The sequence below is a fragment of the Melospiza melodia genome, chromosome 16, assembly GCF_035770615.1.
Source record: "Melospiza melodia melodia isolate bMelMel2 chromosome 16, bMelMel2.pri, whole genome shotgun sequence".
NCBI classification, from domain to species: Eukaryota; Metazoa; Chordata; class Aves; order Passeriformes; family Passerellidae; genus Melospiza; species Melospiza melodia.
The window spans coordinates 4,868,559-5,006,222 of NC_086209.1; the positions used below are offsets into that span (position 1 = coordinate 4,868,559).

Below are 137,664 nucleotides of genomic sequence, written 5' to 3' on the forward strand. Positions count from 1 at the left end.
ACGGTCACAACCATGCTCCCGAGGGGCAGCTGTGGGGACATGCTGGGGCAGCAGCACCCTGGGGATGGCTGTGAGCTGGAGGGCCCTGAGATGCTGCAGTGACAGCGCTGCTCTCCATATGGCAACCTCTGGAACCACCAGAGTGGTGCCACCCCTCTGGATCCCAGGACAGGGAACTGACACAGTAGGGAAATGTTGGACGTGGCCAGTGGTGTGAAGGGAGCCACGGGGACATAGCAATGCCATCCTGGCCCCTGTCCCCATGCCTGGGGAGGTGGTGACAGCCTGGCAGCTCCTCACACGAGCCTGCAGCTGCAGGGATCTGCACGTTTCATAGTACACGTGTCCCATTAAGAAAAAGATCAGAGTTCCCAGGAGCTAAAAATAACAGCAGGCAGTGGAGTTTGTCCAGGAGACAGAGAGGGATGTGGGGGTGAGGAGCAGAAGGTGTAATTTCACTGCTGGCTCCAGCAGTGACAGGGTGCAGGAGAAGGGAGTGAATCAATCCTGCCCTGGTGCAGGAGATCACTGCTGAGGGAGCAGCCTGGGGCTGTGGTTACTGAGCTCCAGAGCCACTCCTGTCACACCTGAGGTACTGCAGGGTGTAGGGGGTGCCCTGGGGCTGTGCCAGGGTGCAGCAGGCAAGGACAGAGCTGGCACCATGCTCCCGAGGGGCAGCTGTGGGTTGATGCTGGGGCAGCAGCTCCCTGGGGATGGCTGTGAGCTGGAGGGCCCTGAGATGCTGCAGTGACAGGGCTGCTCTCCATATGGCAACCTCTGGTGCTGAGTGAAGGAGTGAGTGCAAACACAGATCCTAATTGCCACAGCTCCTCCACAGCCAGCTCTGCCTGCTCTCCCCAAGCTGTCAGATGCTCTCTGGCAAATGCCTCCATCTCTCTTCCATGGCTGAATTGAAGCTATTTATTCTCTCCTCAAGATCCAGCAGCTTCTGTTTTACCACTAGTTGAGCAGCTGGGAGAGAGCAGGAGGAGTGAGGAGGGGAGAAACCCCTGGAGCTCCTTTTGGCACAATCCTAAATCCCAATTCCTTTAGGACCAGAAAATCCAAGCCCTGTGAGAGAGAGAGAGAGCAGAGGCCAATGCCTGTCCTGGGCCAAGGAAGCCCCTGGCCTGAAGCAAGCTTTGCTGGAGAAATGGCCCTCATTCCCTGAATGCTGTCAGTGGCAGGAGGAACGGGATGGGCAAAAGAATTTGCTCTTCAAGGTTATTTAACTCATTACCCTCCAGGTTTTGCATCCCAGCATGGGTTAGAGCACCTGGCAGGGCCCAGATCATCCTGTCAGGACAGGCTGAGTGAGATGGGGTATCCAGCCTGGAGAAGCAAAGGCTCCAAGGGGACCCTAGAGCCCCTTCCAGTGCCTGAAGGGGCTCCTAGAGAGCCAGGGAAGGACTTTGGGCAAGGACCAGAAGTGACTGCACAAGGGGTAAAGGCCCTAAGCTGAAAGAAGGCAAGGTTAAGTTAGACATTAGGAATAAACTCTTTACTGTGAGTGTGCTGAAGCCCTGGCACAGGTTGGAACACGAGGATTTTTAAGGTCCCTTCCAACCCAAACCATTTTGTGATTCTAACCCCAGGCTCCCACCACAGCCTTGAAGGCAAACCACAATTAAAAAAAAACCCCAACCTAAGCAAGCAAACATGGTAACAGGTCCAATTAGCAGAGGCATTTGGCTTCCCAGCACCACTCCCATGGCTGCTGGCTTTTGGAAGGGGCTGGGTGAGATGAGTGGCAGCTCCAGCAGCTCTGTGCAGATGGACACATCCACTCTCTATCTGGAGAGCTCTTGTTCCCCCAGCCAGCCCTGGCACTCCTCAGCTGCTGCAGCCAGAACAGATCCAGCATCCATCACCTCTCCTGCTCCCAGCCCCATCCTGCTGAGACCTCCAGGTGGGTCAGCACCCACAGCAGCTCCAGGGTGGCTGTTCCTGGTGCTGCATCCCTGCAGGAGCTGGGCTTGGAGCCCCAGGTGTGCAGTTACTCTGCCCCAGGGCTTTGGGGTTCCTGCATTTGGGGGCTCATACTCTCAGCAACACTTCCCTGGGTGCCTGGGCATGTTTGCCCCCCTGGCTGCCCTCATCTTTGGGGTGAAACCCAATATCTGTTTAAATCTGAGATTCCCAAAGATTATATCCAACAGGTTTCTTGAAAATCAGCAACTGAGTGGAATATGGAAACTTTTTCTTGCCCTCCCTAGTGGGGGAAAAAATCTGGAAGTAGGAGGCAAATCACAGGGAAATGGCTTTCCTTGGTACCTGCCAAGGGGAACTTCCATGGTGCTCATGGGTCCCTTCCAGCTCAGGATATTCTGTCATGTCCACTGAAATAATTGCAGGTGCCAGCCTGTCCCTTTGGAAAAGGCAGTGGTTCCCCATTGCTCCCAGCCCTGCTCCCTCATGCTGCTGCTCTCCTCCCAGCTGGTGAGCCTGTTGATTTTATAAACTGCTCATTCTCAACATTGACAGAGCTGTTTGCCTCCCACCCCACTGGGCTTTGCAAGCTCTTTTTGGTTTTTTTTCTTGACTTAATGGGATGTTTACTCCACAACAGCCTTCCCTCCACAGCCAGCAGGAGGAACTCTGAGCCACCACCCCAACAACCTGCTGGCTTTCACTCTGAGCTGGGAGTAGATTTGAATTTCCTCCCTGCTGCAGCTCCTGCAGGGTTGGGGTTGAATTTTGGTCCCCAAATCCAACTGAGAGGTCTTGCAGCTCATTTCTACCCTGGGGAAGAAGGAGGGAGCTCGCAGGTTTGGAGAAAGGCACTCTGAGGTTTGGAGGCTGAGGGCTCTTCAGCCTTGGGCTGGGTCAGAGGTGTGTCCTGCCCTGTGGTGACAGTGCAGCTCTGAGCAGGTGACAGGGAGGTGGCTTGGCAGCTGCCAGCCTTGCCTCATGACAGCTGCCAGGCAGGCATCAGGTAGTCGTGATTTCTCCTACTCCCTCTGCCTCGGAGCCAGGGACAGAGTGGGAGGGGTCTGCTCAGCTCCTCCTGGGGAAGGAAGCAAACACGGATATGCACAGAGCCCTTTCTCCTCTGTCCACCTTAGACTGTGACACCCGTGCTCCCAGCTTCTCCCTTCAGGTGCTGCTCCTGGGGCAGGGAGGGTTGTGCCAGGGCAGGAGTTCTCACAGCATCCCTGCTTTGATCAGTGTCTGTGTGTATTGATGGGCTCCATGACACCTCTGCCACATGCTGGTGCCATCCTCCCTTACCATGACACCTCTGCCACATGCTGGTGCCATCCTCCCTTGTGATGGTGTTCACAGGGGTTCTTGGATGAGGGAAGAGATGAGGATCTGACTCCATATTTCAGAAGGCTTGATTTATTATTTTATGATATATATTACATTAAAACTATACCAAAAGAATAGAAGAAAGGATTTCATCACAAGGCTGGCTAAGAATAGAAAAAGAAAGAACGATAAAGCTTCTGTCTCAGACAGAGAGTCCGAGCCAGCTGACTGTGATTGGCCATTAATTACAAACAACTCTATGAGACCAATCCCAGATGCACCTGTTGCATTCCACAGCAGCAGATAACCATTGTTTACATTTTGTTCCTGAGACCTCTCAGCTTCTCAGGAGGAAAATCCTAAGGAAAGGATTTTTCCTGAAAGATGTCTGCAACACTCCCTTACCGTGACACCTCTGCCACATGCTGGTGTCATCCTCCCTTACCTGAGCCTCCAGCACTGGCGTGGCCATCACTGCTCATTCCTTCAGAGAACAGGGGCCCTGTGGAAGTTTGTTTCTTGCTTTCCATGAGCTCTGTGGTGTACTTGGGTGTATTGGTCTCACCTCCATCCTGCTGCTCTTGCTGACTGCCAGAAGCCCCAGCAGGCTCTCACCTGAGCTTCTCCCAGTGCTGCTGCACTGAAGCTCTCACCTTGTCATGGCAGGACAGCAGCAGTCCCAGGGGGAAAGCAGCAAACAGCTGATTGCCAAGGGGCTAATCCAGCAGGGAGCAGCAGCGTGGAGAGTGGCAAGTGTGCAGTGCAAAGCCAGCAGCCTTTGTCCCATCCTGCAGCACAGAGCTGGGGACGTGAGTGTGGTGGTGTTCACAGGGGTCCCAGGATGAGGAAGAGATGAGAATCTTGACTCTATGTTTCAGAAGGCTGATTTATTATTTTGTGATATATATAAAAATAAAATTATATATTAAAACTATACTAAAATAATAGAAAAAAAGATTTCATCAGAAGGCTTGAAAGGAATAGAAAAGTGATAACAAAAGCTCATGACTGAGAAAGTCTGACCCAGCTGATTGTGAATGGCCATTAATTAGAAACAACCAAAGATGTACCTGTTGCATTCCACAGCAGCAGATAATTATTGTTTTTCTTTTCTTCTGAGGCTTCTCAGCTTTTCAGGAGAAAAATCCTGGCAAAAGGATTTTTCATAAAATATGTCTGTGACACATGAGCAAGGGGCAGGGCAAGCCCACGGCACCCACGGGAGGGAGGGAGGCCTGTGGCGATGGCATTGTGAGATCAGGAGATGCCAGAGAACTGTCTCTGAATTAACTGCAGCAGGTAGGGAGCCTTAAAACATTTGAAGAGGGCAGCACATAACCACAAAGGTGCCCAGGGAAGAGAAATAAATTTGTGTTTCCCTCACAGGAAGCACACAGGATAGGGAGCAAGTTGTTCATGTTACAGTTTCCCACTGCTTCCCAACTCTCACCCAACACCAACTGCAGAACAGTTGTCTGGCAAATAAGCTATGAAAAAATAAGGAAGCTTTGCCAAAATCGCAGCTGAAAGAGTAAAACTCTCGCAGATGATACTGCTGCTCAGAGACACTTGCCTCCTGCCTTTAAGCAGGCTTTATACCAGCATCCAAACATAAAGAAAGAAAATCTGACAGGTGTATATAAGCAATTGGGCACAAACAAACAAATCCTCAAACTCTGCAAGGAATAGGTTATGTTTTGAGGGGGCTGTCTTCATGTACAGACATGCAGGGAGAAGGGCGTTTTATTTTGGGGAAAAAATTCTGATATTGAAATCTAGAAAAGCATTTGAGCTTTGCTATATCTTCTCAATCTTCATTCTGGAAACAGTCTTTTAAAATCCATAGCTGTATCTGTAAAGGGCCAGCAAATGCAAACAGGTTTAAAATAGATATGTGAATGAGTCAAATAGATGTCAACAGCCAACCTTAAAAGGTGCATGCTGTATCAAACAGGGAAAACAGGAGAGGATATAAATTTGGGTTGAGACAAGTTTTAAGGTGTGACATGCTAAAAGCATAAGAACATATAATGAAGACTATTCCAGGTGATTAGAAGAAAGGCAGCCAGTGCTCTGCTGGATTCTTGTGTTTCTGTGGCTGCAAAGAGCTCTGACATTAAGGCATCACATAAACCAGAATTAATCCCTTTACATCAGGATCTGCCATGAGCAATGTTAGAAAATTCACATACTCTGCCCTTTCCAGTAGCAGATAAATGTAAAGAACATTTCCTAAACTGAAATGTCAGAAAATGCTTTTGGAAAATACTGATGAGATAGAGAGCAAGGGATTGCCAGGGCCAGGCAGGATTTCCCTACGGGCTGTGGAGAAGGAGCAGGTGGAGTTACTGAGCCTGGGGTTGGGTGCCCTGCTCCTGGGATAGCTCTGAGATCATGGAGATGGGAGGCAGCAATTGTGACTGCAATTCCTGTCAAAGCTTAGAGCAGGAAACTACATCCAAGTCCAACTTCTGTACAGAGCAAATGAGTTGCTTGAAGCTCTGATAAAGAATAGAATGGGAAGATGTGGAAAGTCATATGATGGAAGTCAGTCATATTTTCAAAGGAGGAATTCGTGGCTTGCAAATTATTCTTTCTTGAGTATGTTAGCCAGCTAATAGTGCACTTGAATTCCTCAATTCCATGGTAACCTACCTCCCAGCCCTTGCTTCTCAATCTATTTGGAAGAAATGCACACAAGCCTCCTTTCATGCATTGATAATGTAGTTTCCTTAAGAGGTTTTGTTGATTTTTTCCCCGCCAAGACTGGGAGAGTGGTTACCATGGAGTTACCTATGGACAGGCAGGCAGACAATCCCCTGCCTTTGGAACAGGGGGACGAAGAGTGAGGTGACAATGTTTGCACACCACACATAATGTCTAAAGGTAATTAACAAGAAACCTAACGAGGCACTGCAGGAGGGTTTCATGATGTTTAGCGATCCGATGGCAACATGGCAAGCGGCATCCGAAGAGCAGTGCCCCATGCAGCGGGGCTCGCTGGGCAGGCCGGTGGCCGCCCCAGACCGGAGCTGCCCGGGGAAGGAGCCGCGGCCGGGCAGGCTGGGGAAGGCACCGGGCTGCGGGAAGGGGCGCGGGATGTGCGGGCTCTGCGGTGCCGGAGCGGGGACACCCGGCGGGGGACACCGGCGCGATGCCGCGGCTGGGCCGGGGCGTGAGGCGGTGGGCGAGGGGCTCCTGCGGTGTCCGGCCCCCCGGTACCCACCGAGCGTGCCCGTCCGTGCGCAGCCGGCGGGGCCCGGGGGGCGATGCCCGCGGTGGGCCCCGGGGGCGATGCCCGCCGCTCCCGGAGGGGGCGTGAGGGCTCCGCAGCCCCCGGCCCGGGGGGGCCCGCCCGCCTCCGCCCGCCCCGCGCCCCGCCCCGCCCCGCCCCGCCCCGCCGAGCCGCCGCCCGCCCTCGCCCCGCAGAGCCGCGCGCCGCGCTCGCCGCCGCCGCGGGCACGGAGCAGCGGGCCGGGCCGGGCCGGGCCGGCATGGCGGGGGCGGGCCCCGCGGGGCGGCGGCAGCAGCAGCAGAGGCGGCGGGCCCCGTCCGAGCGCTGAGCGCGGCGGGCCATGGGGGCGGCGGCGGCGGGGGGCTGCGGGAGCCCTGCCCTGCCCTGCCCGCCCGCCCGCCGAGCCCGCGGCGCTTCCTGAGGGAGCGGCGGCGGCGGAGCCCAGGTGAGCCCTTGCCGGCCGTGCCCGGGGACGGCCGTCGGTCCTGCGCGCCGCCGGGGGAGTTCGCCGGCTGGCCCGGGATGCCCCGGCGGCACCGAGGCGACCGCGAGCGGCGGGAGCTGCCGCCCCCTCCCCGGCACCTGCTCGGTGCCGGTGCTCCCGCAAGGGATGCCCGCTCCCGGGCGCGGGGTGCCCGGAGCCATCGCCGGCGCGGAGCTCTGTCTCGTCCTCCGCGGGGTCCGCTGGGGATGTGCCTGTGGCCTTCTGCCGGGGCCGGGGTGCTGGTGATGGGGTCCCCCCGTTCCTGCCCCGTGTCCCTGCCGCCGCCTCGGCGGCCCTGGCTCGGTGCAGCCGCCGGGATGCGCGGCAGGAGGAATGTGGCCGCAGGGGCTGGAGCGGATCGGTGCAGCCGGACATACCTGAGATTGCTTTTCCCCCATAGCGGGGAAGGCTGAGCACAGAAAGTGGGCTCGGGGCAGGGAGCTCCACCAGTTCCCCCTCGGGTCACCTTGGCGTGCTCCTGGGTGACAGTGTTCCCGCTATTAGTCTGGTATCATGGCAGTTGCCATCGTGAAGTGCGGCTGATTGAGCTGAAAGAACAGAGACAAACGCACTTGGCTTCTGGCTTGAGGCTTGTTTGGGTTTGGTTGTTTTTCCTCGTTTTCCTATTTTAGAGCAATTTGGATGGGATGAGTTTTCCTCCTTGTCGGCAGCAGAACTGGTAGAGAGACGTGGCTTGCTTTTGAGGAAGTGCAGTTTGAAAGCATTCTCACCTTTCTCTTCTCTGATGACAACCGGAGGGCTGTGTGCCGCCTTCAGCCTTCCCGTGCCTCAGTTTCCCCGTGCCCACAAAGGAAAGGCGGAGGAGAAAAAAGCTGGGATGTTCTTGTGTGTGAGAACCTCTGCTGCCATGAGACTGCCTCGAGGGCAGAGTGGCTCTGGGTGAAGCCCAAGGCAAGCTGAGCCTGTGGCCCACCTTTGTGAGGAGGGAGGTGCTGAGTGCAGGGAGGGCTGGCACTGCCCCTGCTCTGGGCACAGACCCTGGCAGGATGCTCCCCGGGTTTAGCATCCCTCCATGCCCATCCACGAGCTGCTGGCATCCATGTTGTCCTGCAGTCAGGAGTTCCTGCTGTACCTGAGCAGCAAACAAAACAGCATCCCGGCTTTTTTCATAATAAATTGGGGTGTTTTTGGCTTTGACATCTCCTGTGGCCATTTCCTGTGCCTTGGAGCTCCAGCCTGTGCTGAGCCTGCAGCCTCCCACTCTGGCTGCTGGCTGAGACCCCCGTGATGCTGAACTTCCTCTTGCCTTTGCTGCCGTCTCCTTGCACTGTGGCTGTTCCCTCTCAGCCACCAGGACAACCTTTGCTCCTGTGTGTCCACAGCTCCTGGCTGGAGCTGGGCTTTGGGGTGCTGGGACTGGCTCTGGGTGCTCTGCCTGCACGGAGGAGTGCCTGGTGCTGGAGCAGGCTGAGCTCCTCGGGCTCTGTGATGCTGCTGCAGGAGCCTGTGGGGGAAATCAGCGCCCTGGGACACCCTGGCATGGGTGGGGAGCGTGGCTGCTCTCCTGGATTGACAGTTCAACCTGCCAGCTGCCCACTTGATTGGCATGGCAACAGCCACGGTGCTGCAGCTCTGCCTGGGAGGCACAACTTCAGCCTTGCTGCAGGACCAGCCGTGAGGGGGCTCAGGGTGCTGCTGGTGGGGTGCTCTACCATGGACAGCGCTGGGCCAGCAGTGTCCCACAGCTGGAGCGTGCCTGCCCCTTCCCGGGGCTTCAGCACTGCTGCCACCAAGGGCTGTCCCTGCTGCAGCCCCAGCTGATGGGGCTGGTCCTGCTGTGAGGTCCCAGGGGGCCAGTGCTGCTGCCAGCAGCTCACTCGGCAGCTCAAGGGAATCGGGATCACTTCTCAAGGATGGAGCCATGGAGCAGATGCAAACCCACATCCCCTTGGCACAGGGGCAGGTGTGGAGAGCACAGAAGTCGACTCAGGCCTGGTTCCTTCTGCAAACCAAGGGGTGCAGGGCTGGAGACAAGGCTGGGCAAGGGAAGAGGTGCCACATGTATTAGGGTGGGCAGGGACCTCAATCTTCCTAAGGCGGGAGGGCAGGCACAGGTTTGCAGGTAACAGCAGTGAGGTTGCAGAGAGCCTTGGAGCTCATTTCTGCCTCAGACCAAGGCAGTCTGAGCTTTGGACTGGAACTGAAGCCCTGTCTAGCACAGGAAAGGTCCCTGAGAGAGGGAAGATGCTGTTTGCAGCAGCCACCTTCATGTTCACCACCCGAGCTCCTGGGAGCTGACCTGCAGTGCTGGGGCTGAGCAGAGCTCTGGGACCTGCCCATGGATCTGCAGAGCTGGGATTTTACCCCCAATGCCAGCCCCAGGACAGCAGGAAGATGCTTTTGTCATTTGCTTGGTGGCTGCACCCTGGCACGGAAGGACAAAGCCTCCAGTCCTCAGCTTTGCCTTTGCACTGGTCCTTCCTCCCTCCCACGATGTCAGGAGCAAGCCTCTCTCCTGATTCATGCCCATGAGTTCTGTGCCCTTTGCCAGGGCAGCTCCAGCACTCAGGCTCTGTGGTTTGGTGATGAAAAAAGTGTTTAGATAAAGGTAAAGTTGGGTGCTGCCTTGAGGAGTCTCTAGCCTGGAGCAAGGCTCAGATCATCTGAGGGTCTTCCACAGAATGAACCCCCATCACCACTGGGGCACCAAGGCTGCTCCCATCTCTCCTACCATGGGGCAGGAAACAGCACAAACCTGCCAGGGCTGAGATGCTTTTTGATGCCACCTTCCCCTGCCAGGACAGAGGAGATGCTTTTTGATGCCACCTTCCTGTGCCAGGACATCCCTGGGTGATGTCTCAGAGGCTGCAATGGCAGGAGGGAGAGGAGATGAAATAAGGGGGCCTTTTGCTCCATCACCAGGGCTTGTTTGGGTGTGCCCTCCCCAGGCTGCTGGGCTGCTCCAGCTTTGAAAGCAGGGGACAGAGACATGGACCCACACCAGGGAGAAGCACTTGGGAGAGTGGAAGGAAAAATGGCACCATCAAGTCATGCTGCTCATCCAAGCAGTGGCCTTGGGCACTGGCTTGTTGAAGGACACACCTTTTCCCACTTGATCCACCTAAAACAGAGTCTTTCTTCTTCTGTGGCTCCTTCTGGGGGTGTGTGCAGCTCCCTGCTTCTTGGAGGGCTGGAAATCTCTGATCTGGCTGGATATTAATCCTTGTGGCTGGCTGTCCTCCACAGGGAAGAGAGGGATGGCTGCTGCACAGCCTTCTGTGAGGCTGAGTGAGCTCTGCCCATCCTCTGCTCTCACCTGTTATGGTGGGAGCTGTCTTCCCTGAAAATGGAGAGAGAGCTGGGGAGAGAGCTCTGCATGTGCCAGAGCAGATTTCTACAGCCAGGACAGACATAATGGCCAGGAGCCACCTTGGAGGACCTGACAGTCAAGAATATCTTCCATGCCACTTGAAGAGATGATCAGAGCACCATGGCTGGCTGTGGGGTGGTAGAGGAGCCTCAAATGTGGTGGAACCCCAGCTGCACTGAGGGAACAGCCTGCCCAGATTTGATTTTTGCTCGGTACTGCGAGTGCTCACACACATTCACAGATGGGCCTTTTCTCCCTGAGAGTGCACAGATCCTCCACTGTGAAAAAACCACTGTGCTTCTGCCTGGCCATACCTCCATCCCTGTCCCTTCCATCCCTGACCCTTCCATCCCTGACCCTTCCATCCCTGCCTGCACAGCCTGAGCATGCACATGGATGCCTGGTGACGTTGGGAACACTTCAGAGCTCCCTCGTCATCCTTCCTCTCTTTCAAATTAAGCAAGAGCTGGGCTCAACAGCCAGTCAATAGCAAAACTTATCTCTTAAATAGCATTATTGATTGCCCAGGAAGCCTGGGTTTGTATCAATAGATGCATGCACACACAGGCAGGTCCTTGCCAGCTCCTGGTGGTGAATGGCACAGAGGAACGTGCAGAGAGGGTTTGCTGCAGGTGGGGACACACGTGTGAGTCCATGTGAGGAAGATGCAGCTCTCCATTGCAGAGGCACCCCAGGGTCTTTGGTTATGGGCCTTTCACACTTGCCCAGCATTATTGTGCTGCCTTGACCACTCTTGAACGTGTGTCCCTTTCTTCCTGACACATTGTGATGCAGGTTCTGCCAGCTTGCTTTGCCTCTGGTTGCAGGGAGGCTTCTGGACTCTGCCTTTGGAGAAGATGTGCAGGTGTCTGCCCACAAATTGAGTGGTCTCCTCAAAGGTCACTGACCCTGCAGGGATTCTTCATGTGGAGTCTTGGGAAAGATGTGCAAAATTCACTCTGCTGTAGAGGAACTAGAGGAGAGGAGGAACTGGCTGGAGAGGAGGATGGATGAGACCCATCCTGCCAGGGAGGGCATTGCCTTGTGTCCAGCTCTGGGCTGGCAGTGCAGGCTGTGAGCTGGCACGTGTGGGGAGTGTGGTGGCACCTGGCCGAGCTCTGTGTCCCAGGTGGGGCCATGGGAGTGTGGCAGGAAAGGCAAGGTGTGCAGCTGCTCTGGAGCTGTCTCCCTCCAGGTAATGGGCAGTGGGTGGAGGAGGGCTCCCATGGGCTGTGGGGCTTTGTCCCCTCAGGGCTCAGAGTGGCCCTTGTCCCTCAGAGGTGGCAGAGTGCCTGCAGCAGCCAGGTCATGCATGGTTCACTGCTCAAGTCCCTGTTTGCCAAGGCTCCTGCGCTGCCCGTGCCTTCCTAGCATGGAGCCAGGAGAGGGCAGGGACTGGAGCAGGGTGTGAGCAGAGCTGTGTCCTTCCTCCTGTGCAGCACCACTGCTCTCCCTGGAGCAGCTCAGCCCTGGCTGCTCTGTCCTCCAGGGTCGTGGAGCACGGCCAAGCTACAGTGATGCTCGTGAGAAGAATTGCAAAGCCTCCTGCTGGCTTTGCTGTGGCAAAGTTCAGGCTGGGGCAGTTTTGCCCTGGTGCTGCAGAGCCCTATTGCCCAGCCTGGGGCTGGGAGCCCTGTGGCTGCCACAGAGCCAGCCTTGCTCACCTCACCTCATGTTCTAACTCCCACTCTGAGACAGAGCCCCATGTCCCATACCTGGCGTCCAGCCTTGCTTTGGACCGTGCTGCCTGATGTTCTGCTCCCTCCTGGGATTACCTAAAGCTGAGAGAGGTGTCAGCAGTGTGATCACAGTGAAACAGCACAGATGATCTGTAGGGTCAGCTCACCAAAGCCTGGCGAGCCCCTACAGCAGGGGCTTGTAAGACCTCTGGCTGTGTCCTTTTAGCTGATCAGTGGGCATGAGAAGTTCTTGGCTGTCATGCCCGTGTTTCCATGTGTGTAAATGCGTGTGGATATGCAGCACTGTAAGATCCTGCTCCTGTTTGGAGCCTCTCAGCGTTTTTCTAGGCAGTGCCTGCCCGCGGCGAGCGCCGCTTGCTTGATCTTAGCCAGCCAATCTATGCAGGATCTCAGGAAAGAACAGTTGGGGTTTTATGAAGCTGGCATAATTTACAGCTAAAATAGCGCACCAGATATATGTCCAATCCAATCTCCTTTGTAATCTTGTTTTCATTAATGCCTCCAGGGTGGTGATGGGGGGAGTAAGGCAAGCGAACTGCCAGGGGAGTTTATTACCCGTGCCAGGGAGATTTGCATGATGCTCTGCACCAAGTGACCTCAATTTGCAGAGGTTAAAGCTGCCTCTGGTGGTCCCTGGCTTGGAGGGGTGTCTGCTGCCTGTGCTGGGGGCACTGAGCACAAATCCTTGTGCAGATGGCTGTGGATGTGTGTCCAGGACCATGCACACTGGAGCCATCCCAGGCAGGAAGAGCCATGGATGCATCCCTGTCACCCTGGCCAGCTCCAGGGGAAAAGGAAGGAAATGATCTCGCTGCCTTTGCAGGCTGCATTTCTCTTTAGTGTTCAAACCACATATTGTCCCAGATCTCCTGCCAATAGCAGGGAGCAAACTGATAATGCAGCTGCTATTAATAAAGCAGCGTTGTTACATATTCATATCAATCAGACTTGTAATTCCACAACATTTTTTCTCCAGAAGAAAAGGCAGTGCTTCACTGGGGCGATGGAGGAAGCTGTCAGGTGGGATGATGGTGTTGGAGATGGCTTCCACCAGCACTGGCAGAACCTGCTCCCCTCACGTTCTTCTCGTGGGGATTCCTGCACTGGGGTCCTCATCCTCCTCCCCTTCAGCTTTCCTTCTCCCAGGGAATGCTGAGCTAAAGGGGGGATCCCCAAGGCAGCTCCAGGATCCCCAGGGTGCTGTCACTGTGGGGAAACACAAGCAGTGTGAGACAGAGAAGTGCTGAATTCCAGTGGCTGGTTTGGCAGGAGCTGCTCCATGCTCTTCTCCATTTTATACAGGAATTTTCGCATATTATGCAAATTTCAAAGCAAAGTATGGAAAATCTGGGTATAAATCTGGGATGTATGTATGTTTGTGCAGCCATTAGATAGGAAAGTGTACCACAGAATTCTGGCCAGTGGATAAATATACTTAGACTGCCATTCCTAGAGTAAAATATGCTTTTTGTCATTGCTATAGTGTAACAAAAAGTACTGTCTCCAAAACTGTAGCAGCACTTTATGGTACACTATAAATTGGAAGAGATACCTGATTATTCATAGAGTATTATGGGGGTCTCAGTGACTTCACCATTAAGCCCACACCAATACTTTGTCCATAAAGCAAAACCCTCTCTCTGACTTCTTTATGATCGAATTCAACGTCCAGATCTGGCCAAATAAATCTTGTGAGGCTGAGCACGTTTTTTCCATGAATGTTTTTCTGGAAACTCTCCATTACCCTCGGGCTGGGAACATTTTGAAGCCTTAGCTGTGGGATCTCCAAGTCCTAAACCGAAGCCTCGCAGCCCTCGAGCCTTTCCCAGGCTCTCTCGTCCCTGGCGCGTGGCAGAGCTGCTCCCAGCTCATCCCTGGATCCCCCTGGCTGCTGGCACGTGCCAGGGAACGGGGCAGGGCTGTTCCACCAGCACCTGTGGTGGCAGCCCTGGGGAGTGGGCTGGCATTGAGCCCTCCTGGCAGCAGCTGTCAGTCGCTGCAGCAAGCAGTTTCCAAGCAGCTCAGACTCCTGATAGAGGTTTGTGGTGTTAATTGGAGTTATGGAAAGGAGCAGCCTCGAAGGGCAGCTGGTGTGGTGTCACCAATGTCCTTCTGCCATCAGTAGTGCCACAAGTGCTGGAAAGGCTGGCACAGCCACGGCTCTGGTTCCCCTCTGCTGCCATGGCATGCAGGGTGTTGCTGTCCTGCCAGATCTTCAGCTGGGGAAGATGGGGAGGGGGTAAAAGGTGTAGTCCCTGCCCCAAAGGGTTTGTGTCTGGGGCCTCCATCCAGCTTTGGCACCTTCTGTGAGCATTGCTCAGCTGTGTCACAGCCTGCACCAGTGCTCTGCTCACCTGGGACAGGCACTGGGTGCATCAGGTGGGTCTGGCTGCCTGTGCAGATATCCAGCCTCAATCCGTGCCATGTATTTCCTCTCTAGAAGCTTAACTGCTTCTTTCAGGTCATATTTCCTTGCTCTGCCTCTCTTTATTTCCAATATTTCAGAGCTCCCTTGAATCCTGTGCCCACTTCCACCATGGTCAGCAGCGCCTTGGAGCATCCATGCCCTTCTCTTCACTTGGCCGTTGCTGGCACCCTCTGGGCTGTAATGGGGGCATTCCCACAGGGACTGCTCAGTGCTGGGAGTTACCAGCCAGTGCTGCCTTCAGGTGGGGAGAGCAGTGGGAAATCAGTGTCCACAGGCACTTGGAGCAATGTGTCCCTACCCATGGAGCACTTTGGAGATTGTTTCCTCCATTCCTTCACAAGGACAAGCTGGAAATGCTGCTGCTGCTGCTGCTCAGAGCCCTGGAGGCTGGTGTGGTGCTGGTGGGACGTGGACCAATGTCACAGAATCCATTAAAAAAGGATTTTTTATGAAAAATCCTTTCCTTAGGATCTTTCCTCCTGAGAAGCTGAGAGGGCTCAGGAACAAAATGTAAACAATGGTTATCTGCTGCTGTGGAATGCAACAGGTGCATCTGTGATTGGCCCATGTTGGATGTTTCTAATTAATGGCCAATCACAGTCTGCTGGCTCAGACTCTCTGAGACAGAAGCTTTGTTATCATTCTTTCTTTTTCTATTCTTAGCCAGCCTTCTGATGAAATCCTTTCTTCTATTCTTTTAGTATAGTTTTAATATAATATATATCATAAAATAATAAATCAGCCTTCTGAAACATGGAGTCAGATCCTTGTCTCTTCCCTCATCCTAAGACCCCTGCAAACACCACCACAGACCAGGAGCTGCCATCAGTGTCACATCTGCCTTGGCTGTCACATCCCTCCCCCCAGCTGCTGGCTTGGACCCAGGTCTCTCTGGGGAAGGCCTGGAGTGGTGTCTGGGAGGTTCCTACCATGGCTGGTTGCTCTCCAGCCCCATGCAAGCATCCTCCATCCCAGGAGCAAGCACAGATACCAGCCCTACACTCTGGTTGGGCTCTGGGAGGGATCTAGTGGCTTCTTGTCATGTAAGTGGTGAGTGTCCCTAAGTGCACTGGCAGCAAAAATCCCTGAACATCTCCAGAGAACCATGATGGTGCCTGGAAAAGTTCCAGTACAACAGTGGGGGATTTTACTGCCTGGATGCCAGAGCTGTTTGTCCTGAGGGTAGTGAAAACACAGGCTGGGGAGATGGGTGGTGTGTGGGCAGCTCGGGGGTTCATGTGCACAAAACTCTGTGGTCACAGGAGCAGGCAAGCAGGGTCTCTGCCTTCATCCCCATCACCAAAAGCATGGCAAGGAGTGCTGGCACATGTCCCTGTGGCCAGCTGATGCTGTGGGAGAGGCCAGCAGTGCTTCTGACCTCTCAGAAAGCTGAGCCCAAGGGAGGAGAGATGCCATGGGCAGTGCTCACCGGGATTTGAGCTCTGATGCCCAAAGCTAAGCCCTTCCTTTGGCAGTGAGCGTGTCTGGGGTGTGACAGACAGCTGGGAACAAGTCCAGTTTGCCCACGTTGGAGGCTGGACCTCCAGTGCCTCCTGACAGATGTGCCCAGTCTCCATGAGCAGTCTCTGGTGTGCAGCCATGCAGAGGTTCCATGCATGTTGTGCTGCCTCTGTTAAGGTTCCACGTTCAGGTTCCACATCAGCTCCTTGGGCTGAAGCAGGGGCTGGAATTCTGGGGAGAAGGAAGGAGGAGGAGCAGCCTGTGGGGTGTTGGATGGGAAGGAGGAGAGGGCAGGCACTGCCAGCTGTCCCTTGGTCCCCAGCAGGGCAGAGCAGTGGAGCCCAGCCTTGTTCCACGTGCAGTGGGTACAAACTGAGGTTAGTCCTGAACTGGCACCTCCAGCAAGCCCCTTGCCCCCAGCAGAGTTCAGGTTGCTTGATTTTGGGAAGGAGTAAGAGAGTCAGAGCTAACAGAGAGAAGTCAGGAGCTGAGCTTGCTGCAGGTGGATTACTGGTGTCACAGGGGAGCTCTGAGGTGCCTGTGCTGTTTGCTGTGGCTCTGCAAGCAGGAGACTTCTGGCTTTTCTTACCTTGTCTGTGAATTCAACTTTGTGCCTCTTCTCAGGCGGTGTCAGCTCAGGATGGCAAGGGAGATAAGGAGGAATTGGGTTTTTTGGTGATCAAAAACAAATCTGACAGACACATGGTTGTGAGCAATTACTGACCTTGCAGGAGTGCAGAGGCCACAAAGAGCTTTCTGTGGAAGAGAAGACCTGCCTGCTGAGACTGGGGGCGAGCTCCATCTCTCCCTGTGCATGGGAATAAACTGCTGGGTGTGTCATTGGGACACTCAAATCCAGAGGTGGATTTCAAGAGGCAATGGCTGTCATGGTCCAAATGAGCAAAGTCCTGATCCTCAGGCAGATATTTCACCCTGGAAGTGGAGAATGGGAACTTGGCAGCTCCTCTGTGTTGTGCTGTGGGCTGGGCTCCTCCCTGCTGCAGGGTGGGCACCCAGCCCAGGGCAGCACACGGCACCTGGGCAGGGGACACCAGGTTACCTGTGACACTCCTGATGTGTGCCAGAGCTGCACGAGGCTGTCTGCAGACAGGCTGAGCTGGAAGGTGCCCAGAGAGGGGCTGTGACAGCAGGAGGAGGGAGGACAGGGCCATCCTGCAGGGCTGGGGCTGCCCTGCAGCTCAGGATCCCAGGTGCAGGGACAGCCAGGCTGTCAGGAGCAGATGGGCTGGCTGTCTGTCTGTCTGTCTGTCTGCTCAGTCCAGCATCCCCTCTGCTGCTCCAGCAGGGCAGAGCACGGGTCCCCAGCTGCCTGGAAGCCTGGATGAGGCGCTGGGTGTCCCCTGCAGTGCTGGGTGAGCAGTGGCAGGGTGCTGCCCAGGGACACACTGGCACTGGGCACTGCTCCTGGCACAGCTGTGGCAGGGGATGCTGCACCAGCACAGCAGTGCCTGTGCTGCCATAAATCTGCCTGGCATCAGTGCAAGGAGCATTCCTGCTGACTTATGGCTTCTGTGCTCCTCCAGGACAGGAAATAGCGTGTCATGGCTGGCTCTGCTGGCATCCACTGCGTCATGAGCTGTCCTTCCTCCCCGTGTGACATCAGTGGGACACGGAGCGTGGCTGCTGCTGAGGGCAGGGGTGCCGGGTGCTGTGCTGGCTGCTCACACCCATGGCAGGCTCTGCTGGCTCCAGCAGCACGGTGAGAGGAGCTGTCCCCACCCAGGGAAGCTGTATGGTTGTGGCAGAGCAGTGCCATGTCAGCTGTCACTCAGTCCCACCTTGCTCTGAGGACAGGGTGGTGGCCAGGTGTGAATGGTGCCACCCCTGCTGTGCTGCCTGAGGGCCCTTGTCTGTGTGTGTGTGTGTGTGTTTGTGTGTCTGTGTGTGTGTGTGTGTGTGTGTGTGTGTGTGTCTCTGTCTGTGTGTGTCTGTGTCTGTGTGTGTGTCTGTGTGTGTGTGTGTTACCCTCCATCCTTGCAGGTCAGTGCTGGATCCTCCCAAAGCTGCCTTGCTTGCAGAGCAGGAATGGCTGCCAGGGTCCTGTGCCACCACCGAGGGTGGCAGCACCCCTGTGGCACCAGAACAGACCCATGGTGGCAGTGGATAACGCTGGGGCAATGCCAGGGCAGCAGAGCACAGCCAGGGCTGTGCAGGATGTGTGACGGTGTTCACAGGGGTCTGAGGATGAGGGAAGAGACGAGGATCTGACTCCATGTTTCAGAAGGCTGATTTATTATTTTATGATATATATTACATTAAAACTATACTAAAAGAATAGAAGAAAGGATTTCACCAGAAGGCTGGCTAAGAATAGAATAGCAAAGAATGATAACAAAGGCCTGGGGCTCGGACAGAGAGTCTGACAGCTGACTGTGATTGGCCATTAATTACAAACATCCAACATGGACCAATCCCAGATGCACCTGTTGCATTCCACAGCAGCAGATAACCATTGTTTACATTTTGTTCCTGAGGCCTCTCAGCTTCTCAGGAGGGAAAATCCTAAGGAAAGGATTTTTCTTAAAAAATGCCTGTGACGGGGTGGCACCCTGAGCCTTGCTCCTCTCGAGCCAGCGGTGCCAGGCCTGGGAATGCCACTGTCCCCATCTCACTGTCCCCCTGTGCTGTGGCAGGACAGTCCCTGCCTGGTGCATTGAGACTCACAGGTTCCCCTTGAGCCTTACTCTCACCAGCCTTGTGGCTGCTGCTGTCCCAGCCCACTCTGGGTGTCCTACAGAGGCATTTTCCCCCAGTGCCATTCTCTGTTGTTGCCTCTCTCCACACTCTGCTCCAGCTCTGGGAGCTCTGCCCTGTCCCACCCAGGGCACTGGGCAGCACTGGGGTGCCCTGCTCTGCTCCTGGCAGCACCTCAGCCTCTCCTCTGCACTCTGGGTCTCAGTAGCCAAGTGCCTTCTGCTTCTGTGCCTCAGTTTCCTTGTTCTTGCAAGGAGAGTGTGTCTTGAAGTGTTTTGGGAGGAAAGGGAAAAGCCACCCTCGATCTCTGTCCCTGATGTGATGGTCACCAGGCTGTGGTGGCCTCCTAAAGCCTCTTTGCCCAGGGAGGTCCCTCTCCACCTCTCAGCACTATAAATAGATGTGATGCAGCTCTTGGCTAAACAAATTTTCTCCACGGCTCTTTTCTTCCCTACTCAGAATTCAGGGAACATCGTTTTGGTAACCAAGGTATTTGCATAATCAGTGTTTTGTGGTAATTGCTCCCTTTCAGAAGAGGTGCTTATCATCCCATCGGGTTTTGAGGAGCCCGTGCTATCTTTGAGGCCAGGCAGGGAGGTGCTTTCCAAAGGGGAGTGCCTGGGCTGCTGCCCTGTGCTTTGGGGGATGCCTCCCCCGGGATGAGCAGGAGCAGAAGAGCCTCTGTGCTTCAGTGATCTGCCGCAAGTCCTTTCCTCCCCCCGTGCCTCAGTTTCCCCTTAGTCCCAAATAAGCTGGGCGGGAGGAGATGCCCCAGTGCAGTGGGACTCAGGGTGTCCCTGTCTGCAGCAGCTGCCTTCCCAGGGCTGCTCCTTCTCTCGCTGATGTGGTGGCACAGCACAGCAGCCCTTGGGACTGGCTCTGCAGTGCTTTTATAACCACCAGCCCAGTGGAGCAGGGTGGGAGGGATGGGGCCGTCCCCCAGCTGCAGTCTCAGGATCCTGCTGCTCACAGTGACCCCCAGATGTGTCAGAGTCTCTTTTCCCAGCCTGGCAGTCAAAGATGGAATCAGGACTCTTCCATTCTCATTCTCAAGGTTGTTTATTGTTTCTTATCTATGAAATTCTTTCTCTGGCCTGCCGAGGTCTGTCCAGCAGGTCAGACAGAGGCACTGCCTGCTCCCGGGACGGTGTTATCTTTTTATACTAAAAACTACATGTACATTATTTACCATAACTTCCCAATAGCTATCACCTATGTTAGACAGGGAGCTTCTACCTTAAACCAATCCAAAAGTGCCAGCATCACCCAGAACATGGAGGCTAGGAAGAAGGAAGAAGGAAGAAGGACAGGGCACACCCAAATTCCTCCATCTTGGGACCTCGAGCCCCCATTCTGAAAACCCCAAAAATCTATTTTTCACCCCATGACAAACTATCGTTCTACTTAAACTTTCGTGGCATGTAAATCCTTACATAAGGTTGGGAATTTTTTCCATGGGTCAAGATCAAAGGCACAGGGGTCTTGGGCTCTGTGCCAGGGTCTCTGAGCCCCCTGGCAGGGGTTTGGGCAATCCAGGACTGTCACGGACACATTTTGTGAAAAATCCTTTTGCCAGGACTTTTTCTCCTGAGAAGCTGAGAGGCCTCAGAAACGAAATGTAAACAATGGTTATCTGCTGCTGTGGAATGCAACAGGTGCATCTGAGATTGGTCTCACGTTTTTTTTTAATTAATGGCCAATCACAGTCAGCTGGCTTGGGCTCTCTGGTCAGTTACAAGATTTTATTATCATTCCATTCCTTTCCTTGCTAGCCTTCTGATGAAATCCTTTCTTCTATTCTTTTAGTATAGTTTTAATATATCACTTTAATATAATACATATCATAACATAATAAATCAGCCTTCTGAAACACAGAGTCAAGATTCTCATCTCTTCCCTTGTCCTGGGACCCCTGTGAACAGCACCACACAGGCCAGCCAGAGAGATGTCCTGGGTTCTGACACTGCAGGAGCTGCCATGCCATGGGCACAGCCTGGCTCTGTGCCCCGTGTCACTGTCACTGCAGCCCTGGGCGGGCGAGTGGCAGCCAGAGCCCGGTGCCACCCTCGCCCAGCACCGTGAGTCACTCCCTGACTGAGCAGCAGCTCCCACTGGCAGCGTTTCCAAGGAGCCCAGGGGATGGCAGAGGCTGGGATGGGGAGCCTGGCACCCCGACCTGGGTATGGGCAGGCTGGGAGCTCCCCTGTGCCAAGGGGGCAAAGCAGGCAGCCTGCTCCGGAGCAAAAAGCAGCAAAGCCTGGTGCTCCCTGTCATTGTAGGACATGCACACACTGCTCTTCTCAAGGTAAAAAAAGGAGATTTATTTTCTGACTCCCAACATTTATAGATTTCCAAAAGTGAGAATGGATTGGAGTGTGAAAGTGCTGTGACCGTGTTCACAGGGGTCTGAGGATGAGGGAAGAGACGAGGATCTCACTCCATGTTTCAGAAGGCTGATTTATTATTTTATGATATATATTTTATTAAAACTATACTAAAAGAATAAAAGAAAGGATTTCATCAGAAGGCTGGCTAAGAATAGAAAAAGAAGGGATGATAACAAAGGTTTGTGGCTCAGACTCTCTGTCCAAGGCAGCTGACTGTGATTGGCCATTAATTAGAAACAACCACATGAGACCAATCACAGATGCACCTGTTGCATTCCACAGCAGCAGATAACCATTGTTTACATTTTGTTCCTGAGGCCTCACAGCTTCTCAGGAGGAAAAATCCTAAGGAAAGGATTTTTCATAAAAGATGTCTGTGACAAAGTGCCGCCTCTCCAATGATAATGGGCAAACCAACAGTCTATCAAATTTCTTCTCTTTTACAAAAGAATGCAAAACAATAAGTTATTTATAGAAAGTGTATAAAAAAATTCGTTGCAAGAATGTAAACATTAGAAAGCTTAAAAAATCTTAAAAATCAAAACAACATTTTCCCAGCACTGGCAAAGGGTGGAAAAGCTGTGAGGAGGGAGCTACTGGCTGGGATGTGGCAGAGAGTGAGGGAAATGCCCAGCTCTGATGTGGTATTTTTGGGGTCCCTCAATGAAGGGAGGAATTGATGGATCTGACTCCATGTTCTTAGAAGGCTAATTTATTATTATGTTATGTTATGTTATGTTATGTTATGTTATGTTATGTTATGTTATGTTATGTTATGTTATGTTATATTATACTAAAGAATAGAGAAAGGATACAGACAGAAGGCTAAAAGATAATAATGAAAAACTCGTGACTCTTTCTTCCAAGTCCGACATAGCCTGACCGTGATTGGACATTAAATCAAAAACAATTCACATGTTGGATAAACAATCTCCAGATCACATTCCAAAGCAGCAAAACACAGGAGAAGCAAATGAGATAATATCGTTTGCCTTTTTCTCTGAGGTTTCTCAGCTTCCCAGGGGAAGAATCTTGGGCCAAGAGGATTTTTCAGAAAATGTGACGGTGACATTCTGAGGCACCCCCAGTCCTGGAGGAGAGGCAGGATGGCAGATCTCTGCAGGCTGCTCTCAGGTTTGCTGCATTCAGCCTCTTCTGCCTTGCTCTCGCCAAGCCCAGGTGTGCTGTGCACGGCTCCTGGCGTGCCTGTGGCTCAGGACAGGCAGTGATTCAGGCCCCAGCCCGGCAGTGGTGCAGAGGTTAAAGCATCCCTGTGCTCCCTGGCTGCAGGAGGGAAAACAGCCTGTCCTGTTCCTGCCTGGTGCTGCCTGAGCTGCCTGCTAAGCAGGGCTGGGGCTCCTTGCAGCGCTGATCAGTGCTCACCGAGCCACCCCTGCCTCCTCCTCTGCCTCTGTCCCACTCCCTGCACTGCCATCATCCCAAAGATGGCTCTGCCCTGCCGACCCAGCTCCTCTCCTGCCCAACCCATCCTCTGTGCCCTGTTCCTGCCCCATCCTCTGTGCCCTGTTCCTGTGCTGCATCAGTCAGAGAGCACAGGCTGCTCCTGCCCCAGTACCGGCTGTTCCCCAGCTGTACTGTCGCTATTTATCTATATAAAATTTCATGTCATTCATTGTCCTAAAAGGCTGGCAGGTAATTCTGTAATTACCGTCCCTCCTGTGGTGCTGGCCTCTCCTCTCTCTGCTAGTTGGATATCCTCTTCAAGTTTAATCCCCTGGGAATTTACATTGTGTTTGCCATCCCCAAGGGAACAGCGCTGTTAAACCCAGGTGCCAGTGCTGGCCTCTGGGAAGCCCTTAATTATCTTTCCCATTAGCAGAATGCCCAATTAACAGCCCCTTGTGACTCCTCTGCTGGTCCTTCTCCTGACAGAATTGTTCTAGGGCTGGCTGTGTGGGCTTGGATGTGATGGAGTCTGTGCCCTCATCCCAGACAATCCAGCCTGGGGCACTGGGATGTGCCAGCACTGTTTGTCCCACACCCTGCAGACCCCTTTGATTCCTTCCAGGGCTAGGGAAAGCTTCAAACTGCTTTGCACCCACCACTTTGCCTCAGAGACCCCAAACCCCATGGAGGTTTCTCATTGCAGCCCCCCAGACCATGTCATGAGCAGGATGGGAAGGGGGGAGGCTGCCCTGGAGCATCCCCCAGGCTTGGGGTCTCAGTGGCAGAGAGCATTTGCAAGGGCTCTTTCTTCTGGTGAGGCAGAGGATTCTGTGAAACACTTCAGTGCTTCGTTGGTTTTTGTGCTTTGCTTTTTTGTTCCCTTTAATGGGAATTGTATTCTGGGCATGGAGCAGCTGGTGATGCTCCTGGCTGCTGCTGCTGCTGCATCACCTTTGAGCAGCGCTCATGAGACTCCTCTTTTCACTGCCTGTGCAGAGACCTGGAGCTGAGGAGCCCTGGGTGTGTTCCTGCTGTGACCCTGCTGATGAGAGAGACATTTCTGAGAAGGCAGGAGACACCTGGTCCTGCCTGGGGTGGGGACACAGGGACAGACCTTGGGAGCTGTGGGGGTTCACACAGGGTCTGTGTAATCACAGCCAGCCCCACTGATGGGTAACACCAGCAAAAGGCTGGTTTTTGATTGTTATTTCTTCTTTTAAAAGGTGCTTTCCTCAGTCAGAATCCTCAGGTTGCAGAGGGGAGCCAGGCCTGAGCCAGGGGAGGGGTGAGAGCATTCCCAGGGTGTGGGGGCCTTTCCAGAGCTGTGGGTTCCTCCTGGGAGGAAGGAAGGCTGTGGGAGAGAAGCTGGATGCTCCAGTCTCAGCTGCCATCCCTTGGCTCTGTGAGAGGGAGATGTGGGGTTTGCTTTGTTTCAGCTCTTCAGAGGAGACCCCTTGATAAAAAGGGAACATCTTCCCTTGCTGCCTGCTCAGGCAGGGTGAGACCCCCGTTAGGTTCTCTCTGCTGATGTGATACTGATGACTTGCCTGTGTTTACCTGCCCCTGGCACGATTGCTGCAAATGAGGGGTCAGCAGGGATGCAGGCTGTGTGGGTTTTGCACTGGAGCAGGCTGAGGGTTTGGTCAGGGATGCTCTGGCTCCCAGGGATGCAGGCTGTGTGGGTTTGGAGCAGGCTGGGGCTGGGGTCAGGGATGCTCTGGCTCCCAGGGATGCAGGCTGTGGCTCCCAGGGATGCAGGCAGTGTGGGTTTGCAGCAGACTGAGGCTGGGGTCAGGGATGCTCTGGCTCCCAGGGATGCAGGCTGTGTGGGTTTGGAGCAGGCTGGGGCTGGGGTCAGGGATGCTCTGGCTCCCAGCCATCAGCACGTGGGGAGCTTGGAGCTGACACTGCCTCATCACTCGTTCTTCCACCTGGCACCCCTCCAGCTCAGGGACCTTTGGGAATGGCTGGAGCACCAGGGGTGCTGAGCACAGCTCCTGCAGCCCCTCTGCTGAGGAGGTGGCATTTGTTACCCCAGCTCCAGCACAGGAATCTCCTGCTTGTCATCAAGAGCAAAGGCCACATACAGCACCTGTGGGTCTCCCAGTCTCTGTGTGACTTGGCTGCAGAGCCTTGCTCTGTGGCTGCGTTTCTCTCCACAGAGAAAAGCAAGGCACAGCTTCCCAAGGATATTTCTGGGATTCACATTCTCTGAAGAGAAAGAAAAAAACAATTCTTATCTCATTTACTGCTCCTGTGTTTTGGAACAAGTGGAATGCATTGAGGAAGATTATTTACCTGAAGGACTTTGCTTGATTTGATTCTGGTGTGAGTGTTTTGATTCACTGACCAGTTAAATCCACGTGTGTGTGTCAGGACTGTTGGCTGACAGTCACGAGATTCTGGGCAGTTCAGTGCAGTTGGGTGCTTATGCAGATTCAGTGTAATAGAGTACAGAATAATACAGTATAATAAAGTAATTCATTAGCTTTTTGATATCCATGGAGTCCAGCTTCTTTTCTCTCCCTGCCTTTACAATGCTGCGCCTGCCTGCCCCTGAAGGAGCAGAGGAGTCTCTGATCTCCCCATGACAGGGTGTCAGGTGTCTCTGAGGGGAGTGGGAAGCACATCTCCATCCCCAGCACGGTGTCTGTCTCAGATTGCTTTGCTCCAGTGTTGGTTGGTGAAGGCAGAGCAGTGGTGCTGTGGGCAGATCTGGCTGCTTCACTCTCCAGCAGCTCCAGGGCACAGGGAGGGGATGCAGGGCTGTGTCTCACAGGACTCAGAACCCCCCCCAGCATTAGCATGAGGAGATGTTTTGCCCCATGCCAGCTTCTCTAAGCCACCACCAGCCATTATTTGGAAACTGCCCCTAGACCCTGAGCTTTGCATTGCCTGTAGCCTCCAACATGTCCTGACCCCTCTGTCTGCAGCAGCAGGACTGGTGGGGCTGTAAAAATGTGACCAGGAACCTGGGAGCATCTCATCTCTGCCCTGCAGATGTGTGGCACCAAAATGCTGCTGGGTGATCCATGCCCAGTGTGTGCCCAGGCTGGCACAGAGCTGTGGCTCCAGGGATCTGCTCCTCCTCCCTCCAGCACTGGCTCTGGTGTGAGGATTTGCAGATGCTCTTGGCCACAGGGCTTTGTCTCTCCTCCCCTTTAATTGCCACAAGGATAATTGGTTTGTGTTGAGCAGGGGGAGTCCGTGAGCTCTCGTTCCTCTGCAGCACCCGTGCAGCTCCCTGGCAGCAAGCTGAGTGCTGAGAGGGTGCCAGAGCATCCCGAGGTGGGTGCTGAAATCCGCCCAGCTCTCCCAGGTGGATGTCCCCAGGATGGAGCTCACAGCTCCTGTCCACCCATGACAACGAGCTGCTGGCAGCCAGCAGGAGGGAAGGACCAACTGGCTCATCTGTGAGAGCGTTTGATTGATGCTGTTATCGTTTTGATTACCTTTTTTATAGGCTAGCAGAAGGATTTTAATCTGAACCGTGAAGCAGGAAATGGGAGAAGCTGTGCCTGGAACATGACAAGGAGGCAGCGAGGGCTGGTGGCTCCTTGTGCACGCTCCTGGGAGGTGATTTTGGAGCTGTTGGCCAAACTGAGAGTGTCAGGTAGTGTCAGTCCTGATCTCACAGGAGCTGTAGCTGCCTCTTGTGTTATTTACAGCACAGCTGGAGCCCAAGCAGCTTAACCCCACCCCAGAGCTGCCCAGAGCCAGGCACTGCCTCAAAGCATCAATCTGAGCCAGCAGAGGAAGGGACAGCGAGCTCTGAGGCCAAGCTCAGCTCTCTCTGCTGCTTCTTGTGACTCAGGACAAAGTCATCTGATGTCATGGCACCAGTGGCTAGGAATTGTCATTGTCCAGCAGTGCCAAGGTGACAGCTGTGGGGACCACGGGCGGTGCTGGTCCTGGCTCTGCGGTGCTCCGTGGATGTGAATGCTGCATCAGAGAGCTGCTGCTGCTCTGCTAACTGGGCCACCTCTCCTCTGAGGCTTCTCTGAGCCTCTGCCAGTGCCCTGCAGAGGGTCCAACCTGCCCCAGAATTGCTTTGCTCCAGTGTCTGTTGGTGAAGGCAGAGCAGTGGTGCTGTGGGCAGATCTGGCTGCTTCACTCTCCAGCAGCTCCAGGGCACAGGGCAAGGGTGGTGGCACAGGGCAGGGGAGGGGATGCAGGGCTGTGTCCCACAGGACTCAGAACCCCCCCAGCACTGGCATGAGGAGATGTTTTGCCCCATGCCAAGCTCTCCGTGCCACCACAGATGGTTCCTGGAGGGTGTTGCAGGGTGGGTGTGAGGTGGGCATGGTGCCTCCATCTCCATCCTTCCCCCCCTCACCAAAGGGGTGTCAGGGACAGACAGAGGTGATACAGAGACTCCATCCTCAAAAGGCATGAAAAGGCACTTTATTATTAGAAATCCACTGTTCTTGTAAAAACATTGATGGACCTAAGTCCTGATTGGGCTTTAGGAATCTTCTCTCACCTATTGATCAAGAAGGGACAACTCCTTCTTATAAACATCTTTGACAAACAGAGATTGCCTGCCAGGTGCAGAGATTGAGATAATAATTGTTCTCTGAGCTTTCTCACGGTTTCCCAGGAAAATCCTGGGAGAGCTGTGTCTCTCTCTGTCCAGAGCATTTGTGATTTCTGCACCCCTGTGCCTGCCCCAGCTCCTGGTGCTTCAGTGTGGGGGGATAGAATGTAAGGAAATAAAGATGGTGCAGAAGGCAATCTCACCCCTGAGGAGTTGCAGCTGTGCCAATCCCCAAAGATCAGGGATGGCCTGCCCTTAACAGGCCACAGCTGTGTCCAGTGAGGAGGAGTGCTATGAAGGAGTGGGTTAGGTGGTTGAGGAGGGAGCTGGAGTTTGTTAGTTGTGCTGTGAAGAAGAAGGAGTCAGTGCTGTGAGGAGAAATCACCAAGAAGGTATGGAACTTTTGCAACAAGATGATAACAATTCAGTGGCAGCCAGGTGGTTGTTTCAGCCTGATCCCATCGGTTTGCCATGGTCTGCAAAGCCACGAGCGTCCTGCTGCAGAAGACATACAAGGAGCCGGGTGCCAAAAGCAGTGGCTGGCACCCCTTGGGCACTGCCCAGGGAGCTGGTGGGGCTCCCACAGGCAGGCTTTGTGTGCTGTGGCATGGCAGGGGTGCCAGAGCCCCGTGGCGGGGTGGCTGCAGGGTGGTGTGCAGGAGTGTGTCGCAGCTAATGCAGTGTGACACTTTGACACGTCCTGCTGGGACAGCCAGAGCTGCCATGTCACCTCCAGAGCTGTCACAGCTGACACAGCACAGTGCTGGCTGTACACAGGCACTGAGGGGAATGCTCTCCCTGCGTGGGGAGGGAGAAGGGCTCTGGGCTTATTTGCATGTCCTCAGATGATCAGGAACATGTCACTTGGCACTGGGATGGATCCTTCAGAGACATGGAGCCAGCTGGGGTGAGGGCAGAGAGAAGGGGGGGCTGACATGCCCCTAAGCCAGGGAGGTGATGCTGAGCATCTCCCTTAGAAGATTCTGGCATGAGCAGAGCATTGCCTGCCAGCCCAGTGAGGGGTTTCACACCCACCCAGGCAAGCTGGGGCTGCCACAGTGCCCAAGGCCATGGCACAGGCTCTTTGGGGCTGGGGTGGTCACTGAGCCCTGGGGGATGCTCAATGGGGCCCAGAGAAGGCTCTTGAGGCACCTCCTGCCCAGCCCCACAGTTAAACCTGGAGCTGGATGTGGCACTTCATAAGTGAAATGCAGGAGCTGAGGGACACAGTGCTGCCTTTCCCAGCCCACTGCACTTCACCCAGGATGTGACCAGCGTCCTGAATGGACCACTGTCCCCTGGCAGGAATTCTGGGGCACAAGGTGCCCTCATGGAGCAGCCCTGGGGGATGCTTGTGATCCTGCACCTCCCATTTCTCTGCTCTGCCTGCTGCTTTTGGTGCTCTCCAACAGCACTGAGGCTCACAGTGCTGAAACCCTTTTTCTCAGAGAGAGAAACAAACGTGGCACGGGCCCAGGGGAGCAGAATTCCCGTGTGTCTGGGGAGGCAGGCACTGGAACCAGACAGGCTCTGACAGCTGCTCCCAGGTCTGCAGCGCCCCAGCAGCGTGTCAGCCACGCTCAGCTCGTCCTGCACGGCATCAGCCCCCCTGTTCCTGGCTGCTTTGGCCGTGATCAGCCTGTCCAGCTCCCAGGAGCTGCCTGGTTTCACCTGTCCTGGCTGGGAATGCATTTGGGGTGACAGCCTTGGGCTGCATCCTTGTGGGGCTGTGCCAGTCCTGGCAGTGGGACTGGGAGGCAGAATGTGTTTCCAGGCTGAGTCATGCTGAGGATTGTGTCTTGTGCCTTGTTACGGGTCCGCTTGCAATATTCACTCGGCAGAATCAGCCCATCCTCCCTCCCTCCTTCCCCATTTGTGTGTCTGTCTGTCCCTCCCACCTCCTTCACATAGCAGCAGCACTTGTAGGGGGGGAAAAAAAAATTAATAAAATCTCTACCTGGAAGCTCTGCAGGCTGTAAGGTCAGGACAGCAACACTGCTCGCTATGCAAGGCACGGAGCTGGTGTGCTGGGCAGGCAGGTACTCACCCAGCTGCAGCTGCAGGGCTGGATTTGGGGGGGAATTGCATCCATGGGAGGGGGAGATGGAGACACACAGCTCCTGTCCCCTATGCCAGCCAGGCAGTGGGAGCTGCAGAGAGGGACAGGGCACCTGCACTGCTCTGTCCCCCTCCCTGAGCTGTCTCTGCTCAGCTGCTCTGTGTCTAGGTTATTTTAGCTTTGATTCAGCTCTGAAATTGCCTTGGCTGAAACTCTGTCTCTTGTTTTTGGTCTGCAGAAGCATCATTGAACGTGTCAAAAAGATAAATTGGAGAAAAAGAGAGGAAGGGGGGGGGGAAAAGAGAGGAGTGCAGTGCAGTTGGTGAGGAGAGCCGTGCTGGTTGTGGTTTCCTGGCTGCCCCAAGCCCACGCTCCCTGTCCAGAGGCAGCTCCTCACAGCCCTGTCCCCTCCTCTGCAGGACTGAGACGCCCCTCCAGTGTCTCACCATCCTCCTTTACCTTCTGCCACAGGGCTTTTGCCCCTTGGCAGAGCTCATTTAGGCTGAGCATCTGCCCTGCCTGAGCCTTGTCTGGAGCATGGTGAGCAGTCTGAGACCTCTCTCTGTCTCTGCCCTGCCTGGTGGGTCAGCCAGAGCACCACAGCAGGGCTCTGGAGATCAGAAAGAGATAGGATGGGCAGCAGGAGGGGTCCTGGGTGGGGCAGGGGCTCAGAGCAGACCTGTGTGTGTCCCCAGGGGTTTCACTCACTGGTGGCCCCTTGGGTTTTGTGTGCTAGAAAAGGCTCCTGAGGTATTAAAAGTCTTTTTTCCCAGCCTCGTGACCAAAGAAGAAGTCAAGATTCCTTGGTTCTGGTTTTCAAGGTTGTTTATTTTCCTTTATCTATAAAATTCTTTCCCTGGCTGAAGTCTGTCCTGCAGATTGGGTTGAGGCACACTGACCACCCTTGAGGTGGTGTTGGCTTTTTACACTGAGAACTATGTGTACTTTATTTACAATAATTTTCCAATACCTATCACCTATGTTTGACAGTCTGTCTCTACTCTAAACTAATCCAAAAGTGCCACCATCACAGCAGAAGATGGAGGACAAAAAGGAGAAGGACAGGACACGCTCAGATTCCTCCATTTTGCCTCTGGAACCCCCATTCTAAAACCCCAACATTCTACTTTTTCACTCTGTGATAAATTCACTATCATTCTACTCAAACTCTTGTGGCTTGTAAATCCTCACACAAAGTTGGGAATTGTTTCCATGGGCTAAAATCAAAGGCTCAGGTGTTTATGACTCCATGCCAAGGTGTCTGAGCTCCCTGCTGGGTCTGGAGCCCTCCAGGGCAGCCAGAGGAGCGTCCTGGTTCCAACAGTGGCCTTGTGCACACCTTGGGGTCCAGCCCCACAGCACCTGGTCCAGGGTGCACAGAGCTGGGGAGGGTCTGTGCAGGTCTGATGGGTCAGTCTGGGCTCCAGCCCAGGAGTTCAGGGCACCACTGTCCCGAAGCTTTGAACAGGGCTCAGGTTTCTGCATGCCTGGAAGGCTCAAGCCTGAGGGATGAGGTTTGGGGTCTGTTTGGGGTGTAATTTGGTTCTGGAGGACATGGTGCTGCCCATGAGCCAGCACTGGGGCTGTGGCACTGAACAGCATTGCTGTAACACCTTCATAATTGCTAATTACCTCTGGGGAGGAGGGGGAGGCACCTGGGAAAAGAGCTGGCAGTGAGTTATGGGACGTGGCAGGAGTGGTGGTTGCTGCTGCTGAGGATGCTGGGGCAAATGAATAACCTGTTAAATAAAATGTCAGCCAGGAGTGGATGGGAGCTGGCATTGCCTTTTCCGCTTGCACTTTGCAAAATGAATCTCCCTGTGCGTGGTTGATTTGCTTATTCAAAATAGGCCGTGGTGGAGGGGCTCTCCTGCTGAACCTGCTGGCACCAAGGGCTGAATTGTGTCAATTCCCTTACCCAAATGCTCCTCTGAATGGCTGCAGTAATCTAAGGACATAATCCATTGCCAGAGGAGAGAGGTTTTCAGAGCCTAATTCCCTTTGTTTCTGGGAACAATGAGAATGTGAGAAATGAAGCTGAGAATTTGCCGTGGAGCTCCAAGCTGCAGCCCAGTGCTGGGAAAGGTGAAACCATTCCCTGCTCCAGTTGCCTTTCACACCTGCAACGGGGAAGATCGATCTGTGTGAAAACTCCAGGAGGCAAATACTGAGTGGGTTCCATTAGATAAGGCTGGTTTCAAATGGAAACTGGTTTGCATGGGCTGATTAAGCTCATTACTACAGCAGGAACTCAGAAAATCATCAGATCCCTCTGCAGCAGGAGTGCTGAGCTCTGCTGCCATGGTGCTTGGTGTGCAGCACTGCTGTGCCTTCAGCAGCATCTCCTGGGGCTGCACACAGCACCTGGCCAGCACCAGCCTGAGCTGGCCAGCTTGTCACACCAATGTTTATAAATGATTTCGGCTTGTTTAGAATCCTGTTGGGGTGGTTTTGTCATCACGGGCGCTTTCAAAGCGCTCTGGTGAGTGCAGGTCTGTGGGCAAAGCAAAGCTGTGGGCACCCACAGCATGTGGGGAAGGAGCTCCTGCCTCTGTCTCTGTCTGGTACCCAGGGCCCAGAGGGCTGTGCTGGCAGCCCCTTCTCTGCCACAGCCAGGTGAGTGTGACCCTGGGGGCTGTGTGCCAGTAGGGACCAGCATGGAGCTGTCCTTTGGGGACAATGTGTGCGTGCAGACCACAGGGAGCCGGGTGTCCTGTGGGGGACAATGTGTGTGTGCATCCCACAGGGACCTTGGGGCATGCCAGGAGCAGCTCTGTGTCCCCGTGTCTCTTTCAAACTGAGAGCAGATTGATTATCAGGAAATAATTCTTCCCTGCGACAATGGGGAGGTTGTGGTAAGGGCTGCTCAGAGCAGCTGTGGCTGCCCCATCCATGGAGGTGTCCAAGGCCAGTTTTGATGGAGCTCTGAGCAGCCTGGTCTGGTGGAAGGTGCTGCTGCCCATGGCAGGGGGCTGGAACTGGATGAGCTCTGAGATCCCTCCCAACCCAGGCCATTCTGTGGTGCTGTTCCTGCAGCATTTCCCCAGGTGAGCAGCTTGTGGAGCCTTGAGGGTGAGGAGTCACAGGGCTGTACACAAACAGGTGCTGCTGCTTCTTCAGTGCAGCATTTGTACACCCACGTGTTGAAAACAGAGTCCACGTGGGCAGGTGTGCCTCTAAAAATATATATATATATATTTATATGTATATATACACCTGGCAAGTGCACTGCACTGATGAGCACACACAGACTCTGCAGTTTGCAAAGTCCTCTCCTCTCCCTGCACCCCCAGGACCACCCTGGCACAGGCAGCAGGGCTGGGAGATGATTGTGAGGAGATTATAAAGAGGAATAAACTAAGCCTCTCTGCTAGAAAGGCCAGGAGCCCCAGGCTGGAAGCATCACACACAAAGGCTCCTCTGCTCTGGTGCATTTTCTCTTTTTAATGTCTTTGCCTTTATCTTGCATCAGCTCAAGAGCTTTGCTGAGCCCTGGAGCATGCATAGGGATCCTGGGGAAGGCAGGGGTGGAGAGGACTCTGCGTTTGTCACCTCCATGGGCAGGGTCCTGTGCAGCTCCTGCCAAGGCTGGTGGCAGTACTGGGGCTTGTTGGGACAGTCCCTGCTGCCATGCAGGTGAGCTTGTTGGGCCACTTGTGTCACAGCTCAGGGGACCATCTCACCAATGCTGTAGCCCCAGAAATGCTCCAGTGTTTGCCACCTCTGGATGGGCTGGCAGGGCTGTGGGTTGCTGGGTGAGCTTTGGGTCCAGCTCAGGCTCCCTGTGCAGCCAGGGGCTGTCCCCAGCAGTCTGGGCTGGGGATGCTGTTATCTGTCCTGCTGTTACCTGTCCTGCTGTCCTCCCTCCTTCCCCCAGGTCCCTTCCATGCTCTGTGCCAGGTAGAGATAGCACTCCAAGTCATCCACTGAGGAAATTGCTCACTGTAAATTCACACTGAAAGTCCTGGGATTCCTGAAGGCCCAGCGGAAAGTGCTTGATTGGATTTTCAAGCCTCCCTGCCAGCAGTGGGAGAGGAGGGCTGACAGCCTCCCTGAATCTTCCTCCCTGGTGCCTGGGAGGGGATGCAGGCTGTGCCTGCTCGCTAATGGAATGTAAAGGATGTGTAAATCTCCTGCCTTATTTAACTCCCCCCCTGAACTTTAGATGCAGCCATAAATTTCTCCTCCTGCAAATCTGCTGGAGCAAGGTGGGCCCTGGGTGCCCACGCAGGTGTGGGGGGAGCCATTCTGCTGGCTGTGCCACGCAGCACAGACCCTGTCCCTGAGGGGCACGAGGCTCTGGGGACACACTGGGTGCACTTGGGGGCTCCTGCAGGACAGGCTCAGTTTGGGTTCAAGCTGCCCAGGCCAGCAGAAGAAGTGCAGGAGCACCTGGGGTTGGTGTCATCCCCCTCCTCCCCACGGGGCCAGGGGTGTTTGCCTCCAGTCCCGTCAGGAAGCAAATAAAACAGAGATCTCCCGAGTTACAGCTGCAGCAGTGACAGGCAGAGAGTGGCCAGGCTGTGGTGGGGATCTGGTATCACTCCAAGCCCCCATCATGCAGCTGAGCGTCACACAAAGAATGGAGAAAAATGCTGCAAATTTTATTCTATTGCTCCTTATCTCTGATTAATCCTCTTATGTGTTCATCTCATTTTATCCCAGTGTTGACTGTCTGTTTATTGTATTTCTGTAGTCCTCACAAAGACAAAAATCCCTCTGAGTCTTGCCAGGCTGGGCGAGGGGGGGCTGGCACCAGTGGAGCACCACAGAGGGGAGGACCAAGGCACCGTGCCCATGGTCACCACAGCAGATGGTGGCAGAGGAGGGGCTGGAAACCAGTTTCTCCCAGGCCCTAGATTAGTGCCCAGCTGCTTGGGCATCCCCAAATGCAAAGATAGATACCACAAAATCAGTTGTTTTATGGTGTGGCTGTGCAGCCTGTGCTCAGGGCACGTTCCCAGTGCACTAGAGAGGAGACAGGCTTTCCTCTTCACACCCCCCTCTCACTGCAGATTTGTCAGAGCCCTGCCTGTCTCAAGTCCCTCTTCTCCATCCCAGGCTCTCTCAGTTTTGCCAGCAGCCCCCTGGTTCTCCACCTGCTGCTGGCTGAGTCAGGAGCCTGAGCCTTCTGGGCCTGACCCTACTGCTAAAGGATTTTGCTTTGATTCTCTTCTCCAGCTGGGGAGAACAAAAATCCCTTAAACAGCCAAAAGTCGTAGGGAAGGTTGGAGGAGAATTTTTTTACCTGAGTGGGAGCCCCTGGTTGGAACAATTTGGTGGAGGAGGATGGTGACTGTAATAGCATTAAACAGTTTGGAGGAGAATGGTGTTTGTAACGTGGTGGAGACTTGCACAGATGAGGGAACCCACTGTCTTCAGGGGGCATTTAGACAGGTTCCAGCACCCCCAGCCTGTCCCAAACTTGTGCAGGCATGGCCAGGCTGTGTGAGTGAGCAGTCTGGGGGTTGTCATTATCTCACACTCAGCATCCTTCTCTCCTGCAGGTGCTGAGTGCTGTCCTGGAACCTGAGGGCATCCAGTGGCACACTCAGCTCAGTCCCATCTCTGCCACACCCACGTGCACCTCGGGCAGCCCATGCAGGTGCACTGTGCCAGCCAGGTAGGGTCAGGTTCTCTCTCCTGCTGCACACTGATGAGACAACTCTGGTGTAAATTCTCCCAGGATCTGGCAAGCTACAGCAAGGAAAATGTGGAGGCTTCTGGCTTTAGTAGCTAGAAATTGCTTTTCAAACCCAGTAGAATTTCCAGCTTCCCCAGCATCCTGTGGCAGGGAGCTCCTGGGATTAATTGGTTTCTGTGTGGCAAAGTGCTGCCTTTTCCATGTGCCAAACCTCCTTCCACAGGTGCCTTCCAGTTCTCACCAGTGCCAGCTCCCTGCCCAGTGTCAGGCTGCTCTCAGGGACCACCATGGTCCCTCTGCTCCTTTCCAGCCTGGAATGCCAGGTCTCAGCTGGGGAAGGCAATGTCTGTGTGTGTTTGCCTCTGGAAAGTGCAATACAGGCTGAGCTGCACGTTCTCATCTGGCCGTGTCTCCTAGGGCTTGTTTCAGGACAGCCTCTCCCTCTGCAGAAGCTGCTTTTTCTGGTGACCTGAGCGTGGCTGGAGGTTGTGGTGACACACAGGGTCTTTGCTAGCCATGCTTATACTCCATTTTTTTTGTAATTGGCATCATCACTTTGAGAATTTTTGAGCCCCTCTTGCCCCCAGCGCCTTGTTGAGCTGGCTCCAGTCCTTGCCAGGGGGATTTAATTCCATCTCTGCCACCTCCAGGATATAACAGGTCCTGGGATTTCCAGCTAGCCCCCAACTCACCTGGCCCTTCAGCCTGTGTTTATCTCGAGGTGAGATGCCAGGAACATTTAAAAAGCTGCAGGCTGAGCAGCAGAAGGCTGCAGCTGCTGCCCAGAGCCAGGCTGCGGCTGCTGCCTCGTTATTTACAGCTGCCTTTGGCCGCTCATCAGCTTCTCCAGCAGCCCTGCTGGACACTGCTCACTGTCTGCTTGTCCCTGCTCTGAGAGCCAGGGGGATTTGTGCCCTCCAGTGGTGCCATCTGGCACCCACCTTTGTACCAGCAGCGTTGCCAGCTCGGGACAGCCAGCTCCCTCTGAGGAGTTTCAAACTGCTGCCCAATCCTGACAGCAAATCCAGGCTGGAGCACAGGGGGAAAGTCGTGGGCCATATGGCAGAGCTGCGTGCAGGCTGCATCCTCCTGGCTGGCTCCAGGAAGGATTTCACCCATGAAGGCCAGGGTTATTGTGCTGCCCTGGTGTTGGTCTCAGCCAGGCTGGCACCCCTCACCCAGCTCTCCTCGCTGCAGTCAGCTGTTGAACACTGCCAGAGCAGGGGCAGCACTACCAGCCTGCCTGGGTCTGTGTGGCCAAGCACCTCCTCAGGCAGGACAGCATCTGTTTGCCCGTGCTGGGGGTGTCTGACACCTAAGTGTGGCCAAATGGCACTGCCAAGGTGCCCAGCTGCCTGCTGGGTGCAGCTGCAGGGCTGATGGAGCAGGCACACTGTGGTGGATCCCGTGCCAGCCTGCCCTGCCTTTGTCCCTGCTGTTGGTCCCCACGTGCCCTGGCAGCCCCACGGCTCCATCTGAGATGCAGACTGGGCTGTGAGGCTGGAGCTGCCATATGTTCCCCATAAAAAACCCTTCCTGGCCCGTTCCCTGGTGCTGCCACACGTGCCCAGGATCCCACATGCCTCACCAGCCGCTCTCCAACTGCAGCCTGGCAGATGGAGGAGCAGCCATGGGCTCGCAGTAGGAGAGGCAGGACTCTGATTGTTCTTGGGTTCTTCACAGCAGCACAGGAAGGGGGAGGAGAGCTGGCACACCTGCAAAGTGCCCCTCTGCAGAAGGGACAAGACCTTCCCATCCCCATTCCCCATCCTAGAGCTGAGCTCTGAGCTCTTCCTGGGCTGCACAAAGTGCTTTCACCTGGTGCACTTGTTTAAAGGCAGGTGGAAATGGTGTGAGTATCCTGGCTGGAGGGAGACCACGGTTCCTCCCAGGCAGGTGGTGCTGGTTTGTTCTGGTGGCAGATGGCCAGTCAGCATTGAGAGCAAAGGCAGAAAATCAGTCCTCAGAGGGAGCAGAGATTTATTGCGGTAGGAAATTAAAAACGGATGCATCAGCTTTTGGAGTAACTCCTGTTGTGCCTTTATCTGTCTGGGGGGATGAGGGCTCTGTGTTAGCCTGTTCATGGCAGGGAGGGCTGAAGGTGCTCAGGAGGCTGAAGGCACATCCCTTGGTGGTGGGTGAACCATGATGAGCAGTGACTGCACCGAGCTGATGTCTCTCTCTCCTTGGGTGGCAGAGTGTGACCAGATCCGTGTCAGCTCTGAGCACATGAGTGTCCCAGCCTCAGGAGTGGGACATCTTCATGCCACATCAGTCAAGACACCGTGAAGAGCCAGGTGCTCCCACAGGGCTACATCCACGGTGGGCTCCTGCTGCTGCTGGGCACAGAGAGGTTTCTCCTGATAAATGCTTTCACTTTGAGCTGAGCTGTTTTCCAATGTGCCATGGTGGTCACTGAGGACACAGGGGGATGCAGAGCAGGCTCTTGGGCTGAGGGTGGGCAGCAGGCAGGTAGTGACACAGGCAGGGTGGGGACAGGGACACAAACAGCCACTGGCTCCCTGCACGGGGATGGGGTCAGTGCTGGTCCCTGCCCTCCAAGGTGGTGGCAGTGTGGCCCCGGGGTGAGGCTGGGTTTGGGTGCTGCTGAGCTCCAGGGATTGTTTCATATCCTCACTCCCTGCTGCGAGCCCAGCCCATGAGCTTTGCAGCCCAGCACAGCTCTCTGCCCAGAAATCAAAAGAAGAAACACAAAAAACATGAGGCTCCAAGGAAGTGATAGCTCCTGGGGTGCAGCCAATTACCAGTGTTAGGGAGAGAGCTGCCCTAGCCCCTGCTGCTGCTGGTTTCTCTGACCTCTCCCTCTGGTCCGGGGTGAGCACACGTTAATCCCTGAGCCTGGCGAGGGAGAGCTGCTGCGGGAAGGACAGAGCTCCAGCCTGGAGAAGGCATCTTGTACCTGCTGCCGAGCATATTACTGCTTCTCCAGGAGCGGATAAGTCCTGCTTAGGAGGACGCTCGTCCTCTTTTATTTAATTTCCTGGTAATGCTTCTGCAGCGTCCAAGTCTTATCAGGAGAGGAGCAGCTTAAGAGGCCGGTAAAGGAGTTTTTATTGTCAGTATCCATCCCTTTATTCCCCTTTTCCCTTTGACGCTGGATGGCAGGCTGGTTGTGGCTGAAGTGAGGTGTGCTTTCTTTTCCTTTTGTCTGTTAAAGCTGCAAAGGTTTCCCGGCTATCCAATTCTGATCCTAATTTGGGCTGCGGGAGCCGCCGCTGTCCCTGGTGCTGGGCTGTGCCTCAGCCGCGGGGGCGCCGAGGGTGACACCGACACCCCAATTGCACACATCTGGGGACACAGCTGGGCAGCTCTGCTCTGGGACTCGCCACCCACTTTGCTGTGACTCGGTGAGCAAAGCCCTGCCTGTGTTTCCCCGGAGCCACGCACTGAGCTCAGCCCCATCTCCGAGCATCCCAGCGCTCCAAGCCCTGCTGCTCATCCTCATCTTCATCTGCTGGGGGGCTGCAGTGGCTGTGGGCAGCAGGGGTGGGATGAAAGGAGTGTCCCCTGGGAGCCAGCAGCTCGGTGCCCGCTGTGTTGTGGCAGCCAGCTCTGGCATCCTCCCTGGCCGAGACGCACTGCTGCATTCAGCCTTTTCAGCCGCACACAATGGCCTTGGAGAGCGTTTGTTTGAGAAAATTGGCTGGATGGCGTGATTCTTTTTGTTGTGGTTGTTACTGTTGTTCTTTTGAATGCTCATGGGAGTAGCAGAGCAGCTAATGAGGTGGTGCAGAGACGGTGGCTGGGGAGATGCTCTCGGCGGTGCTTCCCCGCAGCTGCGCTGTGCTGGGGCTGGCTCTGCTCCTGCTGGGAGCTCTGATGGGTGCAGCACTTCCCGAGCTCAGGGGTGCCCAAAGCCTGCTGCTCCTCACCATTCCCTGCCCCAGGCATCGCTGTTTCCTTCTCCAGCCATGTGCTGCTGCAGGCGGGAGGGGAAATGGCACCGGGAATGGTCACCTGGCTGTGGTGACATCTCATTGTCACAGAGCACAGCTCACCCATAGACAGCGCTGGATCCCTGACCCTGGGCAGACTCACCTGTGCTCAGAGCCCTCCTGGCTCCCGTGGCAGACATGGCATTCTCCCTTGGAGGGTTTTGGGTGGTTACCTGGGGATCAGGCTCGGCACAGGGCTGTCTTTGCTGACTGTGATGTCCTCGAGGCCCAAGCTGTGTGTGCTGGTGTGGGGCTCCTGTCCCCTCCAGCCCCTCGTGCTGTCCCCCTTGGCTGTGCAGCAGGTGCCAAACACAGTGCTGGGCGCAACTAGAGGTGTCAGAAATGCAGACAGATAGCATTAGATGGATGATGCATCAAAGCCTAAACTGATAAGAGATGGAACAATGGGTGTGTTGTCAAAAGGCCGGGAAGGATCTCTGTTAAATAGACTAAATAGTCTGGACAGGAACAAGCAATGAGCAGCACAGGAACAACAGCACGTTCACCACTTTGTTTTTCTGGCTGGGCTGTGCGTGTTGCCATCTGTGCTGTGCTCTGTGGCCATCCCGCGGTGCTGGGATTGCTCCCCCGTGGCAGGCTCACAGCCTGGAGCCATGGCTGGCATTGCTCCAGGATGCCAAGGGCAGCTTTGACACGACCTTGCCCTGGGCTGGACCTTCCCATCTTCTGCTTGTCTCTATTCCAAGAGTCCCTGGACTGATGGTGGAGATTTGGTTGTAGCAGCACAGCTGAGCCTGCCTTAATCCCAGTTTTTAGACTGGCTAAACTTGTTTTCACTTATCTCTGATACTGTTGAGCTGTGTTACACAGCATGAATAAGCCAACCCCGGGGTTTGCTCTGAAAGCTCTGCAGAACGGCAGAGAGAGCTCTCAGTCTGCTGCTGTCTGCCCTGACCCTCAGGGAATGGCCAGAGCCACACCAGCAGTGGTTTACCCCACAGAGATGTCCCCTCTCATGAGGGCAGGGGTGGCACAGTGGGGTGCTGGGAGAGGACAGTGTGATTCAGTGGCACCTTCATCAGTGTCCCCTGCCCGAGCTGCCGGTGCAGTGGCACGGTCAGGCGTGGAGCAGCACGGCTCTGCAGGGAGAACGGAGATGTGGCCGGACCAGGAAGGGGCTGGGAGCGCTGCAGGGACAGTGAGGTGCTGGGAGAGATGTTGTGATTTACCCTCGTGTGGCACCTCCATCAATGTCCCCTACCTGAGCTGCCAGTGCAGGGACAGGGACAGGCACGGATCAGCTCGGCTCTGCAGGGGGATCGGGGCTGTGGCTGCCCCGGGAAGGGGCTGGGAGCTCGGCAGGGACAGTGAGGTGCTGGAAGAGATGTGATTTACTCTTGAGTGGCACCTCCATCAGTGTCCCCTGCCGGTGCTGTGGCACGGATCAGCACGGCTCTGCAGGGGGATCGGGGCTGTCTGTGGCTGTCCCGGGAATGGGCTGGGGGCTCTGCAGGGGGATCGGGGCTGTCTGTGGCTGTCCCGGGAATGGGCTGGGAGCTCTGCAGGGGGATCGGGGCTGTCTGTGGCTGCCCCAGGAAGGGGCTGGGGGCTCTGCAGAGGGATCGGGGCTGTGGCTGCCCCGGGAATGGGCTGGGGGCTCTGCAGGGGGATCGGGGCTGTCTGTGGCTGCCCCAGGAAGGGGCTGGGGGCTCTGCAGGGGGATCGGGGCTGTGGCTGCCCCGGGAATGGGCTGGGAGCTCTCTGTCCCGCAGCCCCGGAGGGCTCGGAGCGGCGGGCAGGGCTCTCGGAGGGGCTCCTGACACGCAGCCTGTCCCTGTGCCTGCAGCGCAGCCATGTGATGCCGGAGGAGCGCGGTGGCGATGATATGGAATGTGGGCAGCTGCCTCCGGCCACGCTCCGACAGGTGACGGTCCAGCGCCACCCCCTCCTCGGATTCGGCTTCGTGGCTGGCAGCGAGAGGCCCGTGGTGGTGCGCTCGGTGGCTGCAGGTAGGGTGTGGGGCTGCTCCTGGACTCGGCGGCAGCGTGCCGGGACACACAGCCCCGCTTCCCTCCCTGGGCTCCTGTCCTCTCCTGTCCCCTCTGCTGGGCCTGCTGCAGGGCGTCCTCCACGGCCACATAGGTGGGCAAATGCTTTGGGGATGCTTGGGACCCCCGTGCTTCCCCTCCGCCCCGCAGCTCCGGGATGCCCGGGTTGGCCCTGACCCTCTCTCCTGGCAGGCGGCCCCTCTGAGGATAAACTCCTGCCAGGAGACCAGATCTTGGCCATCAACGATGAGGATGTGAGTGAAGCCCCCAGGGAGAGATTCATCGAGCTTGTCAGGTGAGGACGACGCCCCTGGGGAGGGGCTCATGCCAGGCTGCTGTGCCCATAGTGCCCAAAGCCTCGCAGCGCCAGAGCGCGCCCACGGCACCAGTGCTCACTGCTGGGTGGGGAACTCCCAGCCTGAGCAGGGGGAGACCCCTGGAGCCAGTGCCACAGCCATCCCCAGCTGGCCAAGAAGTGGGAAGGAATCCACAGCCACGTTGTCAAGCACCCCAAGGAGCCCACAAAGGTCCCGGCCAGCACTGGGCTGGAAGGGTGGGGTGTGCTCTCAGTAGCCAGCTGCACATGTTGAGGTCCATCACCATGAGGCCCCGTCCATCTTCATTTCTCCTTTCTGTCACAGGAACGCCAAGGACTTCATCATCCTCACGGTCCTGCACACCCACCAGGTGAGACTGGCAGGGCCATGGCCAGCTCCAGGGGAGCCAGGACAGGGGTCAGAAGCACTTTCGGACACCAGGGCAGGGTCCCTGGAGACCCTGAGAGACCTGGAGACCACTCAGGCAGCTCAGCTGATTTGTTGGGGCCATGTCCCAGCAGCCCAAGGCTCTTCCAGGCCGTGGGGTCTGAGAGCTGCCACGGCCTCTTGGGGTCATTGGCATGCAGCATCTCCCTGTCCTTGTCACCAGGAGGGAGGGAGGGAAAATATCCCCATCCTGTGTGTGTGATGGAGTAATCCACCGTGCCAGGGGTGGCAGGGAGGGGTCACTGCTGGCCCAGGAGTCCCTGGGGAGCTGGAAGGGCTGGGGATGCTGATGGTGCCCTGGGGCACCCTGAGCTGTCACACCAGAGGCACAGTCTGTGCTTCACGGAGTCTTTAATGTTGGGAGAGAGGTGTGAGAGCTCCCCCGTGCTCCCCTCCTCTCCAGAAAGGAGATGCCCCACCCAGCACTGCCCTGTCAGGAGCAGGGGCATGTGCCACACTCCAAAAAAGCTTTTTTCCTCCTGGCCCGGGTGGCAGCCAGCCAGGACAGGCAGCTCAGCTGGGGCTGGCACCATCAGACACACACAGACTGTCTCTGTGCTGCAGTGTGTGCAGCACTGCCACCAGAACATCCTGCAGGAGTGCCCGGGGTGCTGCCATCTCCCTGGGGCTGCAAACCACATCCAAGGGGTTCATCTGTCCCATCCAGCTGGTGCCAGTGCCTCCAGGCAAGCCCTGGCTGACATCTGCTGGAGCTCAGCCTGCACAAGGGCTGCTAGGCACTGGGGTGCAGCCTCCCTGCCACACTGATGCTGCTGGTGTGACTTCAGGGGCTGCTGCTCATCCTTCTGGCCCTGCCTGTGGCACCCTGGAACCACAGCCAAGGGGTTTGCTCTCCACCCTCCCCATCTCATGGTTTGCAGTGTAACCACAGCCAAGGGCTTTGCTTTCCACCCTCCCCATCTCATGGTTTGCTGCCCACTCCCCATCACCAGGCCGGCTCCAGAGGGGTTTCCTCTGTGTGTCTGCCTTTCCCCACACCATGGCTCCCAGGGCAGGCAGGTGATTTACCCAGTGCTCTCTTTGCAGTCCCCCAAATCTGCTTTCATCAGCGCAGCCAAGAAGGCGAAGCTCAGGTCCAACCCGGCCAAGGTCCGATTCTCTGAGCAGGTGACGGTCGGCGAGACAGACCCAGTAAGTCCTGCCTAGTCCTGCCCTGCCTTCCCCTGTGCTTCACCCCCTGAGGGGTCCCCAGGGCCCGTGGGGTAGTTGGGGGGCACAGGGCTCCTCTTGCCTGCTTTGGGCTCTGCAGGTGAGAGCAGCTGTCTCTGGAGAGCCCCGCAGGACTGATGCCCTTGGGCACAGTCAGTGTGTTGGGTCACTGCTGAGGGGATTTTCTGTGGTTATCCCCTGTCCCTCTGAAGGAGCTCCAAAGACTGGCTCAGAAACCTGGTCTCAGCTGAGCCCCCCTGAACACCCAGGCAATGCCAGTGCCTGCTCTAAGAAAGATCTGTGGCTTCCAGCCTGATCCCAAAAGCTTTGGGATGCCTCTATGTGGGGCAGGGTGACCAGGGCACTGCTGAATGAATGGCTGTGGAAGCTGGAGAGCTACAGCCCAGTGCCTGTATCTCTTAATTGCAGAAAGGTTTTGTTAACAACAAAACAAATGTGGAAAAAAAACCCTGTAAAGCGCTTCTAGCACGTTCTATTTTTAAGCAAAATCAATTAGGTAATTATCTGATTGAAAAGCTTCTCACCAAATAAAATCAGCCTTCTCCCAACTTCCTGCAGAGGGGATGGGCAGGGCGGAGGGGGGATAGGCTTGGGGTGAGGGTCAGGAAGGGGGGATCAGCTCTGAGCCACCCCAGCCATGCCTCCTGTCTGGGACAGCAGCTGGGGACCGGGACAGGCTGCCAGGCACGGGCACCGGGGTGTGCTGGGCAGAGCCAGGTGCTCTGTTCCTGCAGCTGCTGGGAGCCGAGCAGGTGAATCTGTCAGGCAGCTCTGAATTGCCTCAGCTCAGCGCTTCAGAACGCCGGCTTTCCAGGGGAAATGTGCCTCTCAGCACAAAGCCCAGAGCAGCAGAGGATGCCGCGAGTGAGTGCTCCATCACTGACACTCTCTGTCCCCGCCCTCCCTCCTCTCTCCGTGCCCCCCACCCTCCTCGCCTCCCCCTTTGCTGGCCCCACATGCCAGGACATGTTGAAGAAAGAAGCTCTCCTCCTCATTCCCAACGTGCTGAAGGTTTTCCTGGAGAACGGGCAGATCAAATCCTTCACGTTCGATGGCCGAACCACTGTGAAGGTGAGCCCCTCCTCTCCCCCGGGGCTCCGTGCACTCCTCTCCTCCCACCTGCACGATCCATTTCTGCTTCCCGAGCACGATCAGCAGCGCTGGGCTGGCTGTGAGCCGCTCTGGCACGATGGATGGCCCGTCTGCCTCCCCAGGCTGCACGCTCTGCAGCTGGCAGGGATGGGGCTTTGCTGGCTCTGCCTCTCCTGACTTCTCTCCCTGCTGTGAGCCTGCCCTCCAGCCAGGCTGGATCTCCTGTGAGTGCCCCTGCCAGGGGCAGTTCCCTCAGCACACCCAGGGTTAGCCCAGGCTGCTGTCACCTCCCACTGCACGGTCACTGGTGCCACCCTGGGCACCCTCTCAGCCTCATCCTGGCACTGCCCCAGCTGCCAGGGACTCTCAGGGGGCTCAGAGTGGGCTCTCAGCGAGGTCCCAGCTCCCCCTTGGGAAGCACCGGTGCCTGGCACCCAGGGCTGTCCGTGGTGTTTGCAGGACGTGATGGTGACACTGCAGGACCGCCTGTCACTGAGGCACATCGAGCACTTCGCCCTGGTCCTGGAGTATTCCAGCCCCGAGCAGAGCCACCGCTTCCTGCTGCTCCAGGACAAGCAGCCCCTGGCCCACGTAAGCTGCTGGGGTGGCCCCAGTGAGGGGCTGGGCACAGAGAGCCTCCCCTTCCCCCAGTGAGGGCTTGGATGGTGTAGGGGCACAGTTTGGGGTCACTGGGATGGGGCTGTGGGCACAGTTTGGGGTCACTGAGATGGGACTGCGGGCACAGTTTGGGGTCACTGGGATGGGCTGTGCTGTGGGCACAGTTTGGGGTCACTGGGATGGGGCTGCAGGCACAGTTTGGGGTCACTGGGATGGGGCTGTGGGCACAGTTTGGGGTCACTGGGATGGGGCTGTGGGCACAGTTTGGGGTCACTGGGATGGGGCTGTGCTGTGGGCACAGTTTGGGGTCACTGGGATGGGACTGCGGGCACAGTTTGGGGTCACTGGGATGGGGCTGTGGGCACAGTTTGGGGTCACTGGGATGGGGCTGTGGGCACAGTTTGGGGTCACTGAGATGGGACTGCGGGCACAGTTTGGGGTCACTGGGATGGGCTGTGCTGTGGGCACAGTTTGGGGTCACTGGGATGGGGCTGCAGGCACAGTTTGGGGTCACTGGGATGGGGCTGTGGGCACAGTTTGGGGTCACTGGGATGGGGCTGTGGGCACAGTTTGGGGTCACTGGGATGGGGCTGTGCTGTGGGCACAGTTTGGGGTCACTGGGATGGGACTGTGCTGTGGGCACAGTTTGGGGTCACTGGGATGGGGCTGTAGGCACAGTTTGGGGTCACTGGGATGGGGCTGTAGGCACAGTTTGGGGTCACTGGGATGGGGCTGTAGGCACAGTTTGGGGTCACTGGGATGGGGCTGTGGGCACAGTTTGGGGTCACTGGGATGGGCTGGCCCAGCCCCAGCCCCAGTGGGCACAGCTGTGAGCAGCAGGTGAGCAGCACTGACAGCAATGAGCCATGGGGTGCCCAGGTGTGCTGAGCAACCACCCAAGGGAGCAGAGGGCACACAGGGGCAGGGCATCAACATGAGGGGTGTAAAGGGCAGGGCTAAAGAACAAGAAAGAAGAGATGCTTACAGCCTTCTGAAGTGACCTGATGTTACTCTGTCTGGGTTGAAGCCTTCTGAAACTGTATTGTGATACTCTGTGTATTGTGGCCATCTCAGCTGTGACATGTGCTGTGACAGGCTGGGATTGTGCTGTGGGGTGTTCCGGCCTCTCTTTGCCTCTGGCATGGTCCTGCAGGCTCAGGGGTGAAAAGGGTTGCTAAAGAGGGAGACAGTCAGGGTTTTATCTACCCTACCCTGACAACACCATGGAGCTGCTCTGTGCTCCAGCCTGGGCAGCTGCAGGCAGCACTCATGAGCGTCCTTGGCTGGGAGAGCCAATAAGACCAGGGATAAAATGGGGATCATGGAGCAAACATTAGCCTGAGTGGCATAAACCCCACAGCACCAGGCAAAGCTGTCCCACCAAGCAAGGCTGGGATGTTGTTGGGATGAAAGGTGGTGCATGGAGGAGAGCAATCAAACATAACACCAGAAGAGAGGAGAGGGCATCTCATGCTCTGCAGCCAATGGTTCCTGGGCTCACTGCTCCCTCTGCTCCTGCCACAGGTGGTGCAAAGAACACACTACCACGGCATGAGATGCCTCTTCCGTGTGAGCTTCTTCCCCAAGGACCCGGTGGAGCTGCTGCGCCGGGACCCTGCAGCTTTCGAGTACCTGTACATCCAGGTGGGCTCTGGGGGCTGCTGCTGCACGTCTGCCCAGGCTGGGCCCTGTGGTGGCGCCCCTCGGGTGGCAGTGGCTGTCCCTGGGGCTGTCTGGGGACACTCTTCTCCCTCCCACAGAGCCGCAATGATGTGATCAGAGAGCGCTTCGGCACAGAGCCCAAGCCTGAGATGCTGCTGGGGCTGGCTGCCCTCCACATCTACATCACTGTCTCAGCCACCCGCCCCAGCCAGAAGGTGTCCCTCAAGAACGTGGAGTGAGTGCTCCTGCCTGTCCCCAGGCTCCCGCAGAGCCCTCCTTTGTTGTCCCTTCCCCGTGTCCCTGTGTCACAGCCATGTTTTGGGTGTGGAGCATGAGATGCTCTGAGCTGGGTGGCAGCAGGGACAGCCACCCCTGGTCCCAGCACGGGGCTGTGTAAGGTCCCCTCACGCTGACACACAGCAGCCAGGGCTGGGGACACTTGCTGTGAGCCCAGGATCATTTCCATAGGAACCTGGGCTGGTTGTCCACCTGCACCCCAGGCAAGGAGAAGGCTGTGTGGCTGTGTAACCTCAGCCTGTCACCAGGGACTGGCTCAGCCCTCCTATGGCTCCTGGGGGACCTAAACCCAGACCCAGCCCATCTGTGCAGGCTGGCCTTGCCCAGTCGGCACAGGGAGGAAGGAGGGAGGGGTCACCCCAGAAGACGTTTGGGAATTTGCCCTGCATCCCTAACTTTACATGAACATGAGTGGGAGCTGGGGTCTGCTGCAGAGCGTGGCACTGCTGTTCCCCAGCCTGCAGCTGGTGGCTGTGTCACCAGCCTGAGGTCCCATCCCCTTGGGGACCCGAGCTGGGGGCTGCTGCTGCTCCGGCTGCGGTGCCAAGGAAGTGCTGGTGTGGCTCCAGCTCCCTCTGACGGCAAGAGGATGCTCTGGGACAGTTTTGTGTCCCTCTGTGCTCTCTGGCAGCGCCTCCGAGCTGGCAGCTCATGCAGGTTTCCCTCCCCACAGGAAGGAGTGGGGGCTGGAGCCCTTCCTGCCCCCCTCGCTCCTGCAGCTCATCAAAGAGAAGAGCCTCCGGAAATCCCTCTCGCAGCAGCTCAAAGCCCACCAGCACCAGCCTGGGGGCACCAAGGTGAGCCCAGTCCACAGAGACCCTGTTCAGGGCTGGGGGGGGTGGCAGCCTGATGTCCCCAGCTCCTCAGGGACTCATTAAATCCCCTGGGATGGGAGATAAATCCCACAGCCAGGTAGAGTCTCCCTCTCCTGAATCCGCTCTCAGGAGCTGATGTGGATTGCAGGGAGTGCAGCGAGGATCAGGGCTGAGATCAGCTGAGGCTTGGCTGAAGTGGCACACACCAGCTCGCTGTTACCTCTGCTCTGGGCTTGGAAAGCTCTGGAGGCAGCAGCTGAGCCATTGCCTTGGTCCCTGCAGCCTTCACAGCTCCCCAGTGAGGGAGGGTGGGTTGCACATCTCAGGGGGGTGATACACCGAGCACTGGGGCTCCTTCCTGGCTGTGCCCTGCTCTGAGTTACCTCCCAACAGCTGCCCAGGCTGGCAGGGGAGTGCAGACCCCCCTCACCCCCGACTCAGACCCTCTACCATGCCCAGAGCTGCCTGACAGCTCGCTGTGCCCCCCTAGCTGGGAGCCCCAGCCCTGCCCCAGCCTCCTGCCTCCCTTGCTGTGCTCACAGTGATCAGCTGTGTGTGTTTTGTCAGGTCTCCACAGCCCAGGCCAAGCTGCAGTACCTGAGGATCCTGAACGAGCTGCCCACCTTCGCTGGGGTTCTCTTCAACACCGTGGGACTGGTACAGTAACCCGGGCTGGGCTGGGGGTGCCTGCTCCTGCCTGTGCCAGGGGGGTACATGGCTCCCACAGAAATCCCTCCCCTCAGTGCCCTGCTCTGCCCTGCTGAGCTCCAAGCCCACCCAGACAGCCTTGGATTGGGTTTTCAGATTTATTGGGTCAGGAGCTGCTCTGTTCCTGTAGCCTGTGGGACAGCAACATGACCTGCTCAGTGAAGCTGGAGGAGTTTCAGGCATGTGTTTGTAGCTCAGTGGTGCCCTGGCACATCCTGCCATCCATCCTGGAGGAGGGCAGCTCCTGGCCAAGGCCACTGTGGTCCCTGCTTGGGCTTGCTGCCCTGTCACGGGTGCTGCAGCCCCATCCCTGCCACAGTGATCCTTCACCTGCACTGCTCACCAAAGCACCTCAGCAGGGGGAAAGCCACCAGCACAAACAGCACCTGGCTCACCCCTCATCCCTCTCACTCCACTCCCACCCAGAGGTCCCCATGTGGGTGCTATTGCCAGCTGGGGGCTGTGCACCAATCACAAACAGGACAGCACTGCTGGGAAGGTGCCTTGAGCTGTTTGATTTTCCAGCATCAGTCTCATTCCATGGTTATGACAATGGGAAGATGCCAGCAGCTCACATCCCAGGCAGCAGACAAAGAACTTAATGTTACAACTCACTTTTTAAGTTTTTTGACCAATCACACAAAGCAAAAGCACATTGTCAGCAGTTCCATCCAACCACTATAAGCACAGGTGCCTTCTGTTAAAGCAATGCTTGCTTATTTTGGATACAGTACCTGCTTGTAAGCCTTAAAACACAATGCACAGAGCTCCATTACTAAGCTTCAAAGTTCCTAATATCTTGCTAGATATACTTTTCTGTAGCTTAGGAAGTTATTCTAGACAAGTGTTAATACACAGACCATTGTTCTATTTGTCCTTGCTTTTCTACTTTTTAAATAATTTTTCTGCTGACCTATCTCAGGGCTGCTGCTTCGCTCTAATCACAGTTTTACTGTCTCTGAGGCCTGCCTTTTGCAGCTTTCCCAAAAACTCTAATTTTGTAGATTCACACAGGTGCCACCTCTCTGCCGTCCCTCCCTTTACCCCCACCCATGGTCTCAGCACTTTCTGTGCTTTGCCTGCTGGGTTCCATCTCTGGCAGCCTTTGCTCTGCTCTGTCCCTCCCCTCGCAGCTCAAAGGGCTGCCTGCAGGAAATCAGTGCAGGCACAGCTTCACGGTGTCTGCTTGGTGCCATGGCAGAGCACTCAGAGCCTGCCCTGACACTGCCTGGGTAGACAGCATTTATTTTATCTCTGATTCCAAAGCAATGCCTGTGAGCTGAACTGTGTTGAAGTGGTAAAAAGTATTCCCTTATTATCTTCTGCAGGGCTCTGCCCAGCTCCTCTTCCCCTCCACACCTGGCTTGAAGCATCCTTTTAGACCAGAGCAAGAAACATCCCTATTTCCAGTCAAGTTTGGTCTTTCTTCTTTTCTGAAATCCATTCACTCCCTCCCTTGCTTCCTTCTCTTAGAGGCAATGTCAGGTCAGACAGATTTGTAACACACTTGCTTTACTGTAGTGACACCAGTGAGCCTGAATATTTCATGTGGACACTCCGTTCAGAGCTTTACCTTTAAACAGCCCTGGCACCCTGCACACCACTCCCAGCTCTGCCAGGGGGCTCAGGGGAGCAGCTTGGTGGCACCAGCCTGGTGCCAAAGCCATCCTAAGCCTGACCAGGCTGCCAGCACTGAGGCTGGGCTGCATGGAGGGAGCCAGGAGCCGGCTGTGCCATGCTGGGTGTGTCTGTTCACCCGTCTGTCTGTCTGTCTGTCCATGTGCCAGCAGGATGAGAAGCAGCCAGCCACCACCCTGCTGGTGGGACCCCGGCACGGCATCAGCCACGTCATCGACCTGAAAACCAACCTCACCACGGTGCTGTCAGAGTTCAGCAAGGTCAGCAAGATCCAGCTGTTCAGGGAGAACCAGGGCGTGGCCCGGGTGGAGACCAGCATCCTGGATGCCAAGGTAGGCGTGGAGATGAGGCTGGGGCTTTGGGGCCAGCCTTTGAGGGGGTTCACATCACAGCTGTGTGCTGGACAATCTGCTTGGGAGCCCTAGAGACTCCAAAACCCCTTCACAGCAGGGCCTGCAGCATCTCTCCTGCTGCTCTGACTGCTTGTGCCACACAGGAATGGCTGCTGAAGGCCGCAGGGCAGGCATGGTGACATTCTGGCTGTGACCCAGGGTCACAGGAGAGGCATGGTGGCATTCTGGCCATGTCCCAAACACCTCCCTCATGGTTCAAGCAGTGTCCTCAGGGCAGATGGGGTGGCACAGGCCAGGCAGGCAGCAGGACCCTTTGGAGGCAGGACAGCACCTCCCCTGTGCTCAGGGCTGGAGAGGAGCAGTGCATGGCCATAGCTGGGCTGGCTGCAGCTACTGCAGGGGACTGGGAGGTTTCACACATTAGTAGCACTTGTGGAACTGGTCAAGGCAGGCAGGATTGTTGAATGAGGTGGAAATGATGGGAAGGAGGTGTCAGGCTCAGGGTGAGCACAGATGGCTCTATGTCCCTGGCCCAGCAGCCACCCCCTGGGTCCCCTGCCAGCTGCCCCTGTTATCCCCCCTTCAGCCCCCAGGGCACTCCTTGGCACACCCTGAGCCCAGTGTGGTGCCATCCCCCATCTCCTGCTGTGGTTGTGTAGTGCAGTGCTGGTTCTGATGGTCAATCCCTGTGCTCAGCCCCTGCCACCCCTCAAGGTTCCCAAACCCTCCAAGAAAAGTGTCAGCAGCACACTAAGATCTTTATTTGCTTCTTTGGTGCCTGGTACAGGAGCCACAAGATCCTGAGGAGATCTTCCCTCGGCCTTTGCTGAGGTTTTTAACGAGCTGAGGCATGGCCCTGGCAGACTCAAAGGCACATAACTGTGTGTGTCCCCAGGGCATCCGCGGTGTCACTGCCTCCTTGTCCCCAGGGGAAGGACAGCTGAGAGGCAGAGATCTCACTGATAAATGCCAAATCTTCTCCTCTCCTCCCACCTTGAATTCAAGAGGACAGAGTTAGGATTGGATTTGGGGTTAATCAGTCAGGAGCAGTACTTGGCAGAGTCTGGCCCAGTGGGGCTCTGTGGGGCAGGGAGGTGTTGCTGCACAAACCCTCTGAGCCTTTGGCTGTGGCTCAGCTTCCCTGCCCCTGCATTCACCCCTTTTCCCCCAAGACTGACGAAGTTGAGCTGCTCTGCCAGCTGTCTCTGTGTTTCACCTCCTGCAAGGTGTCCAAGCCTCAGCCCTCTCTGCAGCCCTCCCTTTGCCCTGTTTCACTGGTAGTCTCACAGCTGTAATCGTGGTGGATTTGTTTAGGACTCTCCTGCTGCCTCCTGTCCTGGTGGGTTTTAGCACTTTCTCCAGCCCAGCACATTAATTCCTCCAAGTCTGTTTTCCTGCTGCCTCTGTGCCTGCTCCAGCTGCTCTGCTCACCTGCACTAACACCCCAGCAGCCTCTGCCAGAGCTCTGCTAATCCTCATCCCCTCCCCAGCCTCATCCACAAAGCCCTTTCTTGGAATTCCTAATCCAGTGGGTATTTGGTCAACTGTAACATTTTTAACATTCCCTCTTCTGCATCCCACTGAGGTCAGATGTTATGCAGTTCAAGCCTGGCTGTCCTGCTGTGCCTGTCCCAACCCCTCAAAGCCCTCACCCTGCCCTGCTCAAAGCCCTCCAGCTGCCTGGGCTGTGCAGGAATCCATCCATTTTCTCCTTACAGAACAGGAATAACCAGGGGACATTGGCTGCACCACGAGCAGCCCTGCTGGGTCCTCCTGCTGCCCACGGCCCTTGGACTTGTGTGTATAAAACCACCCCATTAATGCATTAATGATGGGGCATTTGTGTGTATAAAACCACCCCATTAATGCATTAATAATGGGGGATTTGTGTGTGTAAAACCACCCCATTAATGCATTAATAAGGGGGATTTTTGTGTATAAAACCACCCCATTAATGCATTAATGATGGGGCATTTGTGTGTATAAAACCACCCCATTAATGCATTAATAATGGGGGATTTGTGTGTGTAAAACCACCCCATTAATGCATTAATAAGGGGGATTTTTGTGTATAAAACCACCCCATTAATGCATTAATGATGGGGGACTTGTGTATAAAATCACCCCATTAATGCATTATAAAACCACCCCATTAATGCATTAATAAGGGGGATTTTTGTGTATAAAACCACCCCATCAATGCATTAATGATGGGGGATTTGTGTATAAAACCACCCCATTAATGCATTAATGATGGGGGATTTGTGTGTATAAAACCACCCCATTAATGCATTAATGATGGGGGACTTGTGTATAAAACCACCCCATTAATGCATTAATGATGGGGGACTTGTGTATAAAATCACCCCATTAATGCATTATAAAACCACCCCATTAATGCATTAATAATGGGGGATTTTTGTGTATAAAACCACCCCATCAATGCATTAATAAGGGGGATTTTTGTGTATAAAACCACCCCATCAATGCATTAATGGTGGGGGACTTGTGTATAAAACCACCCCATTAATGCATTAATGATGGGAGACTTGTATATAAAATCACCCCATTAATGCATTAATAATGGGGGATTTGTGTGTGTAAAACCACCCCATTAATGCATTAATAAGGGGGATTTTTGTGTATAAAACCACCCCATTAATGCATTATTAATGGGGGATTTGTGTGTATAAAACCACCCCATCAATGCATTAATAACAGGCTGCTCGTGCCCTGCTGCTGTGGCTCGCTATGAGTGCTCTGAGCGTGGCTGTCCCCACTGTCACCCAGCTCCACGGCCCTCTGTCCCCTCCCTGGTGTGGAGGAGAGCACTGTGCCCCCCAGCACAGGCTGGCCACAGGAGGGACAGATGCTCTGGAGGCTTGGGTGCTGCTGGCATCCATCTGCTCTGAATTAGGTGGCAATTCCCACGCACTTGTCCACGGATCCTGCAGCGCTGCTCCCCACAGCCATTCCCCGCTGCAGAAATCCCCTCTGTGCCTCTAGCAGCCCTTTCCTGCTGCAGGAGCAGACTTTCCCCTGTGACCCTGCTATCCAGCCCCCCCCAGAAGCTGGAGGAAAGCCATCTCACTGGAGTAAGCAGCTCACACTTTCCTGCGAGCATCCACATGCACAGTGCCTTTATCTCCAGGAGAAATTCCAGGCAGCTGCCTCTGGCCACCAAAAGCCCCTCAGCCTGCCTGGAATGGAGCAAACACCCCATTTATGGATCTCAGCAGGCTCATCAGCACCGTGCCAGGGCAGGGCTGCTGTTATCTGTCTCAATTTAGCCATTATCCAAAGGGCTGGGTTTTAAGGCAGAATGTTTACTCCAAAACCAGGCATATGCTAATCCCACGCAGGACAGCGATGGATGAGGCAGGCTGAGAAAAGCAGGCAAAAAGATCATTAGCTCACAGTGCTAATCTGCTCTCTGCAATTATTCTGTTGCACTGAACGTGTCACTGGCTAAAGCCCCGGGTTGCAAATCAATCAGTTTCTGCTGTGAGTTGCAAACCATTAGAGGGCTCCAAGTGGTGTCCTGGCTGCTCTGGGGACCTGTCAAATCCCTGTCACCCCTGGGAGCCTGTCAGAGCTCCAGTGTAGGAGGGGATGTCCCCCTGGGCTGTTCACCCTGCTGTCAGGGGATGCTGGTGCTGGGGCAGCTCCCAGCTGAATCTGTGGGAGGTGCTCACTGAGTTACTGTGGAAACACAGGTGGCCAATGATGCTTTAGGGTTTTGTGCAGAAAGACCATCTTGAATTTCTACGTGTAGCTAAAATGGGTTAAAAAAGGGGTCAGGTCATGGAGCAGCCCTCAGCTGGGGGATCTGAACACCCTGACCAAACCAGCACAGTCCAGACATCCTTCCCTGCTGCTGAGCTGCACCCACAGCCCAGACTCACCTGCCAGGAAGGAGCTGGGGGGGATTTTCAGGTAACAAACAGGCTTGAGGAGATCATAAACCATTTGCATTTATTTCGGGCAGAAAAGAAATACTGTTTGTCTTATGAATTATTCACTAGGTGTAGTTAATTGGTTTGTTTTGGAGCTTTTCCATCCTGGGCTTCCATTTCTGTTTAGAACAGCCCAGGGATACAAACCCAGGGCTGGGACCTCTGCTTTGCCTTCTTTTGTTTTTTGCCACTGTGGCAAGAGGGGGGCAGATGCTGACAGAACCCCTCAGAGAGGAGCCACACAACCTCAGGACAGAAAACCAAAAACCTCCAGGTTTTTCTGCTGCTGGTTCCAAGGATTTTTGTTCCCTGCCAGGTCTGTGAGAGCTGCAGGGAGGACAGGAGCAGGTTTTGTCTCAACAGTCATGGAAGGAGTGAGCAGCTCTGCTTGGGAATGCTGAGAAAGTTCCCAGCCTGCAGGTGGGGGCAGGACTGCACATCCCCAGCTGCGCTGCAGTGGTGCAGGAGGTCCTTTGGCCGGTTCCAGTGGTCTTTTGGCAAGTTCCAGTGGTCATTCTCACCTGGCGAAGCCTCCTTTCTGCTGGGGCTGTTGCTTCTCTGTTCTTCCTCCTCAGAATCAATGTTTGGGCACTGATCCTGGAGCTCAGTGCTGGGGGCAGGGAGGTGGCACAAGGTGTCTCCTCTGATCTTTATGCATTTTACATCATCTTTATTAAGTGCACCTTGCCAGGTTAGGGGATTCTGCATCTCCCAGGGGTTTCTCCTTCCTGCTGGGCCCAGGATTTGAGAGTGGCCAATGCTTCTGAGCCAGCTCAGAATGGAGCTGCAGGCATGCACCTCCCTGGTGCAGCACTGCAAATTCCTCCCGTACCTGCCAGGAAGGGCAGTGCCAGCATCTCCTGCCTGGCACCTGGGCAAGCCTGGCAGCCTGGAGGGGGCACAGGAGGTGGCTGCTCCCCAGTGCAGGCTCCAGGAGCTGTGGGGAGAGCTGTTCCAGGCTCCCCTGGCTGTGCAGCTCCACAGCTCCCACGGGAGCAGAGGGTTTGTTCTTTCTGAAATGGCTTTTCCAATGGAGCATTTCTCCTCTCTGATTTAAACAGCTGCACACTGCTGGGTTTTTTGTTATTAAGAGTCCTGACATTGGGACAAAGGCTGCTGAAGCACTCTGAATGTGAATGACAGAAGGTGCTTGGGGGACAGCTGGATCACCTGAGCCTGGGCAGGCTCTGCAGAGGAGCTGGCCCAGGCTGTGCCTGTCCCTTGCTGGCTCTGGGGCACTGGCTGCTGGCCAGGCACAATTCAATCAAAGGCATCGGGTAATTGACTTTGGTCTCCCAGCAGGGCCTGCAGCCAGCCTGGTGCTTAAGCTGAGGTCAAGACTTGAGAGAGGAAACCAAAGGAAAAATTAATTCAGAAAGGTCCCTGGCTGCTGCTGCTGCTGTGCCTGGAATGTGGGTACTGGTGTTGGTGTCCCAGGGTGTGCTTCCAGCCTGCCATGGAAAACAGCACCATGCACAGCTGGGGCTCAGCCCTCTCCTCTCCTCCTGGAAGGAGCCAAGGAGCCCCTTCCTCTCACAGGTGATGGATGATGAGCCCTTGAGCCAGCCCCAAGCCTGGCTGTGCTCCCTGGGCTGATCACAGCAGCGATGGGATGGGCTGCTGAGGCCAGAGCCCAGTGTGCATTTGCCAAACCCCAGTGTGAAAACAGTGGGGAGCCACATCAGAGTCACCAGGGCAGGCCAGGCTCACGTTCCTCCTGCTCCTGCAAGCCCTGACTGAAGCCCCTGGGATTTCTCCTACAGGAAGAGCGAGGCTTTGGAGAGATAATGGACCTGAGCTCTGATTCCTTACACTGAATTAATCTTTATTTGCATGGAACCATTCTGAAACACCATCATCATCTTGTGGGAGAGAGGGAGGGATTGAGATTTCCTTTGGCTCAGTACCTGGGTGAGAGGGGCAGACACAGATGGCTGCTTGCAGTGGGATGAAAAGCAGAGGAATAGAATATAAAGCAAGGGAATGGGATGAAAAGCAAGGGAATGGGATGTAAAGCAGAGGAGTGGAATATGAAGCAAGGGAATAGGACGTCAAGCAAAGGAATGGGATGAAAAGCAAAGCACTGGGATGCAAATTTAAGCACTTCCCATCTCCAGCAGCACCCAGAGCACTGCCTGCAGGCACCCAGGAGGGGACCCAGCCAAAAACAGGAGTTGCAGACAACATCTGGCAAGGATGAGTTTCCAAGCCTGCAAAGCCAAATTTGATTTGTTCATTAAAAAAAAAACAAACAAAAAAAAAGCCCCAAACCCAACCAAAAATGCAGCCCTCTAAGGAAGGAGGGAGCTGCTGGTCTAACCAAGGCAGTGCCCTTATTGATCAACAAGTGGGAAATGGTGGTCCTAGTCACAAGCAGCCTGGTATTGATAGAGCTGAGTTAATAATGCTGCAGGGGAGAGAAGGAAAGGTCAAAGTAGAAGTGAAAAATTGACTGCTGCCTCGTTAGGCCCAGGTGCCTGTATTATTAAATAAAAACTTGGCAGTGCACCTCAAGTAAACCAAGGAACATAAATTATGTAAATTCATCTCCCATCTTTCTGCTGCAGTGCATTAAAGGAAGCAGGGTAGGACCCAAAGTAAAGCAGGGAGATTAAAAGGAAATGCATATCATCTTAGAGGTTATAGTATGAATAGATTGGGTCATAAATTAATTTCAGTATGAGGACTGTTAAAATCATCTAGCATAACCCTGGCCAGAAAATTTCCTACAGACCTTTGTTTGAGCAAGAAAATACCCTCCAGAAGGACACTGAGATCTTATTTAAAAGCAGGGCATTATAGAAAAATCACTTTATCAATTATAAACTAATGCAAAAGTAATTTCTTCTATCCAGTATAAACATATTTTGTTTAACTTCACAGGGAGACTGGTTGTCAAGCAGGAAACTTTGAATGAAAAGGTGTCCTTTCCTCATGAGGCCTAGAAAATCTGGGAACCATTATGCATGAAAAATCAAACCATCAGTAATTTCAGGCTGGTGTTACACATGTAGATGTAGGAAGAGCACCCTTGTGAAAATTTGCTTTTTTTACATGGTGGCACATTGCAGGTCAGAGATGAACCTGTATCTGGGCATCTGATGTTTGGCCAATTTTTAGAGCAGTAGCATTGTCCCAGAAAGTTTGGTTCTGTGTAAAACTTGGAGATTTCACCCTAAAGGTGCTGCTGTGCTGACAAAACACAGACAGGCACTTCTGCTTTGCAGAGCCCTGGGGGCTGCTGAGGAGCTGGAGCAGCAAGAATGTGCCCGTGAGAATGAGGAAGAGGATGGGCTGGTGGGCATGAGGCAGGCCAGAGGAGCCTGGTGGGAGGACAGCCAGGGGTTATCCAGGTTGATAAGTGTCTTGGTTTGGAAATACAGGTGCCAGCTAAGGGAGGCAGGAGCCTTCCCTGAAATGGAGAAAATGAACCCCCCTCCCTCCCAATTGCTATAAATTTTAAATTAAGGGGCTCTCAGGCAACAAAAATTATGGGAGCAGGAAATAAAAGTTCTTCAATAGGGAAGAAAATAAAAGGATAAAATAATCAATGCAATAAACTAAACCAACACTGAGAGTCAGAACCCAGCCTGACACCCTGTGGGTCAGGGTGCTGGCAGCAGTCCCATTGGAATTGTGGCTCAGCCCTCCTGCAGTGTCAGGGGTGGTTCTGCTGGAGCAGGGATCCTGTAGAGAAGGATGGATTCTTCCTCTGGAGATCCAGTGGGAGGAGAGGCAGCTGCTGTTCCTCTGGGGAATCCAGTGGAGAAGCTGTGCTGGTGCTCCAGAATCTCCAGATTATATCTGGGTAGGAATGCTTGGCTCCTCCCTCTGGGCTCACATCTCCCAATGGGATGCTGTAGTTCTTACCAGCCATGCAGGGACATTCAATAGCTGTTATCAGCAGATGTCCCCTCCTGAGGGAGGTGTGATTGTGGTCACTCAAAGAGAGAGATAAGGCAAACTGCCCACCTGACAAAAGACAACTACATACAGTAATAGAATGCATCTTGCCTTGCAGTCTGGAACAATAAGCTGTTCCCCATCAGTTATCAACCTCATCTCCTGATCAGCAGCTGGGACAGAGGGCTCTGCACCGTGTGGCCAAGGTGCTGCTGAGCAGGGCTCAGCGGAACAGCACTGCTCTTGCCCCTGCTGCATCCCTCCCTGCATTCCAGCTGCTCTCACAAGGCTCTGCCCAACTGCACCCCTGGGTTTGGAAAACTTAGGAAGATTCATGCTCTTTCAGGTCACTGCCTTTTTGTTGGGTTTGGTTGAGATTGAGCAGTGAGTTGAGAAAACTGCAGGGAGGTAGACAGGGATAATAAACACAATAAACCCCAGCCCTCTGCAGTCCTGACCTCAGGCAGGAGCCCCTCTGCCTCTTGCAGGATGTTTCCAAGGGAATGGAGCTGAATCCCCTTTGCCAGAAGCTAAGGAAGCCCAAAGCACAGACTGCAGTTCTTCAGGGCTGCTCTCATTTAGAGAAGCTCCCCACAAAGCTGCCCTGAATTTGCCATCTAAAGCCCCCAGCACCCTGAGCTGGAAGTGCTTGGTGCACCTGCTCACAAAGTCAATATTTGCTCAGCTCACCGTGCCTGGCTGTCTCCACAGGATCTCATTTGCTCTGCCCACATGGAGCAGGGTGGCCAAGGGTGCCAATGCCTAAAAATAACACCTCCATTAGCTGCCAGCCCTGGCACCTCCTCCTTGTGGAATCATGTCCCAGGGGAACAGGGCTGCTGCAATCATGATGTCTCTTTGCCTCTTGGCCCCATAAATCACTTCCAGATCTGCTGGCCACTCTCAAGGGGATGTGGCAGCAGGGTGGACATCCCAAAGCAGCTGAGCTGTTGCAATCTCAGCAAAACCACTTAATAGAGTGGAGTGGAAGAGAGAGAGTCAGCCTTGTAACCCCGTGTGGGAAGGGCTCAGATCCTGTGCCAGAACTCTGTCAGTGAGCAGCAGAGGAGCCAGCAGGGCCAGGGGAGATGCACAGCCTGACTGCAGCAGCTTTCCTCACCCTCAGTTGTTGCTTTGATTTTTTAAGATTTTCTAAGCCTTCTGTTGTTAACATTCTTGTAGCAAACTTTCTCACACACTTTCTGTAAATAACTCATTGTTTTGCATTCCTTTATAGAGAAAGAGAAAGTTGATGGACTGTTGGTTTGTCCGGTGTCATTGGAGAGGTGGCACTGTCACCCTCCAATCCACTGTCACTTTTGGAAAACTATAAATGTTGGAGTCAGAAAATAAACTTCCCTTTTTTCACCTTGAGAACAGCAGTGTGAGCTTGTGTTCTTTCATGTAGCAACAATCAGTGTCTTTGTAAAAGCTCATAACCCATGAGCAGAGCACAGACCCAGGTGTTGCTCTAGGACATGAAATAAAATGACACAACACTGGACTCTCCAAGGTAAAAAAGAGGGAAGGTTTAATTCTGACTCCAACATTTATGGATTGCCAAAAGTGACAGTGGATTGGAGGGTGACAGTGCCACCTCTCCAATGACACCGGACAAACCAACAGTCCATCAAATTTCTCCTCCATGAAAGAATGCAAAACAATAAGTTATTTACAGAAAGTGCATGAGGAGGTTCATTACAAGAATGTGAACATCAGAAGGCTTAGAAGAACTTAAAAAAACAGGATGACACCCAGGCACTGTGGGCTCCCAGGCCATGGGGAGATGACACATCCACAGCATGGGTGGATGGCTCCAAGCTGTGCCTGAAGTGATTTAATCCCCAATAACAATATGTAAATACCTGACAGTTGAAGAACCCTCACACAGCTTCCCTGCCAGTATATCAGAGTAATCTTTTCTAAGCTGTAACATTAACCAGGTTTAAGATTCCTCCTTTTCAGAGCAGAGTGCCACAGTTAACCCCTGCATGCCATGCATTTATAGCTGGAAGCCATTCCGGAGGCTGGACTTGCTTGGAGAGCTGGTAGGGAGCTCACAGCACCCTGGTGCTTCATTTGTAATCAAGGAACACCAGGCAGGGTTGTTGTATCTCAGTCCTGTCCCCCTTCAGGAGGACTGATCCAGGGGCTGTGTCCTGCCAGCAAGAACCTGCAGTCCCATCTCTGGATGGGTGGGAGCGTCCTGAGGCAGAGGCAGTTGAGCAAAAATGGAAACATGGAAAGACGGAAAGGGGTCCTGGAGATGCTGGTCACCAGCTGGGAAATATGGAAAGGTGGAAATGGGTCCTGGAGATGCTGGTCACCAGCTGGGAAACATGGAAAGATGGAAATGGGTCCTGGAGATGCTGGTCACCAGCTGGGAAACATGGAAAGATGGAAATGGGTCCTGGAGATGCTGGTCACCAGCTAGGAAATACAGAAATGTGGAAATGGGTCCTGGTCACCAGCTGGGGCCCTGGGGCTGCCCTGGGGCTGCAGGGTGAGCACTGGCATGGGGGCAGTGAAGGTTCACAGCCCTGTGGGATTCACACATGGTGGAAATTACCCCCTGCTTCTCCTTTAGGATTGGGACTCTCAGCCCACCTTGGCCTCTTGGTTTAGTCTCCCAGCAGTGGGTGTTCATCACCCACTGCCTCCCTCCCACTGGGATTTGCTCCCTCCCTTGCTGCTGGCACTCCAAACCCTGCAGAGCAGAGCAGGGAAAATGCACAAAGATGTCCTCATTCAACAGATGGCTTGAAAAAATCCAGGAGGGCTTAGCCCTGTGGAGAAGCCACTTGTTTTAAGGATGCTTCATACACAGAACACATGGTTTCCTTTCATCACTTATGTCAGGACTGGAGCTGGGCTAAGAGGTGTCACCCCCCACCACTGCATGCTGCCTCCTCTGAGCTATCTTGAGAACCTCTTCACTCCTCTCTCTCTGCTTTGGTACTTCCCCTTTGATCTGTGTCATCTCAGGTTTATTTTCCAAGACTCAGAGAGAGCCTTGTCAAGCAGGCAGGGGCAGAGCCTCTCAGCAGAGCATGTTCACTTGTCAGGCTGCTTCTCCTCCACATCAAGTTATTTCTTTCCCTTTATCTTCCTGCACAGCAGCCAAAGAGGGAACTTCTTCACCCTGGCCCTGGGAGAAATGTGCCAGGGGCTGGCATGGCTTGGGGATCTCATGTTGATGGCTTCACACCCAAGTTTGTTGCACTTTATGGTCCAGAGCATGACACTGGCCTAAGGTGGGCCTTGCTGTGCCAGAATGGGCTTGGTGGCTCGCAGCAGCAAAACTGGCCAGTGGGTACCAGGAACCTCTTGTGGTTATAAAACAAGAAAACCAAAATAGCTTTAATGCTTTTCACACTGTGTAGGCTCAAGCGTTTTGTAAAACAGCCTTGGTGTTCCCTGAGTGTGGTAAATGAGTTCTTCTGAGTCCTGGAGGGCTCTCAGTGTGCAAGAGGCTGAGTGTGGCAGGACAGGCAGCCTGAGAGAGCAGCAGTTCAGCATCCCCAGTTGGCTCAGATATCCCCTGTACCTGGGGATGCTTTGTGCAAGGGGTAGGCAAGGGCAGGAGCTGCTTTTGCCATAACTGTTGAAGGCACCTGTCAATTTTTCCCATCTCATGGGTCTGTCCTGAGCGGTGCTGGGGGCTCAGATGGAGCAGGGAGCTCCCAGGTGAGCTGTGCTGACAGAGGCTGCTCTGCCCAGCCTGCTCCCAGCAGTGCCCAGGACCTCACTGGGTGGGTAACAGTGGATCCCACCCCAACAGCTTCCCTGGCACGCTGATCCTCTCCTTGGGACAGTCTGGGAGCTGGGAGTCACACTGTCTGCTGCTAGATTGTGCTGTGAGGTTATATGTGTCACCACAGATCATGTCTGAGTTTTATTTCTCTTTAAAGCAAAGCTCTTTTTTAGCATGCAAAGAAACGCTCTCCTAAAAGGGAAGGCACCATCTGCTCCTAAGCACAAATTTAATTTTCCAAAGGGTTAGGTTTAAATAAGATCCACAGTCTCAGAGTGGTAGCTGGGGGAACCTGTAATGGGGTTTGGCCCTTTTGGCATCTTGCTGGAAGCAGATATTTTAATTTATGGTAGGGAAACACAGTGCCTGCAATGAGAGAGGGGTTCTGGCAGCTCTGGAGACTCCCAAACTCACTGTGCTCCTCCCAAGCCCTGATGGTTGAACAGGTGGGCTCAGAGCACAGGAGGAATTGTTGTGGGTCCCTCAGCAATCAGGAACCACAGCTGCAGCCAGGCACCCTCCTGTGCTCAGCTGGGTGAGCTGCAGCCAGGCTGGTCTCACCTGGCAGTGCTGGGAGCACCAGCAGCTCACCAGTTCCACCAGTGCAGGGCCCAGCAGAGCCCTGTGCAGCTCTGGTGCCCATGAGCTGAGCCAGGGGCCCTCACTCTCTCTGTCCCTCCTGCCTTGCAGCCCCTGGTGTTGCTGATGGAGTGGCCTGAAGCCACCAACTTCGCCTGCCTCATTGCGGGCTACTGCCGGCTCCTGGTGGACTCCAAGAAGATGATCCTGTCCAGGGCCCCCAGCCAGCCACCCCCTCCTCAGATTATCAAGGCAGGTACGTTTCAGCCTCTGCTTTCTGTGCCAGCCCCTGTGCAGCCTCCTGCCCTCCCCTGCAGCACCAGGGAGGGAAAGGCTTTCCCTGACAGCTCCCATTCACCCGGAGAAGCAGCAGGCTCCCTCTTTAACCAGAAAGCAAGGAGCAGGGAGACAGGTGCTCATTTTGGGTCGGCCAAAATGACTTGTGGTGTCAGCTCAGCCCCTAAACACTCCCCATGAGCCGTGCTGGCAGCTCCTGGAGCAGCTCCAGGAGGGGCTGATTGAGGAGGAGCCCTGTGAGGCTGCCAGCCACAAGCTGGGGCTCACAGAGCAGCCTGTGCATTCCCTGGCTGGCATCCTGCTCCACCTGAGTGTGTGAGCTCAGGGGCTGCATTCCTGCTGCCTCTGACACCCTCACAGAGCTGCAGGGGTGCAGCACATACTCCCTGGCTGCATCCTGCTCCACCTGAGTGTGTGAGCTCAGGGGCTGCATTCCTGCTGCCTCTGACACTGCTGCCCCCCAGCCTGGGGCTCTGAGCCTCAGGGGCAGCCTGTGACAGTGTTCACAGGGGTTTTCAGGTGAAGGGAGAGACCAGAATGTTGACTCTATGTTCAGAAGGCTTGATTTATTATTTTATGATATATATATATATATTACATTATAACAATACTGAAAAGAAATAGAAGGAAAGGTTTCTTCAGAAGCTAGCTAAGTTAAGAATAGAAAAGAATGATAACAAAAGGGCAGCTCTCTCGGACTCTATCCAAGATAGCTGTCTTGATTGGCCATTAATTATAAACATTCAAGATGGCTCAATCAAAAATCTACCTGTTGCATTCTACAGCAGCAGATAACCATTGTTTACATTTTTTTCTGAGGCCTCAGCTTCTCAGAAGGGAAAATCCTAAAGAAAGGATTTTTCATAAAAGATGTCTGTGACAGCAGCCCTGTGAGCATGGCTGCTCTGCTGATTTCCTAAATCAGAAATAAAACTTGGCTGTCCCAGCTTTTCAGGGAGCAGAAGGCTGGTCTGGACACAGCAGGAGCTTCTGTCCCAGCAGGCACCAATGCTGTCCCTTAAGGATGGATTGCAGGTGTAAGTCACCCTCCAGAAAGAGCAATGATTCTCAAGAGTGATTTCAAACAAGAGCCAACCAGGAACCACATGCTGTGGCTCACATCCAATATATTTTGTATAGGAACTATAAAATATGGGTTTAGTGACTGGAGATGGACAAAATACCAACCCAAGGTCACTCCCAGACCCCCCAAGTGACACTGTAGCTCCAGAGGGCTGTGACAATTGCTTAGTTTAGGTCCAGTGTCAAAACTCCCTTCTCAAGATGGGCCTGGCCTGGGGAGGAGTGCAGAGGGTCCTTGGGAAAGCCCTTGGTGCCTTTGAGGAAGGCACCCAAGCATGGATTTGGCACCTGTGGGAGGACACACTCACAAGAGGGATCAGGAAAGCATCTGCAGCAACCTCAGTGAATCCAGAACAGGCCTGGCAGGTGATTTTGGTGTAAGTACAAGCAGTTTCCTCTCCTTTCTTCCTCTGTGCCCTGACTGACAGCTGTCACTGTGCTCTGCCCAGTTGCCCTATGGAAATGTATTTAATCACATTTTGCTGTGAGCAGAGGGTGTTTGCAACTGAGCTGGTTTAGCTGCCATCAGAGTGCTCCTTCCCTGGCTTGTGGGACACAGGGACACAGGGGACACATGGCTGTGGGGAGTCAGAGAGGGGCAGAGCACCCCACACCCAAGGGATTGGCAGGAGGCTGGCAGCACCACAATTCCTGGCATCTGGGGATGTCTCAGCACGTGCAAGAGGTGTTTTCCCACATTCTGTGGCAATAGCCAGAATTTTTTTCCTGAGGTTTTGCTTCAGGGTCTTCATCCAAACCTCTACCAAAGAGTTGTAGATCTTGCCCTACTCTTGTCAGTCTCAAATAACCAATGTCAGTAACCCTGCAGGGTGGGAGTGATGTGAGAGGGAGTCACAGAGTGGGCAGGACAGCAGTGGGTCTGTGCCAGCCCTCTCCATCCTCCTGGGTGCAGTGAGAACTCTGTGACCCGTGGGGTGGAGCAGGTCCCTTGCAGACCCAGGGCACTCAGCCCAGCCACCCTTCAGCAGGAGTGGGTTTAGGGTGTGCTGGGCAAACAGTCTGCTCACATCCTGCTCTCCCCAGGGCTGCAGGCTGAGCTGTCAGAGCTGGCTGGATCACAGGGAGCAGGGATGCTGATCATTAGCACATCCTTGCAGGAGAGAGCCCCACTGGGATGAATTAAGTTAGCCCAGACTTCCCAGGCTGCAGGCAGACTGTGCCAGAATCTTAAATGTAAAAATCAAGCCTTGGCCCATGCTTTTACCTAGAAGAGGAGCACATCCATCTTCCCTGAGGCCCATTAGAGCCTCCTGCTGAACAGCAGACATTTTTAGAAATGCACACGCTGTCTGAACGTTGTCAGCGAGATCCATCTCTGCATCTCCCTGTGGAGCCATATGCCACAGCCTTGCCCTCCAGTGTGCCCTGCTGGAGCTACCCGGGTGATTCAGCTCCCTGTCCCTTCTTCTCCCCACTCTCACCCTCAGCCACCATCAGCTCTGTGCCCTTAGCTGCTCTCTCAGCTCCTTGGCAGGCAGTTTTCTCCCTCCTGAGCATGCAGCAGCTGGATTTGGAATTTTGGGGTTTGGCCCCATTCAGCAGCAGGCCTTGCCTTGGCATGGGCAGCCAGCAAGCCTCTGCCTCAGCCTTTGCCACCCTCCTAGAGCCCACACATGCCCAGCTCTGGCAGCCTAGTGCTCCCTCACCCAGCTGTCATTCTGAGCGCTGCCATGGCCAGGCATCAAAGAGATTTTGTTTTTATTGGGATTTTAGCATTGCAGGTGATGAACAGTATAATACAAACATGTGTTTGGGGAGACAAATTGTCCAATTTGTCGAGCTAATGAATTTAATTAGGATTTATTTGATTTAATTTTCCCTTGGTCAGACAGAACCTGCATCCCCTGGCTCTCAGCACAGCTGCACAATCCAACCTGCAATGCAGACAGATTCCCCTCCTGAGGGATGGACCTCTGGCCAGAAATTCAAGTAGTATTTCAGCCACTTTCCCTGCACAAGGGAACAAGGGGAGGCTGTCACTGGGAGATGCTTAACAGCAAGAGCTGTTATAGCTCTGTTATAGCCAGCCTGATCCAGTAGCTGTCAGCCAGATAGAAATAGCACATGGATCACAGGCAGTGAGGGACAAGGGGCTGATCCTGCCACTGGAACACAGCTAAACTGCAGTGGATGTCTCCCCAAAAGGCAATATTACTCCACTTTTAGTGGTATCCTGATGAACACTGCTTGGTGTAGCCAACATTACCCAAAAACAGCAACAATTCCTTCTTGCCATATTACATGTGAGCTGGCAGGGTGAGGCTGGAGGTCCTTGTTGGAACAGGAGCTGCTCCTGCTGCCCTCTGGACACACTGGTGGGTCAGTGATGAGCACCCACATCCCTGTCAGTGATGAGCACCCACATCCCTGTGTGCAGTGCCTGCTGTGCTGGCCAGCCCTCCTCTGCCTCTGTCTACCCAGCAGAGGGATTGAGCTCAGGGACCTGTCCTGGCACCAGGACTGTTTCATGTCCTCATCAAGGACACTGTGGAGTCAGAGCACCCTCAGCAGGTCTGTAGATGACACAAGCTGAGTGGTTTGGTTGATAGTCCTGAAGAATGGATGACATCCACAGGGACCTGGAGAAGCTCCAGCAGTGGCCCATGGGAATCCCATGAGGTTCAACAAGGCCAAGGTGCTGTACCTGGGGCAGGGCAACCCCAGTACTGATCCAGGATGGGGGATGGACAGATGGAAAGCAGCCCTGCAGAGGAGGACTCAGGGATGCTGGGGGATGAGAGGCTGGACAGGACCCAGCCATGTGCACTCTCAGCCCAGAAAGCCAAGAGTGTCCTGGGCTGCCCAAAAAGCAGCAGGACCAGCAGGTCAAGGGAGGGGATTCTGCCCCTCTGCTCCACTCTGGTCAGACCCCACCTGCAGTGCTGCCTCCAGCTCTGGGCTCCCCAGCACAGGAAGGACATGGAGCTGCTGGAGCGAGTCCAGAGGAGGTCATGAAGATGAGTACTGGAGCACCTCTGCTAGGTGAGAGACTTGGAGCTTTTAGTCTTGAGAAGAGAACACTCCAGGGAGGCTTTTTAATAGGACTTGTAGCTATAGGACAAGGGGCAGAGGTTTTAAATTGAGAGTAGATCCAGATTAGATCAAAGAGGAAGGGTTTTATGATGAGGGTGATGAGGTGTAGGCACAGGAGCATTCAAGGTTTCCTTGAATGTTGGACATGGCTCTGAGCAACCTGATCTAGTTGCTGTCCCTGCCATTGGACCAGATGGCCTTGAAATGTCCCTTCCAACTCCTTCTGTGGTGCAGGACATTTCTCCTACCCTCATTCCTGGCAGCCGGGCCCAGCAGGTTTTCCAAGGGACAGCCAGGTTGGCTGGCTGTGCTGCAGGGAGTGTGGGTGTCCCAGTGGAGGGCAGAGAGCACAGGGATGTTTCTCCAGGGTGGGCAGGAGCTTCCCCAGCTGTTTCCCCTCACTGGGTGCTGCTGCTAACGCTCCCGTTGTGCTTTTGGTTTAGATTACATCAACGCACACAACTTCCAGCGGCCTGCCGCGGCAGGGCACGTGGGAAAGAAGGAGAATGGGCTGGTGGGTGGCTCTGCCACTGTCCCCGGAGCAGCCGGGGCTGCTGCCAGCCGGGACTCGGAGCTCATCCGCTTCTGCTACCTGCACATGCGAGAGCAGAGGAAGGAGAGGGAGAGCGCCACGGATATCAATGAAAACCTGATCTTTTTTGAGGAAACTCGTCCCAGGACCAAATCTGACCCCACTTCCAAAAGCTCTGGCCAAGGCTACAACGGGGCAGCCAAGGAGTGCGACCCGGCTGGCGTCGAGCAGGAGAGGCAGGGCAGCAGGGCCAGGGCTCACACCATAGACACGCACCTGCGCGGCGACGGCGCCCACCTGTACTGCGAGTCCTGCCAGGCCAAGATCCGCAGCCGGCTGGCCTCGGGCACGGCGGGCAAGCCCGGCAGCACCCGCGACACCACCGTGGACCTGATGTCGCTTCCCCCTCCCGGCAACGACGAGGAAGAAGACGAGACAACGTCCCTGCTCCCCGCCATCGCCGCTCCCCCTCCTGGCTTCCGAGACAACAGCTCCGACGAGGACGACCCCAAGCGCCGGGCGGCTGCCCAGAGCCAGGAGCAGGGCCGGCACCTCTGTGGCATCCTGTACGACGAGATCCCGGTCACCCTGATCGACAGCGTGCAGCCACGGACCGTCCGCGACCACGCCCAGGAGCTGGATGATGCCCTGGTGTCCACCCTGCAGGCCCTGGAAGCCCTGGCTGCTTCAGAGGATTGTCCACATCCCCCACCACAGCAGACAGCAGGTATTTCAGTGGCTGTGACTCCCTTTTTTGCCTATAGCCTTTCTTTCCTACTGTACATCCTTCCCTTTAGTCTCCTCCTGTCCTATAAGCGACTGTGAAGCAGGTTCTAGTAAAAACTTGTGGCAGCAGACAGTAGCAGGAGCAGCCAAGTTGCTGCTCAGAAGATTTCTAGGAAGCTGGGGTGGGACTCCTGTCCCTGACAGAGGCTGAAGGAGTCTCTTGGTTTGTCCCAAATCTGCCATATGCCGCAATGCTGGGGTGAGTCCATAACCAGCCAGCACTGTGAGCTCCTCCCACTGTGACCCCCCTCAGTGGCACCTTAGGCCATCGGTCTCTGTAGGTTCCCACCCAGGTTTTGCAGTGTGTGAGCCCTTCACAGGGCAAACCTGCTGCCAGATGGGTGACTCTGGGACCAGCCTGCTGGCAGCACAGCCCTTTGTCCCTCTTCCCACCTTGGTTGCCCTACTCACTGTGGCAGAGTACCTCTTGCCTGATTTTCCTTCTTGTGCCAGACACATCCCTGTAGCTCTGCTACCACCAACAGTGGAAAGCTTCACAGGATCTTTTCCTGGGCCAGAAGCTCTTGCTGAATTGAGCTATCAAGCCAGCTCAATGCTGACAAAATGATTTCCCTTACAAGCCTTAACTCTTAGTTGCGAGAAGCCACAGAAGTTTCTCCAATGTGCCCTGTCACAAGGAGTTCCCCTCTCCTCCACACAGCACTGTGGTGTGAGGGTTGTTGTGGGGTTTTCTTTGTGTCCCTCCTCAGGTCTTATTGTCCTGGCTGCCATCACTCCTGAGTCATCCCTGGACTCTGGCCACGAGACGAACTCCTCAGAGCTGACCGATGTCTCGGAGATGGTCTCTGCCATGAAGCAGCACCAGAACGCTGCCTACTTCCTCACCCAACACATCAACAAAGAAAACCTCCTGGCCAGGAAGGACTTGCCTTTCCGAATCCAGACCTGTGCTGCCCAGGCTGTTCTCACCTCCCCCTACGCCCTGAGCCGCCAGGAGCCCTCACTGAAGCCAGCCTTCTCCACCCAAAGTCCCAGCCTTAGCAACTGCAAGAGCAAGCAGGAGCAGCAGCCCAGGGAGCAGAGCTGCACCTCGGCTGCCCAGCCAGGGCTGAGCCCCCAGCTCAGTGAGCAGGGCAAGGGGGCTGCCGTGCCAAGCTCTGAGTGCAAAGCTGCTGCAGCTCACACAAAAGCTGCCTTTGAGGTATCTCTGCATGCCACAGCAGCCCCAAGCAGGGAGCAGGCACAGGATCTACAAGAGAAGATGCCCAAGGAGGTGCAGCCGAGCTCCAAGCTGCTCCTGGATCAGAAGAGCAGTGTAACTCCAGCCATCGTTTCAGCTGCACTGCAGCAGGTGGCAAATGCAAAAGCCTCAGCTCCCCAAGTGGTATCAGCCTTAAAAGAAGACCAGAACGTGAATGGTACCAGCAGCAAGCCTTTGACACTTAAAGGAGGTCCACAAACTGCAGAGACATTGTGCAACTGTCAGCAGCAGCAGCAGCAGCAGCAGGTCTCTCCACAGCAGCACTGTGAAGTTTCTCCAAGTCCTAAGGAAGCTCCTGGCAGTCAGGCTGAAGCTTTCCACCTCGCCTCAGCAGGCGAGGAGATGATGCCCAGTAAGACTTTTGCCTCTAAAAGCTACCAGCAAAAAGTGAGTAGAGATGCTGCAGGAAAAGCTGCGAGCGGAGAGACAGGTCAGAAGGCAGGTGGAGAAGCCACAAGCCTCATCTTGCAGAAACACTCAGCTCCTTCAAACCAAGGACAGAAAATACAACAGGAAAGCTCGGCCAAAATCTTAAAAGCTGAGAGCAGCAATGTGCACTCTGCATCACCTGGTAGCACTTTCAGGAGCACCAGTGAGGAAGCCAAAGGGCCAATCCAGCTGATGCCCAGATCCGAGAGCCTGCAGATTAGCACTGTGCCTTCCAAAAAAGCAGAGAAAGTCCTGGAGGTAACCCAGCAAGATGCTGATGTCCCAGCTAAACCCAAAACCCCAAAAGCTCCCTTTAGGCTTAGGAACCTGTTCTCTGCAACATTTCCCACCCGGCTGAAGAAGGAGACGGACGAGCGGCAGGCCCAGCTGCAGAAGGTGAAGCAGTACGAGCTGGAGTTCCTTGAAGAGCTGCTCAAGCCAAAGAGCAAAGGTGACCTCCCACCACAGGAGTACCTGCACCCGCCTGCCCCTGGGCGCTGCAGCTGCCAGCTGAGGAGCAGTCCTGTGCAGAAAGTGCCAGGGATGTCCAGGGAGCAAAGGCGCAGCTGCGACTGCAAGCGGATTTGCAGGGGGATGAGGCCACCCCCCAACCAGCTGGTGGTGCCAGAACTGGAGAGGCGAGGCAGGGACAAAGCTGCAGATGAGCAGAAGCAGGTGGAAGCCATTAGGCTGACCAGCATGAGCAGCCCTTCCAAAGGCAAACGGATCCGATCCACAAGTCTGGAGTCCCGAGACAACCGGTCAGACCCAGAGAACGGCATGTCCTGTCTGACAACGTGCACCTCCCGCGGGGAGTGCATGGGTGCACCCCACTACAGGAAGCTCTTGCGTCGCTACAGCGTCAGTGAAATAGATAAGACTGAAAGGACATCCCTGTCCTCTGACGTCTACCAGAACATCTACACAACCAAGCAGAAAGGCCCCCAGAAAGAGCCTGAGCCCAGCATCCTCTGTCCTGTTCTGAAGAGCAAAATCCAGGAAGCCACTGGAGTGGCTGACCCCTCCTACGTCCAGATAGCACAGGACAAGAAGAGCCAGAAGGGTTCAGCAGTGTTCTCTGTCCAGGAGGAGATGTACCCGAGTCCTGCTGAGCTGCGGGATGAAGACATGGAAGATGAGAAGTGCTGCTCCATCCGCTACTGCTTCTACTACAGGAAATGCGATGTGGCAGATGATGGGAGTGAGAAGGATGAGCTGTCCTATTCCATCCCCATGCAGATACTCCCAGGAATGAAGCTGGACAATCAGATGGTCCCAGTCATGAGCAGGACTCTTCAGGTCCTGGACGCAACAGCCTGCAGCAGTCCCAACGAGAGCCAGACCCAGGAGATAGATTTAAGGACCTCCAGTTTTGAGGGGAGCTTGGCAAAGATCAACACCCTTCGAGGCCATGCCTACAGCTTCCCCAACGGGTTCCTGCAGGTGCAGCTGGACACCAACGAGCTCCTGACCATCCTGAGGCAGTGTGTGCTGAGCCCCGAGGTGCGGGACTGCAAGCCCTACATCTCCCAGCTGGCTGAGTACAAGCAGGAGCTGGCCCTCAAGTTCAAGGAGTTCCGGGCGTCCTGCCGCCGCGTGGCCGCCGTCGACAAGAGTCCCACCCACATGCTCTCGGCCATCACGAGCAGCTTCCAGGTGCTAAGCAGCCTCATCGAGACCTTCGTGAGGCTGGTGTACGTCGTGCGCTCCGAGTCCCAGCGCCAGGAGCTGCTGACCAAGGTGGAGGAGGTGGTGAGGAACTACACCTTCCTCCTGAAGGCTGCCGAGGAGTCCACGGCCAGGACGCTGAGCCACCAGCACACTGTGGAGCAGCTGGCCCGCCAGTCGGCCACGGTGGCCACAGTCATGAGCACCCTGACGCGCTCCCTGAAGACGCTGATCAATAAGTAAAGCCAGCTGTGAAGACCAAGGAGGCAGTGTGTGCCAGGCCACGCTCTCACACCTCACAGGCCTGCAGGCCCACGCTGACCGCGGTCTGCGGTAGCCAAGACACTCTTTGATCTCTGCAGAATGCATGGTTGTGTTGGTGAGGGGTTTGAAGGGTGAATCTCTGCCCTGTCACAAGCTGTGCAATCTGCTGGTCCAGGGGCTCAAGCAGCTTCTCTGCTTGTTGTCCCACACCGGCTCGTTGGTGACAGAGCTTGGGAGGTACAGGCACCCCATCCCCACACCATGTGGTTCCATGGGGCTCTGGGCCTCGCTCCTGCAGACCTCTGTCACAGTTTGTGGTGGGCCAGTGAGCTATCAGGAGCTGAGCTGAGATCTCCTGGCTCCCCTTGGGCACTCTGGAGCCAAACTAGTGTCTTGCCACGTAAGCAACTCTTCTGCCTCCAGGATCTTCCTGGCCCAGAAACACAACATAATCAGCAGCAGAAGGGATCTGTGGGGTGCAAGCCCCTGCTGCTGTGCTGGGGCTTGGCAAGCAGTCCTAGCAGGTTATGGCAGGTTGCCATCAGGCTGGCACAGAGCTGGGGCACCCTACTGGGCTCTGCTGTCACAGCTTAGGCCCCAGTGCTCCAGTCCTGAGCACAGACACTGCCTGTGCCACTGGCAAGGGCTCAATGCCTGCAAGGGGGGACAATCCAGAGAACCACAGGACTGTCAGTCCGACCTCGGTGACAAGAAGGTCACGGAGCAGATGATCTTGAGTGCCATGCCATGGCACACACAGGACAAGGGGGTTAGGCCCAGCCAGCACAGGGGAAAGGCAGGTGCTGCTTGAGCAACCTGGCCTCCTTCCATGACAGGGTGACTCTCTGTGGGTGAGGGAAAGACTGTGCATTTTAGTAAAAAATCTAACACTGTGTTCTTCACTGTGTTCTTCAGCATTCTCCTGGAGAAACATGATGGATGGATGGATGGATGGATGGATGGATGGATGGATGGATGGATGGATGGATGGATGGATGGATGGATGATGGATGGATGGATGGATGGATGATGGATGGATGGATGGATGGATGGATGGATGATGGATGGATGGATGGATGGATGGATGGATGGATGGATGGATGGATGGATGGATGGATGGATGGATGGATGGATGGATGGATGGACGAAGAGGCCCCAGAGAGTGGTGGGGAATGGAGTTAAATCCAGCTGGGGCCATCACCAGTGGTGTTCCCCAGGGCTCAGTGCTGGGGCCTGTCCTGTTTAGTACCTTTTGAGGACACCCCCAGTCAGTCTGCACGTGGCACCAGTTTGGTGGGCGTGCTGTGCTGCAGGGCAGGAGGGCTCTGCACAGGGATCTGGCCAGGCTGGCTCCATGGGCTGAGGCCCAGCCAGGCCCTGTCCTGGGGCACACCAAGCCCTGCAGCTCCAGGCTGGGCAGAGGGGCTGGAAAGGGCCTGGTGGGAAAGGCCCTGGGGGTGCTGCTCACCAGCAGCTCAACAAGAGCCAGGTGTGCCCAGGTGGGCAAGAGGCCAAGGGCACCTGGCCTGTCCCAGCCATGGTGGGGCCAGCAGGACCAGGACAGTGACTGTCCCCTGCCTGGGCACTGCTGAGGCCACTCCTCAAATCCTGTGTGCAGCTCTGGGCTCCTCACAACAAAACAGACACTGAGGGGCTGGAGCGTGTCCAGAGAAGGGAATGGAGTGGGGAAGGGTCTGGAGCACAGGTCTGATGGAGAGCAGCTGAGGGAGCTGGGAAAGGGGCTCAGCCTGGAGAAAAGGAGGCTCAGGGGGGACCTTCTGGCTCTGCACCACTCCTGACAGGAGGGAGCAGCCAGGTGGGGATCGGTCTCTTCCCCCAGAGACAGGATGAGAGGAAAGGGCTTCATGTTGTGCCAGGGGAGGTTTAGATTGGATATAAGAAACATTTCTTCATGATGGTGGTCAGGTTTTGGAACAGGCTGCCCAGGGAAGTGGTGGAGTGACTATCCCTGGAGGTGTTTAAAAGACCTTTAGTTATGCCATTTGGGGACATGGTTTAATGATGCCCTTGGCAGTGCTGGGGGAATGGTTGGACTCAATAATCTTAGAGGTCTTTTCCAACCAAAACAATTCTGTGTTCCTCTTCTGGATGGCTGAATCCATGCTAGAGACCCTGCAAGGAACCCAGACTGATTGATCCTTGACCACTGCAGGCCAGAGGTGGGCCAGCAGCTGAGGGGAGACCACTGTCACACCATTCTCCAGAGGTCAGGTTCACGCCCCCAAGGCTCAGCCCAAACCCTCTCCTATTTCTTTTCACTGTGACCATCAGAGAGGAGCCCAGATCAGCTCTGACTGTGAGCCAGGCAGGGGCTGTCCTCCTTGCCAGGGTGTTGGGGTTCCTTTTCTGTCTTCACCAGGCTGACTGCCATAAGAAGCATTATTTTGTTCTCTGAGGTGGTTATTTACTTGGAGTTGGGGGGTTTGTTTGTTTTGGGGTTTTTGTTTTCACTCCTAGGTGAATGGTAAAATGGTTCCTAGTTGTGTTCCTCCCCACCCCAAGGTTCCCCTCCTCCTCCTCCTCCTCCCAGTCTAGTATCAGACATAGCCAATGAGACAGCCTTAACTGGTGTTTCCCTGCAGCCACCCACCCTCCAAAAGAGAGCAAGGAGAGAAATGCAAGGTCACCCATGGCATTGCCCTCACCCTGCCACCCACTGCAGCTCGGGATCCCTGTGCCTGTCCCTGTCACAGCCTCTGGCCGGGCAGGAGGGCACAGCCCTGCTCACAGCCCTGCTCACAGCCCTGCTCACAGCCTCAGGGGGTGAGGGCAGCTGTCCAAGCCAGGCATCGCCCCAGCCCTTGGGGATGAGCAGTCGCTTCCCATCTCTATGAGTTTTGATAAATATGCACATTGGAAATGTCTCGTTCTTCCATAGGAGCTATGGAAATGCACAGATGTGCTTTTAACACTGCGTCCTCGGAGTGCAATAACCTCCCCTGGCCCGGGGCTGACAGCAAGGCACAGAGCATCCTGCTGTGGGGACAGCCTCCTGATTCCAAGAACCATGTAGCAAATATCCAGTGGAAGAGCCAGTTGGGACTTCAGTCCATGGTGGGCAAGGCCTGTTTCAGTGCTGAAGGCTGACAGGGTGTTTTCCTTTTCCCTGGGAATTACCTAGTTATGAAACTCTGAGTTTCTTCAAAGCTCCCCGTTACACCTATATCATTCCTCCATAAATCTCTCAGTCTAATACAGAGGAAAATTTTTTTATTGTCTGTATATATTATATATAAATAAAAAAAATATATGTTATATCTATACACAAATTTATGTCTTGTTTTACAAACAAGAAAGATTAAATATATTAATCTTAATATCCAAACTAGCATTGGTGTCTTTTTTTAAGAACTTTGTGGAAATGTGGCTATTCTTAGATGTACAAGACACTGTTTGTAAGCAAAACCTCCTATTTTTGTTGCTATAGAAATGCAGGTATCACATACAGGTTTGAAATTAACTGTTTGGCTTGCCAAGGTCACTTTTGTTTTGCTGATAGCTGTTCTGGTTTAATTCTCCCCCAGAAGGGGAGGGCAGCAGCAGTCACCCCTTCAGTGCTGGCACTGGGCACTGTGGCTGTGCTGGGACACCCTCCTGCCCTAAAGCTGGGGAGAAAGGGGGGATTTGACAAAGCCCTGCCTGATCCCTCTCAGGTGAGCCAGGTGAGCACCGCTGACCAGCTCCAGGCTGTGTTTTCAGCCAAGCCTTGAGGTGACAGTGTGGCCCTGCCATCATTGGCCTGATGGCTCTGCTGCCCTCTGGGACTGCTCTGCTGTGTCTGCAGGGAAAGCCCAGCAGAGCAGAGTGCCAGACCAGGGGAGAATCCAGAGCCAGGCAAACAATCTCCTAGCTACAGACAATATCCAGTGTGCACGTCTTTGCCTGGCACCATGAACTGCTCTCTGTTTGTCAGGGAGGGTTGTCCCTGCATCCCCACAGTCTGCTCCCTGCCTTAATCTCCTCTAATCGACTTCTGCTCTCAAGGAATTCCCCCCAAGGCTCTATCAGTGACCATGGACAGAAAAGGAACAAAATTTGGGCCAGGCTGGTCCCTCTAATGCTCAGGAGACCAACAGAGGACCTGGACCAGCTCCAGTCTGTGTTTTCACCCAAGCCTTTCCCAGCTTTTCTGTCTGGGAAGAGGTGACAGTGTGGCCCTGCCATCAGTGGCCTGATGGCTCTGCTGCCCTCTGGGACTGCTCTGCTGTGTCTGCAGGGAAAGCCCAGCAGGGCATAATGCCAGACCAGGGGAGAATCCAGATCCAGACAAACAATTTCCTAGCTACAGACGATATCCAATGTTTTTGCCTGGCACCATGAGCTGCTCTCTGTTTATCAGGGAGGGAGGCGTTGATGTGTGTTCACTCTCTACACACCAAAGCCTCCAGGAATTATAAAAGCCAAGTCTAATAAGGATCCAACCCAAAAAAAGCCCCTTTAGGAACTGGGTCATTCTCCAGATGGGGGTTGAATGTGTTGTCTAAAGCAAAGGCAGCAGCACTTGAGACTCACACAGCTCTCTGTGCCTCCAGGCTCGTTATTTTAATCTGCATCACACCCTTTCCCATGCTGAACTAACAGTGACATTGAATGGCACAAAACCCACCTATTTATAAAGCTGGATATGGATCAAAAGCACGGAAAAGCCAAGAGGTTTTCTAACAACCCCAGAGCCTGACAGTGTTATTGACAGCAGGCAGTGAAATCAGCGATTTCAGACTCGGTGCTTGGTACCATCTAGAGGGCAAGAAGCACAGATCAGAATGGTGTTATTTGTACAGAAATGTTGTCCAGGAGCAGCCAGATGTCCCTCTGAGAGCAGAGGAGCTGGACTGGTACATTCCCTGCGGGATGACATTGCTATGTTCCTCTCAAAGGTTTGGTCCCTGCTCTTGTTGGGGACTTGTAAATATTCCCAAAGGAAATGATCCAGGTAAAACGTTCTTGTTAATGGTTCTGAATCACAGCTATTTTAAAAAAATGCATCTCAGTAACACAGCACAGAGAAAAGCGGATTTTTTCCTCCAAATCTAGTTCCTATTTCACTGCCCATCTCCCTGCAGACTGCCTTTCTCATTTAGCACCAACAGTTCTTCACCTCAAACCCACTGTGCCCCAGGAAGTCAAAGTTAAAACACTGTGTGATAAACCAATTTTTCTGCATCCCCTCCCACCAGAGCAACCTGCCTGAGAGTGGCAGATTGTGTTTGCTGCCCTTCAGCACCTCCTCAGAGCAAACCAGCAGTACCTGCCCTTCTCACATTGCCTTCCCCCCGAGTGTTCTGCTGTAGCCCCACAGCTGGTGCAGATTTCCTTCAGGACCTTCCCAGCTCCTGGACCCAGCCACAGCATGCACTCCTGGCCATCTGATGTCCCTGCACCCCCATAATCTGCTCCCTGCCTAAACCTCCCCTAATCTGTGTCTGCTCCCAAGGAGTTCTCACCACAGCTCTATCAGTGACCATGGACAGAAAAGGAACAAAATTTGGGCCAGGCTGGTCCCTCTAATGCTCAGGAGACCAGCAGAGCGCCTGGTGTGCTGGTTTTGGCTGGGCTAGAGTTAATTTTTCTCACAGCTGCTGGATTTGGTGCAAACAGAGCTGATAAGCCAGGGGTGTTTGAGCTCTCCCTGAGCAGGGCTTGCACACAGCCAGGGCCTGTCCTGCTCCTCACCCTCACCAGAGAGGAGCTGGGGGGCACAGCCAGCACAGCTGATCCCAGCTGACCCCAGGGACACCCCAGACCTGACGGCATCACCCTCAGCACACAGAGCTGGGGAGAAGGAGGAAGGGGAACATTCTGGGTTTGTCTTCCCAAGTAATCGATGGAGCCCTGCCTTCCTGGAGCACCTGCCTGCCACGGGAGGCAGTGCATGAATTCCCTGTTTTGCTTTGCTTGCTTGTGCAGCTTTTGCTTTATCTGTCCAGCTGTGTGGTGCTGCTTTGCCAGCTGAGGTTAAACCCCCCCCTACCTGTTTGTCAGGGGTTAAAGTGTCAAAGGGAGAGGCTGGGAAACCAGCAGGCCTCAAGCAGCAGTCCCAAGACAGGTTTTGTGTCTCCATGAACTTTGCTGGCCATTGTCAGCTGGAGACAGCAACTGGGCACCATGGCTGAGAGCACTTTGAACTCTAATCCCCATGGCAGAGCAGCCACATTCTCCTGTCGGGATTTCCACCCTCTCCAAGGTCTTGGCAGCACTACACAGGACTTGCAGGAGCCCCAGATACAACAGCAGAATAACTGGGACCCACTGCTGCTTTCATCGTGCCCAGGGGAGCTGACAGTCAAATGGAAGTGAGTAATGTCTAAATGTTATCCTCATTTAAAGCAGTGTGTCTGGATTGCTGTGTGAAATAGCCTAACAAATCCTGGATTCCTGTGTGAAATATCCCAACAAATTCCTCTCGTGGGTAGTCACAGTGGAGCTGGGCAGGACACCCATGGACTTCTGTGCATATGGGAGATGTCTGCCAGGGAACAAAGTCATCTCAGCCTATTTACAGCACCCAAACAGGCCTCATATACACAAAACCAGTCTGGTTTCATATATATTAGGAAATTTTTACAGAGGTTTTTTGTCATGTTATGCAATTCCATGTCAGGGCACGAGCAGACACCTCGTCCCACTGCAGCTGCAGCCCAACATCCCAGGCCAGGTGAGATGGTGTCCCTTGATGTCACCTGTCTCCCACTCACAGAATGGATGGAGGGGGCTTCCTGCAGCTGGAATATTAAAATTATTAAAAAGCAAAAGTTATTGAAGTTATTAAAAAGCAAACACACCGTGCCCAAAGTGGCAGGAATTCCAGTGCTGCCCCTCTGAGGTTGGGAAGATGAAAGGGCTGGGGACATGCTCTAGGTCAGCACACTTTGAAATGCTTTACTAAATCCCACTTTCAAAAAGCACCTCGGAAATACTCCTAAATCTAATGAATATTCACCTCTTCCTAAGGCAAGAGGGGCTCATTCCTCATTCTTTTACCTGGGCTGCTTAAAAAGGCACAGTAAAAACGCAGAGTGGAAAGAGCAGGAACACAAAGGGAACCAGTCAAAATTGTTTAAAAACGATCTCTAGATCTGTATTGGTTCCAGTGGAGACTTGGCAATACCATTTATTTCCTAGAATTTTCACTTTTTCCCGATAAACGGCGTGCTTTTCCTTGGTGAGTGTGGTCCAGCGATGTCCTGTGTGACTCTGGGAATATTTACAGTGCTAAGGGTGAGCACCATTCCTAAATTTCCCCCTCTCCACCTGCCCTCATGTCAGTCTCTCACCTCTTTTTGGCATCAACTTTCAACCTCCCTCCCCTTTTTAGCCTCGACTTTTCAGCCTTCCAACTTTTTGGCATTATTTTTTTTTTTCTCATCTCTACTTTCTTATCCATCCTCCCGCCTTTTCTCTACCTCTACTTTTCTTTACTTTTTTTTTTTTTTGACCTCCAATTTTTCCAGCCACCAAGGCGAGAGGGCAGAACCCGGTGTAATTTCCATCGAGTGCCATTCATTAACAGAGCCGGCTGTGAGGAACTGAAGTCACAAGGCAACAGAAAGAAATAACAACCCTCAGCCACGGGATTTTTGCATGAAAATGTGCTCTTGATTAGTGGCTGGTGGTAATTGAGTGGCAATTGTATGCAGGAAAGTGCCAAGAGGGGGACGAGGGCTACTTGTCTTGATTGATGTCGCCATGAAATTTGATGCTGTTAATGTGCTGCTGGAAACTTCCTGGGAATTTCATTCTCAGCTTGTGACACACAAAGGTATTTCTGATTAATTGCACCTCCTCCGAATCAGGTAAGTAAAGATTTTTTGGCTGTTTGTGTGTTTTCAGGCTCTCCTCAGTTGGACGCTAATTTAATTCACAATTTGCAGAACTTGATGGAACACAGCACCTCAGGCTATGAGCTTGTCCTTTCTGCCTGTCCAGGCCAGCTTGTGCTTGTCCCTACTGTAAACCACTGGCAAATTAAATAAAATCCTTTCGATTGAAAGGAAATAATTCAATTTCTTGCATTTTGCTTTCAGAATGAGGCTCACCAGCTGCAATGAGGTGCTTTGAGGTGAATAAGGGCATCCACACCAGAGCTGAGACACTCCAGTGCATTTTTCCATGATCTGTGATCATTCCCCTGAGCATCCTTTGACACAAATCCTGACTCCCAAGCCAGTTCGGTTTGGTTTTAAAGGGATGCAAGCAGAGTGTCTCCTTTCATCCCTAGAACCAGATAAACCTCTCACTCCTCAAAGCTGCTCCTCCTTGTCCCTGCATGGCAAACCACCCTGCTCTAGACCAGCTGCGGCTCAGGAACCTCCTGAGCGAGTTCTGCCTTTGTTTAACTCAGACTCTGGTGCATTAACAGCTTCTCCTTAAGCAAATCCCCGAGGTTATCCTGTTCCCAGAGCTCGGGGAGTCGTTATGGAGGTGGACTTTTGTCCTCAGGAACAAAGCCCTGGCTAATCTACAAAGGCTCCGTGGAGGCTCAAATAGCAGGGAAAGCAGGTGGGTGTGAAAACACACCTGGCTGCCAGCTCAGAAAGGGAAAAAATATCTTTGATTTTACACAGAGCAGGTTGCTAGTTCCTGGTTTTAGGATTAAGGATTTAATTCCTTTTTTTTTTGTCCAGTTTTTCACTCCCCCAAATCACATCTCTGTGATGCCAGGAGGATCCTGATAGGAAAGCTGCTTCAAAAGTCCTGTGGAGGGAAGCCCAGGCAGGGCTCATCAATGAGAGGCAGAATTTGCATGTTTAAATACACCCTCTGCTGCCTTCAGCCTCAGGGCCCCACTGCCTGGTTCACAAATAAACTGAGAAGTTTCTGTTTCTGTGCTTGGGCACAGAAAATTCTCATTCTGTATTCAATTAAATGGAATTTAAAACAAGAGTTTTAAGCAACTACTTCAAAAATCAAGGTGTGCCCCAGACTTGGAGGCAGCAGTGAATGGCTGCAGGGATGTGGATTTGGGGCAAAAATGTGTCTGCTGGAAAATTGGGAGGTAGCCTCAAATCCCATCACTGGAACCATCAGGTAGCCACTCCCCAGTGGAGTTTTCTTCACTGCTAAGATTAATTTTGTTTGTTAAGACGAATGTTCTTTACTAAGATAAGCAACAATGATTAGCAACAAATGAGAAGCAAAGGGTTGTGTTCTTCCTTCCCCATTCCCTGCATTTGTTGTCTGTCACAGCATCTCAAAACTGCTGCAGCTACACCAGAAAATAATCAAAATTGCCAGTATTAATATTCCAGTTCCATCCAGGCAAAGCATGGGAATCGATATCTATTTTTATGCAGATGAATTCCAAATTTAATGACACTGTACAAAGTGTTCTGGAAAACCTCCTCCAAGCATGGTATTGCAGTCATTAATTTATGGGTCTTGGGGGATAGTGGCAGCAGCATTTGGGGCCAGGGGAGTTTAAAGAAAATAAAGAAAACACGGCCAGCCCCATCCCCCTTGATTGTGGATGATTTCTTCTGGTTGAATTCTCAAGGACTGGAAGCAAATCAATGTCAGATTCACTGCAGAAGTTTATTGCCTCTCAGAAATTCAGGTGATGTGAGCAGGAATTATACAATTGCATAAAAATTCTGAAGAAGCTGTGGCTTATTTATATCTAAATATTTGTATGTTTATATAAATGTGTCAATCTTCCTCCTTCACTTCATGGGGAAACAACAAGCACAGTCAGGGAGTGAAGAGTCCCTGACTTGGTCTCATCATTACCCTGGACTTGCTGGTGTTGTGTGTGTGACAGAAACACAGAAATGTGAGCATTTATCAATTCCTGCATTCTCTGTGATGAATCACACGGCCTTTTTATTTTGAAGGGGTTTATAATAATGTATACAAGCTAAAATTTGAGTGTCGTTTCTTTCAAAGTAGTGAAAGGTAATTTGAGATAATTAAGTCTTAGAAAAAGGACAGGACTATATTGGCTTATTAGCAACTGGAGACCGAATCAGAAATTCAGAACAAGAATAAAACACTATAAAAATCACTTTGGTGGGATTCTTGGGAATGTCCTGTGCATGGCCAGGAGTCAGGACTTTGTGATTCCCTCACAACCCAGTATATTCTATGATTCAATGATATCCAGGTTTAAATGTTAACAATCCAGGTTTAAAGGTTAAAAACCCTTAAGCACAATGTTTATTTTCACCAAAGATAAATTAAGGTGCATAATGCAGTCACATACAGATAATTCACAGAAGACTGATTTGGTGTTAGTCTACAGTTAGTTACATATATAAATATATATATTATTAAGATAGATAAGATATAGACATACACATATAGGTATCTATCTTATATATCTGTATCTCTATATATATATATAGATATAAATATATAATTTGATATGGAATTGACTACAAAATCCCGACTATAAACATAAAAGCCCCTCAGGAATTAATCAGCCGCCAGGCGGGCTGCAGCCCTGACCCAAATCAGAGCAGCCCTTGAAGGGCAGGGCCGGCACCCTGTCGCGGGGCTCGGCGGTGCCGCAGCGGGCCCGGTGCCACCCGGTGTCAGCCGGTACCGCCTCACACGCGGCCCGCCGGGTGACGCCAGCTCCGCGCAGCGCCGCGCAGGGCGGCGGGGACGGACGCGGCGGGCGCGGGCAGGCCGGCATGCTGAGGTAACGGTGGCGGCGGCGCGGCGGGGCCCGGCTGGCGGCGGAGGGGCGGCGGTGGCGGGGCGGGGACGGCGGTGGCGGCGCCGTGAGGCGGCAGCGGGGCCGGGGCCCGGAGCCTTCCCCCGGCGCGGGGGGCGCCATCATGGCCGCCGGGGGGCGGCTGCAGCCGCGCGGACACGTGGGGCACGGCCGGCCGCGCGCTCGGCTCGCCGCCGCTCTGGCCAATCGCAGCGCAGGTAGCCACTTAGCGACCAATCGTAGCCCGCCTCTTGATCTAGGCCCCGCCCCCAGCTGGGGGCCGCGCGCGCCTCTCCTCGCCCTCAAGGGGAAGGGGACGGGACAAGCCACGCCCACTACTGCCGCGCCTGTTAGCGGAACCCCGCCCCCTTCTGCGGCACAGCCAATGGGAAGCGATTGGGGGCGTGTCCTCGAGGCGGAGAGGCTATAAAGGGTCGGCGCGGTAGGCGGGAAAGGGTAAGATGGCGGCGTAGAGGCGACTGGTGTGACCTGTACCTACCGTGCCGCGTCCTCGCAGGAGGCGGGCGGGTCCCCGCGCGGCAGCTGCGGGCGCTGCGTGGCGGAGCGACGAGGAGGGAGAGAAAAAGGGCGCCAGTGCCGCAGCCGCCGCCATGCCCAACATCAAGATCTTCAGCGGTAGCTCGCACCAGGACCTGTCCCAGAAGATCGCCGACCGCCTGGGCCTGGAGCTGGGCAAGGTGGTCACCAAGAAGTTCAGCAACCAGGAGACATGGTGAGGCGGGGCGGGGCGCGGCCGCACTACAGCTCCCGGCAGGCCGCGCGGCGCTGCGGCGCTGGGTACCGCGGGGGCTGCGCGCGGGGGATGATGGGGGTTGTAGTTCGGGGGCCGTGTGGATGGGCCCGGCTGCGGAGCTGCGCTCGGAGACCTCCCCGGAGCGCTCCCGCCGGGCCCCTGCTGCCCCGGAGCCCTCGGGTGCCTCGCTGACGTCCCCCCGGGCACAGCCGGCTCTCGGTGCAGGACGAGGCCGGGCCGCGGTGCGCCCCGGGAACCATGTGCGGGCCGGGCCGTGCCTCCAGCGGCCCCCGCCTCACGGCGCGGGCCCCACGCGGGCTCTCCCCCCCGCCGCCTTTGGGCTTCCCACCGCTGCCTTTGGGGCTCCCTCAGCAGCCGGGGCCGCGCGGGGCTCCTCAGCTTGCAGGGTTTGTGTGCCCTGGCCGCTGTGGCAGTGTTGGAGCGGTGCAATTCCGCCACCCGGACCTTGCCCCCTCCACCCCGAAGCCGCGAGCTGATGGGACTGCACATCTCGGAGTTACACGTACACTGATCAGGCTTTTCATACTTAAATCTAAACTCTGATGACTTGAGGCTTGATAATTTTGTGTTTAGCATGTAGCTGGTACCTTTAAACTTCGCTGAGGAGCTTCAGAGTCTTAGAAAGTATTGCTGGAATTCTTAAGGAGAGAGAGGAGGCTCACACCTCCGTGCATCCCACGGTGCATTTGTAGTCACGCAGTCTGTTTCCCTCCAGCTTTGAAAGCTAATGTTCGCCTTGGTTTATGTAGCTGTGCTTTAAAAATCTTGCTGCCATCCTACGTAAAGCTAAAAAGGAGGTTTAAACTTGTTCAGAGCTCCTTAAGCTTGCTTTAGAGAATACCCTAACCCTGTATAAACCAAGAGTATAATATAAAGAACCTTGATTGCTCCAACCCACTCCTTCTGGAAGCAGATTTTTTTTCCCCCGAAAAATCCATGATGTACATGTGACATACAGTATTATGGTTCTCTTGCCATGGATATCGATTGTGAAAGCTCAGAGGTAGTACAGAGAGTTGTAGAGGAGTTATAAAAAGTTCTGTTTGATTTACAGCCCTTGCACTGTTCTCATTGTTCTTTATTAACTGCTCTTACCCATTTAGCTGGCTGGCCAGCAGGTTCCCATGTTAGCAGGTAATGTGACTTGAAGACTTAGAAAATCTTATTTACCCCAATAAACTGACATCAGGTGCTTTCCCAGAAGAGTAAGACTTTCAACAGAATAATTCATAGACTTTTTTGTACAATAAATATCTTAAATCACCCCAATATTGCAGATGACACTTTATTGCTAACTGCTGATAATCAGCCAGTTCCCCAGCCGAGTTCTCATTGACAGAAACTCTCCTCAAGAGATGGATGCGTCCTGCAAGTTAGGGGCAGTAAAGATGACAGCAGCTCACTGATGGATATTGAGCAGTAAGATAAAAATAGATAACAGTCATCAAAAAAAGTTAGAAGAAGAGATCAGGAAGGTCAGAGAAGGAAGTATTAGAATTAGAGCTCTACCCTGAGGGGCTCTATAACTGAAGTGGATTCTTTCCCACTCTTTGTGGTGCAGGTGTCTCCATACGTGCACTGGAGCTGGCATTTTGCTGCTGGCAAACAGGACCTTTGGCTTGTGTTCAGGCCCTTCATCAGCAGGGATTAGTGTGCACTGCATCCAGGAGAAAATTAACCCCAGAAGCCTTTCCAGAGTGAAAGGCTGGAGTGCTTCTCTGCTGGAGGGAGCCCTGGATGGCTGTTATGAGTCTCAATCTGATAATTGGCTGCAGGGTTGCTCTGGTAGCAGCTTGACCCCACTCTGGCTGGTGGCTGGCCAGGGCCCTTGCTCCTTTGTGCCTGCTGCTTTTAGAGGTGGCTGTGCTTGTGATTGCAGGGGAACAAGGCCTGCTCTGGGGTGTTTACATGCTCAGCTTGTGTTGAGATCAAGAGTACAGGCTGAGTGCTTTTAGCTTTACTGGCTAGACCATTAAATATGATGAGTGAGTGCTGTAAAATAGCCACTGAGCAAATAAACAGCAGTGTTGCTGTTAACAGCCTTGATTACATGGCACTGTCACCCTCAGAACCTGGGGGATGCAAGGCCTTGGTTGCTCTGCAGACACAGGTAATGGCTGGGCTTTAATTTGTGTTTGGCTCCAACTCTCTTGTGATGTTTGCAGCGTGGAAATAGGCGAGAGTGTTCGTGGGGAGGATGTCTACATTGTGCAGAGTGGCTGTGGGGAAATCAATGACAATCTGATGGAGCTCCTCATCATGATAAATGCCTGCAAGATTGCCTCAGCCAGCAGAGTCACAGCTGTCATCCCCTGCTTCCCTTATGCCCGGCAGGACAAAAAGGACAAGGTAAGGGATGTGGGGAAGGTTTCTGCAGGGAACTTAAAGGCACACCTTGAAAGTCCTGGCTGCTGGAGAGGATTTAAATAAAGTTTTGTCGCCTCCTCTGAATATCCAACCTCTCTTCAGTTTGTTAAACTTTGAGACATTAGTCTGCAAAATGATCTTCTCATAAAGATCTAGTTCTTCTTGAAAATATACTGAAGTCTAATCACTAGCTGATGAGAAGATGCAATGTTAATGAGTGCTGCTTTTAGTAACTGCTTGTGAATCACTGCCTGGAAGCAGAAGGCTGACATCTTGATGAAGGAGTTGAACTTGTCTTGTACTGTCTTTTTTTTTTCTCCTGTACCAGAGTCGAGCTCCAATCTCTGCCAAGCTGGTTGCAAACATGCTGTCTGTGGCAGGAGCAGATCACATCATCACCATGGACCTGCATGCATCTCAGATTCAGGTAGGAGCAAAAGTCAGGAAGGGGCTTGACCTGTTCCAGTCTGAGCCTCTTGGCTGCTTTGCAAGCTTTCCAGTCATCTGCTTTTTGGAGATACTGCAGTGATCAAGAGTTGGGAATTTGGGACTGGATGGGGAGGTGGGTAGCAGGTTAACCTGTAAATGAAAGTACAGTTGTTCTTCATCAGACTGAGTTGTGTAAATGAGCTAGTAAAGGATCACTACAGCTTTGTTGCTACACAGTGACACTGTTTGTTCTTCACTAGACCTTGGAGGAATGTGACATGGATAGTATCTTTAAATTCTGAGCAGTATTTCTGATACTTTGTGTGTTGTCTTGGAGAGGTGAGCAGTTAGTTCTGCCCTCAGGTGGCCTGGCACAGCTGCATTTGTGGGTTTGGTTGAGCAGGATGGTGATCTGATAGCCTGCCTCTGGCAAAGATGGGCAATCCCATTTGTATCCATTCAGTGCCACCCTCCCACACAGGCTGGCCTTGGTTTTCTCCCAAGCTTGTAGTGAATTGAAAATCATTCACAGCCTTTGTTGGCTTATGAACAAAATATCTCACAGAGCAACTAAAGTCTTGATTGGGCTGTGCAAGAAAGCTGGCAGGAGTATTTGCCAGGGAGAGGAGAGGCTGCAAGCTCAGTTTGATTTTGTTTTTCTCTACCTTGAGCAAGTGCTCAAGACCAAGAAACCAATTCAGTGCAGCTGAGAGGGGTGTGGCAGAGGGAAGGATGTCTGTTGAATTGCTGCACAGGGTAAGGGAGCTACTGCCTGCTGAAGCAAGTGGGCTGGCTGTTGTTTTAACACTTGGAAGTGCAGCCATTCACACTTCAGTATGATTTGCCCAGAAATACTGTCTCAGATGAAAAAAATCTGTAGGGGCACAGCTGAGAAGGCTCTCAGAGCATGAAATAACTGAGCCCAAGGGGGTCCCTCTTCTTACAGGGCTTGGAATTGGTGTGGCTGAAAGGGCTGACCTTGCACCAGCAGCAGGGATGGGATTTAATGGGATCATTTGTGCACATGTGCTTCCAGCAGCTGGCTGGTTTCAGCCTGGTTCCTGGAGCTGCTGTGTTGCTGAGCACAGAAGGAATGATGGGGAGAAGGGTCTGTTACCCTATACCTTGAAGCATTCCTCAGGAGTAGCTGTCTGTTTACTCCAGGGTTAAATTCTGGCATTTGGTGACCTATGAGATTTGGAGAAGTCTGCAGGGTCACTGTAAAGTTAGGAACCAGCTGCATTACTTTAAAGACAGATGTTACTCAAGCCTGTTTTGTAGATGTGAACAGTTTGGGTAATGAGCTTTAAGGACTGACTGTAAACAGGCAGCCAGCTGCTCTGGAAATGAGTGCATTTGCTGCAGGCTTTCTGCAGCCCCCAGGACAGAACTAGTTTCATTTTGTGGGGGTGTTAAATATAAAGTGTTCTTTATGCTGCTGAACTATTTCTGGCTCTTGAAGACTTCTTCCATTACTATTCTGTGTATCCCAAAGACTACTGCCCTTACATCAAGGGAAGTAAAAAGGAAAGCTGAAAGCTGTGGAAAGGTGATGATTGCATGCCTGATGATACAGAAGGCTTCCTACAACTGTTTCTGGAATGGGGCTTTCAGCTTCATCTGTTCCTGTTGTCTTCCTTGTAGGGTTTTTTTGACATCCCTGTTGATAATTTATATGCTGAGCCTGCTGTACTGAAATGGATCAAAGAGAATATTCCAGAGTGGAAGAACTGCACCATTGTTTCACCAGATGCTGGTGGAGCCAAGAGGTGAGCTGTCAGACAGGTAGCTTGAGATGCTGCTTGTGTCTGCTTCAATTCCTAAGAATACTTGTGACTATTTTTAAAACATGTTCCTTCTTTCAGTGTGCCTTCTCTCAGGCAGTCTGGGAGAGCTGGTGAAGAGTGGTCAGATATTCTTCCTAGAGAATGTTTAGAAGGTTTCTTGGGCTACATGGAGCATTTAATAGCTTCTAGAATCACAGCTGCATAGGTAGCAATTGCACAAGAGCTACCTCCCTTGGAGTAAACCAATTTGCACAAGGGTGTTTATGCCAACTGAAGGAGGAAATAGTGTAGCCTACACCCCTATGCCAAGGCAAGCTTACTGCTGATGATTAATGATACATTTTTATCCAGGCTGCTTTCTTTGCAGAATTAAACTTAGTCTCTTGAGGTATTTTCTTACTTTATTACCTTGGATTTGAATATGTAGCTGTGATTTAAGCCTGCTGCCTCTCTTCATCTTCCCTGAGAACAAGGAAGATAGAGGGTTCCTTTCGAAAAAGCAGCAGCATATGCCATAGCACATTTCTATTTTGATAGCCTTACAATCTCCCATCTCCCTGCAGACAAACATGCCTGTTTGTGGGCAGCCCAGAATGTTCTCAGAGGCTTTTTGGGAGAAACTAGGCTGTTCCTTGGTGCTTCTGTCTGAGGGCTACATGTGAACAGTAGAGGGACACAGATGTATTCTTTAATCCAGGGCTGTCACACCAAAATGTTGGTGGGTGCTGATGTCATTCATATGCCTCAGAATGTCTGAAGTGATGTGTTACAGACAGCCAAGAGACACAGGGGAGGTCACTGCTTGTCTTCTGTAGCTCTGCTGTGGTCCATGGATTGGGCAAGACCTCCTGTACATTCAGCTATTTCTGTAGCTTGTTGCATAACACAGTATATGAAGTGCCAAACCAGCCAGATATAATCTGACTCTTGAAAAAATCTGCTCAAAAGCCTCTTATTCTGAAATGTGTCTGTCTTGGCTGGTGCAGTATTTTATGGAGATATGCAAAGCCAAATACTTCAGTTTAGTTTAACAGTCTTGTGTAGGACCACCAGGATGATAAGTCTGATCTAGTGGGGCTAAGAGTCTACTTACCTCAAGTGAAGAGTTTCTTGGGAGCACGTGTGTTTTACTTCTTCCCCTTTTAAACTTTACTGTTCATCAGTATCAATATATAAAGTTAAGATCCCTCTAGCAAGGTTGCTCTGCAGTCCCTTTAATGGAAGTAAATGTGAGGTGATGTATTTGAATTTCCTGGATGTGTAATCCTGCCACAGTCTGTGCCAGTGCTTGTGTGCATGACGACTGATTGCTTACTGGAGTGACAGTAAAGCCCTGTCATAGCACAACTTAAGCCTTTCCAGTGTAGTGTTACAGAGATGACAACTTTCCAAGTGTTTGGATTGCTTCAAGTTTGCTGACCTTGCTGGTTAAGGTTTGTTTTCAGCTTAAATGCAAATTAGTTTACAGTGGTCATGATGAAAGATGAGATCTGTTTGCAGTCACTGAGAGAGATTAGATCAGAGGTTGCAGTTTAACTGCTCGAAGGGAAACCGAGGTGGCAGAGTGCCTTCTATTAATTGCTTGGGAGCCGTAGCAGATGTGGTGACAGCTCCTCTTAGTGCAGTGTGTTTGATACTGAAAGAGCTTTGCCCGAAGCTGCAGTGTGAGTTAAGAGCTGTGTGGGACCTGCTCTCTCCTCAGAGTGACCTCCATTGCAGACCGGCTGAACGTGGACTTTGCCCTCATCCACAAGGAGCGCAAGAAGGCCAACGAGGTGGATCGCATGGTGCTGGTGGGGGACGTCAAGGACAGAGTGGCCATCCTGGTGGATGACATGGCAGACACGTGTGGCACCATCTGCCACGCTGCAGACAAGTGAGTGGGGCTGCCTGCTGCCCTCCTAACCAGGAGCCTGCTCTTGGGAACACCCTGTCATGGGCTAAGCAGTTTGTTTGCATGACGAGTTTCATAAGGCTCGTGCAGTTTCTTCATTATTTATGTCATACAAAATAAGGAAAAAAAACACAGTAAGAGTTCTTGCAGTAGGCTCATGCAGTTTCTTGATTATTCGTGTTATACAAAATGAGGAAAAAAATCCCAGTAAGAGTTCTTGCAGCAGGGTCATGCAGTTTCTTGATTATTCATGTCATACAAAATAAGATCTTGCAGTAAACTCATGCAGTTTCTTGATTATTCATGTCATACAAAATAAGGAAAATAACCCAGTAAAAGTTCTTGCAGTGGGAATAGGTAGAAGACTATAGTGTCTCTTTTTTTCCCTGCATTGAAAATGGACCATCACTGACCATGCCAGGTAAAACTAAGTGTTGTTGTCTGGTCCATCAGCTGCTTTTGTATTAGAAATAAGCTCTTCAAACTTTGATATCATTCATGCCTTTACACTACAAGCAGCAACATATTAACTGTAAAATACAGTATTAAAAATTAGCACAGTATTTCATACTGTATTAAATACAGTATTAAAGTATTAACACAGTATTAAATATCTGCTACCTTGTGTAAGCAAAAATTACAGAAGGTCGTTTGTATGATCTGTTCCAAATATTCCAGAGCTAAGAACAAAGGGGTTTTTTCAGCGTGTGCTTTGCCTGTAGTGGATTTCATGCTACTTGTAAAACTGTTTTTTCCCCCCAAGTCAGTAGAGTGGGGGAATCAAAGGTGTAACCTGTTCCTAGCACATGGGGCTGTCTCCAGTCATGCTTGCCATGTGCCCTGCACTAATGTCAACTTAATACTCACTGAGAATTACTCATCCTTGTCCTTTACTCCCCCTTGCAGGCTTGTGTCAGCTGGAGCCACCAAAGTTTATGCCATCTTAACTCATGGGATCTTTTCTGGGCCAGCAATTTCCCGCATCAACAATGCCTGTTTTGAGGCAGTTGTAGTCACAAACACAATACCCCAGGAGGACAAGATGAAGCAGTGCCCTAAAATCCAGGTGAGGATCTATTTTCTGCCACTCCTGGGGGGTGGTAGCCTTGTCTGTTCACCTGTTGGGGGTGAAAATCCCACTATACTGTGTAGTGCTGACAGGGGTTCTGTTGGTACTGTCATCAGTATTGCCTTGTTGTCTTGGCCCTATTGCTGTGGGGTAACAGTCATGTTACACTGATATAAAGCAGCTTCTATTGCAGCTCATCTCAAACAGTTCATGAAGGATCTTTTTTTTCAGGGCTTGTTTTACCTAGATCAGGTGTCTGATTTAATGGGGCCACGATGTAGGCAAGTAGTTGGATGTGTGCCCTCTGGAGGGGTGATGTGCTGATGTGCAGTGCTGAAACAGAGGTAGACAGGAGCTTCTGATGTTGGTGCTGACAGCTTTGTTGTATATCTGCCCAGCCTCTGCCATCCATATGAAAACTAAAAGCTGATAATGAGCCCCAGAATCTGCTGTTCAGCCAGTTCTCAATCCATTCATCCAGTGTACACTTCTGAGTTTTGCCTGTGAGGATTTCATGGCAGGCAGTGTCAGCAGCCTTGCTGAAGTTGACAATATCCACTGTTCTCACCCATCCAGGCAGTTGCTTCCTCATAGGTGATCAGGTTGGTGAAGCTTGATTTGCCTTGGTGAATCCATGCTGACTGTTCCTGATCATGTTCTTGTCACTCATGTGCACAGAGAAGGCCTCCAGAATGAAGTGCTCTGTCACCTGCCCAGGGATTGATGTGAGGCTGTGACTGGCAGTAGTTCTGGGTTGTATTTGCTTTCTCCCAGTCCTCAGGCACCTCTGCTGATCTGCAGGAGCTTTCAGAGCTGATGATGAGTGCCTGGCTGTGATGTCTCCCAGCTCTCTCAGTACTCATGAATGTGTCCCATCAGGGCCCATGGACTTGTGGATATCAAGTCTGCCCAAGTGTCCTCTAACCCACTCCTTCCTAAGGAAGAGTCTTCCAACATTCCCTTACTCAGATCTGCTGCTTGTCAGTGCAGACTGATGCAAAGATGGTGCTCACTAACTGCCCTCTGTGCATCCTCTGCCACCAGGGTCCCCCTTCCCTTTAGGAACAGGCCCATGTTATTCTTAGGTTTTTCCAAATACATCAATAGCAAAAGGAAAACATTCTTCTTGTCCCTCATGTCCTTTGCTAGATTGAATTCCAGAAGGGCCTTGGCTTCACAGCACCAATATTTAGGACACAAGCATGTGGAGAAGTTCTGGCACTGCTCACTCTCAGCCAGTGCTCTGGTGTGGGTGTAGAGGCTTCCCCACTGCTGAGCTGCTGGTGAGAGGGCAGCTGAACTGGTTGAAGCTGCAGTCATTTTTAAGCTGCTTTTGGAAATATGTTATAAGCTGATTGCTAGCTGCTGTTGGGTTGCATTTCTTTCAGCACTAACTTCTGAATGATAGTCCTGCAGCCTCTAAAACATTTTCTGGTGCTTCACCTTGTTTTCAGGCTCCACACAGCAGCTGGTGTAGGCAGAATGTTTAACTGGCAACCTCTGTGTAAGTAGCTGCAGCCAAAGATTGCAGTGGAGCAGTTTTCCAGGCTCTCCTTTAATACCTCACATTTACACACTGGTGTCTGATGTTGAGGAGCACAGAGCTAAAGGATTTGTCACAAGTCTCAGGCTTTACTCTGCAGCTGCAGCTTGTTCATTTTTTCTTCCCTTCAGAGACAAACTATCTAGAAGATTAAAAAAATATTAAATACAATTTTCACTTGGTTTCCTCAATGCACCATGAATATAGGGATTTTTACTAGACTACATATATTGAAATGCTTTAGCTGTGGGGATTCAGAGCTGGGATTTGGCTGAGACTCAGCTTTCCCTCCTGCTACCTTTCTGACCCCACCAGATGGAGCCAGCACAGCGCCCAGGAGCTGAGCTGCAGCACAGCAGCTTCATCTCTCAGACTGCTGGCAGCAGTGGTAAAACCTCTTGGCTAAAGGGAAGTGATTTCATCTTGATTTAGACTGCCCTAACGTCTCTGCACAAGGTGAATAAGAGAGTCCTGTGGTAAACAGATTGAGTCTAGGGAGTCTGAGCAAAGCAAGGCAACAGTAGAGTGTAACTCTGACAGAATAACTAGAATATTTGTAGTGCTATTTGTGGGGTATCTTCAGGCTTAGATGTAATTAAATCCTAATCCTGTGTAGAAGTAATTTATCTACATCTGGCATGTTCAAATGTGGGTGATGAGTTTATTCTTTAGATTGTGCCTGACTTCCCAGCAGTCCTTTCAGGCTCAATGCCTTTTCTCAATGGCACTGATGCATCTTCCTTCCCTTGCAGGTGATTGACATCTCCATGATCCTTGCAGAGGCCATCAGGAGGACTCATAATGGGGAATCTGTTTCCTACCTATTCAGCCATGTCCCTTTATAACAACAGATGTCAGCTGCTGCTTGTATGGCTTTTTTTTTTAAAACCAAAAGTTGTTCAGCTTGTTGTAAAGTTCAGTAGAAGACTCTGCTTGTTCCAGTGCAGTTCTCCACATCTCCTGCTTAAGTCAGGCTTACTGGCTCTGTTCCCAACACTGGGAGGCTGGAGGGGGAAAGCTCATCTTTGTAACAGCCAACTCCACCAGCACCCCTGTGCATGGAGCTGATCAGTAGCACTGACTCAATTCTGCAGGTCTGTGGAGAGCAGGACTGACACATGGCTAATTGCCACAATTATTTTGAGGGGGGGAGGGAGAGGGTTTGTCTGTGGGCAGGGTTAGATGATCTGGCATGTGCATCCTAAATTGTTTGGGAAGTAGAGCTCCCTAGGACATGTTGATCTGGATCTACAGCAAGAGCCCAAGAGACTGCTGGCTGTCTTACCACTCTGTACCTGACACTTGGAGAGTGCTGGGGAAGGCTTGTGTCTTGGCCAAGCTTGACCCTTGTGAAGCCCTGGGAGACACCATGGGAGTGGTTCTGCTACAGCTTCCTCCCATAAAAGGAGATCAGTGTAGCTTGCAAACTTGAATTTCTCTTAATTGTTGATGAAATTAAATGCCCTTTAGTGCACTACACAGCAAAGTGAGGGTGAGAGCAGAGTCTGTGCAGTGCTGTGCTAGCTTAGTGGGGAAGGTGCATCCTGGACAAGTGTTCTTTTCCAAAAGCTCTGACATAGAGAACTTGTGTTGGTTGTGTGCTTTGGTTTCTAGTGCAGGCTAAAACCAGCTTCTCAATTTCACAGCTTCCTGTTAGCCTTGCTAGCTAACTAGAGCACTGCTGCCATGTGCTGCAGCTGCACCTTGACCTGCTGTGCAACCCCCAACTCTTTTTTTTTACCAGTACAGTAGTAGACAGAGCCTCTGTCCAACAGCAGCAAGGTTGTTGCATCTAGCAAGTGCCTGCTCAGATGCTGGGGTGACCTGAAACACAACAGCTTTGTGTCCAGCTGGCTCAGCCTCTCACTCAATGCCTGTTACAGTCCTGTTAGCCTGGAAGTTACTGACTCATTGTCCTGCTCACTGTCTGCCTTTCCTTGAATGCCTTGCTTTTTGCAAAATACCTTAGAAGCCAAGGAGCACTGCAGGCTGCAGGACAACAGAACCTGAAGGAGCCCTTGGAGTGGCTCTGATGCTTTCCAGGAGTGTTCATGGCAATGGGTTGAAGAGGCTGGTGATACATAATACTGGGAGAACTGCAGATTTAACACCAACCTGACAGGCCACAAAGTGCCTGAAAGAAAAATACCAAAACTAGAGCTGGCTGAGGCTCTTGGATGTAATAAGTATCATCTGAAACTTGAATACTTTGAAAATGTACCAGACAATCGTAAGGTAAACTGCTAAGTCTCTCTTGAACTCTTACGGTTTATAGACCAAACTGTTTTATTCTGGTTTTCTTTTGTTTTGGTTTTTTTGGTTTTTTTTTTTTTTTTTTTAATAAGCACTCCTTTTTTTATTTGTTTTTGAGCTGGAGGAAGGGAAAAAGGGAAAAGAAGGAACTTGAAATTACTTTCTACAGTAACCAGCATGGCTTTGAGAGGCTGGGGGCTGGGGTATAAGTGGAACTAACTGAAAGATGTGGTTAAAATCTAGGGAAGTACTTCTTTAGTTGTGCCTTTTACTGAAGACTTCTCTCCCTTCCTAAACTCCTGTCCTGTGGCAACATTAACACTTCTATTAGTGTAGAGCTTTTCTTTTTGTATAAGAATTGGTGTTTGTCTGGAAACTGTGCATCTCTTGCTTCTTTGCTTTGCATCCTGCACTGAGCTCTCCTGAGAGTCTGTGATCCCACCTCCTGTATGGGAGCCCCTGCTGCCATCCTGCTGCTGCTCTGAGAGCCAGAGGCCAGGACATCAGAGCAGTGCTGGGAGGATTTTCAGCAGCATTTGTGTTTAAAGTTAAGACCTGATGAAGGAATTAAACTTTTATTTAAAAACCACGGCCTCTGCCTGTAAATACTTCTAAATATCTTAAATGACATGAATCTTCTGAGTTGGGTCATTTTAAAGGTAGATCATCAAGTACTTTTATTTAGAAGGGACCTTGGAAGGTCATCTGGTTTAGCCCTTGTGCTTGTGACCAGCTGTGAGGTTCAGCTTGGCTCTGCTCACATTGCATGGAAGGAAAAGCATGGGACCAAGCACTGAGTAATTCCTTTTGTCCATCTTTGATTTCATGGACTTAATTGTTAGAGGTGGCAGTGCAGCTTCTCTAGTACTGTTCAATTATGTATCTGAGCAGATTTGTTCACATCGTGTTCAGGTAGGGGAAGCCTGAATATTTTAACAAGTACAAATGAAGAATTTGTAAGTGTCTTGCACAAAGCTGATGATCAGAGACAGTAGGATTATGTCCTGAGCAGCACTTGTTCTGATTAAACCCTGCTCCTTTCTCATTGTGTGTTGCAGATGGGGAAGTAGGAAATCAGAAGGATGAGATGGCAGGTCTGGAGAAGGGTCCTTGGCATTACAAATCGACCTCCAGACCTAGACTGAACATGACCATGGCCTCAGACAGGCATTTGCTGAGGATCACAGTTGTCCATCTGTTAAAATGTCTTGCAGTGCTGCCCAGTGAATAAGTGCAAAAAATGGGGTTTTTTTCCCCCCCAAATAGCAGGGTGGGTGCTGTGGGTCTTGTCAGGATTATGTAGTAGATTTCACCTTCACCTTTGAAAAAAGCAGAACAGAGTTTTACAGCCATTTCTATACAGGAGACCATTGCTATTAGTATATAATGTTTTCTTATTACTTTAATAAAACCAGGAGTTTGAGTTGGGAGAGGGCACAGACTCAATGTGCTGTATGACATTGTAGCTCTTACAAAGGATGTGAGGTACCTCCTTGGGAGAGTTCTCATACCTGTGTAAAGTTACACTGCTCTGAAGCCTTCTGATCAGAAGGGATGGAGACTTCACCAAAGTCTGAAGGTGAGCTGTGGGGTGTCTTAGGCTTTCCTCACAGCTGTCTGAGTTACTCCTGTACAAAACAAGTTATTTCCCAGGAGAAAATCTCAGCTGAGTCATTTGCTGTGCTCATGCAGTTGAAGGTGTGGAGGAGCAGGGTAGGGCTCTAGCAGCTCCCTCTGCCACAGGCACAGCCAGAGTGTGGCTGCAGCTGTGAGGATGCTGGAATTGGTGCTGGTGGCTATCTCATGTCTGCTGCCTGCTGTTAATTCACCAGAACAAGGAACACATCAATCACTAGTCCTGTATCAGCCTCACCCAACTGACCAGGTACCTGAAACTAATGCACACTGTGTGAGCTGAGCTTGCCAGCTGTGCCCTGCAGCTAGCAGGATGTGTCCACTGTTAAAACCACAATGAGACACACCTCAACATAATTTGCTGGCACCTCCCTCCTGCCTTACTGATACAAGGAGTTGGTGTTTCTGTGATCTAAAGAAAGGAGCACCTTGTCTTGCTGCTGTTGGGCAAGGGGAAAATGGTGTTAGCAAGCCCTTTTGTGAACTGCAGCAATATCCACAGGAGGAATGAGCCCTCCTGTGAGACACAACAGCCGCAGTCTGCTGCTGCCTTCCCCAGTGTGTGCTCCTGCCCTGATGGATGTGAAGGGTTGTGGCAGGAGGCTGGGGTGAAAATGGGAGAAAGTGCTGTCACCCTGTGGAGTGGCTCAGCCTGGCAGCTGTCACGGTGGTGCCCTGCAGGCAGACGGGTCAGGAGGCTGAGAAAAACCTCTGATCAGAGCAAACCTGCCTCCTTCCAGTACAGGAGAATAAGGCATTCCTGGAAATGGCTCTCGGGGAGGCTCTGTCAGCCTGGCAGCCTTGTTCTGTGCGAGATTTAAAACCCATCTAAAATGGCTGGCAGTCGGTCTGTGCTATTTCAGGTCAGGGCTGTTTTTGCTTTCTCCCTATCTGTTGATGTCTCAGTTCTTTTGTTATAAATTATTGAAAGCAGAAATGCCAAAAGACGTAAGAAAGAAGCTGGTTGTGCTGTTATGGGAGGCTTTGCTAATTTGCTGGGGAAAAGCTCTTGCTGGGATATAAGCTCCTTTCTTGTTCTTTGTGCAAGATGGGTTTTAGCAGCTCCCCAGCAGCAGCCCCACCTCCCCCTGCTGGCAGTGCTCAGGCTTGGCTTTAAAGCTGCTCCGGCCGTGGTTTGTACGAGCGTGGTGGTGCCTGTGTGGCTTGAGGAAGGGGGAGCTCCCCTTGCCCTGCCTGCGTGGCCACCGTGGTGGCTTTGTGGCCAGACAAAGACCCGGGGCTTCCAAAGTGCTGCAGCATCAGGCGATGTAGCACATTGTCCAGGGGCTGTGCCGTGCCAGTGCTGGGTGCAGCTGATGTGCTGGGGGGATGGTGAGCAGGTTTTTGGGTGCAGCTGCTGCTGGTGAGGGGCTGTGCACAGGCAGGGTGGGGTTCAGGTTCGTTTGCACTCGCTGCCTGCCAGGGACAAAAGCTACGTCAGACTGCAGCATCCACAAAGGAGAAGCATGTGGAGAACAGGCAAGCAAAGGGGGAAGCTGAGCACGGCCAGAGAGTAAACACATGGTAAAACACTCGTCTGACTATTTGCATGAAGGCAAAATGGATTGCCTGCGTTCATTTTGATACTGAATGGATGTTTTGGCTCTCGCTGGCTGTGCAGGAAAGATGAGCCTTTTCTCACTGGGGCTGGGCTGTGTGATGCAGGCTCTGCAGGGTGGGCTTGAAGGATGCTCATGAAGGCAGCCCTTCCTGGGATTGCAGCTCCAAACCTGGCCCTGCCTGGGGCTGCACCACCAAATCAGAGCAGCCTGGCCTGGAGCTGTGCCTGCAGCCTCTCCCTCCCCCCAGCACAGGAACGGGAGGCTGCTTCTCATCCAGACTCCTCTTGGAGGAGCAACCTGGCCTTAGATCTTGGCCTTTCCCTTTTCAGCGTTTGCCAGCTCTTGGTTCTTGTTGAGTTCAGAGCCCACATTGTGGCAGGAGTGAGAAGGTGCCTCGGGGTTTGCGGCACAGGGCCACCTCCGGCCGTGACCTGCTGTCGCTGGATAGCACCGCTCCCTGCTGCCAAGAAGGCAGTCGGTCTTGCTAAAGAACACAAAGCAAGTGTTCCCTCCGGATTGCTGGGGATTTTCTCTGCAAAATCTCCAATAAGCCCTGAGCAAAACCCAGAGGTTGGCAGGCCAGGAGGAGGTGGAGGTGAGAGCTGCTGCAGCACAGCTGCTACCCCTTGGTGCTCAGTAACAGGTTCCTGTTCGCCATGGCACCAAGATCTCTGCAGAAAGGTTTTGCAAGCCTCATCTGCAGTCAGGATACTCCTTCTTTTGCCTCCTCCCTTTCCCCTCATTCCCTTCAGCAGCTACAGGACCTTCCTGGCCCTCTACCCCCTCTCTATCCTGGAGGCCAGCATGCAAGTGCCCCCCAGACTGCCACTGTCCTTCCTGCTGGGATCAGATGGGCTGCCTGCACTGCCCCTTGGCTTTTACCACCAAAGGTGTTTCTTCCACTTGCACACCAGCCCATGTGCGCAGTTTGGGCTGCTCCCCAGCCTTGCTGCAGCCAAGCAATAGCTTGTGAGTACGGTCAGCTTCTTGTCCACCCGTGCTGCTTTTTCAGTGACCAGCCCTCCCCAGGAAGTGCTGTGGCCAGTGTAGACGTGAGCTGGGCAGTGGCCAAGCATCTCTCACAGGTGTGAGAACAGGGTGCTGGCTTTAGCCCAAGGCTTGCTTTATTCAAGTTCTGCTTCAGCAATGGGAGCATCCCTGGACGCACACATGGGCCACACCTGCCTCCCTTGCTGTGGGGCACGTGCTTCTGGTGAGGGGGGTTGAGGCTGGGACAGTGGCTGTGGAGCCATCTGGTCTCAAAGGGACCAGCCTGCTGCCCCTCACCGGCACGCAGGTGAGTGTGTGCACAGGAGGGGCAGTGGGAGCCATGCCCGTGTGTGGGGGCAGCAGGAGCTGTGTCCGCGCGTGCGGGGTCTGTGTGCCGCCTGTCCGTGTGTGCTGTGAGGGTGTGTGGCCCCTGTTCCCGGTGAGCCCCCGTTCGGCGTCTCCTCTCTCTCTGTCCCCTCCCCGCCCGGCTCCCTCAGGCCCCTCACGCTCGGTCCCGCTCGCGCCCCCGTCGCGCGGCACGGCGGGAGCGGCCGCCCCCTGGCGGGCCACGCGCTTCCCGGCGGGCGGGCAGCCAATGGGCGCGCGGGCTGGGCGGCGGCCGGGGTATAAAAGGCTCCGCCCCGCGCGTCGCGCGCTCCACACTCACCTGGACGTGCAGGGAGCGGGATCCGGCTCGGCACCGGCACCAACTGCACATCGCATCCGCTGCGCACCGCGCCCTACAGCGCCGCAGGTACGGGCCGGGCCGCGCAGGGGGCCCCGCGCAGCGCTGCTGCCAGCAGGGGCTCGCCGAGGTGCACCGGGGCGGGGGCTGCGGGCGCGGCGGGTCCCGGGGGGCCATGGCTGCCTGCTGCGGGGAGGGCTCCCCGGCGTGTGCGGGCACCGGGGGCCGCCCCGCTCGGCTGCCCGGGCCCGGCAAGCGGCGCGGTGCCCGGGGCGGCGGCGCGCCCCGCCCTGCGCTATTGTCCGCGGCGGGGGCCGGGGGGGGCCGGGGCCGCCTTTGTCTGCCCGTCCCCATCCTCGGCTGACTGCGGCGGGGGTCTCGCAGGCAAAATGTGCGACAAACCAGACCTGTCGGAGGTGGAGAAATTCGACAAGAAGAAGCTGAAGAAAACCAACACGGAGGAGAAGAACACGCTGCCCTCCAAGGAGAGTGAGTGCGGGGCTGGCGGGGCGGGAGGCGCGAGCGGCGGGGCAGAGCCCTCGGGGCCGCTCTCACCGCCGGGGGACAGGGGCGGTTCGGGGCGGCGGGGCTCCGGCCCGGGGAAAGCCGCGGGCAGAGGTGTGTGCAGCCCGGGACAGCGGGCACGGACGCTCGGGGAGGGCTGTGGTGCCAAACTGATCCCTCGGGGCATCGCTTTGCTGCGGACAGACGCAGACAGGTGCCCGACGAGCTGCCACGCACACGTGTGGCTTGTCATCTTCTAAACTGACTGTTCAGCCGCCCCACTTGGGATCAAACCACAAAACTGGCCATCAGGGCCTGAGTGAATCCTCTGAAACCTTCTCCAGTTCGTGCTTTCACAAAAAAAAAAGGCACAAGATACTAATGGGCCTCTATTCTCTTGCAGCCATTGAGCAGGAGAAGGAATGTGTGAAGTCTTCCTAGAGAGAGATTGCCTGGCAGGAAGAGCGACTACTCAATTATTTTGCTTTGAAATGAATCATGTGGGTTTTTTTAAATTTACATCACGTACATGTATAGAAAACAGCTGTATCACCTAACACACTGTCCCACTTTGCTGGCAGCTTTGGCAGGTGGGGGGGACAAAGCGTGGTCCTCTCAGTCCATCAGTAGCCTGACCTGATGCCATCTCTGCTGCTTCAGCTGCCTCCTGTGACAGCACTGATCTTGCTCTGATGCAGTGGGGAGATGAGCAAGGGCTGTGGAGGCTTCTGGGCATGGACCCCTTCTGCCTGGTGGAGTGGGGAACCTTTCTGGCCTCACCTCCAGCCTGGGTCTGTCTTGCATATTCTTCACTGACAGTGTTCTGTAGCCTCACTCACGGTTTTTTGTCTTCCTTGGGGAAAAAATGAGAAGTTTATTATAAAATAAAAAATTGTAATGATCTACCTATGGCTCATGGCTTCTTTTCTGACAAAGGTTCTGGCTGTAGCGTGGCTTGCCCTGTGGAGGGTGGGGAGGTGTGCCTGGTGCTGCAGCAGTGCTGGGGGGTCAGTGTTGCTCAGAGGGCGATGTGGGATGGTTCCCTGCAGGGTGAATCCAGTTTGGTGTTTGGGGATCTGTTCCTGGGGAACTGGGAGTGTTGCTGGCATGATTATGGCCACTGTGCTCCACCACCATTGTGGTTTCTTGGCGCATCTAAAAGCAGAGGCTAACCTGGGTCTCGCTGCCCATGTGAGGGCTGAGCCTTTTGCCTTGGAAAACTTGGTGTCCCCTGCCTAAAACCTTGTGGAGCTGGGCTGGTGCCTTGTCAGCAGGGCTGGGGATGCTGGCACTGGTGATTCTAGCCTGGGTCCTGCTGGTGTGGTGGCCAGGCCAGCTCTGCCTACCCAAATCTTGGAGCACTGTTTTCCCATCACTGCATGGCACTGCCCTTCTGTTCCCCTTGAGCCAACCTCCACCCCTACCCTTGACTGCAGGTGGTTTTTGCAGCCCTGTAGGGTTGGGTTTGAATGCAGTAAATCCCTTGGGTACTCTGGGCTGATCCCAGCCCTGCCTTGCAGGTGTGGAGATCCCTGGGTCCTGCAGTTGGCTGCCAGCACAGTGTGGGTGAGCTCTGACAGTGCCTCCAGGTTTATGCTGAAGCTTCCTGGCTACTGCCAGGGCTTCCTCACCTCCACCTGGCCTGCAGGGTCACTGAACACACCAGCCCACTTACAGAGGAGTGGAGGCAGACTAGCCAAAACTTGCCAGCTGACAGCTTTGGTCAGTGTTCCTCGCGAGCCTGGTCAGCTGGGGACAAACACGGGGCTGTTGTGCCTGTCTGGACACGGTGCCTATCTATGTGCCTCCACCCACACTGCCTGCCAAGGACTGCAAATAACACTGCCTCTGTGGTTGCCACTGCCTCAGCCCTTAAAAAGCAGAATTGAAAGAGCTGCAGGTTAAGAGTTTGGTGTTTGTGTGCTGTCAGGGCCGTGTGTGGGGTTTTCCATGGGGTGAGGGCAGAGGCCAGCAATGCAGAGGCCCAGCTGGGGCTGCTGCTCTGTTGGGCTGAGCACTGGGAAGGGTGGCTGTGCCCCTTCAGCACCCTGATGTCCCCAGGACAGACCCCTATCCTGGGCATGGGAATGTTTTCCCAGTGCCAACAGCCAGGGTCGTTTGTCAGGGTGACAATGTGTCCCTGCTCAGGGGTGGTTTTTCTTATGGAGCAGAGGCAGGCAGGTAAAGCCAGCCTGAACCCTTTCCCCATCCCTGAGAGCCAGAGGCTGAGTTGAACCAAGTGAAGCTTTTGGGACAGAAACACAAAGTGTCAGGGCTGATCTCCCCTGCTCGGTTCTGCTTTTGGGGATAGGGGGGTCTCTGGGTGCCCAGAGCACCTTGGCTACTCTGACACCGCCCCATGCCTCTCCCTGTGACATGCTGCAACGGGCCCCTCTGCGGGCATGGAAAAGCACCAGGGCACTTATCTCTCCCTGAGTCACATGGACGTCTGCAAGGCCACGGCAGGAGTGTCCCCTCCCTGGCACTGCTGTGCTTACAATAACTTCCCCCTCAGCCCGTGCTGGGCACACAGGCAGCAGAGCCTGCCAGGGGTGCTGGGCACCCCAGTCCCACAGAGCCAGCTGGTTTGGCAGCCAGGGCCAGGGCTGTGGGTTGCTGCATGTGGCAGGGTGGCTGGTGCCAGGAGCTGGCAGTGCTCCAGCATTGACCCCGAGTCTGTGGAAGTGGCCATGGCACCCCCTGCATCCTGGGGAGCTATAGAGGTGTGGATGCATCTGTGTTTGGGTTGCTTTTTCATTGCAGCCATCCCCAGCATGTAGCAACACAGATTCAGACATGGGGCTGTGCCCCAAGGAAGTCACCCCAGCCTGGACCCAGGGACATCAGCTGGAGCTGGGAGCAGCTCCCCAGCAAACACATCCCTGTGTGTCTTATGGCCAATGTCCTGTGGTCACCTGAAGTGAGGGCAGTCCAGGCACTTTTCCCAGCCACATCCCTGCCAGAATGGTGCACAGAACACATTGCCTAAATGCCCTGTGCTCAAGACTGAGGGTAAAGAGTTACCTATTTGGCTAACCAGTGTCCAAAATGTCCCTGATGCCAGCAAAGCGTGAGCCAGGAAGGGGAGAACCATTACAGAGAAGCCTTTTACATCATCACTTTCCCTCCCTATCCCAGACCTTCACCTTTTCACCCTGGCACACATGGGCCCACAGCTGCCAGTGCTGTGGGAGGCCAGGACACCTGCCAGACTGATGTCCCCTAGAAATGTGGTGGCTTGAGCAGCATAGACTGCCCCAGCAGGCACCCACACACAGAGGGTGACATTCCAGGAGCTGGGCCTTCCTGGCAGGGCTCTGTGACCCTTCCCTTGCTGGCTCCAGGTGAGTTTCTTGTGTCAGCCCCTCTTGGCAATGCCAGGAGAATATAATCCATGCCTCTCTCCCATCTGGGGCCCATCCTGCTGCTTTGGGGCGGTTTCCTCCCACGCTCCATGAGATGCAGAGGAGGGAGGAGAAGGCTGAGTCACCATCAGGAGGAATTTGGGCAAATACCTGGTGACCAGCAACATGAGGTGAATTCAGATCAGGGCTTGTGGCTGGGTGTCTGTCCCTGCCACTGCTCCATCCTCTCTGACTCCAACAGGAGAGGATTTGGCCCAACACACACATGTGGAGGATCACAGCCCCATCTCTGGCAGGAGGTGCCTGAGTCAGCCTGTGCATTGCCCTGTACTGGGCTGCCCTGTGCCCCACAGCTCCCTGCCAGTCTGTGGCACCTGCCTGATGTCCCACAGCACCACACTGGTTTGTGGCACAACTCACCCAGGGCAAGGGAGGCTCCTGCACTCTGGCAGCCAGGGTTTTTTCCCTTTGTCACTCGCCGTCTGGCAGTTCCCAGAACTGCAGCAGAAAGTGGTGAGAGCCAAGATCAGTCAGTGATCAAAGCCTAAGGCAGCTCCTGGATGGCAGGAAATTGCCAACCTCAACTTGAACTGCAAATGGGCCGAGCAAACCTCCTTTAAGATATGTGTTTGGGACCAGAGCAAACAGGATAAGGTGAAGCCAGGCTGCACACAGGTGAATGCTGCAGCTCCCCAAGGAGTGGATCCTGCCCACCCCCACCTCCCTGTTCCCTGCATGCCTGAGGAAAACGTGTCACCACCTCTGTGTCACTTGGGTTGGCCTTTTCCTGCCAGGCCTCTGCTGCCTGCACAGACACATTGCCAAGTACAGAGCTCAAACCACCCCATGGCAGCTGAGGTTGAGAGGGGAACAAGGGGCAGCAAGCATGAGCTGCCAGGGGAAACCTCTGCTGGGAGTTCTTGGGGAGGATCTGTTCATGGAGATAGTTAAAGAGGAAAGCACATGGCTGTAAAAGAGGAAGGCAGAAAAGAGGGAGCAATAGTGGGGAAATGAAAGTGTTGTATGGGCTAGTGACCACAGTCCTTTGGCAAAGGAGTTGAGAGTAGGCTACCATGGTGTGTGAGAGCTGTGTGTGATGGGGCACTTGGTGACATGGGAAGGATGGACAGACAAGCTGTCCCTATCCTGTGGTGGGGAGGAGCACTGTGCTGAAGAACTCTCGTGGCCATGGGGAGGGAAAGCCACTGCCCCTTTGCCCCCACAAAGGCACTCACACAGCGAGCCAGAAACCCTTGGACACCTGTGCTGGCAAACTGGCCTGTGGGCTGCACGCACTCAGCACAACCCAGCACCTTCCCCGGCAGTGCAGAAGTTATTGCTGCTCTTGAAATAATGCCCTGGAGGTCAGGTTTACCAGCAGGAGCTTACTCATCCCCTGCCACGGAGGGCTCAGCATGAGCAGCGATGAACCGGGAGCACGCAGAGCTTCCTGCTCAGGGCCAGGCTGCTGCCAGCCCGGCACGAAGCCGGGGGTCACCAGCCCGCCCTGTCCCGCATGTGCCGGGGCTGGGGCGGCCCGAGGCGCAGGTGGCAGCAGCCGGGCTGCGTGCCTCGGCCGGGCGACAGGCGCTGCTGCCGAGCCCTTCGGGGGCTGCCAGCCCGCTCCTGCCCGCGGCCGGAGCTCGGTGCTCGCCGCCGGCCCCCCCGGCCGCATTCTGCAGATTCCCGCGGCCGGAGGGGCCGTGCCGGGCTGCGGCAGCATGTGCTCCTGCGGGAACGCGGCTCCGGCCGCTGCGGCACCGCCCGCACTTGCGCCCGAGCCGGGCAGCTGACGGAGCAGAGGAGCGCTTTATTTTAGGAAGCAGCTGGCTCACACAGGAGACATTGTTTATCATCTTTCTCCCCTCTGGTGTTTTATTACAAAGGATTATGGCATGAAAAGCCATTTTGTTCCCCTGTTCGCAATGCATAGCCCCCTCTCCGTGATTTATTCCTCTCAACAGGCAACAGCTGGGGTATGGCATCCCAGGAAGTGGAGGAGGAAATAAGGTGGGGGCTCAAAGCCATGGCAGTGATGGCAGCAGGGATGCACCCAATGCCCAAGTCATGGCACAGCTGGCAGGAGTTTGCCGGGGTGCCTGAGATTGCTCATACACCTTCATGATGTGAGGGGTGGAAAAACAAAATCAAAGCCTTTCCACCGTGGGTAAGGAAATGTCACCTCACTCTGCCTGGCCAGGGCAGAGATCAGTGTCCTCTGTCAAAGCCTGTGTGCCCCACAGGCACACAGTGCTGGTGGCATTCCTGTGGTTCCACAGCCCCAAACCTGTCTGGATGAACCTGCATGGGATTCTCCTGCTGCCCAGGGGGAACCTGGGGCCAGGCTGGGCACAGCATGGTGCAGGTACGAGCTCAGCACGTGGGTGGGGTGCAGGGTACAAACTGAGGATCAGTTTGGGAATATGATCCGTGTGCACTCTCCCCAGAATCACCTCCAGCAGGGCAGAGGCACCTCCAGAGCCACAGCAGGAGCAGCTTCTCTCCATCCCTTTGTTCAGGCACTTTCCTTGCCAAACGACAGCCAGGATACCCCCTGTTCCCCTCCTCTGCCCCTGCTGCCGTGTGCCTTTCCTGTGGGTCCCAGAGCAGAGTCCGTGGCAGCACAGGCTGAACTCCCCCTGCCCAGCCTGGCAGACTCCTCTGTAGTTTTCCAGGAACCAGCTCCGGAGCCATGGGCAGCAGATATGCATGTTGCAACAGATGCCTTGTGCTGTTTGCCAAAGGCCCATCCTGTCTGTGCACCTATATCAGGGTAGAACTATGTCTGCTGCTGCCTCCCATGGTGATACCTGCTCTGCCACCCTGTCATCTAACATGTCCCTAAAAACCAGCCAAGGGGTTCTTGGGAAGGGCAGGGGATGGGCGGGGAGGTGAGGGCAGTGGTATGTGGCTCAGCCACTGCCAGGCCTGCGGTTGCACTGAAGCTGGGACAAGCCCCTGCCTGCAGTGTTGTGTCTGAGGCAGCTCTGCAGCCCAGGCATGTCCCCCTCCCTGCTGCCTCAGACCAGCTCACAAAAACAAGACAGGTCACTTTTTTAGGGCAGGTTGGGGAGAGGGGGTGAATGATGCCTCTTCCCCAGCTTTGCTCCACCTATGGAGCTCCTTCCTGGGGAGATAAATGGATGACAGGGTCCCTGGCAACTTGCTCAGGGCAAATGGGGGTGGCCAAGGCTAGAGCTGGCAGGACTGCTCAGGGGGGTCCTGTGCTGGAAATTGTTTCAGAGCAATGCCACAGGCTGGAGCTGCTGCTGGGCACACGCCTTGGAGAAGCAGCTGCAGAGCCGTGCACCGGGGCTGGAACAAAAGCAGAGGCCCAAGCCCCAGCTGCAGCACGGGACGTGTGAGGAATTAATCGAGGCATGAGCTGGCAGCATTGTGTGACCACGGGCTGGCAGGGGGTCCAAGCTGGATCAGGGCTCCTCACCTTGGCACCAGCTTCCCGTTGTTCACCCTAACTCCCAGAGCTGGCAGTGAGAGCCAAGCAGCCACACACATGTGCTGCAGCCCCTCTGGGCAGGGATGCAGCCGAGCCAGGGGAGTAAAACCTCTCATGCTGAAGGAGCCCTGTGCCCTGCAGAGTCCTTGCCCCAGTGCAACCCCCTGGTACTGCTCACCCAGCACATGGCTCCTGGGCCATGTCCCCATCTCCAGACAAATCCCCTGGTGCTCAGAGCCCACAGGTGAGGTCCCCTCCTGGCCGTAGGGCCAGGGCAGTGCTGCTCTCAGCAGGTTCCCACCAGCACAAGGTCATGCCCAGATAAGCCCATTCCTTAACTTGTGCTAAGTGTGCTTTAGCCATAGTAGTTACTAAGTAGGCAGCTCCTGTTGGGCCACAGTGTTTGTAGGCTGCACTTCTTATCTCTTTACTTTGCTGGGCTTTGGGAACATGTTAGTACAAACCATGGCTCTGTGTTTTGCTGTGGCACTGATGGCCTTGCTCTGCTGGGGGAGCTGCCTTGTGGAGAGGATCAGGGAATACATCTCCCTCTCCTTACCCAGGGCTGATGTGGGTGGCTTTGTTGTGCAGGCTCAAGAGGTCCCTGTTCACCCTTACATGGGCTGTTTAAAACTACTAATCAACAACTGGGGGTTTGTGGCAGCAATTTATAGCCTCTGCAGGTAGCTCCTCTCAAGTGTGAGGGCAAGATATCTATCCAGGGAAGACCTTGAGAACTACTCAGGAAAGTGCACCAGCACAGGTGAAGGCATCCAGCACCTGAGAGAATTAAGTAATGCTGATGGTCATCTACAGTGATCTAGACAATGATGATGTCTTCAGAAATCCAGAGGGTGTTCAGTGCACACATGCTGTGTGGAAGAAGGTGATTCAGAGTGTCCCAGTGTCATTCTGGCAGCTTGGCAGCACTGTATTATCCAGATATGAAAACACCTTATTGGCTCCAGAACTTTGATGAAATATCTGTCCCTCCTTGTGCCTATAAGCCAGTGCTTGGCTGCCAGGGGCACCCCAAGAAGTCAGTCCCCTCCTGCCCTGCTCAGAGGGAGAGTGAGCCCCAGATGCATGTGCTGTACTCTGTTTCCTCTTCCCTGAGCAGGGGAGGACAAGAGGCAGTGGGATGGTGAACCCAGCTTTAAGCAGAAAGCCCATATATGAGATGTGAGAGGGAAGAGAACTGTTAAGAGGAGGAAATCCCAAGAAGGCTGCCAATATAATTGCTGTAGAGGCACAAGAAGGCAACTGTCTTTCAGAGTAACCACTATGAGTGCTTAAGCCCTACTTTCCCGAAAGCAGCTGGACATCACCTGCTGATGGGAAGTAGGGAATAAATCCTTTGCTTTCCTTAGCTTCTGCATGCAGCTTTAGCTTTATTAATCTGCCTTTATCTCGACCCACAAGTTCTTTTCCATCTTATTTTCTCCCTGCCCTATCTGCTGAGGAAGGGAGTGCTAGAGCAGCTTGGTGGGTATCTGGTGTCCACCACAGATGCCAAACCGGTTGTTATCCAGCTCAGCAAGACAACCAGACTGCACCGCCGCTGGGAGCCAAATCAGACCGGGCACATCCCTGCACAGGTAGGCAAGTGACTCCACCAGCTGCCAGCACCCACAGATTACCCTGGAGGTACAGGGGAGCCCCTCGAGCATGAGCACGGTCAGCTGGGGTCACTGGCCATGTGGCATCTTTGGCTGAGCTGCAGGGATGTGCTGCCCCCCCTAAAGCTTGCAGGCAGCTTCCCCTGAGGATTAGGTGTCTGCCAGGCCTGACAGGGGTGGTGCAGGAAGGCAGAGCATAGCACAGTGCTGCAGCAGAGCACCATGCCTCTGCTGCCTTGGCAGGATCTGCCGTGGTGGCTCTTTCTTGTACAGGATCAGGGCTCACCCCTTATATGCTAAATCAGATCCCTGATCAATAAATACTGGCAAACAGGACTGAATGGCTGCCAGGCAAAGGGAACTGGGCAGGGGCAAGTGTGCCCTGCTCAGAGGCTCACTCCAGCAATGCATGGTCCTGACAGAGCCGGCAAGGGGATCTGGACTGGTTTGGAGGGATCTCCCAGGGGGTGGTGCAGGCTGCATCTCTCACTGACACCAGCAGCATCCTGCACTTCTGCCCTGGAGCTGCTGTGTACAGCAGTGCCCCACATGCACACCCCTGGAGCTCCCACATTTTCCTCAGGCTGCCCTGGTCCCCTACTGCCAACAGCCTCGACCTTGGGCCCTTGTGCTGCCCTCCCCCTCCTCACCCCCCTAGGCTTTCCTTGTTTCCCATCTCTTCTGACAGATCACTGAGGCCAGTATTAATATAATCCCTGGCTTAATTTAAATCCTCCTCCCATCTCATTCTTTCCCGCAGGGAGAACAGAATGGATGCCCTTTTGTGGCACCCACTCAGTCCTGGAGCTGATGCAGGATCCAGATGGCCAGAAGCCCTGGATGTCCATAGCAGGGAAGAGGTCCCTGCTCCTCCCCCCTGGAGAAGGTGTCCAAGACATGTTGCAGCCCCAGTGAGATGTGTCCCCCAGTTCCAAAGGTGTGTCTCGTTAAGCACCAGGCACTATTAGGAAGAAGAGTTGATGATGCCAACCACAGGGGAACACACAAGTGGCTGCTGCTCCCCAAAACCCCTCTGCAGCCACCTGGGGGTCTGGTTTCCCTCTCCCTCTGCTTTCACTGTCTGGGCGAGGCTGGCCACAATTTTCCCTTTCAATGTAATGTTTGTATTAGCTGTTCTTCCCCAGAAACCTCCTTAAAGACATTCTCATTCCTGGTCATGTGGGGTATCATGAGGGTGGGGGAGTCTTGCTCTTTTGGGCAGCTGTCACTGAAGTGACAAAGTGGGGACAGGGGGACTGAGAGGAGTGACAGGGGCAGGCAGTGAGGGGGCACAGGTGGGACTGTGAGGGGAGTGACAGGGAAGGGCAGTGAGGGGCTGCGGTGCGACATGTGGCACTGTGAGGGGACAGGAGATCGGGGAGTGACGGGGACTGGCGTTAGGGAGCTGCGGGGGGCAGGGGACATGCGGGGACTGTGAGGGGAGTGACAGAGGGGACTGTGAGGGCGCACAGGCAGGACTGCGAGGACAGTGACAGAGGGGACTGCGAGGGGAGTGACAGAGGGGACTGTGAGGGGGCACAGGTGGAACTGTGAGGAGAATGCCGGGGGCGAGCAGTGCGGGGCTGCCGGCCACGCAGGGACATGGGGGACATGCAGGGACTGTGGAGGGGAGTGCCGGGGGGTGCTGTGAGGGGGACCGGGGGACACTGAGGGGACGGGAGCTCGAGGGGTGATAGGGCAGGCAGTGAGAGGGCACAGGTTGACTGTGAGGGGGGACTGTGAGGGGGCTGAGGAGGCACAGGGGGGAACATGCGGAACTGTGAGGGGAGTGACGGGAGGACCGTGAGGAGGCACAGGGGGGACATGTGGGACTGTGAGGGGAGTGACGAGGGGACTGTGAGGGGGCTGAGGAGGCACAGTGAGGACATGCGGGACCGTGACGGGGCCGAGGAAGCACAGGGAGGACGTGCGGGACCGTGATGGCAGTGACCACGGCACCCTGAGGGGGCTGAGCAGGCACAGGGCGGACATGCGGGACCGTGATGGCAGTGACCACGGCACCGTGAGGGGCTGCGGGGCGGGTCCTGCCCGCCGAGGGCGGGCCCTGCCGGCCGGCGGGAGGCGCGTGCGCGGCGCAGGCGCGGGGCTGAGCGGCACCTGCGCCCCGCGGGCCGGGCGGCGGCGGCGGCGGCCGGAGGGCGGTGAGGGTGAGGTAAGGGCGGGCCCGGCGCCGCCGCCCCGGCCTGGGCACCTGCGGAGGGAGAGGGCTGGAGAGCCGCCCCTTTACCCCGGCCCGTGCCGAAGGGGCCCCTCGCGGGTGCCGCTCCTCGGCTGCGGGCTCCTCCCTGGCCGCTCCCGTGGGGCGGGATGGGACCCGCCGGAGGGTCTCGCCTCCGCCGAGCCGGGGCCTGGGGAGCAGGGGGGAGTCGGACCCGGCGTGCCCACCCCGCTGTTGGTACCTTCGCACAGGTGCTGGCGCCCTGCGAGAGCGGCTCGGCCCTGCTGCAGTGGGGTTCAGCATCCGGAATAGCTCGCAACGGGACCAGCGATGTCAAGGCTGTGTCACGGTGCCGGCAGCGTTCTGACCTGAGCCCTGCTGCTGAGTACTGCAGGCTCTGGAGCAGCCCGACATAACCTATTAGTCATTTTTAAAAAGAGTCACTTGCTAACAGAGTATATTTAAACAGAAATTCTGCTCGGGGCTGATGGCCTGTGCCAGGAGGGGTGACAGTGACAGTGGTGACAGTGACTGTCTTAAACATCCCTCAGGAAGGTTTGGAAAGGAACAAGGATATTGAACAATTCACCTGCTCACAGGGCAGGATTTCCCCTGAGCCATGGGCTATGGGAACTTGTGCTGCAGTTCCTGTTTGTCTCTTCTGACATTTGCATTTTGGTCTTTGCTTTAGAAATACTGGGTCACACACTGCTCCTCAAATAGCCCATCAGCTTAGCTCAGCTGGGCTTGGTTTGAGGTGTTTCTGTGCAGGGAAGTGAAATTTGTGAGCCTTTTGTGCAGAAAGTGAAGAAACTCGCTTAAAGCAGAAGTTTCTGCTTTTGGCTTTGTGGTAAGCACTGTTTGAAAGGGCAGCAAAAAGAGCAGAATCAAGGTTGAAGAGGGCCCCCCGAGGTAAAGGCAGAAAGCAGGGTTTGGCCTGGAAGGAGCAGGAGTGCTGATCTGAGCAGTGCCACACGCTCCTGCTTCAGTGGGTCGGAGATGTCATCACTAAGCAGCACTACTCATCCACACCCTTCCCAGGAATGTTGGTAGCAGGTGTAAGCAAGCTCCTTGTCTTTTCATCCCAGGCTGTTCCCAGCTGGCTCACTTTCTGGTTAGTAGATTCTGGTGCATGTTCAATCCTCAAATCAGATTCCAGGGTGTGAGTAGGCAGGACAAGCAGATCACAGTTATTATAATCCCCTGGATTGAAGGGAGACACAGGTTGCACAGCCTGTGCTCTCGTGTTAGAGCTCCTTCAGTTGTTCTCTTCTTACCTGGGGTTCAGCATGCACCTTGTACTGGTTCTGTACTGGGCCGTGTTCCATTTCACTCAGGGCAAGGGAAGCTCCTCAGTGCTTTGTTCATGCTGTTTTACTCAGTACTACACATGCAGGTTCCTAGAGCTCTGCTGTTGTCCTTCCATCCTCACTCAGCATCACAGGCTGAAAGCCAACAAGGGCAGCCCTGGTAACCTTGATGACTGATGTTTGTTTTTTAGTGACTGATACACTGGAGGAAGGTGTTCCCTGGACAGTCCTGGAGACAGAGCAGGTACAGTACAACACCCAACAAACCTCTTATTCCATGTCAGGCCTTTACCCTATCCTGCACAGTGTCCCTGGGAGGGAGAGGGTGCACTGGCACTTGGCCTTGAGGGTGCTGACTAAGGAACCTGTGGTGTCTGGGTGGTTGCAATGTGAACCTGCAGCTGAGCCCGAGCAAACTGGGCTGTGACAGGCACTGCCAGCAAAGAGCAGCTGGTCCTGTGCTGGGAAACCCCTTCCAGCACTGGGGTCACGCGCAGCTGCGCTGGCAAGGTGAGTCAGCATCCTCAGGGTGATTAACAACTGGCTTGACAAATGACTTGTATTGCTATTAGACCTGCACATCTATTGCATCCTTCCAGCAGAGCAAGTCAGAGAGGAGAAATTGTTTAGCTGGTGATGGTACAGTGGAAAGGAAGGCCTGGTGATGGCCACCTCTGGTGATTTTGCTGTTTCTGTGGTAGCCTCACAGGATGCAGGCCTGGAGAGATGTTTTAGGTAGGGATGATGTGTTTGGAAAAACTGGATAAGCTTTCTGTTACAGAGTTTTCACCAAAAGTGCCGTAATTGATACTAAACTCTCAACAGTTGTTTTTACCTTGCACTTAAAGGGGTCATGTGCTATGTGCTGCATCCATTTTGGACCTGATGGAGGACTTGATTGCCTGAAAGTTTGTCCAGTTCCTAGCTCTAAACTCTCTAATAGGAGAGATTAGGATGATAAGATCTCTCTAAAAACAGACATCACTTCCTTAGACACCTCACTTAGACTGAGACTGTCTTATGTTATGATGTAATGTTAAGTTTCCTTGGCATTCTGTTTGATCGGTGAGCTGTTAGCATCTTTCTTCTCCATTGTCATAACAACGTAATTAGACTGGTGCTGGGAAAAGAAAAGCTCTAGGTGCTGATTTCAGGTGTCCCGTCCCGCTCGTGGCTGTACAGAAACTGCCGGCGAGGCACTATGTACAAAACTTCAGAAATGGGGATGGAAATACCTTATTCTGTTCTGCAGAACCCACAAGTCCAATGCTGTTTTGTACTGTTTGTGAACCCTGCAGGTTGCCCTGGTACCCTGTCCCTCCGTGCTGCTGCAATGAGCGGGAAGTCCTTGCTCCTGAAGGTGATTCTCCTTGGAGATGGTGGAGTGGGGAAGAGCTCCCTCATGAACCGCTACGTCACCAACAAGTTTGACTCGCAGGCGTTCCACACCATTGGGGTGGAGTTCTTGAACCGGGACCTGGAGGTGGACGGGCGCTTTGTGACCCTGCAGATCTGGGACACTGCGGGCCAGGAGAGGTTCAAGAGCCTGCGGACGCCCTTCTACCGGGGAGCAGACTGCTGCCTGCTCACCTTCAGCGTGGACGACCGGCAGAGCTTCGAGAACCTCAGTAACTGGCAGAAGGAGTTTATCTATTATGCTGATGTGAAGGACCCTGAACACTTCCCATTTGTAGTCCTGGGCAACAAGATAGACAAACTGGAGAGGCAGGTGAGCACAGAGGAGGCCCGGGCCTGGTGCATTGAAAACGGTAACTATCCCTACCTGGAGACTAGTGCCAAGGATGACACCAATGTGACAGTGGCCTTTGAGGAAGCCGTGCGCCAGGTGCTGGCGGTGGAGGAGCAGCTGGAGCACTGCATGCTGGGCCACACCATTGACCTCAACTCCAGCTCCAAATCAGGCTCGGCCTGTTGCTGAGAGTGGCTGCTGCTGCCTTGGGAGCAGCTGGATCAAACACACCTGGGCAGCCCTGGGCCTCTCTGAGGAGAGTGGCCACAAGGACAAGAGGTGGTTTGCTCACTGGGGAGCTGCAGCCTCACCATCTGAATCCTGCCTGGGGTTTTCAGGCACAGAGCATGTATCTGCAGGAGGGAGCTGTTAACAGAGCATGTGAGCATAGTCTTGCTTTCATCTCTGCCTGTTTTAGCAGGTTTAAAGGGCTGAGTTAAAGTCCTTTAAATTCCCTAAAGACAATAGGGATTTGTTCTCTACCAAGAACTGCCTGCAGAGCAAAGCTGAGAGCATCCTAGACGTTGAAGTATTTTAGTCCTGAAATAAAAAAAAAAAATAGACCCACTCATGACCATACTGCCAAAGGAAATCCCACTCAACATACTGAACAAAACCCGTCCTAAAGACTCTGGCCCATGTGACTGTGAGAAAGCCAAATAGTGGAGTGGCTGGGATGTGTGTCTGTTGTTTGGGATAAGTGTATTGTGTCCTGAGGCTGAAATGTGATGAGAATTGTTAGAGCTCTGACCAGAAGCAACATGTGAAGGAGAGAGGGGCCTGTGTTTGAATGTGACAGTATTGTTTCTTCATAGCTGCCTATTTCTGATCTGTTTTTCCTCACCTTTAACTTTGTCTTGTGTGAGTGTTATTTTTTGGAGAGACTGCTTGTTGTTTAATACATGTTTCCTTGTCTCTTGTGGAAGCTCAGCCTTGAAGCCCTGGGTGAAAAACACCGATGTGGATGTTCACTGGGTCATGTCAAAGGGTTACTCAGGAGATCTGAGTGTGACACTTCAGCTGGTTTGTGTCACAAGTGATCACTGTGTTCAGGTGATGTGCTCTAGCAGGCCAGATGGCAGGTGGGTGGGCTGTCTCCTGGGTGTGCAGGTGGCTCATGAGTGGTCAGCTGTTAAACCCACTCTGTCTGGCACCAGTGACCACTGTGCCTCATCAGCTGGCACAGCCACACCTTCAGTTGCTCTAGCATGGATGTTCCCTGTGAATGCTGCAGTGTGGAACCATTCACCTGGTGTGTCAGGCACAGTTGGCCTGGCCCTTGATCCCTCATAGGAAACCCGGGATGTTTTATCTGTAATTCCGTGACAGACTGGTCAAGTGTCTGCTAACAGACTGCTGTGTTCAGTGCTGTGGGAAGAAAGCTGCACTGCTTTCTCTGTTCAAGGTGTGGGCACCCCAAGGAGCTTCTAGAAGGGATGCCAGGCTTTGCTCCCATCTGCTGCCCTCTGCTAGGTGTTAGTCCCAGGCTGGCTGTGTAGCAGAGATGAGCTTGCTGGCTGCTGCCTTTGCCGTTCAAACCCCGAGCCCTGCAACCTCCCGTGCAAGCATTTGGCCAAAGCTGTGGCTGCCCACAGGCACGTAGGAGCCTGCCCCGAGCACGTATCCACTGGCTGCCCAGTGATTCCCACTCTGATCAGCTGCTGGATGGTAAATTTTGTAGCTCAAATCAAGCAACCCTCCCTTAAGCTGTGCTTTAGAGCAGGGCAGTCCCTGTCCTGTGCTGGCAGCTTGTCCCCATCACAGCACAGTCTCTGAGCATGCAGAGCATGAGCATTTTCCCCCATTTCTTCTGGGGTAACCCAGGGAGATACTGCCCTTGTCTGCAGGGCAACTGTGTGTGGAAGGGACTGGAGTATTAATGCTTTAGGGGGATCTAATTTCTAAACAGGCCTGAGCAGTTATATTCATGGGGAGTGAATGCTGTTCAGGCAGCTCCCTGAAGGAGAAGGTTCTGCTCTGTAGGTGAAAGAGATTTTTACAGGATATTATTGTTACTGTTTATTTAACCATGTCTGACCTCCTGAGGCCTGTGGATTTTTTCTTCATTAGCACTGCTTGATAGTTCCTTCAAGGTCCCAGGCTCTGTGACCTGTGCTTGCAGTTTCCATCCCTGAACAGGCACAGGGGCTCAGGATGAGAACAGCCTTGAGTCCCTCTTTGCTGGCCCCGTGGTAGGGGGGCTGCTGAGGGAGCTCCCTGCAGGTGAAACTGCCACTTTGCCATGGATTTTCTGGGATCTGTGTGAGGACTGGCACCCCCTACAGAAGGGGGCAGAGATCCAGGGTGCCACACTGCAGGAGGCACATGTGCAGCTGTTTGCAGCACCCTGTGTGTGTCAATGCTGGCAGCTAAAGCTCAAGGGCCTCGTTGTGCACGTGTTACACAGCACTTTTATTTCTGACATAGGATCACTGACTTTTTATATTAACCCCCCCCCCATTATATCAGGCTTATGTGTTTTTTTATAAAAGGTGGAGTATAATATATTTCAGTTGTTTAATTTATTTTAAATGAAACGCACAATTCCCAAAGGAGCCAGGATTTTGAACTCTGTTGCAGTTCAGTGCCAACAGCCATCCCTTCCCGTGTCCCCTCGTGCTGCTGCGGTTGTTGCTATTGCTGCAGAACTGGAATTGTAAAACCAAGAGTCTACCTTTATTTAAACAAATAAAACATGGATGTATTCAAGTGAAGTGGCTGCCTTCTTGGTTTATCCATGTCCAAGTCAGTTTTTGTTCTGAGGACTGCTTACTTACAGCATCTGGCAGAGAGAAGTCACTGAGGGACCAGGGGGATATTCCTTCATGTACCTACCTGCACCAGGAGCTGGAGGATCAGAGCTCAACAGCTGAATCCAGTGACCAGTTTTGTCTTTTCAGTAGAATCAGAAAGCAGTGTCAGAACAGAAATATTCCACATGGCTTCCTTCTGTCACTACATCTTAAATTCTCAGCCTGGGCTCTCAGCAGCAAGTCCGGTACTTTGCTGTGAATTCTTCCTGTGATCTTGGAACTGGCTCCTCGGGCTCCAGGGGGTTTTAACCAGGCATGACTTCCATAGGATGCTTAGAAGGAAATCAGCATATGGGACTGTTCTCTTTCTCTGTCCTGCCAGGATAGCTGCTTATTTTGGGAAGCTTTCTCTGTGTTTGCAGAGCTTGTGCCTGCTGTTTCTTTTGGCAGAATGTTTTTGTTTATTTTCCTCCCAGGTCTGTTTGTGCTATCTGTGATTCCAGGAGGCAGTGTAGGGTTCAAAGTCCTTGAAAACTGTGCATTTTACATGTGGGCTGGAGTATCTGGGGTCCTACAACATCTCAAAAGGCAGCTGAAAACACAGTCAACACTGGTGGGAGATGGCTCTGGTGTGGTGGCACTGTGGGGTTTGGGTGAGGCTGCCTCACATCAGGAAGGGTCTGTCTGAAAGCACCAGATGCTGCTGACCCCCCTGGTGTGAGATGTTTGTAAGGAAGTGCAGGCAGAGGCAGGAGCCATAGAGAGGCCATTCCCTCATTCCCCACTTTCCCTCTGTAAGCTGTGGCAGAGGGCTCAGTGGGTTTTGTCATGGGATGGGGAGAGGATGGATCCCTGCAGGGCAAAGTGTTTCCAAAGGAAAGCAGGGAGCTGCTTCTGTGTGGGACAGATGTTGTAGCACATCCCAGTGTGTTTGGAGAGGAGTAGGGGTGAGGAATGTCCTGATCCCATTCATCTTTCTCTCCCACTGCCCTCTTGAGGATTCTGCTGCTCTGGGCTGGGTAGTGCCCCTGAAAGGCCATGGAGCTGCTTGGTGGTGGGCTAAGGAAACGGGGTTCTCCTCAAGAGCCACTCTCTGAGGAGCACTGGTGTCATAGGACACAAAATGAGCAACATGCACAAGCTGGGATGTCCAAGGTAAAAAGCAGTTTATTTCTGAACTCCAATATTTATAGACTTTCAAAAGTGACCATGGATTGGAGGATGAAATTGCCACCTCTCCAGCCACATTGGTCAAACCAACATGCTATCACTTCTCTCCTCCTCCAGAAAGGAACACAAAACAATCATTATTTACATAAAAAGTGTGTGAGAAACTCCATTACAAAAATGTAAACATCAGAAGGCTTAGAAGAACGGGGTGACACACCAGTGGCTGCAGATGCCCTGGGGCTGCTCTCTGGTGACCAGGGTTGTTCCCTGAGTGCAGGAGGGAGCTCTGGGGCTGCTCCTCAAGGCAATAAACTGTGAGGAGATTGATGGGATCTCTGGATACGGCATATTCTTGTGTGAAGTTGAGCTGGATGAATAAAGAGTTAAAAATGCCCCTTTAGGAGCCTCTGAACCCTACTCCAAGCTCCAGTTCCAAACAGGAGCTTGAGGACAGCTCTTGCACTGTGGCAGTGGTGTGTTCTCCTCTGGACTGAGGAGCACTGCCCAGGTGGGAGGTGATGGCGGCTCCATCAGTGGTTATCTGGAGGACACAGGTGAGTCAGAGTCCCTTTACAGGGAGATTGGGCTAATCTGTGACATGGTGGATTGCTGCTGAGGTGATTGCTCATGCAAAAGCAATCAGAGATGGACAGAGATAGCCCCTGGCCCCAGTGCTTGCATGGCTGCTGCAGGAGCTCCTTGCTCGTGACTGTCTGGGGTCCTTTGGGGCTGCTGCTCATGGCCACGTGCAGGTACAGGACTCCTGGAACAGGTTGCTTGGAGAAGCCGTGGCTGCCCCATCCCTGGAAGTGTTGAAGTCCGGGGAGAACAGAGCTCTGAACAACCTGCTCTAGTGGATGTTGTCCCTGCCGGTGGCAAGGGCTGGATGATTGTTAAAGTCTCTTTGAACCCAGGCCATTCTGTGATTGTGTGACTTTCCACTTTTCATCTTTAGACAGAAGCTCCTGGCAGAGCTGGACTATGCAGAGATGGAGAGAAAGCAGCTTGATCAGGTGCAGGTGAGGACTTTAGCCAGGGCAGGTGGGTGTCAGTACCATGCCACAGCCCTGGCACACAGAGCTGCCTGCCAGGCTTATCCAAAACACAGCTGAAACCCGCACATCATCCTACACAGCCTTTCCAGGGCTGAGTCCGTATCCTGGGAGAAGTGAGCCTTTGGTGGTGTTTATGGTGTGTCCTGGGGGGCTCGGGGGAGGGTCTCCAGGAAGCACCATCAGCCGGGGCCGGGGCAGCGCAGGGACAGACCGGGGCTGCGGGGGGAACCGGGGCTGGTCGCCGCTCGCCTCGCTGCCCGAGGAGCCGCTGCTGCGCCCGACGGCCGCGGGGAGGAGCCGCAGGACCGGGGATGCTGAGGATGCCATCAGCCCGGCGGCCCCTCGCCCTTGGGGGCTGCCCGAGCGCAGGGCTGGGGCCCATGGCATCACCAACACCCCCCGGGTGCCGCCATCCCCTCCCCAGGGCACACAGGGCCGTCCCCCGGGGCGGCAGGGCACAGGATGGAGGGATGGGAGTTTGCCTCGCCTTCTTGCCAGCAAGCCCATGGGACTTGCTCCAGGGTCCCTTACTCTGGTGCAGCCTTTGTGGGAGCAAAGTTCTGCCGCATTTTAGCCGCAGGTGATTGCACTGGGTCCCGTGCTTGGAGCTTTCCTGATGGGCCAAGATGTGGTTTGGTTTGGTTTGGTTTGGTTTTTACAGAGATATGGTTTGGTATGAGGCAGAGCTTTTCCCTGTCTTTTCTCAGCCAGTGTCTGGAGGGCGCTGGGTGCCCAGGAGAGGAGCTCTGAGGGCATGTCCCCTGTCCCCAGGTGGGGTGGCAGTGGGGCATGGCCAAGGGCACACCTGATGAGGCTCCAAGTGTCCCTTGGGGCCTTGCCCAGCTCCCTGGCCTTGCTGGCCGCTCTCACACGCTGCCACCTCGCACTTGCTGTCCCCAGCCCGCGCCCCGGTCAGGGGGGCACCAGGCTCTGCCAGGGGACAGAGATGCTGTTTTGTTCCCCAGCTCGCTGCTGCCCTGAGGCTGATTGTGCACACACAGGACCCTTTCAGCACGGGGAGAGGAGGGTGATGGCATCTGGGAACGCAGGGAACAAAGGGCCCCGTTGACGCTGGCTGCAGCCCCAGGGGTTTCTGTCAGCCAGGGCAAGGCCGAGCTGTGCCACTGAGCTGGGGCAGCACAGTGCATGAGCTAAACCTCCCCTGGCCAGGCTGCATGGGCAGCTTTGCTGCCTGCTCAGAGGGGGCTGAAGAGAGGGGAGAGTGGGATTTGGGCTAGAGTCCTATTTAGGAATAGTGAAGGTCCCACCCTGCCACTCCTGGGCAGGTGGCTGTGCCTTAAATCTGCATTTTTGGACAGATACATGGGGCTGGGAGCATCCCTCCGTGGCCCCACTCCCTGGAGGCCCCTGGGCACAGCTTCTGGGGAGATTTCCAAGAGAAACAACATTTGAATCGATGATTTTTAAGCAGCTGCTGTGGAAAGATGCACCTAAGGGTTTCTGGGGTAGAAAGGCAGCAGCCAATGCCCTCCTACATACCAGCACCATGGACACATTAACAATCCTGCAGCAAACAGCACCACAGAGCCAAAGACAGGACATGCAGGGCTCTGTGACAGCCCAGTGTGCCCCTGTGCCTGAACAAGGCCATCCTGTTCCACACAGGGCTCTCTGCAAGCGAGACAATCGCCCACCCTGCATGGCTCTGGCCATGTTCATCCCACACATGCTGCCTCAGTGCCAGCCAGCCTGGCTGGAGATGTCCTGTTAGTTTTGCTGTGGTTTTGTTGTGCTACATGAGGAGACACAGCAGAGGCTGTCAGCACGTGGGCTGAGTGTTAAAGGGCAGCAGCAGCAGCACCAAACACAAGCAAGCAGCTGCCACAAGACCCCAGCTTTCCTCAGGGTGGCTGGAGGAGAAAGAAGAGGTTTTAAGGGCCCCCCCACCAGCTGGGAACAATGATTTTGAAGTCAGAGTTATGAACCTCGTGGCTGGAGTGGGCAGAGCCCTGCAGGGGCTGCTGGCCCACACATGGATCAGCAAGTACTGCTCCTCTGAGACCTTCTCTTCTGCAGCCTCCCCTTTTTTGTTTTCTTGTGGGGGCAGAAGGTGGGAAAGCCAGCACAACAAATGGACAGGCAGACGTACATCTTGTTCAGAATGTTCTTAATTTTAATGTATTTTCTTTAATTTTTATAAAATACATCCTGTAAGATAAGTCTTTAAAAACTTGCTCCTTTTTATTGCTGGTTAACAAGTTGAAATTCTAGATCAGAAATGAAGGAAACACTTTCAGTTGATTAACTCTTTTTGCGTGTGTATGTGTGTGTGTATGTGTGTGTGCGTGTGTGGGGTCTGGGGACAAGGGTGGGAAGGAGGACCTGGTTATTTTTGTTAAATGGATATGAAAAAAAAACCCAGCAACCCCCCAAGAGAGATAGCACTGATGTGAATTTCCAGATCTTGACTGGTTTCTCCCCACCCTGGCACCCCTGCTGGATCTCCCCCCTCCCCATCCCGTGTGCGTTGGTAGCCTGGCCAACCTATTTCAGCATTCCTGGCAGCAAGGATCCTTCAAATGCACTGCTCAGCAGATCTGCCTCCTTATCCTTGCCCCTGCTGAAACCAGCACTTAAAAATATATATAACAACAATACAGACATGGAAAAAATAAAATAAATCCATGCAAGATGGAGCTTCAGTCTGCCACTGAAATTAGTTTCTCCAATAAATAAACACAAAGATTAGCACTAAAGAGAGAGGCAGGGAGAGCAAAACAAATCACCAGTTGTCAGGGAGGACGGGAAACACCACTTCTGCAGGTCTGGCTGGATCCATGCTACCCAGCCAGAGGAGAACAGCCATGGAGGAGAGGTCTCCACCCAACCCCTTGCCCCCCTACCCCTCTCCACGGGAAAAGACTGGCACCAGTAAGGATCTGGATTGCAGAGACGGGCTGTATTTGCACCCTGTGACCCCCACACCGCCACCTTTCCTTCCCTCCTCAATTCCTTCATGGGTTTCACCTGGAAGCGAGATGCTGCCTGTCCCTCCCACCCTGGCAGGCACAAGGCAGCTGTCCTGACTTGCAGGAAAATAAGTGAGGGGACGAGGGGGACAGAAGGAGGGGTGGTTACACTTGACAAAGGGGAGAAGCAAGCCGAGCTCTGTGGCCCAGTGGAGGTTAGAGAAGCAGACATCACCCCAGAGAAGAGCACCATTGTGAAGGGCACGGGCAGGGCAGGCAAGGCACGCGGTCCCGAGGGTTATCCCCTGCCCACGGAGGGATGGCTCTGGCTTTACGCTCCCAGGGCTTGTGCAGAGGTGTCCCCTCCTCAGTCAAACCTATTTGCTGCCTCTCTGCTGCCTGGAGGGTAAAGCCAAGAGTCCCCCTTGCCTACAGAGACACCAAACTCCTTTAGGCTTTAATAGGAGCAGCTGGGTTAGGGCTTTATCGGCATTGGGATCAGCACTCTCTTCTCCACACTGGGAAGATCCTTGCCCTGAACTCCCTTTGCCGTGGCTGCAGCAGGCGATTTAGGTTAAATTCATCTTTCTCTGCTAAGGGAAAAAAATCCTTCTCTTATTCTCCATCCATGGGTGGTGACAGCAGACAGCTCCAGGAGAGTCTTTAGCAATGGTACCACGACTGGGCCAACTTCCTTTTCTCTCTAGGTAGCCTCTTGCTACTCACGGAGCAACCTACATGGATTTCTTCCTCCCAGGAGCTCGAAGGCCTTTGCTCATCCCTAGGCAACACTGGGACATTGGAGAAAGTCCCTCCTCTTCTCTGGCTGGTTTTGATGGGCTTGGCTCTGGAGCGAGCCGGTTACGGATGAGCAACGAGAGAAAAGTGCATGAAGAGGCGTCCATCGGTGGGAAGCTCTCCTTCCTGGTCACGCTCAGCACAATGGATGCGAGGGAGGAAGAGGAGGGGAGTCATCAGCGAAGGCAGAGTTAACGCAGGAGACCTGGTGTCAGGTGGCTGCAGTGTTAAAGCCTCGGGGTTAGACAAAAGGAGGGCGTTTGGTCTGGCTGGGCTCCGCCTCGCGGGCTAGAACTTGGTGCCTCGGCCCATCAGCCTGAGGACTGCGAAGTTGTAGGTGGCTGCGATGATGAAGGTGACCTGCGGGTGGGAGGAGAGTGAGCGAGGGGGCAGCCCCAGCCCCACAGCCCCGCAGAGCAGCGCCCTGCAGAGCCCTGCAGCCCCACAGCACCATCGGGACACTGCAGCGTGCCCGGGGAAAGGCAGGGCACTCCGTGCACTGGGACCTGTCCCTGGCAGTCTGCTAAAGCCTCTCCAGATCCCCTCCTGCAGCCACCTCTGCCTCATGGCCTGGACTCACCGTCTGCACTTACGTGCCAGAAAACGACACGAGCACAGGCTCTGTCCCATCCGTGCCCACCACCTTCGCTGTCCTTTTCCCCCACATCCTTGCCAGGCGGAGAAGCACGGCTGGGCAGGGGGAGCACTGACTCACCAGTGAGACCAGCGTGGCAGCTGCCCCCACGAAGGCTGCGATGAAGAGGTGGAAAGTCATCTGGAACTGCAAGGGAACAGGAGGGTGAGCTCACAGGGTCCCGTGTGCCGCCTGGGGAGGCGGAGCCAAGGTGTCCCTGCAAGGGGAGCACACACGAGGCGGCAGGAGTTACTCACCTCGCTGGTCTTGCAGATGGAGAGCAGGTTGGAGCCACACACCTTGCCAGGGAAAGCATTCCAGGGCAGGACACCTGTGGAGATGAGGGAGTCAGGTGAGAGGGGCATGGCTGACAGCTGACTCCCTTGCCCAGCTTCCTGCAGCCTCCTGTCACACCCCCCCCAGCATTTCGGGGCTCTTCAGCACCTGCTCTGCTTTACCCCACCCACCATGCCTGGGCCCTGCCCTCCATCCCCTCTCCTCCTGGCTGGTGAAGCCAGCACTCACCGTACATCCTGGCATCTGCACACAGGGTGCCAATGCTGGCCGAGGTCTTGGTGGGGTTGCCAATGGACTGGCAGGTGGTCCAGGTGTTAAAATAGATGTAGACAGGCACGGCAGAGCAGGCGAACACCAGGAGCCAGATGATGGTCAGGACGTAGGTAATGCCCACAAACTGCAGGGGGCAGGACAAAGCCGGGCACAGCCGAGGTTAGCGATGGCCCAGGCCACGGACAGGGGAGCGCGAGGGTCCCCAGGCAGGGCAGGGCGTGGGGCAGGTGGGGACTGAGATGCTCAGAGCCAGTGTGGGCCCAGGCAGGCAGCACAGGACAGCAGCCCAGGCTGGGGCTCCTGCAGCTCACAGGAGCAGGGCCAGTCCCAGATTCACGCCCGGCTGGGTGTGCATGGGGGGACTGGCAGCAGCAGGATGGCTGCCACGTTTAGGGGAGGGGGTAACCGTGGCCACGGCCAAGCAGGGTTTGATCTCTGAGGGAGGGCAGCTGCAAAAGCTGCCTTGGCGTGTCTGCGTGGCTCTCCTGCCCTCCCTCCATGGTGCCACCCCAACCAGCCCCCGAGGGAACCACAGCCGTGCCCCTCTGCTCCCCTTTGCCAGCACTCTGTCACGGTTCCCCAGCACAGCGGAGTGGAGGACCCCAGGGATACCAGGTGCCACAGAGCTTTGAGCTGCCAGCACTGCAGCGATGCTCAGATTCTCCCAGCCTATGTTTAAACATGAAGCACTTTTATTAAACATAACCATTTGTGCTGTTTTTTGTCCCCAGGAAACACGGCAGGCCTGGGTGAGGACAGCAGGGCTGTGCTTCCCTTTGGGATATCCCAAAACCCGGAGGGGCTCGTTCTCCTGCCCTTTGGCCGCGCGGAGCGTGGTGAACCCGCTGGGGCGCGCGAAGGGGAGCCAAACCCCGGTTAAGATCACCTTGTCAGGATGTCCTAGCCACTTTCCCAAACAATGACACACCCGCTGCCACGAGTGAGCTCGCTGGGGGCCTCGCGCTCCCCTCCCTTTCGGGCCCCCAGTTACCGTAGCGCTGAGGCCCTTGCCGCAGATGGTGGTCCTGTAGTCCCCAAAGATTTGCCGGACGGCGCCGGTGGTGTAGAAGCCTTCGGCCAGCAGCAGGGCTCCGTAGAGGAAGAAGAAGGCAGCTGTGCCGTAGATGAAGTACTGAAAGCCGTGGATGCTGCGGGGGAGAGGAGCGGGCAGGGGGGCTCAGGTGCCAGGGCGGTGCCAGAGCTCAGCTCTGGCTGCTGCTGCTGCTTCCCCTCCCCACGCTGCCCCACGGGGACCAAAACAGGGTGAAGCCACAGGAAGAGCAAGCTGGGGCAAAGCTGTGGGGAGCAATCCCCCATATCCACCAATCCTCCCCCCACATCCTCCATACCTACCCCATGCAGAGGTCCAGCTCTACCCAGGACACCTAGCAAGGGTCAGATGAAAACTGGTGTGAAATAAAACAAGTGGCCCCTTGGACCCTGCCAAAGGCAGCTTGGGGTCTCCCTGATGTCAGGGTGAGAGCCTGGCCCTGGCCAGCCCAGCCAGACACCTCAGCCTGGCACAGAGCAGGAGAAAGCTGTGAGGTGGGTGCTCTGCAGCAGGGTACTTACACATCGAGGAGGAACTCATAGTCCTGGTAGTTTTTGGAGAAGTAGGTCTCGATGAGCTGCTCGGTGCCTGTGAGGGCCTCGTGCCCACAGCCACAAAACAGGGCTACCCCAAAGAAGCACAGGCCAGTGGCAACCAGGGAAGCAAAGGGTGCCCCAATGAGACATCTGGCACAGCACTCAAGTAAACCTGTGGAGAAAAGAGGAGAGGTGGGACGGGACTGCTGGGACAAGGATTGCTTGGAGCCTGCAGCTCAGGAGTGCAGTGGGAGAAAGGTGCCTGCCAGGAGGAGGAAAACAGGTGGAAGGAAAACCTCAGAAATGACCACTGCAGTGCTGTAGAGCCAAACCCAGCAGCTGCCCTGAGAGCTCTCCCAGCAGCTCAGAGCCCACCCAAGGGTGCCCAGGGATGGTGGCAGTGTGGGGCACAGGGGCTGTGAGGAGCCAGCCATGCTGACCCGTGACAAACAGATGGAAATAGAGCGTGATGTAGCGTAATGCCAGTGGGACCTGGCAAACAAGCTGCTAATGGGCTCCCCACTGCCACCACAGCAGCACCACAGCTGCCTGCAGCTCTAATTTGCCATTGAATGCAGAGGGGAACCAGCACCTGCACAGAATCCAACCCCAGGGCAGATCCAGCAAGGTGACCCTGCTCGGGGCAGCACAGCAGGAGCCAGCACACACCCTGAGCACTCTGGACATCCAGGTGGCACCGTGGGCACTGGTCCCTTGCCTGGCACCCTGCAGGCAGCTCGGGCTGCAGCCGCCCCTTTATGCAGGCAGGCGTGCTTGTAGGAAAGAGCCGTGCCAGTTCCACAAATGACAACACTTGTGTAATAGGTTTAGTCCTCCAGGAGCTGCAGGGAAAGCAAGGACACACAGCAGTGTGCTGTTGGAGTGCCTAAATGCTGGATGTTTTCAGCAGTGAGGCCATGGGCACCTGCTCCTCCTGCACGTCGGGGCTCTAACCTGCAGGAGTGTTGGCTCAGTTCCCCTGAGGGCTGCCTTTGGAGGTGCCCAGCCAGTTTCTAACATGGGCTCAGTGTCCCTGAGGGCTGCCTTTGGAGGTGCCCAGCCAGTTTCTAACATGGGCTCAGTGTCCCTGTGGGCTGCCTTTGGAGGTGCCCAGCCAGTTTCTAACATGGGCTCAGTTTCCTTTGGGCTGGGTTTGGAGGTGCCCAGCCAGCTGCTGTCCTGTCTGCTTTGGGGACAGACAGCCAGGTGGGTTTGCACCCACCAGCATCTGGCTCCAGCTAAGCTGGATCAAGCTGCTGCCCTGGCTGTGTGACACCTGGGGAAAGCTGCTCCCCTTCCCCAGGACATGGGCTCCAGCATCCCACTGCCCAGGGCACAGTGGCTCCCATCTGGGCTCAGAATTCCTGCCTTGAATGCCAAAAAGGCACCCACACCAAGCCCACGCTGCCTCCACAAACCCCACAGTGCCTATCTCCTCCCCAGGAGGACAAGAAAGCCGTGGGGCCCTGGCCAGCCCTGCCCTCCCCGCTGGGAGCAAGGTTGCGCAGTGGCACCAAGGACAATGGGGGATTGTCCTGGCACTGCCACCCCAGTGGCTGCCCCACGCCAAGAGCAAACAGGGAACAAAGGCAGCGCTATAGGGGAGTGCTGGGACCCCTCCCTCTTGTTTGCCTTGGACACAGCACATCCAGGGGGGGCCTCCTTCATCCTGGGAGCGCTGCTCCCAACCTCGCTGGGACCCAAAGGTCTGGCCCCTCGCTGGGGCAAACTTGCCTTTCCTGGTTTGATCTTTGGCACCTGGGAGATGGCACAGAGGTGCCAGCTCTGGGGCAGTGAGCAGCTCCATTCCCAGGGGACTGAGAGCCCTGGGATGCTACAGGGCCCTGCCACAGCCGCTCTGCAGGGGGAAAGTCTGGGGAGGGAAAGGAGGGGAGAAAGAGCCCTTGTGCCACACAATCCTGAGCCTTGTGCCACACAATCCTGAGCCTTGTGCCCAGGCTCTGCTGCTGCCAGCGCCAAACAACGTGCTGCAGACAGGAGGAGGAGCAGGGGGCCAGCAGAACAAGGCACCCCTGGGAACAGAGCAGCCCTAAAACCTCAGGGGTACCCCGGTGAGTGTTAGCTCTGCTCTATCAGTGGGGAAACTGAGGCACCAGGTGTGGCTCTGTTTTCCCAACTGGCACGAGCTGTGACGGGCTCAGTGCCCTGCCTGGACCTCACAGCTCCTACCAGCTCCAGGATGGAGCTCTCATGGGGTGAGGGCTGGGGTGGGACAGGCTGTGGGGATGGCATCTGCCCCCTCAGACAGCACAGGAGCACACGGGGACAGAAAACTGCCTTGGGAAAGAAAACATCATCCCTGCCGTGCCAAGGCACCCTGCCACGGCTGGCACGGGCACACCGGGGTCACCAGGACCTCACTGGTGCCCGAGGAGACTTTCAGTGGGCTCTGCTGTGGGATGAGGTCCCCAGAGACACCCAGGTGTCGCCCAGGTCCCCTGACACTCACCCATGGTGCTGGTCCTGCTCAGCTCCCCGAGCGCCGCTCTGCCTCTGCTGCTTGGCTGCTGCCCGGCGGTCCCACGCCCTGGGTGCCCCCTCTGGGTGCCTGTCCCGCTCTCCAGCAAAGAAAAGGGCTCTGTGAGTGACAGCCACCCCCCTTAAAGGCACGGGCCCGCCCTGCCCGCCCCCCAGCACCCCTTGGCTGCCAGCTCCCGGGTGATGCCAAGGGCCCTGCACAGTGCTCTGAGGGGAAAAGGCTTTGCAAAAGGCAGACAGCGCTCTGGGGCAGGGGGCAGGGTGCTCCCCCCTCATTGGTGGCTCTGGGGACATCCCCCAGCCCCACCAGGCTGTGTTGGTGCAAGCTGCCCACTGGCAATGTGGGAGTGTGGCCCTGTGGGACAGCAGTGGTGTGTCCCTGTCACCTCCCTGATGCCAGCATCTGGCAGCAGGGAAGAGGGGTTCCCACCCCAGGAACCTGCTTTCAGCTTTGGGGGCTCCAAACTGGAAGTTTTCCCCCTTTTGATGGGAACCTTGCAGCTGCTTTGCCCAGCCCCATGACCCCCATGGGGCAGTGGCATCGTGGTGGGGACACCCGTGGCTCCCCATGGCCCAGGGCTGTGGCAGGGCCAGCCTGGTCCCTAGGGTGCCCCAATCCCGTGGGTGCCACGGTTCCCATGGGTGTCCTGGTCCCCTGCAGCTGTGCAGGCAGCAGAGGGCCCCGGGAGCCTGCAGAGGGCAACCGGGCCCTTCCCGGCAGGCACAAAGGGGGACAAAGCCCTGCTGTGTCCCTCAATGCCCCTCTGTGTGCCAGGCAGTGCCCAGGGCCTGCCTGTCCCCAGCCTCGGGGACACTGCTGGGCTGTGGCACGCTGGGACCAGGCCGGGCCACCCTCTGGGGACCCTGCCCCTTCCCACCAAGCCAGAAAGGCACCCCTGGCTTGCCCACAGTGGGGCTGGGGGGGAAACATCACTTGGGCATCTGTGCATGGAATTTCTGTGCCAGGGTGTTGTGATGTACCCCACAGCAGTGGGGCACAACTCCTGGCCCCACAGACCCCTCCCTGCCTCAGTTTCCCACTGCAGAGGGGCTGCCTGGTGTCCTCAGCCCGATGTGGAATGGGAGGGACAACAGAGCAGGGGGAGTCTCTGTCACCACTGTGTCACCCCTCTCAGCTCCCAGTGTGGCATCCAGGGACCTGGCAGCGATGTCACCTGGCCACGATGGCCTTGAAATGGCCATGGGAAGGTGACAGACTTTGGAAATAGCCAGAACCCCTCCAGCCACTGGAAACCAGCAGAGCCCTGCCTGCATCCCAGGGAAGCCCAAAGGAACCCCCTGCCACCAGGAGGGAAAAGGGTTACATAAAAATCCCCCATAAATAAAAGATGTAAAATGCAGCATGACAGGAAAAGAATAAAATATGACATGGGGCAAAAACATATGAGACCCTCTTTTTGTTTCCACAGAAATTCCAGGCTTGCTGACTCCCATTTCTGAACACTTTGGAGGGAAGTGGGAATTTTACCTCACTGGGCACAAGGTGAGCAGCTAAGAGGGACTGTGATTCCTGCAGAAAGTGCTGTAAAATTCTTGGTTATTGGGCACTTTTAGTCAGCAGGTGGATGACAAAATGTGATGGAAACCCCTTGGCCCTGTGACGAGTGGCAGTGGGGATCACCCACCAGCTCCTGGCAGTGCTCCATGGATGCTCCAGAGCAGGACTGCAGGACAGGGAAAATGGAAAATCCCCCCTTTGGATTTCTAAGGCTTGAGGGAGAAGAAAATGTGCAGGGAAGTGTTTGGAGTTGCCTTTGCCATGGCAGCATGGAGGGTGCCCTGCCCCAGGCAGCTGGGTGGGCACCTGCGGGGGCAGAGCCTGGGGGCACCTGAGCCACGGGGGTGATGGAAAACCCTTTCTGCATCCCTCTCCTTTTGTGAAAAATGCCTGTTTTATGGTTGTCTTTTTGCAAATATTCACATTAATATTATATGCCTTGTGTTAGAAAGTTATGCTGTACTAATTCTCTTAAGTACTGTGTTAAATATAGTTTTAGGCTATAAAAATGTTAAAACAGAAACTATGCTGTGTAGGATACTTTTTTTAAAGAAAGAGCTTGCACCAAGATAGCAGCCACAGGACACCTGAATCTTTCAGAGAAAGAGAATTTATTGCTCCATTATCAGAAGAAATGAACTTCTTCCTGCCTCGAAGGTGCTGTCAGGATTCAAAGGAAGAAGTTGACACTGACCAGACAGAATCCTGTGTTTGAATGGAATTTATGCATCATGTATGAGGTGTATGAATATGCAACAGGCTGTTGTTTTTAAGGGTTAATCCTCTGCTAACATGGGTCCTTTTTTTGGGCTTATTTTGCCCAGAAAGAGGTATCCAAACTGTCCATAACTCTTTGTTTCTATTATCTCATATTGTCCTAATTCAATTTGTCCAAAGTAATATTACTCTAATTGTATTACTTTTTCTATAACCATTTTATTGCTATTAAACTTTTAAAATTTCAAAAACCAAGTGATTGGCGCTTTTCACACTTTGCACTCCAGCTGGGGAGTTTGGGAGAGCCTCTGCTGCAAACCCAGCCGTGCAATTCTGCGTGCCCAGAGCAATCCTGCAGCTCAGCCCCTGCTGGGTGAGCCCCCAGGGAGCTGCAGGGAGCCTGCCAGCCCACATCAAAGCTCTCCTGTCGGCTCATCCCTGCCAGAGAAACCACTGCTGCTTCCCAGGTGGGGAACACGCCAGGCTGGTAAAAATAAACATGCTTATAAATCAATATGGATCACCTTGCAGTTTGTTCTGACCCTTGGGCAGTGAGCAGTTGCATCCAAACCTCAGGGAAATTAAGGGATTAGCCAGGAGCCCTCACTAACAGAGCCTGGCAGTGCCACACTGCCCCTGGTGAGGTGTGTGGGGGCTGGCAGGGCAGGGCAGGGCTTGGAGGGGGTTTTCCTTCCCCAGCACCCCCAATTTGCACAGAGGTGCTGCAAAGGCTGCACCAAAGTGAAGGGTTTGGATGGGCACACACACATCCCTAAATACACTCTCAGTGCAGAAAGGACTCCCTGGAATTTCTGTGGGTTTTTCTCTTCACAGCTGCAGCCCAGGCTCAGGCTTCCCCTGGGCCCTGGGGCTGGGGGGACAAGGAGGGGACATCAGTGGCAAAGGCACAGACACACAGGCACCGCTGGTTCCTCCACTCCACTGCTTTAGGGCAAAGCAGCGGCATGGAAAAGCAAGCAGGAGCATGTGGGGCAGGGGAGCAGAGCATGCTGCTGTCCCTGTCCGTGTGCAGCCACCATCACCAGAGACTGCCACTGTAGTGATTGATTGTCACTGTGGTGATTGTCACTGTCACTGTGGTGATTGTCACTGCCACTGTCACTGTCCCATCGCTCTGGTGGCACAGCACAGCCTCCTGCCTGTCCCACCCCCTCCCAGCACACGCTGGGCAGGCAGGCAGCCCTCCCTGGGGTGGGCTCAGCTGGGAGAAGGGCTTTCCTGCAGTTCCAGGGAGGATTTGTATTCCCTGCTGATTGATTTCCTTGCTTACAGCCCCACAGGGGCCGCACTCCTCATTTTCTGCACTCCTCATTTTCTGCGCTCCCCTGGGCATGGGGCTGGGCTTTCAAAGATGCTCAGCGGCCAAAATCAGGATGTGCTGACCCTGCAGCCCCTGCAGTGTGCTCCCCAAAGTGCAGGCACAGCCCTGGGTACCCCCAAGAGGCAGCAGCAGCAGCACGTGCAGTGCCTTTATCCATTATACATCTGTCAGCAGGAGAAACCCCAGCCCATCGTGTCACAGCTCAGAGCCTTGCTGCTATTTTTAGCCACTCTCTTCCCTGGTCAGGATGAATTTCTTGTCATCTGCTGCTGATTTTAGCTCTGCTTTTCTTGCACCTCCCTGCCCCGCCTCACCCACTGTGATGGTGTTTGAGGGTCCCCAGGACAAGGGAAGAGATGAGGATCTGACTCCATATTTCAGAAGGCTGATATATTATTTTATGATATATATTATATTAAAAGAAAATGATATGTTAAAACTATACTAAAGAATAAAATAAAGGATTTCATCAGAAGTCTTGAAAGGAATAGAAAAGAATGGAATGATGATAAAATCTTGTGACTGACCAGAGAGTCCAAGCCAGCTCACTGTGATTGGCCATTAATTAGAAACAACCACATGAGACCAATCCCAGATGCACCTGTTGCATTCCACAGCAGCAGATAATCATTGTTTACATTTTGTTCCTGAGGCCTCACAGCTTCTCAGGAGGAAAAATCCTAAGGAAAGGATTTTCCATAAAAGATGTGTGTGACAAGCTTATAGGACCTGGCTCAAGGAGATCATTATCTCAAGGTGTCCCCGACAGAACCAGGAGGTGACAGTGCCTGTGGGCAGGCTGTGCTGGCTGCAGCAGTGTGTGTCTGTCTGTCTGTCTGTCTGTCTGTCCATCCCTCCCAGGATGCCAGGGGCTCCCCCAGAGCCAGCCCCGCTCCCTCTGCCCGCCCTGGCTGTCCTCACCGTCCTGTCGGTGTTCCCGGCTTGCTGCGAAATGTGCTAATAAAAATTACATTAAAAAAGGAAGGAGATGCTAGAGGCTGTCAGAGGACGGGGGAGGAGCACTGAAGGACAGACAGACAGCCCAGTGCTGCAGGGTGACAGGGGAAGGGAAAGGGCTGCTGAGGGAAGGGGAAAGGGGAAAGGGAAGGGAAGGGAAGGGAAGGGAAGGGAAGGGAAGGGAAGGGAAGGGAAGGGAAGGGAAGGGAAGGGAAGGGAAGGGAAGGGAAGGGAAGGGAAGGGAAGGGAAGGGAAGGGAAGGGAAGGGGCCAAAACCCTTGTGAGGCTCAGCAAGGGCTGGGCACAGGGTGGGATCCTGCGCTCTGAGCACCCCAGGGATGCTCTGGGGCTCTCCCAGAGCAGGCAGGGTTGAGGCAGTGCAACAAAGCCCTGCTGGATAACTCGGGTCAGAGCCCTCCCAGCTGGCACCAGCCCTCACCCCTGCCTGTCCTGGCTTTCCTGGGAGCACAGGGGCACCAGGAGGTGCTGGCCAGCAGGGATGGCACCCAAACGAGCTCACCTCCCACGCAGTCACCCTCCAGAGAAGCTGAGCAGATGTCTGCCCTTCTGTTTGGTGTCTCTGGCTGATGTTCCCTCTGCAGGAGCCTGACTTTTCAAACCTACCCAGTTTTTGAGTTTGGATGAGCTTGTCCAGCCTGTGCTCCGTGTCTGGCTCGCTGCTGGGGGCAGCAGGGACCAGGGCAGGGTGGCTGCCACCCCAGAGGTGACACTGCAGGAGCCTCCCTGCTGTCCCACACCTTCACAGGCTGTGTCACCCAGGTGAGTGTGAGCGTGTTCGCACTCCCATCCAGTGAGCAGGGGTCTGAGTAGGAGGGAAGAGACAAGGATCTGACTCCATGTTTCAGAAGGCTGATTTATTATTTTATCATATATGTTACAGTAAAACTATACTAAAAGAATAGAAGAAAGGATTTCATCAGAAGGCTAGCTAAGAATAGAAAAAGAAAGAATGATAACAAAGGCTTGTGGCTTGGACAGAGTCTGAGCCAGCTGACTGTGATTGGCCATTAATTAGAAACAACCACATGAGACCAATCCCAGATGCACCTGTTGCATTCCACAGCAGCAGATAACCATTGTTTACATTTTGTTCCTGAGGCCTCACAGCTTCTCAGGAGGAAGAATCCTAAGGAAAGGATTTTCCATAGAAGATGTCTGTGACAGGTGAGTGCAGTTTCAGGCTGTGTTTGTGCCTGGGGGATCAGCTGCAGAGCCCAGGGCACACCCAGCAGTGCCAGCAGTGCCAGGTGCAGTGCCCTCACCAGGGCCCAGGCACTGAAGCCTTCCTGACTGCTCACTGCTCCTTTTATCCACCAGGCAGCTCTGTTATTTACTGCAGAAACTGGGGATAATACAGTGCTACAAACAACTCTCTTAGTCAGGTCTCTAATTTCAAAAGAAACTCCCACAAAGCCTCTCACTCGGTGCAGTGAGTCCCTGAGATTAATTACAGGTTGGTGGAGAAGGTGATTTCTTTTCCCCTGGCTCCTTTTCCAGCAGATTTGCCTTTCACATCCACTGCCTTTCTCCTTGATTTTCTCCCTACTGGAAGGTAAACAGATGCCTCACTCTGATCTTTTCCAGGCTGTTCATTACTCTCTCACTCTGCCTTTCGTGGGGTCACATTCTTGAACTGTTCTCATTTACTTTTCAGAAAATCCTGGAAGGGAAAGACAAATGTCATCCTGCCTCCCTGGCAGGAGGGGGTGGGAGATGAGAACAGCAAACAGAGCCCAGGATTGCTCTGTCCCTGTGGAGCTGCACAGGGCTCTGTAGAGGGAGGAGCAGCAATGCCAGCACCAGTCTCAGCTCTGGGCTGTCCCCATTTATTTCTTGCTGCCCATTTGAAAAGGCTCAGGTGAATTCATGTGCTCCCAAATGTCAGGACCCAGAACATCCCTCTGGCTGTCCAGGACGGCCAGGACCCCATCTCCACCACAGAGGCCAAGCTGGACATGGAGGGGAGTGGTAGGGGCACAGGACAGGGGGAAGAGGGCACAGGGCCTGCTTATTATTTCTTATTATTTCTTATTCTTTCTTATCCTTTCTTATTCTTTCTTATCCTTTCTTATCCTTTCTTATTCTTTCTTATTCTTTCTTATTCTTTCTTATTCTTTCTTATTCTTTCTTATTCTCTTATTCTTCCTTATTCTTTCTTATTCTTTCTTGTTCTTTCTTATTCTTCCTTATTCTTCCTTATTCTTTCTCCCCTGCACTTTCCACCTGATGTGAAATGTTCCATTTTCCAGACTGTCCCTCCTGGGTGTCTCTGGTTGAAGGCAGAACCCAAACGAGTCCCACCCAGCAAGGAGGGGCAGGCAGCCTGCAGGGCATGGCACACAGCACAGCCCCAGGGTCTGCTCCTGGTGCTCTCCTGCTTGGAGACTGCAGGGGCTGAGGGCAGGGGAGCTGTGGAAGGTAGAACAGTGAACAGAGCTCATCAAAGCCCAGTGCTGCTGCTGCTGCAGGGAGAGATGTGCATCACCATGGCAACCCTGGCCAAGGATGCTCAGAGCTGGGCACCCCGACTGGGGAGGGGACAGGGGACCACGCTGGGCCTGTCCCCATTGCCCCAGTGCCACCCTCAGCCCAGCCCTGCTGAGGCTCTGGTCTGGCACAGCAGCTCCTCCTTCCCCTGCTCAGAGCTGCAGAGGCTGAGGGGAAGGCAGGGTCAGGGCTGAGGGTCCTGCAGTGTCAAATCCAGTGGATTTTCCCCAGAGACACTGGAAATGCTGGAGGCAGCCAGAGCAGGGTCAGGCCAGCACCCTGGGGAAGGGAGGTGTCCTCTGAAGGGTTGGGATCTGTGCCAGCCTTTGCTGCTGTCCCAAAGAGTCTTGCTTGACACTTATCTAAATTAAATCTCCCTGTTCGTCCTGCTGCCTTGCCAAGGTCACAGGATCAGGCAGTGCCATTGCTCCAGCCTCCCTCTGCCTGCAGCTCCCTCCTCTCCTGCTCTGCCTGCAAACACAGCCCCCAGGGGTTGGGACCAGTGTCTCAGTTCACCTTGCAATCCTCTCTGGGTCACCCTGCCCTGCCTGGTGAGGCTCTGGCTCCTGCTGGCACTGCCACACAAACACTGAGCCCCACTGGGGTCCCCAGTGCCCCCTGTGCCCTCCTCCTGCACCAAGGTGCCACCTTCCTTCAGGAGCAGCCCCAAACATCCCCACAGCCTGTCACCTTCCAGGCACAGCAGCACCAGGGCCAGTGCTCCAGATTGCCAGGCAAGATGTGTTCTGTTACCATCTGTATGGCAGTTGTCTTTGTCAGGTGGGCAGTTTGCCTTATCTCTTCCACACCCACTCCTCCCTCTGAGCAGACACCTGCTGATAACAGCTATTGAATGTCACTGCATGGCTGATAAGAACTACAGCATCCCACTGGGAGATGTGAGCCCAGAGGGAGGAGCCAAGCATTCCTACCTGGATATAATCTGGAGATTCTGGAACACCAGCACGGCTTCTCCACTGGATTCCCCAGAGGAACAGCAGCTGCCTCTCCTTCCCCTAGATCTTCAGAGGAAGAATCCATCCTTCTCTACAGGATCCTGCTCCAGCAGAACCAGCCCTGACACTGCAGGAGGGCTGAGCCACAATTCCAATGGGACTGCTGCCAGCACCCTGACCCACAGGGTGTCAGGCTGGGTTCTGACTCTGTCAGTGTTGTTCTAGTGTACTGCATTGTTTATTTTATCCTTTTACTTTTTTCCCCTCCGTATTAAAGAACTGTTATTTTCTGCTCCCATATTTTTGCCTGAGAGCCCCTTAATTTAAAATTTATAGCAATTGGGAGGGGTGGGGAGGGTTTACATTCTCCATTTCAGGGGAGGCTTCTGCCTCCCTTAGCAGACTCCTGTCTTTCCAAACCAAGAGAGCCAGAGACAGGAGGTCTGCAGCCCATGGAGAGGCAAAGGAAAGTCTGCACCATCCACTCCATGTCTTCAGGCCAGGGTGGCACTCACTTGGTTGGATATGATGGGTGGGATGTACACAAAATAATTCCTGGAGAACCTGCCACAAAATACCAGAAATATGTTAGATGAGGATAAGCACCTGTTGATGAGGGGATGGTTTTGAAGAACAAGCACTGGGCTCTCCTTTCTTTGATGGCTTTCAGAACAGCTGAAAGGCCTCCAGCCTGCAGGGAAGGGGCTCAGGGGCTCCAGGGTGCTCTGAGGGATCTGCTTGGAAGGGCAGAGAGGAGCAGGACTGAGCTGGATCCAGCAGGACTGAGCTGCTCCCCATGGCCAGGAGAGCACTGGGTGAGATGGGGCTGACCCTGATGGATCCAGCAGGACTGAGCTGTCCCCCATGGCCAGGAGGGCACTGGGGGAATGGGGCTGGCCCAGCTGGATCCTGCCATGCTGGGGTTGCATCCAAGCCTCAGAGAGGCTCCTCAGCCCTGTTCCCTCCAGCACCCACTCTGGTGTCCCAAACCCAGCAGCTTGGACACCCAGGGACAGGGAAGAGCCCTCTCTGATGTCCCCCCACAGCTATATGGAGGGTCTGGGGCACATTTCCTCAGCACATGCAGCAGCCCCACAAGCACAGTGATGGGCTGAGTGCTCAGGCCTCACCTCACTGCACCTTGTTAGGAAAATGAGCCCAGGTATAGCATCCCACCCTTGAGGAACCCTCAGATGAGCCCAAGTGACCCTCTGGGATCAGCAGAGAAGCCAGTGCTGGCCCGAAACACAGCTCAGAGTGCTCACTGAGGGTGCTCTGTCCCCACAGAGTATTTTGGGGACTGATGGACGAGCAGCTGCATCTGGCACAGCCCTGGAGAGAGGTGCCAGGTCACTTGGAGCCAGAGGAGAGGTGACCTCTGTGCCTGGCTGCTCACAGAGCAGGAGGGGCAGCCCTGGGGCTGCTGGCAGGGCCAGCCCAGCTGGATGGTGCAGCTGCCCTTGGCCAGCCCACGGCACAGAGCATCCCTGCCCAGCCTGCACAGCCCACCCCAGCACCAGCAGCTGGGGTATTTTTAGCCTGGAAAAGTGCCACAAAATCATAGAGCAACATTTGCTGGAGTTGGGACCAGTGTCTCAGTTCACCTTGCAATCCCCTCTGGGTCACCCTGCCCTGCCTGGGGAGGCTCTGGCTCCTGCTGGCACTGCCACACAAACACTGAGCCCCACTGGGGTCCCCGGGGCCCCCTGTGCCCTCCTCCTGCACCAAGGTGCCACCTTCCTTCAGGAGCAGCCCCAAACATCCCTGCAGCCTGTGACCCTCCAGGCCACAGAGAAGACAGTAGAAATAGTAGAAATAGTAGAAATAGTAGAAATAGTAGAAATAGTAGAAATAGCAGAAATAGTAGAAATAGTAGAGATAGTAGAAATAGCAGAAATAGTAGAAATAGTAGAAATAGAAGAATCCACCCCACTTGCCAACTTCAACTTCGAATGCTGATCCTCTCTAATATCATCCCAATCATTAAGAAGCTATGAACAAGCATTAACCTTTTAAGCTAAAGAAGGAGGGTTTCCCCCCTCCTTAATGGTATGCCTCAACTAAACCCTAGTCCCTGATTTTTATCATGCTCACTTCATGACTCTCTTTAATTATCCAACCCCAACTCCTGTCATTTGCATCAATAAATCCCCCCCCAGCAAACCACCCATGGCTCCAAGCACCACCCCCTGAACCTGACCATGAACTTAAGCTTCTTTGACCAATTTCCAAGCCCATCCCTCCTAGGAATCCCACATCCTGCCCTGTCCCTGTGGTGGCTATACTGAGCCCAGAGCCTGCTTGCCCTGTGAGGAGCAGGGGCATGGTTGGGCTCTGGTGCCTGTGGGGCTCAGTCCCTCCACCAAAACACCACTACAGCTGCTCATCCCTTCACTGTTTATTGCAGTGAGATGATTTTTGCTCCTGCAGGGAAAGGAAAGCACCCACAGCCTGTTGGACAGCTTCTCCAGGGAAAGGCAGGAGCAGCAGGACACTGGAAAAGCAGCGACAGCACATGGCAGCACAGTGCCCAAACTGGGCTCACTCTGGG

At 54.2% G+C, this 137,664-nt stretch overlaps 5 protein-coding genes and 1 long non-coding RNA gene across 11 annotated transcripts; 5 read left to right on the forward strand and 1 right to left on the reverse strand.

Moving 5' to 3' along the window:
* The first annotated feature begins 6,850 nt into the window (after positions 1 to 6,850).
* On the forward strand, positions 6,851 to 72,287 carry FRMPD3 (FERM and PDZ domain containing 3). Of its 4 annotated transcripts, none has more exons than XM_063170365.1 (15): positions 6,851 to 6,932; positions 40,404 to 40,566; positions 40,798 to 40,900; positions 41,247 to 41,292; positions 42,417 to 42,521; positions 43,524 to 43,631; positions 44,112 to 44,243; positions 45,795 to 45,914; positions 46,031 to 46,167; positions 46,903 to 47,026; positions 47,612 to 47,701; positions 49,540 to 49,722; positions 62,047 to 62,191; positions 66,813 to 67,628; positions 68,398 to 72,287. In XM_063170365.1, the coding sequence occupies exons 2-15, from the start codon at positions 40,416 to 40,418 to the stop codon at positions 71,247 to 71,249; spliced, it is 5,112 nt and encodes a 1,703-aa protein (XP_063026435.1). In that variant the 5' UTR covers positions 6,851 to 6,932; positions 40,404 to 40,415; the 3' UTR covers positions 71,250 to 72,287. The 4 variants fall into 4 exon arrangements, with proteins under 4 accessions (XP_063026435.1, XP_063026436.1, XP_063026437.1 ...); XM_063170366.1 differs by having other exon boundaries at positions 49,543 to 49,722; XM_063170367.1 differs by lacking the exon at positions 40,798 to 40,900.
* Positions 72,288 to 82,412: 10,125 nt separating this feature from the next.
* Positions 82,413 to 94,648, forward strand: PRPS1 (phosphoribosyl pyrophosphate synthetase 1). Its single transcript, XM_063170369.1, has 7 exons — positions 82,413 to 82,678; positions 84,886 to 85,069; positions 85,416 to 85,514; positions 87,161 to 87,285; positions 89,006 to 89,179; positions 90,104 to 90,263; positions 92,562 to 94,648. The coding sequence occupies exons 1-7, from the start codon at positions 82,557 to 82,559 to the stop codon at positions 92,652 to 92,654; spliced, it is 957 nt and encodes a 318-aa protein (XP_063026439.1). The 5' UTR covers positions 82,413 to 82,556; the 3' UTR covers positions 92,655 to 94,648.
* Positions 94,649 to 98,869: 4,221 nt separating this feature from the next.
* LOC134425921 (thymosin beta-15A homolog) lies at positions 98,870 to 100,343 on the forward strand. The gene is made up of 3 exons (XM_063170944.1): positions 98,870 to 99,003; positions 99,319 to 99,423; positions 99,842 to 100,343. The coding sequence occupies exons 2-3, from the start codon at positions 99,324 to 99,326 to the stop codon at positions 99,877 to 99,879; spliced, it is 138 nt and encodes a 45-aa protein (XP_063027014.1). The 5' UTR covers positions 98,870 to 99,003; positions 99,319 to 99,323; the 3' UTR covers positions 99,880 to 100,343.
* Positions 100,344 to 109,980: 9,637 nt separating this feature from the next.
* Positions 109,981 to 115,827, forward strand: RAB9B (RAB9B, member RAS oncogene family). Of its 2 annotated transcripts, XM_063170370.1 has the most exons (3): positions 109,981 to 110,052; positions 111,560 to 111,612; positions 112,667 to 115,827. In XM_063170370.1, the coding sequence occupies exon 3, from the start codon at positions 112,702 to 112,704 to the stop codon at positions 113,305 to 113,307; it is 606 nt and encodes a 201-aa protein (XP_063026440.1). In that variant the 5' UTR covers positions 109,981 to 110,052; positions 111,560 to 111,612; positions 112,667 to 112,701; the 3' UTR covers positions 113,308 to 115,827. The 2 variants fall into 2 exon arrangements, with proteins under 2 accessions (XP_063026440.1, XP_063026441.1); XM_063170371.1 differs by lacking the exon at positions 109,981 to 110,052 and having other exon boundaries at positions 110,349 to 111,612.
* A 4,380-nt stretch (positions 115,828 to 120,207) lies between these two features.
* PLP1 (proteolipid protein 1) lies at positions 120,208 to 127,236 on the reverse strand. 2 transcript variants are annotated; one of them, XM_063170374.1, is made up of 7 exons: positions 127,086 to 127,236; positions 124,601 to 124,787; positions 124,020 to 124,176; positions 122,984 to 123,152; positions 122,716 to 122,789; positions 122,540 to 122,605; positions 120,208 to 122,184 (listed from the first exon to the last, which is right to left on the reverse strand). In XM_063170374.1, exons 1-7 carry the CDS (start codon positions 127,087 to 127,089, stop codon positions 122,113 to 122,115), a joined length of 729 nt encoding a protein of 242 aa, XP_063026444.1. In that variant the 5' UTR covers positions 127,090 to 127,236; the 3' UTR covers positions 120,208 to 122,112. The 2 variants fall into 2 exon arrangements, with proteins under 2 accessions (XP_063026444.1, XP_063026442.1); XM_063170372.1 differs by having other exon boundaries at positions 123,915 to 124,176.
* On the forward strand, positions 126,551 to 129,601 carry LOC134425619 (uncharacterized). Its single transcript, XR_010029731.1, has 2 exons — positions 126,551 to 126,687; positions 128,545 to 129,601. It is a non-coding gene; the product is annotated as an uncharacterized LOC134425619 (long non-coding RNA).
* Positions 129,602 to 137,664: the final 8,063 nt, after the last annotated feature.

What these genes read in the sequence shown, in the direction of transcription:
- PRPS1 (XM_063170369.1), top strand. Translation starts at nt 82,557, where the DNA reads ATGCCCAACATCAAGATCTTCAGCGGTAGCTCGCACCAGGACCTGTCC. An exon ending in GATGCTGGTGGAGCCAAGAG is followed by an intron (nt 87,286 to 89,005) that starts GTGAGCTGTCAG and finishes CTCTCTCCTCAG; the next exon opens with AGTGACCTCCATTGCAGACC. An exon ending in AGCAGTGCCCTAAAATCCAG is followed by an intron (nt 90,264 to 92,561) that starts GTGAGGATCTAT and finishes CTTCCCTTGCAG; the next exon opens with GTGATTGACATCTCCATGAT.
- LOC134425921 (XM_063170944.1), top strand. Translation starts at nt 99,324, where the DNA reads ATGTGCGACAAACCAGACCTGTCGGAGGTGGAGAAATTCGACAAGAAG. An exon ending in CACGCTGCCCTCCAAGGAGA is followed by an intron (nt 99,424 to 99,841) that starts GTGAGTGCGGGG and finishes ATTCTCTTGCAG; the next exon opens with CCATTGAGCAGGAGAAGGAA.
- FRMPD3 (XM_063170365.1), top strand. Translation starts at nt 40,416, where the DNA reads ATGCCGGAGGAGCGCGGTGGCGATGATATGGAATGTGGGCAGCTGCCT. An exon ending in GGTGCGCTCGGTGGCTGCAG is followed by an intron (nt 40,567 to 40,797) that starts GTAGGGTGTGGG and finishes CTCTCCTGGCAG; the next exon opens with GCGGCCCCTCTGAGGATAAA. An exon ending in TCTTCAACACCGTGGGACTG is followed by an intron (nt 47,702 to 49,539) that starts GTACAGTAACCC and finishes TCCATGTGCCAG; the next exon opens with CAGGATGAGAAGCAGCCAGC.
- RAB9B (XM_063170370.1), top strand. Translation starts at nt 112,702, where the DNA reads ATGAGCGGGAAGTCCTTGCTCCTGAAGGTGATTCTCCTTGGAGATGGT.
- PLP1 (XM_063170372.1), bottom strand. An exon ending in CCATCTGCAAGACCAGCGAG is followed by an intron (nt 122,606 to 122,715) that starts GTGAGTAACTCC and finishes GTTCCCTTGCAG; the next exon opens with TTCCAGATGACTTTCCACCT. An exon ending in CTGCCACGCTGGTCTCACTG is followed by an intron (nt 122,185 to 122,539) that starts GTGAGTCAGTGC and finishes TCCCACCCGCAG; the next exon opens with GTCACCTTCATCATCGCAGC.